Here is a 122,310-nt window from a genome sequence, read left to right on the forward strand (position 1 = left end):
TTGACCAGAGTTTGAGGGAGAAGGACAGAGTGCAGCAGAAGGAACTTTTTGAGACGTTGCTCACTCTCTTGGCCACCAGGCATCAGGCCCCACTATCAGCTCCACTGCCAGCTGCAGCTACTGTCCAAGATCCACACGTTGAGTCCCTTCCACGCTACCATGTCTTGCAGGCTATACAGTCAATGGATAATTCTGGGGTTGGCCAGCCATAACCCAAGCAATGAACAGCTCATGGAACAATTAAATGTACCCTGTGCAACTGTCCACCACTGTGCAACCAAGACCTACACTGGAAAATGCTCCAGAAGGGGCAAGGAAAACAGGCACAGGGGACATACAGTTCCACAAGCAGTGAGACTGTAATAGTGGCACCATATATAGTTTGGCATTTTTGTTGCTTTAGTTGTTTATTCTGCAGTTTTTTTAGTTTTACTGTCTTTTGCCACTTGCTGGCAGGCAGTCTGCCTAGAAGAGTTTTTAGTTGTTATTTAAATGCAAACCAAACACTTTTATTTGAAACGTGTAAACAAGAACAAGTCTCAAGGTTACTTGAACAATCTATTAAATTCAAAATATCAAACTCCATGTGAGCAGTACATAAGCTTTATATGGAGCTCATGAATGGGTTTTATTAAATTCATAAGCTGCATTGGCCCCAAAATCATGGGATATATGTGGGATGATTTAAGTGTGGATAACTATACTACTTCATTCTTCCTCATCCATAGCATCCTGCAAACCCATTATGTGGGTGCACAAGACAGCCCTGGTTTCCCTTGCTCATGGGGATCCCAGCCTTATAACGATAGATGCACTCTCTGGTTGCATGTACCATGGCCTCAATTCACCAGTGTCTTGAATCCACATCTGGCAAAATTATTTTCCTTTCTTCTTGCAGACCTTTTGCAATGCATTGGAGGCCATGATAATGAAGACAGCATTGGCAACACTGGCATCCAAAGAGTTCTGAAGGCAGCTCCATCATGACTTCAACCTGCCAAAAGCTCATTCTGCCACTGTCCTACAGCTATTGAGTGTACAACTGAACTTTCTTTTATCTCTGAAGACAGGGTATGATTTCATGAGCCATGGCAGAAGGGGATATGCGAGTCCCACCAGTAACAGTGGAGACAGAAACTCCATTTACAACAATCTCAGTTGGAAGGAATAAGGTTCCTGCTTGTCCATGAAGGTAAAGTCCTGAACTCCAAAATCCCTGGCATCATGCATCCTGCCAGTTGGTGTCCATGAAACAACCTCTGTGGTCAACCAGGGCCTGCATAGTAGTAGTACCCTTTGTAGATACTAGCACTGATATGTCCACCAGCATCTCATAGAATCTCTGCCTGAATTGGGGTATAGGATGAAACGGGGAGTAGGAAATTGTTTTCCATCAGTGCTGGATTCATGGCCTGACTCTGGTGACAAGGAGTATGCAGATCTGAAATGTCTCAGCTGGATGTGCTGGCTGGCTAAGGGCACTTCTGGTCAAGTGCTGTGGGATGGAGAGACCGGTTCTCCCACAATACACCATGAAGCAAGCCCTAGAGCAGCTACAGCTAGAAAGGGTGCTAAGAACCTTGGGATACGCCCCCAGAAGCCATAGTGTCTGACACATGTGTATACCACAGTATGAATGTGCTGGCACAGGTATCTGGAGTGTATAGCACTGCAGTGTGGATGCTCAAAGGTGAGCTTGGAAAGAATGGGTTTAAAAGTGTGGGTCACATGGACCTGGGTTTATATGCAGTGTAGACATACTGAGAAAGTCTTGCATCTTTAGAATGCTCTTCCCCAAGAGATAGAGCACATCAGTGGCCTCTTTCCAGGGAAAACTAAAGCTTTTTCATTTTTTTTAATGTGTATGGATTTGTAGTAACTATTATTGAAGAGGGCACAGGTATTACTGGTAAATAAAAATTTATTTATTTTTTTCAATTGCTATTTCAGGTATCTGTTTTGTCTTGGGATGATGGATCCCATTTGACATTATTGACTTCAGTTGTATATTTACTAAGTGCTTAGAAGTCTTCAGGTTTAAATGCCAGCCAAAAAACATTCTATTCTGAGAATGTCAGCCCAGGGTATGTCTACACGACAAGCACTACAGTGGTACAGATGCAGCTTTGCAGTTACATCACTATAGAATAGACACTACAGCAACAAAAGGGGGTTTTCTGTTGCTGTAGTAAATCCAGTCCCCCAAGTAAATCCATGTCTAAAAGAGGCTGTAGCTTTCTTCCGTCAATCTAGCAATGTCTACACTGGTGCTCAGGTCAGCTTAATAAAGTTTCTGAGTGTGATTTTTTTTTCACACCTCTGAGCAACATATCTCTGGTCTACATTATAGGGTTGGTCGAATTTAGCTGCATTAGGTCGATTTAAAAATGACTGTGTCCACACAACCAATCCCGTGCCGTCGACCTAAAGGGCTCTTAAAATCGACTTCTGTACTCCTCCCCATGAGGGGAGTAGCGATAAGATCGACCTTGCTGGGTTGAATTTGGGGTAGTGCGGACGTAAATCGACGGTATTGGCCTCCAGGAGCTATCGCAGAGTGCTCCATTGTGACTGCTCTGGACAGCACTTTGAACTCCGATGCACCAGCCAGGTACACAGGAAAAGCCCCGGGAACTTTTGAATTTCATTTCCTGTTTGGTCAGCGTGGCGAACTCAGCAGCACTCAGCGGCACAGGTGACCATGCAGTCCCTCCAGAATCGCAAATGAGCTCCAGCATGGACCGAAAGGGAGACACTGGATCTGATTGTTGTATGGGGAGAAGCATCTGTGCAGGCCAAACTCCAATCAAAAAGAAGAAATGCAAATATATATGCCAAAATCTCACAGGGCATGTTGGAGAGAGGCTACAACAGGGACACACAGCAGTGCCGTCTGAAAGTTAAGGGGCTCAGGCAAGCCTACCAAAAGACAAGGGAGGCAAACAGTCTTTCCGGGTCACAGCCCCAGACATGCCGCTTCTATGATGAGCTGCATGGCATTCTAGGGGGGACTGTACCACGATCCTACCACTGTCCATGAACACCTGCAAGGGGGGAGTCTCGCAACAGGGAGGAGGATTTTGTGGATGAGGAAGAGGAGGAGGAGGAGAATACGCAGCAGGCAAGCGGTGAATCCGTTCTCCCCGGCAGCCAGGACCTTTTCATCACCTTGGAGCCAATACCCTCCCAAGGCGGGATCCCCGACCCTGAAGCCGGAGAAGGCACCTCTGGTGAGTGCACATTTGTAACTACAGCACAGGGTTTAAAAGCAATAGTGTTTAATGTTTGATTTGCCCTGAAGAATTGGGATGCATTTTCAGCCAGTACAGCTACCAGAAAAGTCTGTTAACGTGTCTGGGGATGGAGCGGGAATCTGCCAGGGGCATCTCCATGAAGCTCTCCTGGAGGTACTCTGAAAGCCTTTGCAGAGGGTTTCTGGGGAGGGCTACCTTATTTTGTCCTCCACGGTAGGACACTTTACCACTCCAAGCCAGTAGTAAGTATTCTGGAATCATTGCAGCACAAAGCATGGCAGCGAATGGTCCTGGGTTTTGGTCGCATTCAAGCAACATTCGGTCTATATGTTTCTGTGTTAGCCTCAGTAGAGTGATGTCATTCATCGTCACCTGGTTAAAATAGGGGAATTTTTGTAAGGGAACAGTAAAAGGACCCCGTTTATGCTGGGCTGTTTGCGCTTGGCTAAAAGGGATCATCCCAGAGAATAGCCATGCAGTGGGGTGGGGAGGGGTGAAGGTATCATCCCGGAGAATAGCCACGTGGTGGGGGGAGGGGAGAAGGGATCATCCCAGAGAATAGCCACACGAGGGGTGGGGGGAGGTGTGTGCTGCACATCCACCCGAAAACCACAGCCCCGCCTTTTAAATGTGAAACCCAACCCACTGCTTGCTCTGGGAAAGGAGGGCGCTGTAGTTTGAAAACATTCCCACATTTTGTGAAGGCGTAAGAAGCCAACCCTGCATAACAAAAGGCTTACCATGGCTGCCTGGAAACCGAATTCTGTTGCCCAGCCGTGTGTGTGTGATGTGTCACCATACTAGCAGGCGCTCAATATAAAAGGCAAAATGCGACCTTGTACCTAAAGCACATGTGCTGTCTGCTGTGAATTGCTTGATTCACTGTGAAAGAGTCTCCCTTTTGTTCTCAGAAATGTATCATCTTAAATTTTACTCTCCCTTTTTATCTCCCCCAGGGGCAAATGTTTCTACACTCCTCCTATCATCTCTGTCCCTTAGGTTATCGCAGATTAGAAGGCGAAAAGAACGCACTCGCGATGACATGTTTGCCAAGCTCATGCAGTCCTCCCGCACTGATAGGACACAGCTTGATGCATGGAGGCATTTAGTGGCAGAGGCAGGAAAGAATTAAGTGAGTGCAAAGAGCGGAGGCAGGACGCGATGCTGAGGCTGATGGGGGAGCAAACGGACATGATGAAGTGTCTGTTGCGGGAGCAAACGGAGATGATGAAGCGTCTGTTGGAGCTGCAGGAAAGCCAACAAGAGCACAGACCCCCACTGCATCCACTGTATAACCACATGCCCTCCTCCCCAAGTTCCATATCCGCCTCACCCAGATGCCCAAGAACACATTGGGGGAGGCTCCGGGTACCCAGCCACTCCACTCCAGAGGATGGCCCAAGCAACAGAAAGCTGTCATTCAAACAGTTTGATTGTTAGTGTGACTACAATAAACAATGTGGCTTTGTCCTACCCTCCTCCCCCACCCCACCCGGGCTACCTTGTCCGTTATCTCATTTTTTTTAATTAATAAAGAAAGAATGCATGGTTTCAAAACAATAGTTACTTTATTTCAAAGGGGAGAGGGTGGCTGGCTTACAGGGAATTAAAATCAACAAAGGGGGTGGGTTTGTATCAAGGAGAAACACACACACAACTGTCACACTGTAGCCTGGCCAGTCATGAAACTGGTTTTCAAAGCCTCTCTGATGCGCAGCACACCTAGCTGTGCTCTTCCAATCGCCCTGGTGTCTGGCTGCTCAAAATCGGATGCCAGGCGATTTGCCTCAACTTCCTACCCCACCATAAATGTCTTCCCCCTTACTTTCACAGATATTATGGAGCACACAGCAAGCAGCAATAACAGTGGGAATGTTGATTGCGCTGAGGTCTGACCTAGTCGGCAAACAGTGCCAGCAAGCTTTTAAACGTCCAAAGACACATTCTACCACCATTCTGCACTTGCTCAGCCTATAGTTGAACTGCTCCTTACTACTGTCCAGGCTGCCTGTGTATGGCTTCATGAGCCATGGGAGCAAGGGGTAGGCTGGGTCCCCAAGGATAACTATTGGCATTTCAACATCCCCAACGGTAATCTTCTGGCCTGGGAATAAGTCCCTTCTTGCAGCTGCTCGAACAGCCTGGAGTTCCCAAATATGCGAGCGTCATGCACCTTTCCCGGCTATCGCACACTGATGTTGGTGAAACGTCCCTTGTGATACACCAGTGCTTGCAGCACCACTGAGAAGTACCCCTTGCGGTTTATGTACTGGTTGGCAAGGTGGTCCGGTGCTAAGATGGGGATATGCGTTCCGTCTATCGCCCCACCACAGTTAGGGAACCCCATTGCAGCAAAGCCATCCACTATGACCTGCACATTTCCCAGTGTCACTACCCTTGATAACAGAACATCAATGATTGCATTGGATATTTGGATCACAGCAACCCCCACAGTAGATTTACCCACTCCAAATTGATTCCCGACTGACCGGTAGCAGTCAGGCGTTGCAAGCTTCCACAGGGCTATCTCCACTCACTTCTCAACTGTCAGGGCAGCTATCATCTTGGTATTCCTGTGCTTCAGGGTGGGGGAAAACAACTCACAGAGTTCCAGGAAAGTGGCCTTATGCATGCAAAAGTTTCACAGCCACTGTGAATCATCCCATACCTACAACACTATGCGCTCCCACCAGTCTGTGCTTGTTTGCCTGGCCCAGGATCGGCGTTCCACTGTACCAACCAGCCCCACTGCCACAAATGTCCCAATTGCCACAGCCCGTGCTTTCAGGAACGTCTGTGTCCATGTCCTCATCAAAATCCTCCTCGTGCTGGCGTCTCTTAGCCCGGTTCTGCGTATAATCCAGGATAATGCGCGAGGTGTTTACAATGCTCACAACAGCAGCAGTGACGGTGAGCTGAGCGGGCTCCAAGCTTGCCGTGGTATGGCATCTGCATGGGTAACCCAGGAAAAAAGGCATGAAATGATTGTCTGCCATTGCTTTTACGGAGGGAGGGGCAACTGACGACATGTACCCGAAACCACCCGTGACAATGTTTTTGCCCCATCAGGCATTGGGCGCTTAACCCAGAATTCCAATGGGCAGCGGAGACTGCGGGAACTGTGGGATAGCAACCCACAGTGCACAGATGCTAGCCACGGTAGTGAGGACACACTCCGCCGACTTAATGCACTTAGTGAGGACATACGCAATCGACTGTATAAAATCGATTTCTAAAAATTGACTTCTATAAAATCGACCTAATTTCATAGTGTAGACATACCCTTAATAAGTTGATCTAAGTTTTAGGTGTAGAGCAGGCCTCAGCTAGCAGCTTAGTGACCATATTGAAAAGCAAACCTAGTCCTCTGGTGAATTTGCTGTGGCCCCTTCTGTTCAAGGGAAGTGTGACCAAACTCAATTTATTGCCAGAGAGTCAGCCTGTAAATAATGGCATGTTATAGTTGAGGCCAAAAATGTGATAATCTGAAAGATAAAATCTAATGAGATGAATATATTTTTATTGTGTTTCTGGAAAAAGTAAATAAGATTTCCATAAACAAGTCTCCATATACGTTGCTGGTAGAACTCCAATTTGTAATAAATCCACACTGTCTGAATCTTTAGTAGTCAGCAAAAACTTTTCTAATCTGTTTGTAACATCCTGTCGAAACTTCTGGCAATCAATTTAAAGAAGCAAAAGTGGTACATTGGAGGAACAAAGGTTTTGGACTCTCTCTTTTTATTAGTAAGAATTATAGTTCCCCTTTAGAAGGAAGTTGGCATGCCTTTCAAAGAAGTCCAAATGATGTCTAAAAGAGGTCATGCAAATCCCACACGCCCCCCACCATTATGTAATAATTAAAAAAAATAATAAAAACAAAAGCCAAACTAATTGTTCATCCAATGGGAGCTGGGACCTTGTCCAAATGGAAAGCTTTCTAAATTTCAGAAAAGGGATTATAGGTTTATTTTAGACTTCAGCAAAGTGTTCTTGATTTGAGAAAGGCTTACCAATCGACTTTTATGAGCTGAAAGTCAATTTCTGGTGAAAATGACCTAGAAGTCTAATTGTCTCAGATGATCTCAATTAAACCTAACTTTTCCCTCTTGTAGCTTGATATAGAAGTTGGATTCTTCTCCAGTGAGTTCCCTAATATCCTTCATCCATTGCTCCTCTTTTTAAATCCATGGGTTATTTTTTAAAACGGCTAAATAAGGAAAGGAACTTTCTTTTAAAACATGTTTCTCTGAACTCTTCCATTTGTTCTAAATTTGTTTGAGGTCACAGATATCAGTTTGCTTTGCCTCTAGATGGTATAGACTTCTGAAACAACTGCACAAGTTTGAAAAGAGGTTTTTGTGGGAGATAAATAATAAACATATACGTGAAATATTTTGAATAAATACATATTTGTTTTCCTTCTTTTGGCTTAGCCAGATAGGACTAACACACCTGGAGCCTAATCATACTGAATTTGGTTTTGTTCCTTTATCTAAGAAAGAAAATTGCTGTAGTAGGGGAAAGGGAAGAGAAAATCTATCAGCTAGAGTTGGTCAGATACACTTTGCCAAAAAAATGCCTTTATAACTGCATGGACATTGTCATGGGAGAATTTCCATTTTCTTTTAAGTTTTGTGAGTATTCAATGACTATCTGTAAACCAAACATTTTTTCCAGTTGTTGACAACCTAATATATGACCACTGAAACTATGATGTTTTCCCCTAAAACATAAAAAAAATCATGGAAAATTTGACAAAGTTTTCATTTTCCTTCAATTTTTTTGCAAGGAATAAAACACCAGCTCTAATATCAATTTTGTGTATATTTACATCTTCAATTTAGATTCTGTACCAGTTCAGTGTTTTTAGTATACTTTTATAAGTGAAGACAGGTTTGGTATATATTCTTTCTCTACTGATAATGGGGTTAGCTAGACTATTTTATCACTGTCAAATGAAATATGCTTAAACTCACAAACAACATACATTAGTCCTTTAATGTTACAGAGTGAGTGATGCCAAAAAGAATTTTATTCCAACATAGAGTACAAAAATAAACACCAGCAGAAATTCCAGTTATGGTAGAATAAGCTTTCTTGATGCTTTTTGAACCAATGAATTTTTGAGTACTAACATACACATTCTTCCTCTATTTTTCCAACAGCACCAAAGAATGCTGATCCGACTGAGCTTTAGGTTTTTAGTCCCTTTAAGCTGTAAGTGATTTTACTTTCAAAACTTGTATTACTTTGGGGACTCAAATTTTCTGATGGCTGTTCTCACACTCCTCTATAGTAATAATTCTTAGCACTCATAACCTGCAGATCTTCTAGCACTTCACACAGGTGAATCAGTATAACTGTCTGTTTTACACAAGAGGAAGTTGGGGCACAGAAAGTAAAGTGACCTGAATAATAAATGAATGAATGAGTGTAACATGCCCCACAATACAATCTGGACTGTTGAACAGCTGTGTCCCTTTAACTTTGTAGCCTGGGGTGCCTTTTTACTGCTTTGCTGTCAGAACAGCCACTCCTGGCCAGCTCATGCACAGTCCCTAGCATGTAAAATCACTCCCAGCTAAATTACATGAATGCTCTGACCAGTCAATCATGAATTACATAAATGGTGACACCCACAAATTCCTAGTCCCAGCTTTGTCCCCCCAGAGATGTCCATTTTGTATTGCTCAGTACCCTCCTGAACAGTACAAGCTCATAGAAAGTCCATCATTTCATCAAAGGAAAATAATATGCACAGGCCTTGTTATCCAAAATGGAGTTTCCCACATACTTTAATTCAAACACATTGGTTAAGATAAAACAATAAGATAAGTTTATTAACTACAGAAAGCTAGATTTTTAAGTGATTACAAGTAATGATGCATAAAAGTCAGACTTGATTACAAAGCAAATAAAAAGGAAAAAAGCACAAGCTAATATGTAATTTAACAAGATAAGTTAACTGAAAAGCAAAAAGATTTTGTTTCACCATATGCTTACAGCTGTCTGTACTGGCTGAAAAGCCTTCCCGCCTGGACCACCCCTACCACAGTTCAATGGTGCTTTCTTTGTCTTTTGAGAACTGTAGCTGCCATGAGTAGAAACGGGGGGGGGGGGGGGGGAAGGGGGGGAAGGAGAGAGAGAGGTGATTTGGAGGCCACTCACTCTCATTCTTATACCCCTCTCCCCAATTTGAGGATTACCCCCAGCTGGAGTGCAGGTGACAAGTAGTTTCTTGTGAATGTGAGGTTTGAACTGTCCCTGTGATGAAATGTAAATTTTTTATTTATGCCTTCCCCTGCTGGAGAGTGGCTGCTTAAATGGATGATAGTCTTTTAACACCAGGCTGGGTGTTGGTCTGTCCTTTGTTTCTGATAAATTAGTTTGGGCCATCTTTTCTTAAACTTGAATCATGTAACAGCAATGTGATACAGTAGAATCTTATAACTTTACCTATAATGTTGATAACACATATTTTACCAGGACAATAATGTTCAGCAGATTATGAGTTTTCAAATGATATCTCACAGGGCACTCTTTGCACAAAATTTATCATAGTCTTGTAAAAGTAGTGAACATAGTGGCACAGACTGTCGCACTGAGCCAGGCTAGAACTCATGTCTTCTGACTCCCAGGCTAGGGCTCTGTCCACTGAACCATACAGTCTCACTGGAATTGTTGGAGAAACTCTGATATGTCTATGATCATTTATGTAGTCTCTTATTTTAGAGAGTACAAATATAAACAGATTTTGAAGGCAGATGCACCTATCTTCACATCCCCATGCATGAGATTTTGGTTTTTAATATTTTTAATTTCTGATATCCTGTAACTAGTTTTATCTTTCCCCCCATCTTCACCCTCCAAAGTCTATTTTCCTTTGGATAATATTTCATATTTTGATCTTTTGTAATAGAGTACAAAAATTAGTGTAATCCTATTGTCACGGTGCCTGGAGTGACTCACAGCTGAGTGTGCCAAATGTAGATCAGACTGTTAGAAACCAGAGCAGACACCCCAGACAGGTGGTATATTCTATCATTAGATTTCACCAAGCGTGTAATGATAGTGTACTCCTGGATCACTATATTAGTTTTCCCATGGAGTCACAAACAATCCACTTATGCTCTCTAGCTTCTCTTTACCATCCAGATAAACTGGACTTTGCGATATAAAAGGTTATTAAAACCAAAATCACATACATTAGGTTCTTCCAACTCTGAAGGATCGGTCATTTACCCCAAGTCACTCAGGACCTTACCAAAAACAATGCTGTATCTAATTCCTTTAGTAAACTAAAACTAAAGATTTATTAGCTAAGAAAAGAAATGAGAGTTATCGAGAGGCTAAAGCAGATAAAATACATTACAGTTGGATCAGGGTTTATTGTCCGAATGATAACAGAGGTGTAGTAGTCTGCCAGTCTCTTACAGTCTCTTCATAAGTTCCCCACGGGTTCCTAAAAATGGCTTTGGGGAACCTCTGTCTGTTATCTGGAACACCTGCTGATAGCACTGAGATGAATCAGATAAAAATTGCTCAAAGGCTCCAGTATTTTATAGATCTTGTTCACAGGAAGGCAAGCTGACAGGCACCTTCATCCCAGCATGGGCTCTGATGGGTAGCCAATGCAGACAGGGATTGCATTGTTGCTTTGAAGTTAGCATACTGAGTCTTTGGCCTTGGGTCACCACATCAAGGACTACTTGCTTTGAAATTAACATTCTATTTCCTATACATACACAAGTAATTTGGTTACTATGATATAATACAATTGCCAACTACTCATTACAATAGAAATAGATAATTTAAAGCAGTACAGTTAACATTCATTTGGTTTTCAGGAAGTTCACATATCAAGCAAATTCTCATCTTAATGCTAACATATATCACTGATCTAGGGCTAATTAAGCATAGGGGTATATATACACAATGCAAATCAACAAGTTACAGATACATGAAGACAATAGTGGTAACATTACTTTGAACTATTCCAGCAGATGTGGCTTGACCCCACTATAATGCCTCTTGGCATTCTTTTGCTTCCCATCTGCACAAATGAATTGATATTCTTAACAGTTCTTTGAGGTTGTGAGCTGGGCCCCCTAGCTATCAGTGTCACACCTATTAAATGAGTTTTGTTTCCAGAGGTACTGCTCCACTGCTGTCGGGGAAGGAGGGACTGAGTTCAGATTTAAGAATTTTATTAAGATGATGTTAAAATAAAAAGCAAACGGTACAGAGTTTAAGCGTAGAAGCTTCTGGTTATCAGGGAATAATGTACAGATGAGCCGTGCGTAGTGTCGACCGATCCCACAGGTCCGCAGCACATGGTTTTGCAGGGGCCCCAGGCGCCCAGTTCTCCGACGATCAGGGTGTCCATCTGCACCTCGTAGCTCTTTGCTCTCAGGGTGTCGGCCAGGGGTGTGTACTTTTCCAGCTTACGAGCTTGGGCTTCGGGAAAGGCCGGGGTCCTGTTCTCAAAGGAGACCATGACGTTGACGAGGTTGATCTTTTTCTGGGCCTTGTCAGTGACGACCATGTCAGGTCAAAGCTGGCTGTCGGTACCGGGGATGGTGCAGTTCATGGCGACCTCCCCCAGGTGCAGTGCGATGGCTTTTACCAGGCAGTTCTGGATGGTGTTGTGGTGCAGCTGCCAGGCTCTAGAGTGGGGCTTGCAGCTGCACAGGACATGGGGCAGGGTCTTGCTGGAGTAGCCACACTTCCTGCAATGCTTGTCTCGGTTCCTGTGGCAGACGGCTCCGTTGAGTGGGACACAGTTGAGCCGGGCACAGTGGATGAACCGCCAGTTGGTGAAACGGGTGAACCCACCCCCTGCGAGGAAGTGGTTGCTGGCATCCCACTTGCTGGTCAGCTCAAAAGCTTTACCCTGGTCTGGTTTACGCTTCAGGGTTCCCACATACAGTGAATGGATGGCTACCTTCACGGTCTGCTCCAGCATGCCCCTGGTGCTCGGGGTGATGATGGTGTTGTCATTGGACCTGATCTGCGGAACCAGGACTCCCAGCTCCTGGCTCTCCTTGCACCACTCCCAGTGGCAGCCCATGCGCTTCCCCAGGTGAGGCGTGGCACTGCGAGCGCGGGACCACAGTAAAGCGATGTCGCTCCTGTCCTGTCCAAATTCGCCATCCAGGGAGCCGCTCAGGAAGGTGGCAATGTCTTGGTTGGAGGGGGCTCTGCCGATCCGCTTCTTTGTCACGTCACAGAGGGTGTTCGCCGCTATGTTCCTTACCGTGGCATAAATACCAAGGGCGTCAGGTGAGACTGTACTCAGGCAGATAGACTGAGGAGCCGGCTGTGCGTCTGTGGACTCCTGCTATTTTTAGGCACAAGCTTGAGCATAGCTAGCATGGGTACGTCTATGAAAGCTGGGAATCACACATCCCATCTGAAATGTAGACACACCCTAAGAAGGCTGGAAGGGTAGAGAAGCTGGCAGTCTGCTCCAGAGGAGTGCCTGAAACCTGGGGGACAATGGCCTTTCTGAAACCCTGGGAAGGTGGAGAACTGTGCTAGCCCTAGACCATGGGATGGAGTGAGATAGAGGAGCCTGATAGGGTTGCCAATTTTTGTTGGACATATTCCTGGAGATTTCATCACATGACAATCTTTAATTAAAGATTAATTCCTGGAGACTCAAGGACAATCCTGGAGGGCTGGCAACCCTAGAGCCTGAGTACCTATGTGAGGATATTGCATCCTAACTGAGGCTCACCTATGAAGGAGAGGGGTGGCCAACTGGACTTTGCTGGGGCTGAAGACTTAGTTGTCTTTATATTTATGTTGGATGTGTTAAGGGACTCTGTGACCCAGAAAGGGGCAGACTCTTGAATTGTCTTGACTGCAGGGTTGACTACAGCTGAAATAGGCTGAAGAACACAAGAGGGAAACTGACACAGCTGCAACAATGCCACATCCAGCAAGAGGGGGCATGCCGTAGGGACACCACTTTGCTATAAAACCACTGTTGGTTTTATTAAGGGCCTTTCATTTTTCTTTTACTTTTTAAGCCCAGGATCTGTCAGGGCTTGTGGTTAAAAGAGGAGAAAGCTTTGGTATTCCCGGTTGCAGTCGAGTGATGCTACTTAGGACTTACCTACAGGAGTGTTGGCATCATGTTATCCAGAAGAAGGGATACCTACAGTAACTCTTGTTTCCAACTGTATTGCCCGCACAGAGCCATGCTGTAGGAGTCCTGTTCCTTGATACACAACCAAAGAACCATTTTAAAGATGAAATAGATTCCTCAATTCCAACGTTATTCAGATGGAGAGCATAGTCAATCCCACACCCACTAACAGTCCCGTGATTTTTTTCTACCTTCAGGAACTCTGTTTCCAGCTGGACTCCAATGCGGAGAATCAGTTGCATAGGGGGCAATGTAGCTGGAGAACAGGAGTTACTATAGGTCAGGGGTGGGCAAACTTTTTGGCCCGAGGGCCACATCTGGGTATGGAAATTGTATGCTGGGCCATGAATGCTCACAAAATTGGAGGTTGGAGTGAGTGTGGGGGGGTTTGAGGGCTGGGGATAAGGGGTTGGAGGTGCAAGAGGGTGCTCTGGGCTGGGACCGACAGGTTCAGAAGGTGGGAGGGGGATCAGGGCTGGGGCCGGGGGTTCGTGCATGGAAAGGGGTCAGCGGTGCAGGCTCCTGGTGGCGCTTACCTCAAGGAGCTCTTGGAAGCAGTGGCATGTCCCCCATCTGGCTCCTACGCAGAGGCGCGCCCAGACAGCTCTGTGCCCTGCCCCGTCTGCAGGTGCTGCCCCTGCAGCTCCCATTGGTCATAGTTCCCAGCCAATAGGAGCTGCAGGGGTGGCGCTTGGAGTGGGGGCAGCGTGCGGAGCCCCTTGACTGCCTCTGAGCGTAGGAGCCAGAGGGGGGACAACCCGTTGCTTCCAGGAGCCACACAGAGCAGAGCGGCGCAAGCCCCAGACCCTACTCCCTGGCAGGAACTCGAGGGCCGGATTAAAACGTAGTTTGCCCACCCCTGCTATAGGTGAATAACCACCTTTTCTCCATCCTGACATTACTTCCACAGTGCCCTACTACAGGACACTAGCTTGTGGTGACTTCACTGAGGAGCCCTGTTAGCTGAACAATAATTGAAGCACTGCTCTCCCAAACTCATGGGTTAATTTTAAGAAAAGACTAGGATGGCACTCTTGCATGGTAACTTTTTTCATGTTGTAGGAGTCACAGCTGCAATATAAAAGTGATAAATGATGGGGACCATAAATTTCACAATGCACTTGCCAATAGGGAAGAAAGTATGTCTGTAGGGGAGCATAATCTTTTTTAAATTTTACCTTAACTGTTGGCATCTATCCTGAATTTTCTGTGCAGCCCTAATTTTGCGTCATATGTCCTGCAAGTCTTACTTAACTTTAAACAACCCAAAATTTTACTTAGGATTGGGAAACCTTGTCTGCATTTATCACAGTATGCTAAATGTTAAATTCCACAGGGCAAATCTCTGAAATCTGAATCCAATTCCTGCTAAAGTAAATGATGGTCTTTTCTTTCATCTAAATGGGAGTTGATCTGGTCCCTAAACAAGGGACGTGGAACCATAAAGCACATTACAGTGGTCTAATTTACTTGTACAGCAAAAGGACTTGTAGTCTACATCCAGTCAACGTAGACACTGCTAGCAAAACACTACTGTTTACTGTTTCCATGTTGATTGAATGTTCAGATTATATAGGCCTATAGTATAAATATAATTTGAGTGGCTTCTCAATAGGAATATAAATTGCTATTTTTGTTATGAATCATCTCCTACACACACATTGTTTTAACTTGCTAACCTCAGGAGCTGTCAGGGTCCCTGGTAAAAATAGAGCTTTGCTATTGCTGGCTCTATAGCACCCCGATGTCAGTTCTGTAGCCAGCCAAAACCATGATAAAAAGCAGTTCTTGCCACAGTATAACCTAATTTTCCCTGTTCCAGTGTAGACAGAGATTAACTATACAACCATACTATAAGCCACTTTTTCCACTTGGGACCCAAAAGACACCCAAACAAAGGAGTGTATCATTTGGATAATGTCAAGAAACCAGAGATGGTGGTGGTTGATAGCGCTCAGTTTGAATCACTGGTCAGAGTGGGGTTTAATGCTTGCATCTGGGTATGTCTGTCTTCTCTTCCCTGAGCTATAAACATCCTTTTTCATGTATTTAAATGAAAGCTGGGATTTTCATGAGAGACAAGATGGGTGAGGTAATATCTTTCATTGGGTCAACTTCTGTTGGTAAGAGAGACGAGCTCTCTCACTTACACAGAGCTCTTCTTTAGGCCATGAACCTAAAGCTGGGCCTTGTGAATCACCACCATTGCACAGCTCCCGGTACAGAGGAGTTGGCAACACAGTTGTCTTGCATGAGCTGAGACAAGAGGGATAGCTCAGTGGTTTGAGCATTGGCCTACTAAACCCAAAATTGTCAGTTCAATCCTTGAGAGGGCCATTTAGGGATCTGGGGCAAAAATTGGGGATTGGTCCTGCTTTGAGCAGGGGGTTGGACTAGATGACCTGAGGTCCCTTCCAACCAATATTCCGTGAAAGCCGTGTTTACGGATCAAGGGCATCTGAGGCCAAAAAAGCAACCACCAGATTGTCTAGTCCCATGTTTCTCAAATGTGGCCACGAGGGGGCTTTTCTTGGGGCCACAGAGGTAATGGGGGGGGGAAGGGGCCAAGCAGTCACCCCTCCCCTGGGGCTGCCAGCAGTGGTTGGGTGATAGAAAAGCTGGAGGAGCAGCCAGCCGCTGTCTGTTCCCCACCTTCCCAGGGATGGTGGGATTTGACTTCAACCCTGGGGTGCTGTGTGGCAGGCTACACCCACAGGACTTTGGGCTCCATTCCCTGGCTGTTAGGTGGTGGGCTGTGCCTTTGAGCTCACCCTCCCCAATTGCCCCTGGCCCCTGCTGCCTCCCCTAATGCCCCACTGCTTCTGTAACCACTTCCCCATCCAGGGCTTAATTTTTCCCAGGTCTTGCCGGGACGGAGCAAGTCTGCCATGAAAAGTAATATTTGTATGTTTGTTAATATCACTTTTCACAGTAGACTTAGTAGTTAGCAAGTCTTAAATAAATAAACCCAAACAAAGCAAAAGAAACAATAAGAAAAAAAGACAAGAACGTACAAAGCGCCTTCTGTTTTTATTCTGCTTAGGCCACTAAAGACTAGAGACAACCGTACATTATTTTTATTACTGAGTGTGAAGTGAGCTGTAGCTCCCGAAAGCTTATGCTCAAATAAATTGGTTAGTCTCTAAGTTGCCACAAGTCCTCCTTTTCTTTTTGCGAATATAAACTAATGCGGCTGCTACTCTAAGACCCCTACAGAAACACATTACAATGATCTGACATGTATACCTGCACGTTAATTTGTTTTTCCTAAAGTTAATTAAGTCTTTTAGGAAAATTTGTCAGGGTGGCCACCAAAACATTTGTTGTGAGAACCCCTGCTCCAGCCTGCCCCGCTTCACATCGCCGGCCAGTCGTCCCCCCGCCCGCCCCGGCCACGGGGGGGGGCGCGGCTGAGGGCCGGCTCTGCACTACGGCAGCGGCGGCACCAGGTGGGGCAAGAGCACCCAGCGACCAGCGCCCCCTCGGGCGGCTGCGGTGCGCAGAGCAGCTGGGTGGCGCCCGGTGGGGGAGCTGCAGCTGCTCCGCTGGCCGCCGCGGCACCCAGAGCGCAGCCAACACGCGCCTGAGGCCGCACGGCCCGCGGGGAGCCCCGCCTCGCCACGCCGACAGGGCAGCGCGATTTGGACACTTCTCGCGACAGTGTAAGCTCGGCCTCCTCAGTGTACGCGTCGCCATGGCGACCGCGGCCTGGGTAGGGTTCGGCGCTGCTGGCTGGGGGCGCGAGGGGAGAGCGGCGGGGCGGGTTCGAATGGAACGGGCCGGAGCAGATCCCCGGGGACCATGAGCAGCAGCGACAGCAGGTTGCGCGCAGGGGCCGCCTGCTCCCGGCTCATTGACGTGACCAGCAACGCGGCGCTGCTGCCCGACCCCCCCGCCGCGGAGGTACGGAGCCGCGTCCCTGCCCGCTTTGCACTGGCTGCGGGGCAGAGCCGGGCTTGGACGCAGCGTCCCGCCGCCTCCTGTTCCTATCAAGCTGCGCTGCCTGGGGCCAGCACCTTGTTCTTCTCTGCGCTCAGCGTCCCCTGTCTCCGGGATCTCACTGCTCCGTGGGGTCCTAAGGCTGGCCAGGGGGACGCTTCCTAGGCAGGCTGCATGTGTGGGGGGTGGGGATGGACTGAGCAGCGGGTCTCCAGTCTAGTTCCCTGGCCCTAGCCCGCTGCAGAGCCGCGTTGGCAGGCACCCCTCCCGGGAGCTTGGCCGCCTAGTTCCAGGGTGTCCCCCTCCCCGTGCCAGAACGAGGAGTTTATGCACAGTTGTGGAGTCACACTGTGAGTCAGAAGGAACCTTCCTAAAGAGCACCAGGAGTGCAGAGAACAAGAGGTGGGAAAGGGCTTTAGGGAGCCATCGCTGGGGCCAGGGAGCTGGGCTTTGACTGCAGGGGCCTGGAGGTAGCCAAGTGCCCGGCTGCTGATCAGTGCACTCTAGCACCCCAGGCTTGCTCCCAATTGCTGTGTCTCTCCCTCCCTCCCCCCCAGGTGTTAGGTGGTGCGTTCCTACCTACAGTGACAGAAAAGCTGTGCCTCCGCGGCAGGACTGTGCCCATAGCTATGCCAGTAGAGTCTCCATAGTGTAAATGTAGTCGGAATCACAGGTGGTGCACCAGAGCAAGCAGCTGCTTCTCATTGGAGGGAGGCACAAATTGGGCTGGGGAGCAGAACCAAAGGCCAGAGCTGAGCAGCAGAACTCCTGGCTGACTCTGGCCTCTGCTGCATGCAGGTCCTCAGCCTCACTGTAGGGTCCCAATGAGCATCCCAACCTCCTCATCCCCATTTTAACTAATCCTTTACTAATCCAGCACCTTTTGTCACATGATATTTACTTAAAATTTTTAAATAACCCCACAACCCTCCCAAAATTAAAAAAGGTGTCAACCTGCATTTCGTTGTAATTTTATGTTCCTTTCAAATACGTTTCTATATTTGCTGTATGCAGCTGTGACACTTAGGTTTTAACCCTTACTCTAGTCAGGATGAGTATACTCACTCTTAGTTGAAGACCTGTTACCCCTTTATTGCCTGTGCCATTTCTGAAAACCATTCTCCATCCTGACTCTTATGATGTGTGCTCCCACCTATGCCACATATTTCAAGGCGTGGCTTTTTTTAGTCTCTGGAAGATCTGTGGGTTTAAGAGGTGTAACAGCAAATGCATGCATGTAGATGATTTCCTACAGAAAGGAGGTGAGATAGATTGAAGATCTTCTGTACACACTACTAACACTGTACTCCTTGCAGATGATTGACCTTGCCTAGTTTATCTCATGGTAAAACTACAATGTCCTCTCTCCTCTGGGATTTTACAGTGGGGTTGCTAATGCGTATTAATTATCATGTGGCAAAACACACCCTTGTTTAGCAATGTAGACAAAGCCTTAGACAAGAACATGCAATCCAGCTCACCTAAGAGCTGACAGAAACCTTACCTGTTGTAGTGACTCCCTGATGTAGTGGTTCTCAGACTGTGTTCCATCGCATAAGAGGATCTGCAAAGACGTTCTACAGATCCTTGGCAGTTCCAAGGTTCATATTTTTGTGTGTAGAATTTCTTTGCCTCTTTTCGAATCCATCCCTGCTTCTAGATACTGCTAAACCAGCATTTCTAGACTCAGTTCACTTTTATCTCCAGTTTTAAAATGTACTTTTGAAGAATTATTTCATTTTTTCCCCACTGGAAGCCTCCAGATTGATACATACATCAGGAATAAAAAAAATAAATAAAAAAATCTCCAATGAAGATGCTCCTGAAGTCAGTGACAGAGGATTTACAAACTTGGGAAAAAAGCTAATCCTTGATTTTAACACCAGCAAAATTAGAAGTGAGGAGGGTCTGTGCAGTTTTAATTGCAATTAATGTGTTTGAGATGGGGCATGAATTTTGGAAAAATTTGGGTATAGTTTCTTCAAGTTCAAGAAATTCTAGTCTAGTGCCTTCATCCTGATGTTTCCAAGACAGAATGGCTAATTTCTAACTGGTTTCAGAGTAACAGCCGTGTTAGTCTGTATTCGCAAAAAGAAAAGGAGTACTTGTGGCACCTTAGAGACTAACTAATTTATTTGAGCATGAGCTTTCGTGAGCTACAGCTCACTTCATTGGATGCATACTGTGGAAACTGCAGAAGACATTATATACACAGAGACTTTCTAACTGCCTCAAAGCTGTCCTATTGACCTGTTAGCCAGTTTTCAGACATTTCAGAGGGGAAAAAAAGATAGCTTTTTATTTAATTGCTTGTTTCTGTGGAGGATTAGTGACATTAATTTTAATACTTCAAAATGCAACTACAAGTTCCCTTTTTGTTTCAGTTTTTAGTTTCACCTCATCATTTTGTCAATTTTAACAGCTGCATTACTTCATATACTACAAAGCAGTAGAGATATTTGGTTCAATGATTTAAATAAAGTCTGACTGATCATTAAAACTTATCTTTAAAAATTCAAGGACAAAAATTTTTCTTATTAAATGTTGCAAAAGGGAGTATCTTCAGTGTGCTAGGAATTTACTTGTGTTATCCAAGGCTTTTCTTCATTGCGTTTCTTTATCATTCTTCCAACTCATTCCTTTGAAACTGTGGTATGATGGCTTTGATGTGAAGTTAAAGGTGAGGCTCAAGGATATTGCTTGGAAATGAAACCAATTGCCTGCTAAAGCAATAGCAAAAAGTGTAGTTAATATAGAAGTCCATCATTTTAACAATACTTTATTCAGTAGGAAAAACAGCCATTAATAGGTGATACTCAGCTATTCACTGACTTTTGTTAACAGTGGGATGTGATTTTTGTATTGCACTAAATTGTTTTGTTGCTCTGCTTAGAATTTTTGTTTTTCAACATTCTGAAGTCTGTTGCCATTTTAGTAAATACAACTTTCAACCTGTTAGAAAACTGTTTTCAGTAGCATGAATTTTTAATATTTTAGAATTGATAGCAAAAAAATAAATATAAAAATGATCTGTAACTGGGTGACTTCTAAATGAAGAACATACTTAAAATTACTTTTTCAGGTATTGCAAAAGTATATGTAATAATTGTGACTGATCAGAGCTGGTGGAGTAGAGAGAGATGTGGGACTGGACCCTTAAAATTTATACTGTGCACAAGCCAACTATATATTCATAAGTATATATCTGTTCAGTGTAATGCAAGACATAGAAGGCATGAAACAAAGAGGATATTAGAATAGAATATTGGCATTGTTAGAGTGTCCATCACCTTTGCGGTCTCTCCTCCATTTACAAATCTCTCATTAACACTAATTTATTCTACAAAGCCTTATACTGTTGTCCACCAACGAATAGATAAAACAAAGAAAACAAGTGAAACTGCATGTGAGCAAGCGGTGATTTTCTGCACAGTAACTTGCTTTTGCTGCATTTCATTCCTCTGACCCTTTGTCTGCTGGCAGCAAGATCTGAACTCTGTTTCCATATTTGTTTTTTAAAGCATATAAAACATGTTGATCTCAAAGTAATTACAAATAATAAATTTTTCAGCTTTTCCACAGCATTTATGTCACAAAACTGTTGAAACAAAGCAGCAGGGGGACCCATTTCACCAATTTTTTTCTTTTTACTTCATTCCTTAATTAATCAAGTCTTTACAAGAAGATGTAAGAAGTTGTTATAAAAGCTGAAATACCAGTATTTTCATAATTGTCTTGAGATAACTGCTGTTCTTAACCATGGTAAACAGTTATTTATCACATTTAGGTTCAAGATCAACTCACCATAATGAAGAGACAAGTGGAAGAGAGAGTGAATTTAAATGCTATCTGCAGTGCTGGAAGGTAAAAATAACATTTTGGTTGCTATGTGACTTTCTTTTGAGCATATTAAACAACTTTGAATTAGGCTTGTTATTAAATAAACAACAGCGGAGAATGATGTCCAACAACATCTTATAATGACAACAGCAGACTGAGCAGGACTTATCGTCAGAAGAGAATCACTGAAAATGCCAGAAGTAATTAATTTTATTCACCTGGACTATTGTTTTTAGGTTATGCTTGTTTCAGAAAAGACACAGTAATGTTAGAAAAAGTCCAGAGAAGCACATCAAAAATAATCAAAGGATTGGCAGGAATTACAAGCTAAAAGTTAGGTCTGTTTGGAAAGGAAAAGACTAACTGGGTAGGTGGACTTGATTGTGACGATGAAGGATATAGTGAAAAGTGATCATAGAATCATAGAACATCAGGGTTGGAAGGGACCTCAGGAGGTCGTCTAGTCCAACCTCCTGCTTGAAGCAGGACCAATCCCCAACTAAATCATCCCAGCCAGGGCTTTGTCAAGCCTGACCTTAAAAACTTCTAAGGAAGGAGATTCCACCACCTCCCTAGGTAATGCATTCCAGTGTTTTACCACTCTCCTAGTGAAAAAGCTTTTCCTAATATCCAACCTAAACCTCCCCCACTGCAACTTGAAATCATTACTCCTCGTTCTGTCATCTGCTACCACTGAGAACAGTCTAGATCCATCCTCTTTGGAACCCCCTTTCAGGTAGTTGAAAGCAGCTATCAAATCCTCCCTCATTCTTCTCTTCCGCAGACTAAACAATCCCAGTTCCCTCAGCCTCTCCTCATAAGTCATGTGTTCCAGTCCCCTAATCATTTTTGTTGTCCTCCGCTGGACGTTTTCCAATTTTTTCACATCCTTCTTGTAGTGTGGGGCCCAAAACTGGACACAGTACTTCAGATGAGGCCTCACCAATGTCGAATAGAGGGGAACGATCACATCCCTCGATCTGCTGGCAATGCCCCCACTTATACATCCCAAAATGCCATTGGCCTTCTTGGCAACAAGGGCACACTGTTGATTCATAACCAGCTTCTTGTCCACTGCAACCCCTAGGTCCTTTTCTGCAGAACTGCTGCCTCGCCATTCAGTCCCTAGTCTGTAGCGGTGCATGGGATTCTTCTGTCGTAAATGCAGAACTCTGCACTTGTCCTTGTTGACCTCATCAGATTTCTTTTGGCCCAATCCTCTAATTTGTCTAGGTCCCTCTCTATCCTATCCCTACCCTCCAGCATATCTACCTCTCCTCCCAGTTTAGGGTAATCTGCAAACTTGCTGAGAGTGCAATCCACACCATCCTCCAGATCATTAATGAAGATATTGAACAAAACCGGCCCCAGGACCGACCCTTGGGGCACTCTGCTTGATACCGGCTGCCAACTAGACATGGAGCCATTGATCACTACCCTTTGAGCCCGACAATCTAGCCAGCTTTCTATCCACCTTAGCGTCCATTCATCCAGCCCATACTTTTTTAACTTGCTGGCAAGAATACTGTGGGAGACCGTGTCAAAAGCTTTGCTAAAGTCAAGGAACAACACGTCCACTGCTTTCCCCTCATCCACAAAGCCAGTTGTCTCGTCATAGAGGCAATTAGATTAGTCAGGCATGACTTGCCCTTGGTGAATCCATGCTGACTGTTCCTGATCACTTTCCTCTCGTGTAAGTGCTTCAGGATAGATTCCTTGAGGACCTGCTCCATGATTTTTCCAGGGACTGAGGTGAGGCTGACTGGCCTGTAGTTCCCAGGATCCTCCTTCTTCCCTTTTTTAAAGATGGGCACTACATTTGCCTTTTTCCAGTCGTCCGCGACCTCCCCTGATCGCCATGAGTTTTCAAAGATAATGGCCAATGGCTCTGCAGTCACATCCGCCAACTCCTTTAGCAGTCTCGGATGCAGCGCATCCGGCCCCATGGACTTGTGCTCGTCCAGCTTTTCTAAATAGTCCTGAACCACTTCTTTCTTCACAGAGGGCTGGTCACCTCCTCCCCATGCTGTGCTGCCCAGTGCAGCAGTCTGGGAGCTGACCTTGTTCGTGAAGACAGAAGCCAAAAAAGCATTGAGTACGTTAGCTTTTTCCACATCATCTTTCACTAGGTTGCCTCCCTCATTCAGTAAGGGGCCCACACTTTCCTTGACTTTCTTCTTGTTGCTAACATACCTGAAGAAACCCTTCTTGTTACTCTTAACATCTCTTGCTAGCTGCAACTCCAAGTGTGATTTGGCCTTCCTGATTTCACTCCTGCATGCCCGAGCAATATTTTTATACTCTTCCCTGGTCATTTGTCCAATCTTCCACTTCTTATAAGCTTCTTTTTTATGTTTAAGATCAGCACTGTTAAGCCAAGCTGATCGCCTGCCATATTTACTATTCTTTCTACACATCGGGATGGTTTGTCCCTGTAACCTCAATAAGGATTCTTTAAAATACAGCCAGCTCTCCTGGACTCCTTTTCCCCCATGTTATTCTCCCAAGGGATCCTGCCCATCAGTTCCCTGAGGTTGTCAAAATCTGCTTTTCTGAAGTCCAGGGTCCATATTCTGCTGCTCTCCTTTCTTACCTGTGTCAGGATCCTGAACTCGACCATCTCATGGTCACTGCCTCCGAGGTTCCCATCCACTTTTGCTTCCCCTACTAATTCTTCCCGGTTTGTGAGCAGCAGGTCAAGAAGAGCTCTGCCCCTAGTTGGTTCCTCCAGCACTTGCACCAGAAAATTGTCCCCTGCACTTTCCAAAAACTTCCTGGATTGTCTGTGCACCGCTGTATTGCTCTCCCAGCAGATATCAGGGTGATTGAAGTCTCCCATGAGAACCAGGGCCTGCGATCTAGTAACTTCCGTTAGTTGCCGGAAGAAAGCGTTGTCCACCTCATCCCCCTAGTCCAGTGGTCTATAGCAGACTCCCACCACGACATCACCCTTGTTGCTCACGCTTCTAAACTTAACAGAGACACTCAGGTTTTTCTAGTTTCATACCGGAGCTCTGAGCAGTCATGCTGCTCCCTTACATACAGTGCAACTCCCCCACCTTTTCTGCCCTGCCTGTCCTTCCTGAACAGTTTATATCCATCCATGACAATACTCCAGTCATGTGAGTTATCCCACTAAGTCTCTGTTATTCCAATCCCATCATAATTCCTTGACTGTGCCAGGACTTCCAGTTCACCCTGCTTGTTTCCCAGGCTTCTTGCATTTGTGTATAGGCACTTGAGATAACTTGCTGTTTGTCCTGCTTTCTTAGTATGAGGCAGGAGCCCTCCCCTTTCACGTTCTCCTGCTCGTGCTTCCTCCCAGTATCCTACTTCCCCACTTACCTCAGGGCTTTGGTCTCCTTCCCCCGGTGAACCTAGTTTAAAGCCCTTCTCACTAGGTTAGCCAGCCTGCTTGCGAAGATGCTCTTCCCTCTCTTCATTAGGTGGAGCCCGTCTCTGCCTAGCACTCCTTCTTGGAACACCATCCCATGGTCAAAGAATCCAAAGCCTTCTCTCTGACACCGCCTGCGTAGCCATTCGTTGACTTCCACGATTTGACGGTCTCTACCCAGGCCTTTTCCTTCTATGGGGAGGATGGATGAAAACACCACTTGTGCCTCAAACTCCTTTATCCTTCTTCCCAGAACCACGTAGTCCGCAGCGATCCGCTCAAGGTCATTCTTGGCAGTATCATTGGTACCCACGTGGAGAAGCAGGAAGGGGTAGCGATCCGAGGGCTTGATGAGTCTCGGCAGTCTCTCCGTCACATTGTGAATCCTGGCTCCTGGCAAGCAGCACACTTCTCGGTTTTCCCCGTCGGAGTGGCAGATAGATGACTCAGTCCCCCTGAGGAGAGAGTCCCCGACCACCACCACCACCCGCCTCCTTCTCTTCGGAGCGGTGGTCGTGGAACCCCCATCCCTAGGACAAAAAGAAAAGGAGTACTTGTGGCACCTTAGAGACTAACCAATTTATTTGAGCACAAGCTTTCGTGAGCTACAGCTCACTTCATCGGATGCATTCAGTGGAAAATACAGTGAGGAGGTTTATATACACAAATCTCCTCACTGTATTTTCCACTGAATGCATCTGATGAAGTGAGCTGTAGCTCACGAAAGCTTATGCTCAAATAAATAGGTTAGTCTCTAAGGTGCCACAAGTACTCCTTTTCTTTTTGCGAATACAGACTAACACGGCTGCTACTCTGATCCCTAGGACAGTGCATCTCATGCCTTCCAATCGGCGGAGTCTCCTTCTGTTCCCTTCCCTCAGATGTATCATCTAGTCTACTCTCCGCATTAGTACCAGTGGAGAGAACATGAAAATGGTTGCTTACCTGTATCTGTGCTGCTGGTACATGGATGCTCCCCTTTCTTCTGGAAGTCACATGCTGCCAAATTTCTTCACCGTCCTCCTGTCCCCGCTGCGCAGCCTGCTCTGAATCTTCAGAACGTTGTGCCCGTAGAAGGATATCCTGACATCTGTCCAGGAAATCTTCAGTTTCTCTTATGCAACGCAGGGTCGATACTTGTTTTTCCAGACCTTGAACCTTCTCTTCCAATATGGAGACCAGCTTGTACTTTGTACAGACAAAGTCGCTTCTGTCCTGTGGAAGAAAGACAAACATGGCACATCCAGTGCAGGTCACAACAGCTGAACGCTCCCCGTCTATATTACCTTCCTTCTACAAGCTTCCTCAGGAGTTGTAGTAACTACTCAGAGAAGCCGGCAAGATGTAAGCCTCAGTGGGCTCTCCCCGGGAAAACTCCCTCTGTTAGCCTCTCTGCCGTTCGCCACTCAGCTGGTTCGCAGCTGACTGGCTTTTTATAAAAGTCAGGCCCACTCAAGGCTCACCTGGAACAAAGCACTCCCAAATCACACTTTTCAAACAGCCAGTCAAGCACACAGTCAAGCTGTCCCCACAACAGACACTCAGATACTCACCAACACAGCCTCACTAATGCAGCCCTTAGCGTACCTCCTCTCAACAGATCCCAGGCAAACTCCCTCTGTTAGCCTCTCTGCTGTTCGCCGCAATCAGACATTGTTTTCACCCTTTTCCATAATATGAAAATAAAGAGGATAAAACTGAAATGTAGTAATTGCAAAATAAACAGAAAATATTTATGTACACGGCATATGGCATATTGCCAACTCCTGCAATTTTATCACTTGTCTTACAATATTTGTCTTTTTTTTCATAGAACCCTAACTTGTGAAGTCAAGTGGTTATATGAAAATCTCAGCTTTATTTTTATAAGTTAAGTTTCTAGACTTGACGGTTGCAGAGAAAAGTTTCAAAAGTGAACCCCTCCCTACACCCGAAAGGCTCAGAAATCAGAAGGCAAAATAACCCCAAATTTGTTGGTGTAAAATCATGAGATTTTTGGGAAAATATTTTATAATTTTTGAGGCTCATGATTTTTGGATGCCTGGGGTTGTCAAGTCTGTAATAAGTTTATGTAATTGGCTCTGTAAGAGGAGTTGTAGCTGTGTTGGTCCCAGGATATTAGAAAGACAAGGTGAGTGAGGTAATAATCTTTTATTTGACCGACTGTTGTGGTGAGAGAGACAAGCATGAAAGATATTGCCTCAGCCACCTTAGAATTCCTTCTTCCTCCACCTTAACAAAAGAGGTGCATTCAGCAGTGCAGAAATTGTCAAGGCCAGGATTTCTCAAAAGGCAGTATATGCAACCACAGATGACATGCCTGCTGCAGTCATGTGATACATGGATTGGTTTATCAGAGTAGAATCCATTATAACTACACTGACTAATATTATAAGGGTGTTACACTAACTACTTTTGAGTTTTAGATCTCATATGCTAGATTTTAAAGTTTGAGAACTGTTGGTCTAGGTGTAATATTATTATTTTGCTTTAATATCCAACATTTCTGGGCCCTTTACTCCAGGTAAAATGACCAAAGTTGTATGAAAGGGCCCTAAAAGGTATGGATTTGGCTCTGGGAGAATTCTGGCACAGGCACTGAGGAAGACAGCTAGTGCAATTAGGGAAGACAGCCATAGGCTGTCCTCTGGGGTACCCTTGCAAGACCTGGTGTGCATGTGTATCGGTGTGGGGGGGGGGAAGCACTGTCACTCATAGGCTGTCAGGGACAGGCTGCCATGATTTCGACAGACCCTTTTCCCAAAGCAGTCTAGAATCAGGACTGCAAGAAGGCTTAAAGCCACATTAACCTCCACTTTCTCTGTCTGCACTGCAAAAAAGGGTGTGTTCTTAACTCAGGTTAGCTAATCAACATTAACCAGCTCTGGTTAAAATATCAGTGAAGACATGGCAATTTAGCTTTTAACTTGAGTTAAGAGCTCAGGTTCAACCCCTAGCTGTTCTACAGGCTAACTCAAGTTAAAAGCCAAATTGCCATATCTTGGCTGCTATTTTAATCAGTGTTAGCTAATGCAGGGTAGATAGCCAAATTAAGAACACACTTTTTTTTTTTGCAGTGTAGACATACCATCAGAGGTGCAGCCCAGAATCTCACCCCTCCTATTGCCCTAACTTTTCAGAATGAGCCCCTTTTTAATTCATGTGTGTCCATGAATACGAATGTAATTAAAATAGAAACACTGTCTGCATAACTCTTCTTTATTTTGTTAAATATGAATCTGGTATGACATAGAAGGTGAACCTTTGGGTTTAGCAATACTAGTCAGCTTTTCCCCTTTCTTTTTATTTGTTTATTTAATTGTGGTAAGACCCAATGGTTCCAATCAGTCTTGAGACCCAGTGTACTAGGCATTGTACAAATACATAGGCAGAACCAGTCCCTGCCCCAAGAACTTGCAATCTAAAAAGCATAAAAACTGATAAATGGTGGCGGAAAGGGATGCAACATACAAATTACAGCTTATGGTTAAGGTTGACCCATGTCATGTTTATTGCATGGATTTTATTTTTTGTTTTGATTTTATTTGTGCTGGAGGGTTTAAGTGGGAAATTGGGTAAAAAGAAGAGGGGTGAAATTGATGGGGTGAGAAGAGGAACGAAAGAGTAAAGATCGGAGGGGAGAGAAGAAAGGAGGTGACTGGACAAAAGTGGTCATGTAACTGGAGCAGAGATCATTGGCCATGTGAAGAGGACTATCATGACAGTTGGTAGACAAGGATCTGAAGGCTGCTCTGGCTGCTATTGGAGGGCTTCTGGTGGCTGGGGCCTCTGATGGGCTGCTACGGAAGCTCTCCCTACACCTGCTGTCTCCTGCTATTATGCCCTTATTTTGTTGATGGAAGAACAGGAAATAGGTCAGTAGAACAGATTTATGAGAATTCTCAGATATGCTATATTTTGATATCAAGCATTTTTTTTCAATTCTTTTTCTCACATTTGTTTTATTAGAAACAAAGGAAGAACAGAGGCACGAAAGGTTAGTGAGTCATTTTTTATTTCTGTTGTACTAGCAATCGAAGTGTGCTATTTGCTTTTCAGATACAGAGGAAGATGCCATCCCTGTTCTGAACAGCATGCGGTCGAAACAGACAGTGTTGGGGAAAGGGATACAATGTACCTGCTGGTCAATTAGGATGATGGGTGACACTTGGCTTATGGAGGTTTTTTTTTATTGTTTTGATGTATATTTCTTTATATATTTGTTTCACTAATATTAGGGATTTTGGGAGGGCAGTAGTTGGGGTTGAAGTGAGAGTGAAGAATGGTGGGGAAGGGGTTGTGTGAATTAAAGAAAGAAAGATGGCAAAAACATAATGGGAAGAGACTGATGGTGGGCAGCTGAAGTATTGCAGTGATATCAAAGGGGAGGGGAGTGTAACAAGGTGATCTGGTGATCCACCTTCTTCAGGAGGTGGTGGAGCCCTGCATAAAACTACTGAAGTTCTGCTGACTCACTGTGGCAGGTGCAGCTTGCCGACTCAACCCTTTATATAAGGAAGATGAGAGTGGCTCTTCGTAACAGGAAACTGGGGCCTAGGTCAGATAGGTCTTTACAGGGGAAACCATAGGAACACCGTAGGCTGAGGTTTACGTTTTTGTTGTGTGATCGGCCAGTAAAGCCAAAACTCCCAGGAAAAGGGGTATGTTTAGATTAAAAAGAGTTTGTAGATTCTGTTCCGGGCATGATGTGTTGTGTGGGGGTGTCCACGCCTGGTTGCACTTGGGATGAAGGGGACAGCAGTGAAAGGTATTATAGCAAACGAAATAAATATACATCAAGAGTTCAAGTTACAGAGTTGAGCGAATGATGATATGTGAAGGCTTCTCCCGGCAGCTGCTGCTGCTGCCCATGTAAAGGAGTTGTAGGAGAAGTTTCTGGGTCCAGTATAATGGGCTTGTTCCCCTGGAACTGGCGGGCGGGGGGAGGTTGGAAGGCGCTGACTTTACCCCTTACCCCTTTGGCTGTAGCTGGTCTTCGGATTTCCATAGTCCACTTGAAATTGCTGCTGCTGTTTCCCATGTGGAAGGGACAGGAGAGGCATCTGTTATGTGTGTTTTATATGGATTGGATTGTTTTCATTTAGCTTTAATGACTTGAATTTTATTGATCTGCGTTGGAGACACTTCATCTGAACTGAATTATACCATGCAAATCTTGGATGAGTGACCTGTTTATAAAACTTGCTTGTAGTTATTATTTAAAAATGTTATTTCATTTTGTTTGCACCAGCCTGTGGAGAACAGAATGAATGGTAGAGATTAGGCATTATGCAAGTGAGTTTTTCTGTTCTTGTTTGAGGGAGTGCCAGATCTGCTTAATATACTTTTAAAATCTCTCAGTCACTCATGATTAGCTAACTGCTTGGCAGTGGTATGGATCACCAATCAGGTTTGTGCACACTGAGTAGCAAAATGTAGAAATTAATGTGTTTACTTAATGTGTACACAAATATACATATTCACCCCCCAAAACCCATATGAATATATATAGAAAATCCACCTGGACATTAATATAGTAGTTCCAACTTTTCCAATCTCTGGTGCCACAATGATCATTAGGAGCAGATTGAGAAAAGTATTTAGGTGGCTAAAGATGCAGATAGATACTTAGGACTTGGCTACACTTGCGAGTTACAGTGCAATAAAGGAGCCCCGGGTGCACTAGGTCACTACCCGTCCACACTGGCAAGGCACGTAGAGCGCTCTGTCTCCGCGGCTACAGCGCTGCTGGTACTTCACCTCGGCGAGTGGGATAATGTTTGCTGCACCCTCGCTGGAGCGCCACGGCGCCAGTGTGATCGAGGTGTTGCTTTACTGCACTCTGATCAGCCTCCGGAAATGTCCCATAATCCCCTTAAGTCAGGTGGCCACTCTTGTCATTGTTTAGAATTGGCTGTAGGAATGCGGAAATGCCCTTTGACAGCTCCGTTTCTGACAGTCAGCTGCTTATCTGCTCCGAGACAAAGCAACCATTAGTGTGGAATGCTGTATGTGTGAGAGAGAGGTGTGTGGGGGGGGGGGAAGGAGGCGTCTGCTGCTGTCTGAACTTACAAGACAGCATGCTGACATGCTCTCAGCTCCCCCAAAAACCCACTCTGTCTCCCCCCACATACACACTACACACTCCCTGTCACACTCCACCCCACCTCCCCCATTTGAAAAGTACGTTGCAGCCACTGGCATGCTGGGATAGCTGCCCATAATGCACCGCTCCCAGTGCCGCTGCAAGTGCTGCAAATGTGGCCACGCCAGTGCGCTTGAAGCGGTCAGTGTGGGCAGACTGCAGCGCTTTCCCTACTGCACTCTACGAAGGCTGGTTTAACTCAAAGCGCTCTACGTCTGCAAGTGTAGCCATGCCTTTAGAGGGATTTTCAAAAGTGCTTGAGTTAGGAGCTATCTTCCATTAACTTTAATCTGAGTTAGGTGCTGAACCTACTGAGGGACTGTTGTAAATCCCTCGGGTGTCTGTCTGCATCTTAGCCACCTAAATACCTTTGTCAGTCTGTCCCTAAATGAACAGTGCAGGTTTTAGATCCTCAGGAAGTAAGGCATTTTTGTATTGCTGAGGATCAGGGATCTTCCTCTAGAACAATACTCTCTTATTTTGTGCTGTATTAATCAGTTTGATGAGACACCTATGTAATGATATCAGAGAATAAGAGATGGTGATTAAATTTATTCATTTTATGTTTGTTTAGAGGAGAGAAGAGAAATTCACAGTAATATGAAATTCAGCCCGAAGAGGTGGTGATATTACTATTTCATTTGTTGGTATTGTGGTAGTGCCTAGAAGCCCAAAGCATGGACTAGGGCTCTGTTATACTGACTGTTGTATGCATATGGAAAAAAAATTAAATCCCTGTCCTAAAAATCTGAACACGTGGTGTTAGACAACTCGTGGAGTAAAACAGGAGAGAGGATGGTAGCAGATAAGTGATTATAATAAGTAGCAGGCATAGTATGGTAGCAAGTACAGGATTCTGGGAAAACCACTGCCCTATGGAGGTCTAATTTCTAAAGCACACTAATGTGTTGCTGGGTAGGCCTGCTGGCATGCACTAAAGGTTCCCTCTTGTACTTTAACTTAGTGCTCTTTGAACCAGTACGTTAAAGGGCATTAGGGAACATTACAAAGAGATTACTCATTACAGAACGACTGTAATGAGTAATGTAAAATAATATACATTACTCATTCTAGTATATACAGAGAGAGCAAGCCCTGAAAACACCCAATTTTTGGACATTACATCAAACAAAAATTGCAAAAAGTAAACCCCAAAATATGAAATTAATAAACCAAAAAAACCAACCAACACAGAAGTCCTGATTATAAGCTATAATGTCAGTATTTACTCTTTTTCAACACCACAGTATGTAGTTTTCACTTGTGTATGTGCTTTGATCATCAAACAAAACTAGTTACTAAGTACATTAGCAGGGTGTTTTGATTCTTTGTATTCACTACAACATCAAAGCAATGAAAACTCTTTACGTTGTCGTTGGAAAGATTCAGTGTTGTTATCAGTCTTGTGCTTTTTATAGTTTCCCCAAAACTGTGCCAGGCAGTTGAGTGACAAGAACAAGCCCTTTGTGTGTTAAAAGACTGACACTTGACCAACGAACAAATGTGGCATTATTTCATCTAGATAATTTATTTTGTGACTTTTCCCAAGATACTAATCCTTAGCAGGCTGATGTTTTTCTAAACTACTAATTAAAATATACATTAGAGAAGAACGTGTGTGCATCCATGTGGTGATGACAGTCATGACAAATTCCAGAGACATGTAATAAATCACATTTATCTTTAACTTTTGGCTGCCTCATGTGTACCTAAATACGTTTGCCTGCATTCTACCCACTACTCTGTCACCCCTAGGGCTGCTAACATTCCTCAACTCTCATCAACTCCAAAGTTTTCTTAAAACAAGCTGCCACAGAAATGTTTTGACCTTTCCCCCTTAAATATGAAATTCACTGTTACCCCCAAAATAATGTCCCTCCTCAGAAGTAGGAGGGATAATATTCAGTCTTGCACCAGTGACAGATTTCACTAATCTCTTGTGACCCATTAAGGAAACAAGAGCTTTATATAATTGAAAAGCTCTGCATTCCCTCTTTCTAGTGAGATACATAGCGCTTGTTTCTTGCCTTGGTTTAAATAGTGACCTATTATTTGCAATATTATTACCTATAGAAAACCTTTATAGTAGTTTTTAGAGATTTTTTAAAATATATTCTTTATCATTTTCCTTTCCCTCTTGGGCTTGTACATTTGGATTTAAATGATAAGTGAGTCTGACTTTACAAGCAGAGGGATACAAAAATCATATCAAAAGAAAATTTAAATATCTCAAAACAGTTGCTTAGGATGTTCTGCATAAATTTAATATCTTCACCACTTGTGACTGATGTGCATAATCCTAAACTCAGGCTCAGAAAATACACCACTGCATGTGTTTTCTCTATTATAGCTGAATTGCCAGTGCCAGCTGTAAGGTTGCCTGTGTGTTTCTATTGTGAACTCCCTTTTTCATTTACTCGTCACTCTTTCAAGTTAGGAGAGAGACATATGGACACAAAATTCAAGGGTGCAATTTGGCATGCAATGGGTTTGGTGTGGTGCACTGCCTCAATGGGAGCTCCTAGAGGTATAGACACGAGGACTTGTCTGCAGGTGGAGTTCTTCAGACATAGTTATTCTGGAATAACTATTCTTGAAGAACAATATGCATGGACATTCTTATTCTGGAATAAAAGTGTCCACATGCTGAGTTAATCAGGAATGACTCTGTGGGTAGACAAGCCCTGAGACACCCTTGAAGAGGAGGGAGTGTGCCCTTTCCAGAGTGAGACCAGCTCTGCAGGCCAGTGTGCAGTGTGGATTGTGTCCTATCTCTGCCCCCTCTGGGGTGTCTAGCTCTAACAGCATTGCTGGATGGGAGTTTGTCTTTCTTTTGTAATAGTGCAAGGACCACAGTTGTGTTTCATTTTTGCATGGGAGTTGGTGGAGGTAGAGAGAGGGGTTTTTTGTACGCCCTCTCCCTACTCCTTTGCATTCCCTGCATGTACTAAACACAGTTCTGCTCTAAGAATGTCAGATTTAATATTGTTTCAATCTACAATAACTACAAAATATGTCCTATCTAATGGGGCTGTTGCCCAGACCCTGGATTAGACATAAATTGGAAGGCATGGCTTTGATTTCTCTCTTTTCTAAATTAAATGGACTTGTTTTACTTAAGCTAATTGGGATTCCTTTGATATGTGCTGCAAGGTGCTCTTGGACTCAGAGAATGAAAACAAAACTCAGGATTCAGAGCATCCAAAAGCTGAACGCGTGTATACATTGTCAAAATGTGAGATCTGGTCTGCCGCGGAATGGGAAAAGTCTAAAAGCCAAGAGGAACAGCAGCCAAAAGAAGGTTGGGGGGAGGTGAATAGTTACATGACTAGGTATTGTGTTTTGATGCTTTTTAATCCCTCATACTACTCCCCCCCGCCTCATATTGATATTTTATTTTCTGCAAAACTGTAAATCAGTGTGCAGTGCAGGAACAGAATTTAAATACTGAAATAGTAGGGACACACAACCTCTGGCCAAGGACAGTCTGTAAAGCTTTCTTTGTCTTTAATGTTTAATAACTACATAAGTAACTTTGCTGCTGTACTCTAGAATTTTAACACACCGAGGGCCAAATTCACCACCAGTGTGAGTAGAGGGACTCCACTGATTTGAGTACAATTATGTCTGTTTACACCTTTGGTGGGTATGGCATACCCAATGTTAGTGCACAGCATTTTTAGTGTGTTTTCTTTGAGCTTCTGAATGACAGGACAAATCTGAAGAAACGTTGTTCAGAAACATGGTGTCTGATGGTTCTCATTTTGCCTTGATTGTGATGTCTTCCCAGGGAGCTTATGATCACATTCTTTTGGATATACCTGTGACTCGAGAACAGACAAATCATCGGGCTGTGGCTGAAACTGCCCGTAGTGAACTTGCAGCACTTCTGGTAAAGTATGAATGTGCCCAGTCAGAGGTAAGTCTTAAAGAATCACCCTTCCTCCCTTCCCCCCAAAAGAACCCCCTAAATGTTCTTTTCCTGTTAATATGAGCTGTGCATGCATTGCAGAGAAAGTAGATCCAATAAATCTCCTTACGGGGAATGTAAAATGTATCTTTGTTTTATTAATTGTGGGATTTTGTTTTTGTTTTCAGATTACATTTGTTCTGATTTGCCATGAGTTTTTTTTCCTGCTTCTATCAGTTGCCAGTCTTTGCACCATTATCTTGCTCGTTAATTGAAGTTGGCATCAGGATGATTTTCATAATGTGTTTGTTTGGATGTAAAATACAGTATTTCACAATTCTAACCAAAGTTAATATTTTAACACTGTGGTTATCTCAGTGATTATAACATTTGTTGATTCCAGGACTCCCATATTTTCCCACTTGTTAACATGCTCATTTTTTATTTCCATTACTGAATGACGCTTAGTTGATCCAGTTGTGCAGTACAGGTGGTTTTTCTGTGCCGATAGAATTGAATGATAGCATCCTATACTGATAGCACTCTTCATCCAGGTGGCATCTAAAGCATTTAATAAATGTTTCAAGAGCATGTTCTCTTTCTCCCCTTCTCTCTGTGTAAAATGCTTAGGATCCACCAGTATGATGCATCAAAATCAAAATTCACTATGCCCATGAATGAAATATAGCTAAATTTGTTGTAAAATCAAACAACTTTTACACAGTTCACAGCAATGATAAGCAATGGTTTAGAACAATAAATTATAAATTCTATATCCAAGTGAAACAGGGGTGAATGTAGATCAGTAGAATGTAATTATCTGAGCTGGACTTTGGGCAGTTAACAAAAAGTGCCTACTGATCTTTAATTAATGTATGTGGTCAGTAGCTTGGCTTTACATTTCATCAGAAAGAATTAAAGAAGATGAGATTCTTGTTGATCCTTTACTTGACTCCAACTCTTAAATGAAGGGAGTAAATACTTTAATAATCTCTTTACTTACTGTCGTGATGACAGACCACTTTATAGAATTTTTTTCACTGCTGTTTTTGGAAAAGGCAGAAAGGGAGTAAAGAAAGCCACCATCACTTTCATCGAAAATACTCAAATTCTTGTTAAATTCATGTTGTTGTTTGTAACATCTATATGTCCTAACTGAATTCAGAGCCCCCTTGTGCTTGGTGCTGTACAGAGTCATAATAAGAGACACTGAATGGCATACAGTCTAAATTGACAAGAGAGAAAAAGGAAGCGTTGTTCCATTTCTACATGGGGAATTAAAGCACAGAGAGATTAGGTAGCTTGCCTGTGGTCACACAGGATATCTTTGGCAGAGCCAGGAATTAAACTCTGATCTCCTGAGTTCCAGTCCAGTGCCTTAATCACAAGTGCATCCTTCTTGCATTAAAAGAGCACTCACATACCTTGTTTACCTTAGTTTTAGTTTTCATGTGGTAAGAACTAACTGCCACATATTGCATATTTTTCATTATAATGGAGCTGGAAGCAACACCTAAGTGTTGCTTAGCCCTTTCTATTGTAAATCCCTGTTTTTAGTTGTTTATAACTTTGACCATTTAGGCTGAAATTTTACATGCCAGGTCTGCCTCAGGCTGAATGTTTCTGGGAAATTTTCAGTAAAAATGGATCAACTGTTTGAGAATGAGGCTAGGGAAAATACATTATTTTGCCAGTGTTTTAAAAAAAGTAAGTTAGAACTGTTTGTTGAGAAGCTCTAGCACTTTCAAACTTTGGAACAGGGACTTGAAATTAGGCAAGGGATGCCACCAGGGGAGGTGCCTTTTGCAGTTCCTATGGAAATCTACCTAATCTACTTGACTGAATTATAAGCCTCTGAAAATCACTGTTTGCACATGCTCTGTAGAGGTTTGTTAGCAAAATTCTCCAACCATTCTATCTTCACTGAACATTCTGCAGCTCTTTAGAGCTCTGTACCAGCCGCAGTGAGCAAGCTTCATTCCCATAGAGCGGGGGTAGTCAATTATTTTTTGTCAAGGTCCAGACTCTGGAGGAAATAATTTTTTTAAAAAAGTATGATAATAAGTAAATAAAAAGATGTTGGGGTCTGTTCAAAAGCGTCTGGCAGTCCGGATTTGGCCTGCGGTCCGCCTGTTGATTACCCCTGCCATAGAGCTTACTGAGTACGCTCCAGCCCAGGACTGAGCAAGACTTTTCTTGCAATTACTCTTTCCATTAGCGAGAGGCCACTGTGACACCAGACACCAGAAGTGAGAGCAGGGAGGCAGAGGTCTTGTGAAAAAATAGTATGTGATCATATAATTAAAGACTGTATCATTAAGGTTTCACAGGAAACCCTAATTCTGGCATTTCCTAACTTTTGTATGTGTGATTTTTACAACCTTAATGTTGTTTCAACCTAATATAAAACTCCATTTAAATTAATTTAAAAAACAGTGGTTCTTTTTGTTTCTGCTCTGTTTTTTTAAATACCTTTATAGATATTTAAAAATAACATTTTTCTTCATACTAACTTTGCCCGTTTTATTCGGCTAATGCATATTTTTGCTATTGTTTCGAATGGCACTGAAAGCAATGTGGCTATTTTTGTTTACTTCATACTGAAGCTGGAGTTTACTTACTGCTTTCTGTGAGTACTGAAAAAATGGTAGCTATTGTCACTTGTTTTTTTTCCACTGAATCCATTGGTAATAGAGTAGAAGAATAAGATACTTTGATTCCAAAAGGTATTTCCTGCCAGATTTTAAAAAAATAAACAATTTAATAATAATTAAATTAAATAATAATTTGACAGTTCAAATACGTAGTCTATATTGAATTCTTCTTACAGTTATTTGTTTTTTCTCTCTTCCTCTCCTCTCTCTATAGCTTCTAGATCTCAGATCCAAAATGGTCTCTAAAGAAGTCTCATTGCAAGAGCTGAAGGCTGAAGTGGAAAGCTACAAGGAAAACAATGCTAGACAATCCTCTCTACTCCTCTCTTTGCAAAATCGAGTTCAGGAGATGGAGGAGGAATCAGGTGTGCTTGTCACTTCCAAAAAACAGACAGACCTAACAGCACAGGTTTTGCTCCAGGAGAATTGGGAGCTGAAGGAGAAGATCCATGACCAAGAAGCCAAACTGAAGTAAGAGATTCAGTCAAGCTGTGGCATAATTTTGGGTTGAGATGTCACTGTACTATAGTTGCCAACATAAAAAACTACCTTTGTAGGCAAATTTCAGTGCAGAAACAGATTTACAGCTTTGTACTGAGCTGTATAGTATTGCCCCTTTGCCTGAGCAATTAGCGAATATTCAGGGCCTTGCAGAGTTGTGCCCTTTAGGAAGAGAACTTGATATGAGTCAGGTATATTTTTTGGTGTAATCTTGTTTACTTGCAAATAATGTACACAAAGCCCAGTTTCCCTGAACATAGTAGAAACAAATAGCAGGCACAATTTCTTAGCTCAGATACCCCCAAGTGTACCACTCCAGCGAGCTCTGTGCCTGACAATGTCTTTTTCTGCTTCCTCTTAGGGTCACATTCACCATGCTTTCTACAGGCTTTCTCTGCTTCTACCACACACAGGCTGAAAAACCAATCTCTTCGCCCCTGTGTTTTCAATCAGGGAAATCCCTGACCTGCCCTGTAGTCTGGGCCATCCTCCATTTTTTATCGCTGTTTGTTTTAAATAAAGAGGCTAAATTATTTATTCCATTGAGTCTGAAAGAATGCTTGACGCACCTATTGACTGTAACTGGGTCTGTGATTGTTGGAACCAAAGACTTGTCTGATGCCAGCCAGGAGCACCTGTCAGAAAAACAATATGTTTTTACAGAGGTTATAAATAAACTCTGCAGGAGGGATTGTTTACTCGAGCGAAGCATTTAGTCACTTGCAGCTGCAAATCTGTAGGACTTTTCTGTAAATTTCACCAGTGGTTATTGAGTCTGTAATCTCCCCAGTCTGAATTTCTAAGGGTTAAGAAGATCCATTAGCTTGCCCAGTGGAGTTTGTGAGCTCTTCCAGCTTAATAGCTTTGATTTTCCCTGAAAGAAAAAGCAGGGAAGTGAAAATACAAAAATTTGTGCTTAAGATTGAGATTACATATTTAAATGCTCAATAGTCATGAAACCAGAAAAGTAAGGTTTTCATAATATGGAAAATTCAGTTATGCTATACATGCATTGTAATTTCAATTTGTGTATTTGTTTTTAAATACATACATGAATATATTACTTTTTATGTTCAGAATACACTAGAAAATATGCAATTTGTACAACGTGGCTCAACTTGCGATGAACATTTTTAAATTTTTCCTTTCCATGTATTTGGGCTTTCATATTTGTAACTAGTAATGTCACATTAATATAACCTTTTGTATTTTTCTGTATTGCATGTGCCACTCTGGATAATGCAATATCAAGGTGCTCAGATATTGTGGTATGTTTGTAGGTATAGTTATGCCAAGAAAGAGGAAGAGAACCATTACTGGTGATGGCTGTTAGATTAGGAAGAAAGCTTAAATACAGTATCTACCAGCATATGCAGCTCTGATGTGCCTTTTGTTAGCTATTTCAATCCATTGATTTTTTTTCCCTCCTACTGTTCATTGGGCGATGGCTTTTGCCATATACAACTTTACATTGTAAAAGATGCAATGTCCTGTGCTGACTTTATCAATTTAACAATCTTCAGGACCGTGTGCATGCCAAACAAAAGTGTATTCACTGTTAGATCAGAATACACACACAGGTTAGTTTTGCTGGGCCAGTCTTGTGGCTTCAGACACATCAGAGGTGCAAGTATTTCTGCAGAAATCCACGTGATCAAATGTACTTAAAAAAAAAAAGTAGGTTAATGCTACGTGCTGTTGCTGTAACTTAAAGAAATTTATACTTTCAAGATAATTCCTGGTTGGTGTGTCTTCATCTGAGACAGTAGTCCTAGAGAACAAACTGTACACACATGCAGTACATGGGGCTAACTCACTGTTCTATTGGGGGGGAAAAATTGGTGAACAAGACAGGATAAATTTGATGGTATGTCACGTAACCAGTCATTTTGGCCATGTGTTTTTAGAGAAGTCTCTGAAATAGTTAACGTTGAAGATGTGATGGCATTCCTTCCCATGAGGTTCCCTTGGCTATTTCACCAACGAGCCATAGATGCAATAACACATGGATACTCCATCTGGTTTTCAGCAGTGCCTACACTCAACCCCCCTTTCCCAGGATTCTTCTCACAAGGATCTATTATATCAAGAGGTCCTTGTGCTCCTTTCTCTCATTGTGATGGAAGAGGTCCTGCCTCAGTACAGGGGAAAGGGTTTTTAGAGCAGCTATTTTCCTATCCTGAAGAAAAAGGGAGGCTGGCAACCCATCCTGGACTTGCGGAACCTCACATTCATTCACAAGTTGAAAGTTCAGGATCGTACCCCTTACATTGATAATCCCAAATCTAGAGTCTGGAGACTAGTTCAGATCTCTTGTGCTACAGGATGCGTACTTCCACATCTCCATCATTTTGCCTACAAGAAGTACCTAAGATTTACGGTTGGCCAGGACCACTATCAATATTGAATCCTGCCTTTTGAACTCTCCACAGCATTGAAGAGATTTAGCGAGGTGCTCTCAGTAGTGGCAGCTTACTTGAGAAGATGCAACATCAATAAATAACCTTAACTGGATGATTGGCTTATATGGGGGAGCGCTCCTCAACAGATCTCTGAAGCCATCCAAAATGCACTCAACCTCTTTCAGAGATCAGGCCTGAAAGTCAATAAATGGAAATAGACAGTAATCCCAGATCAGAGGATTGAATTCATTGGTCTGATCTTTGATTCCTCCACATCCAGGGCCTACATGCCTCAAGACAGATTTGAGAACCTGTCCATTCTAACTCTCAGTTGGAGGGAAATCCATGACCAAGGGAAGGTTGTGCCTTGTCCTTCTAGATCAGATGGCCTCTTGCACCTTTGTGACTCTGCATGCCAGGCTTCACCTCCACCACTGCAGGATTAGTAGAAGCTGTTTTACACACTCTCCAAACATTGCCTGTATGCATCTCATTAACTCACCCATGGTCCTGTCTTCACTGAAATGGTGGGGAAAAAAAAAGTGCATGGAGAGGGGTCTCCTTCTGGATAATCCTGCCATTGAAGACCATAGTCACAGACACATCCTTGTTACAATAGGGTGCCCACATGGACGCATTAAAGACACAGGGTTTATGGTCCCCAAGGGACAAGAGAATGTACATCAATCTCCGAAAACTCAAAACCATACAGGAGGTCTGTGAGTCCTTTCTCCACCTAGTAGAAGGGCAGTACATATAAATCATGATCAACAACATGACCACCATGTTTTATCTCAACAAGGTAGAGACAGGCCTTCCCTGCTCTCCCAGGAAGCCATCACGCTCTGGAACTGGTGCATCAAACATACAGCTATTGCTGGTGAAGTACATTTACTTGGACTGCAGAACATGCTTGTGGACAATCTCAGTAGATACTTCCTCCCAGATGGTGAATGGGAGATTCTGGTGGACATCTTCATGGACTGGGGCAATCCCAAAATGGACCTGTTTGCCACTCAATAGAACAAGTGCCTGAGATTCTGCTCAAGGGGTAGAATGAGACTGGAATCCATCGCAGATGCCTTTGTGTTACTGGGGACAGGAGACCCGATATATACTTTCCCCTGGCCCCTCTTATTGCCAGAGTACTTTGCAAACTGAAACAGGTCTCGGCCAAGCTAATTCTCTTAGCTCCAGTGTGGCCCTGACAATTCTAGTTCACAGACCTACTGAGCCTTTCTTCTGCTCCCAGACCTGCTGTCTCAGAACAAGTGATAGACCCAACACTTGAATCTTGCATCCTCGCAGCTCACAGCAAGCGTGGCTGTTGTCACTAGAGCAGGCCTGCTCCTCTCTAGTTAGAGAAGTTCTAATAAGCAGCAGAAAAGAATCAACAAGAAAACCCTACCTGCCAAAATGGATGGTGCTTTTCACTGGTGCCACCAAAAATCTGTGGTACCACATCATTCCTTGATTCCACAAATCCTCAACTATTTACCCAAACTAAAATGTAAGAACCTGTCCCTCAGTTCAGTCAGCCATCACCTACTGGCCATCTCAGCTCATCTTCCCCCAGTGGAGGACCATACTGTTAGTAATTAGGTTCCTGAAGGCCCTAATTAAGGTATTCCTACCAATCAAGGAACCTGGATCCTCATGGAACTTAAAAGTGATACTCTCAGCCTTCAGGGATATAGTCTTCAAACCTATGGCCTCTTCTTCCCTTCTACACCTTTCTATGCAAATTGCATTTTTAATCACTATAACTTCTGCCAGATCAGTACAGGAAATTCAGGTACTGATGGCTGACCCACCCTATATAGTGCTCCACCAAGACAAGGTGGAGCATACACCTTAAATTTCTTTCCAGAGTATTGACAGACTTCCACTAGAACCAAAAAATACACTTACTGGTATTTTTCCCAAAACCTCATGCATTTAAATCTGGGGTGATGTTGCACACTCTAGACCAGTGGTTCTTAGCCTTTTTGGGTTCAGTCCCCATTTGTAAACTTTGATGGCTTGTTGTGACCAGTAAATAGCTTTAGTGCAAAAAAAACCTGGCTTACTAAATATATTGTGGGTAAGAAATACAATATACATATTAATGCAGTAAATACTAAATAATTACACCCTCCATTCCATAGTGGCAACTCGTTTCGCTCCTATCCCATAGGACTGGGCGAGCTCGGCTCCTCACTCCAGGCAATGTGACCTTTGAGGATTTAGCTTGTGGGCTTGCTGGGCCAAATTTGGGGGAGAGATGTAGTGACTTTGTGCAGAAGGTCACAGCACCACTCATTCATATTTGGCCTGGAGGAGCAGCTGGGCCAACCCTGTGCACCAGGTAGCAACTCCTGGAGCAGGGAGTTGAGCTCAACCAGCCTTGCAGGACCACAGCAGTGTGAATGCAGGGTGGGCTTTGCAACCCTCCCATCCATGGCTTTCCATCCCCCTGGGGGCAGGACCTGACACTCTCCTCTCCGGGCTTCCTCTGTGAACCTGTGCCACATTCTGGCACCCTAGTTTTGGGTCACAACCCATGGGTTGAAAAACCCTGTTCTACATGTCAGGAGAGTGCTGGCCTACTATTTAAACAGAACAGAAGTACTTAGAAAATCACTAAGACTTCATGTTAATCTCCATCACAGAGATGTCAAAAGGTTCTGCAAGTTCATCCCAGATACTATAAAACTGAATTTGATGGTATTAAAACATGCCACGAAGTGGCCATGGTAGATCCACCAGACATCAGGGGTCACTCTGTTAGAGTGCAAGTGGTACCAGCAGCATCACTGTGAAGTCTACCATTATCAAACACAGTAGAACCTCAGTGTTATGAACATCAGAGTTATGGACTGACTAGTCAACCACACCCCTCATTTGGAACCGGAAGTATGCAGGCAGCAGCAGCAGCAGCAGCCACAAATTAAAAAAGCAAATACAGTACAGTGCTGTGTTAAATGTAAACTACTTAAAAAAAGGGGAGGGAGGTTTTAAAAAAAAAAAACTTGAGAAGGTAAGGAACCTGTTTCTGTTCTTGTTTTCATTTGAATTAAGATGGTTAAAGGTAGCGTTTTTCTTCTGCATAGTAAAGTTTCAAAGCTATATTAAGTCAATGTTCAGCTGTAAACTCGAAAGAAGAACCATAATGTGTTTTTCAGAGTTATGAACAACCTCCGAGGTGTTCGTAACTCTGAGGTTCTACTTAGGGTGACCAGATAGTAAGTGTGAAAAATTGGGATGGGGTGTGGGGTAATAGGCGCCTATATAAGACAAAGTTCAGAATATTGGGACTGTCCCGATAAAATCAGGACATCTGGTCACCCTAGTTCTACTGCATTTGTAAAGCAGCCACTTGGGCATCAATGTGCATATTCCCAAGACACTACATCCTGACTGAGGCCTCCAGGCCCAAAGAGTAAAGCAGTTCTTCACTCTGTTTAAATAATTACACTTAGTTCCCACCTCCTTAACACAGTCACTGCTTGGGAGTTACCAGCAGTGGTATGTGGTATATGGATATGGACAATCACCTGAAGGAGAATGGGAAGTTACTTACTGAAGGAGAATGGGAAGTTCTTTGAGATGGGTTGTCCATATGCACATTGCCACCGTTCCATCCCCTCTACCGTGAAGTCCCTATTTGGGGGTTCTGTGGTGAGAAGGAACCAAATGGTAGCTGGTGCATGAGGGCTCAGGAGCATGAAGGCTGCAGGGTGCATGCGTGTTGTACGAGTACTGCTGGCCCAAAAGACTCCGCTCTCAGGTTCATGAGTTATATGTGCACCATCAGTGGAATGTGTTTATGGACCACACATCTTGAAGAAGTCCAGTTTCTGTACCTGAAAAGTAACTTCCCCTTCTGTGCAGAATTCAAGGCGAAAGTCTCTGGCTTTATGTGAATTTTCTGTTCTCTTGGGGCTTTGAGTAAAGGTTGTCCATCAAAAATTAAAAAAAAACAAAACAAAAAAACCCCCAAAGAGTTAAGTGTCCTCTTAAATATGCATAATTGGTGATGTGGAACCAGTAGTTCATCCAGTGTGTTTAAAAATATAGTAATTGTTTTATTAATTTCAATTTCAAAATGTATGCTATTTATTAAAATACAGAACATGATTTTAATATATGGTATTTTTCCAAGGGTGTATATTGGGGAATGCTTCTGGAGTTTCCTTCCTTTCCAGCCCGTGCTTTACTCCTCAATAGGACAACTACCAAACAAACCACATCATAGTTTCATCTTGCTGGCGTGGACCGAAGAGAGATCTTCAGAGCCAGTCATCAGAGGGGCATCATTTGATAAGGCTGTGAGGCGCTTGCTTTCTTAGGGGCAGAATGTACTGCATCTAACAGCGCTCCCTGCCCCTGGTGGCCCATAGTATATGCATTAAACCACATTTAACTTTGGTGAAGGTTGTGCTAGAATAGGTAGGCCCAAGCAATGAGCTTGGGATAATTTTGCCTTTTGCTTGAAAAAATACTGTTTCTAAATATTCCTCCTGATGTGTGTTTGTTTTGGCTGATTAGCAAATATTTGAATGAATGTGAAGAAAGCAAAAATCAAGCTTCTAAGATCAGCTGGAAGCATGGTGAATTCTTAGCACAGCTTTCTGGATTCCTGGACGTTGACATCAGAGGAAAAGAGGAACCACACAAACATTTAATTTCAAAGGTGTTTATGTGCAGTTATTTTTTCCTACATACTGAAGAGACTTGTTAAATATTTAACTGCATTGTATTGCTCTAATGGATATTAATACAGAAGGGTGCACTGTCTTTGAAATATTTGGTTTGATGTAGAAAATTTAATACAGCAATTTTCTTTTATAATAGAAAAAGAGAATACTTGTTTAAACAACTTAAATGTTAAAGATCAGAATTTTGTTGTCAAATAAGGATATACCAAGCATATTGCCATATAAAATAGTGTTCATAAATATAGGCCTGATTTTCAGAGGTGCTGATTTCCCACAGCTCTCATTGAACTCAGAGAGGCCTTACGTATGTTCCTATAATATTAACTTACAATTATGATTGCAAAGTACAACTCAAGAAAATACATACAATTGAATGCTTGTCTAAAAATATTAAAAACGATAAAATTCCAATATGACCGTTCTGGCACCACTCTTAACACTCATTTAATGCAGTCATGCCATTAAACAGAAACATTCTCAGTGACACAGACTAAAACAACCTTAATACTGAACCTGTACCAAAACACACACAATTACTACAAGGTACAATTGAATCTTATTCATTCATTACGCACAGTTCTGAGAGAATGCTACACAAAATCTTTAATACCTTTCTCCTCCACGATTTCCCAAATGTTGAAAGCTGAGCTCCCATTCAGGAAAATGAAATCAACGGCACCCCCTACCCACCTTTAATACATCTTTTGCACTCTCCGGCTAGTCTTTCACCTCTACTTCTCTTCTAAGGGGCACACTGAAAGCAGTGTTTATTAGAACAGAGTATTTGTTCTGGATTTCCCCCCCTCCCCTCCCTTATCTAGGTCTCTTTTCTCTCAGCAATGACTAGAGTAAAGACAGAATAGGAGCACCTTCACCTTTAGTCATCATTCAAGTAGGATTCAAGGGGACATATAATCCTGTATTTTTCTGCTTGTTTTGAAGATATTCCTAACCCCAGATTTGTAGGATCCCAACAAGGGTAGTCAGGGCCAAGGGACAGAGCAGTGGCAAACCTGACGCTGGGAGTAGCAGAGGAGTTTGTAGTCTGGTCCAGGCCAGTGTCCATAGCAAGAGTCAGAGTCTAAGTCAGGTTTTGAGGTTCAAGTCAGGTGGCGAAGTTCAAATCAAGCTGAGATCGAGCAGGAAACGTCATGTCAGCTACAGAGGAGCCAGTTGCCTGGATGCTTCCTGGAATGCTCCTTGGGCTTATATAAGGCAGTGAGCCAATCAGGAGCCATGGGGCTGCTGTCTGTCAGATTCTTGAGGTGGAACTTCCCATGGTCTGTGTCCACAGTGGGTCATGGGAAATGGAGTTCAAGTTGGTTATAGCTGCTGCTGTAACCTGGTAGTTTTGCAGGCTTGGGTTCTAGACCTGTGGAGCTTTACACTCGTTGGAGTTGCTGCAGCATTACCTCAACAGATCAAGATCATGCTTGGGGCTTGTCTTCCCCTGAATTCTGGCTGCTGCTCAAAAGAGCTCCCCAAATTCTTTTTTTAGGAGATAGCCTTTCCCTCTCATAAGGTCAAGAGGAGTCTGTTGCCAAATCACATGGCTCCCTATGACTCAGAATATTTCAAATGTAAAATCACTTCTCAATGTCCTGTGCTGGTTTCCCATTCCAAAGGCTTGCTAGCCATAAATCTTATGGAAAAGCTGCCTGCTTCCCACATGAAGATAGTTGTATAATCTATTTTTATTTTCTGCCCTGCCTTATCACCATTGTGGACATGCAGAAATGACAACAGCCCTCCAGATGATAATGTTTGATCTGGTGCTGAGAATTTGTATGTGGATAACTAAACCAAATTAACATTTGCTATGCTAAGGCATACTTTTCTCATGGCATATTATGGCTCCAGTTTCTCTTCTCTTTCTACTTTGTTTATAAGGAAACATTGGAAATGAATAGCAGAACTTAGTCATAGATCTGACCCTGAAGGTTTTACAAACAACATTTTTTATGATGATGGGGAACAGAAATGCATTTAAATGAGTGAAGACAATTGTTAACAGGAAACAGTGTAAGAATTTTACTAATATGTACTATTTGAATTGTATGTTTGTCTAGGTCAATCAGATGCATAAAGAAAATACAATGCTAAAAGGGCAGATTTCCACTCTTGCAGAGGCTATCAATGTTCATGAGATAGAGTCAAAAGCTAGCAGAGAAACCATCATGAGGCTTGTTTCAGAAGTCAGCAAAGAGCAGAAAAGGGCGATAGTCTACTCCCAAGACATGGACAAGCTTAGCAAGGTAAATTATTTTCTAGTGTGCATGTCTGTGTGGTTTAGAGACCTATTTCTAGGAATGAAAAATGCATTTTTCAGTGGAAGAACATGGTGTGACATGAAAGTAAATGATGGTAAGATTTCAACACATGCTATTACCAACAAAAGTTAGTTTGGAAAACTCTTATCAGGCTAGGGTGTTGGTTGGAGATTTTTTTTTTATGCTTAGTTTTTAAAAAAGTATTTTTCTGTTATCACCCTCAAGTTCATGAAGTCTCAAGAATATTAGGAGATTAAAATGCTTTTGTTAGAGAGCTCTGCTTTAGTGTTGATGTTTCCTATATGCCGATAGAGTGATGTTTTCACTCTCGTTCAACAACTGTATCCCTGGTTATAGCCTTCTCAAAGTGGTAGGTGGGCGGAAGTTGTGTAAGTCAGCATGAAGGTACAGAACTATTGATTTTACTCTGAGGTAGGAGACTGATAGATGAGTTGAAATGTATGCTAAGAAATCCATATTTTATTCCTTGAAGTAAGCTTGAGGGAGTTTTACAAGTATTCTTCCATAGAGAATCAGGAGTAGCTGGAGATGCAATTGGAGCCAGATTTTTTTTAAAAAACTGCTGTAAAATTTATTCTTCAGAAATAGAGAGAAATTCATTGAATAGTATTTAGCAAAATGTTGTCCTAAAGATTCCATTTACAGAACTGGTAGTGAAGTATCTTGTCTGTCAGACACCAGATTATTTGTATGGTATAATAAACTCATACTTCATAAATAGTCATTTGACTTGCACACCGAGAAATCCTGGCTAGCAGCATGACTCCACAATCCATGATTCAAAATCCACTGAAGTCAGTTGGAGTTTTTCATTGAATTCAGTGGGCTTTGGATCCAGCTTGTAATATGCACAATGTTTTATGAATACACAGAATATCTGAGATATTGGCATTTTCTTATCTGCAGTTCCAACATTTGCTATGATTGGCAAGACCATCCTAAAAATTATAATTAAAAATGTGTTAAATACATATATTGACCTGATAAACTATATCTATGAAGCTGTTCAGCATTTAATTTTAACATAGAATTTTACTAAACTTTTCAACTTGCATTTGTTTATTTTTTAAGATTTATGAATCAGCTGACTTGTAAATATGATTCTTAAAAAGAAAGTTTTTTTTTTTAAAAAAATGGTTTGCTATAACCCATGACACTTAAAATGAGAAAGAGGCACAATAATTGGGTTCCTTTTGAATTATTTTATCCAATTTGTCATTTCAGTACCATGGCTTTTTGAAGCAATTGTATTTGTTTGCAAATTTTAAAAAAATAAACTGAGATCATAACTGGTTATTGCTCAACCTTATGTTGACTAGCTGCTATTGTGCTGCACCTGTGAAAGGAAATCTACAGACTGATGAAGTAATATAATTGGAATAGACCTCCCTTCATTCTTTGCTATAATAGCCATAATTTGATTCTTGGCATTGGCATAATTTCTCTATTAAGAGGACCTCTTTAGAGTTGAAGAAGGGAAATAAAATGGAACCATGCCAAGATTTGGTTGGCAGTTAGCTCTAAAATTAGTTTAGTAACGAGTAATGACAGTATTTACCTAATTAATATGGTTTTGTTTCTTTGTTTATTCTGAAATGTATTTAACACAGGGATTATCACATTGCAACAAATCTGTCCAATTTAGTCTGGTATCCTGCCTCCCACAGCATTTGAAACCTGATGCTTCTGGAGAAGGCAAATGACTCCCTGTAAATGTACCAACCTGGTCGTGTAAAGTTGTACCTTGTGGGAAGGAAAATTCCTTCCCATTCTTAGTTGTTAATCAAACAGTGCCCTGAAGTGTGAAGGATTACATTCTTTGCTACATTGTAATCCCAGCTAGTTTGACTGCAGAGTTTATTCTTATTCACATAAATCTCTAATCCTTTTAAAAATCTTATTAAACTGTTTGTCTCATTAGTATCCTGGGGCAAAGAGTTTCACAGGCTGATTAAATGAAGCAGAACCATGTTTTTGGTTTTGTCTGTTTTAAAATATTTTCTCTTCCATTGAATGGCTTCTTGTTCTTATTTCACAGCACAGGATATGCAGCACTTTCCATTCATTATTTTATATACCCCTGACATATCTACTGCCTCTATCTCTTTCTCAAACTGATGACTGGATCATCACAGAGAAGAGGAAATTTACTTGGCAAGTACTGTGAGTTTACACAAGAGGAGGCAAGGGTCATGGCTCTACAACAGAGAGATCCAATGAGATGCATGAGAATATTCCCAGGATCTTGGGGTATTCACAGAGTAGCAGCCCCTATGCATTATTCCCCAGGTTCCATGGCAACATAGCCCCTTTGGGACCTTTGCTGTAATTTTCTGTGTATTCCTGCTGTGTACCCTCCCTTTAAGGGACATAGAAGGACTATTCAAGAATTAACTTCCTCAGGAATTTCTAAAGATGTTTCTATAGGGATGCAAGATAGGGCTGCTGTCCTGCCTCACCTACCCTGCCATGTCCCCTAAACTTGCAGAGTCCAGACTCATCGGCATATGTGCAGTATGCCCAGCCATTTAATGGTGTCCTTATCAGCCAGGTGGAGAGCCGATAGCCTGTTGTCGAAATAAGTCAGTGGGCACTCGGCAATATGTGACATAGTCTGAAGTTGAACATAGCTGCATCGCTGGAAAAACCACATTTAAAGAGATTGGCCGCACAGTGCCCTGTCCTGTTCGAAACCAGGTCAGAGATGAACACAGGCACCTTGGCAGATCAAAACTGATGAGAGAGTGATTAATGACTGTCATCATTGACCACTCATTGCGCCAAGCAGATTCCACTGTCCTGTCCTGTGGTGGCATAAATGAGCATAAAGAGCATTGTGACGGGTTGGACTAGGCCTAGAGGCCCCCAGTTGGAGGCCTCAGAATCCTTCCACACCCCGTCCCAGAGAGGAGCAGAAGAGAGGTCCTTCAAGTGGCCTAGAGTGTCTGCAGGGGAAGCGGCCAATCAGAGGGACTGCAGGACCAGCCAATCAGGGGCCAGGAGGGCCATATAAAAAGGAGAAGCAGAGACAGTTGTCGGTCAGTTGCTGCCTGGAGCTGGAAGAGAGAGGACTGTGTTCCTGGCTGGCTGAAAGAGCAGCGGGACCATGGAAATCTCAGTGCAGCCAGAGACCTGGGGAGCTAAGAAAGAGCTCCTGGCTGGCTGAGGGGATTGAGCAAGAACTCAGCCCAGGGAGGGCTTCAGGAAGACAGTGTCTTAAGGGAGGAAGCCCTGGAGGTATGGCCCCATGCCAGGCCTGGGAGAAGGTAAAGAGTGTGTATATCAGAAGGGGTTTGTTCTGGTCCACCTACAGACAGTGTGTGAGATTCGGCTGGAGGGCTGAGTGACTGAAGACTTGCAGAAGAAACTGTTGACTATGGTGGGTGCTCATGAAAGGTGGGTGCTGACCCCATTGCAGGCATGTAGAAGACAGGTGAGCTGGTGGATGGTTGAAGAGGTCTGAGTACAATGGCAGGTTGTTATTCTCATGGATCTTAGCCAGCAGCGTGACAGAGACCTTTTCATGGCAAATATGGGGTGGTGCTATGTTAAGTATCGGTAGCCATGGCAACAGAATCCTGCTAACAATATGCATAGCTTTGTTAAGCTCTACATCGATCAACCTCGTGTGAGATGAGCGACACCAGACAGGAGCACAGTAATCTGCTGTTGAATAGCAGAGGGAAAGGGCTGATGATCTACGCTTCTGGGCTCTTGCATTCCAGGTTGAACCGGCCAATTTTCTGAGTAGGTTGTTCTGACTGCTGACTTTGTCTGCCATCTTCCTCAATGGTTGTGGTATGTTAATGATCTATCCACTGTCACACTGATTTTGCCAAACTGGTTTTGGATCATGCTGCAGGCATTGGCCACTGAGGAAAAGTATAACTCCTGGCTTGCATTTGCAGTATTCAAATGGAATACACTAGAAACAGTCTTAGAAAAGCTCAGCAGTAGGTGCCATTGACTACAATACTCTGCCATGAGCTTCACATCTTCATTCAAGACCTTGTCAATTTCTGAGAAGGACAGGTTGGTGGCTACAGCAGATGATGTCGGCATAGATGAACTTGCATGAGAGCATAGCTGGTAGGTCATTGATGTACACATTGAACAGTATTGGTGAAAGAACTGAGCCTGGAGGGAGGTCATTGATTTGACACTTCCTGTGTCGGAGAAAGGGAGCTCTATTACTTCGAACACCCAGTGCGGGCAACTTGAGAGAGTTTAAACAAAAGGTCTCTGTGCCAAATTGTGTCATAGGCAGCGGTCAAATCCAAGAAGATGGCTCCTGTCTTTAGATTTTGTTGAAAACCATTTTTGATAAAGGTGGTCAAGGCTAGGACTTGATCACAGGTGCTGTGTCCTTTCCCAGATTGAGCAATATTCACACACTGGGGGAACTGTAGGCTCACTGGGACAGGTGGCTAGTTTGATATTGACATTCCTCACCTCCTTTTGACAACTTCGGCCCCATGGTGGTAGGAATTTTGCTACTTTCACCAGGGCATGATGTGGCCCTACATAGTCCCAGTTTTTAAATTTCTCCTTCTTTGAAAGTCTCCCCATCATGCTTCTAATGTGATTTAGTCTTCATCTCTTCACCTCCCTCTCTCATCTATGTCTTCTTTGAGATGAGGCAGCCAATCTGTATTTGAATATTTGCACTTTCCTTATATACTATTATAACTTTTTCTCATTTAGCCACTCCCCTGTTTTGTGTGGAAATAATCCTGGTACATTTGTCACTTTTTTTTTTTAAACCCCCGTGGGTCTATTATTCAGATGTCTTCATGGAGTGTGCTGAGATGTTGCCTTGATCTTTTCCTATGTCACTAATTTAGACCCCATCAGTATATGCAAGTAGTTTTAAATTTTTACACCATTTCTTCTAGTACAATCTAGCAATGTATTTATAGATCTAAGTAATTTTGTGTCATCTTCAAATCTTACTTTCCCATTCACTATATTATGAAGATAATTGATACTAAATGCATGTGGGAGTCCTATTTACCTCAATAGGGATTCTGTCTGTGAAGGACTTGCAAGATTGGGCCCATAATGAACAACTTTGGTCCTAATGCTACTCGTTCCTGCACCTCTCCATGCTGAAAATTAGCCATTTAGTCCCCATTCCTTATTTTTGACCTGTATTAAGCCTTGTTTCATGTTTTTTGTATTTTAGGATCTGGACAGTGCTTTAACAGCCAAACAGAGTCTAGAGAAGGAGATCAGAAGCCTCCAAGATAGGCTTGCTGCTAGCCAGAGGGCTTGGGAAGCCTCAAAGCAGGAACTGCACCACCTGAAGAGATGTTCCAATGAGATGGATGGGAGTCTGAAAAGCAGCATTGACGAGGCCAGGACTGCTCACAGCCTGCTGAGTGCTTTTAAAGAGCAAGTTGCTACCCTTCTCAGCAACAGTTCCGTAACAGTTAAATGCTCTGAGGAGGCCATCATGGAGAGAATTCGAGAACTGGGCCACAGGGAAGAGAGCAAAAAGATAGTAAGTGGATTGCTTCTGTACCTATTCAATCTGCTTGATTTTTGTATGGCTCCTTTTCCATATTAGCTATAATTCCATACTCTGCATGTATGTGTTGCATTTATGATAGAATCTTAAATAATGTGGTCCTATAATATTTTTTCCACAGGACTCCTGCCTAATTCAGTATGCACATTGGACAGGCGTGAGCCTAGAGCAACTTTGGATCATTCACCGAAATCGTAGAGTTTGTTATGAAGCTGATGTAGTCAGGAAGTAAGACAGGCATCCTCGGGGAGGGGAAAGGATGCTCTTGTCTTTAAGACACTGAACTGGGTCTCACTTTGGTGTGACTTTGGGTAAATTACTTGATTACTCTGTTCCTCAGTTCCCCCATCTGTGAGCACTCTCAAAATGGAGTGCTCACAGGGTTATTCTAAAAGTAAATTCAGTAACGTTAGGTGATCAGATGTGCCTGTGCGTGGCATCATAGGAAAGTCCATGAATGAAGGAAAAATTCCTCTCTGAGCAGAGTTTTGATGTTGTGCGGTGTATGAGGCACAGGACCATACATAAACAATGAAGAAAAAAAATCTGCCTCCTTCACTGATCAGTCCATCGTGCACAGTGAATAAGTCATGGGTTCTGTGAGAGGAAAAAATAAGAAGTGATCATATAAGTAAAGATTGAAGGCCAGATCATAGCCCCCTTGTGGCACCTGTACACCACTCTGACAGCCCTTGCAACACCCTGGTGAGGGGGTGGCTATTATGTTCATCACTACAGCTGTTTTGAACCAAGAAACACTTCATTGGAAGCTATGGGGAGGCTGTTGTAAGAGCAGTCTTAAGGTCGGCACCAGCTCCTGGAGCAGGCAGAATTGAGGAGGCACCAAGGTAGCTTTAGAGCTCCTCCTCCAGGGATGCTCCTGAGAGGTGCAGTACAAAATCTAGCCCTAATAATAGACAGCCCTAATTTTGGCATTTCCTAACATTTGATTGCTTTACTTTGTAGCCTTAATATTCATTTAATGCAGCTATTTTGTATAGAACTTCCTAGCTTTTTTCAAAAAAAGGAAGAAGGAATTGATGGAAATGAATTCCATCATAGAATATCAGGGTTGGAAGGGACCTCAGGAGGTCATCTAGTCCAACCCCCTGCTCGAAGCAGGACCAATCCCCAACTAAATCATCCCAGCCAGGGCTTTGTCAAGCCTGACCTTAAAAACCTCAAAGGAAGGAGATTCCACCACCTCCCTAGGTAAATGCATTCCAGTGCTTCACCACCCTGCTATTGTAAAGGTTTTTCCTAATATCCAACCTAAACCTCCTCCACTGCAACTTGAGACCATTACTCCGTGTTCTTTCATCTGCTACCACTGAGAACAGTCTAGATCCATCCTCTTTGGAACCCCCTTTCAGGTAGCTGAAAGCACCTATCAAATCCCCCCTCATTCTTCTTTTCTGCAGACTAAACAATCCCAGTTCCCTCAGCCTCTCCTCATAAGTCATGCGCTCCAGTCCCCTAATCATTTTTGTTGCCCTCCACTGGACGCTTTCCAATTTTTTCACATCCTTCTTGTAGTGTGGGGCCCAAAACTGGACACAGTACTCCAGATGAGGCCTCACAAGTGTCGAATAGAGGGGAACGATCACATCCCTCGATCTGCTGGCAATGCCCCTACTTATACAGCCCAAAATGCCGTTAGCCTTCTTGGCAACAAGAGCGCACTATTGACTCCTATCCAGCTTCTTGTCCACTGCAACCCCTAGGTCCTTTTCTGCAGAACTTCTGCATAGCCATTCGGTCCCTACTCTGTAGCAGTGCATGGGATTCTTCCGTCCTAAGTGCAGGACTCTGCACTTGTCTTTGTTGAACCTCATCAGATTTCTTTTGGCCCAATCCTCTAATTTGTTAAGGTCCCTCTGTATCCTATCCCTACCCTCCAGCATATCTACCATGCCTCCCAGTTTAGTGTCATCTGCAAACTTGCTGAGGGTGCAGTCCACGCCATCCTCCAGATCATTAATGAAAATATTTGCTGTATTCTAGTAGAACATTGTGGACTGCACAACATGTGCAAGGAATGAGACAGCAACCTTTTTGTTCTTACTTATGCATCGTAATCTATCATTTGGAAGAGGCTCTAGCCTTCTTCAGAATCCTGTCTTCTCTTCCATCTGCACCTTTATTATTTGAGCCCTGATTCTTTATGTAACACCATATGCCACAAAGCATCTATATATTTAAAACTGAAATCCCACTCAGTTTTCTAATACATGCATATACACAGATCAGGTGGAATAGATCTGTTTCATGGAAATTATTAATCCATTGATGTGGGCATTGTGCCACAACCATCTCTCAGCAGAGACTGGTGCCACACTGGAGCAATGAGAATTAGCTTGGCCGAGACCTGTTTCAGTATGCAGTATGTCCACATCTTCCCTGAAATGTGGCGCCCAGAACTGGACACAATACTCCAGTTGAGGCCTAATCAGCGCGGAGTAGAGAGGAAGAATTACTTCCTGTGTGTTGCTTACAATACTCTTGCTAAGACATCCCAGAATTGTTTGCTTTTTTTTGCAACAGCGTTACACTGTTGACTCGTATTTAGCTTGTGATCCACTATGACCCCCAGATCCCTTTCCGCAGTCCTCCTTCGTAGGCAGTCATTTCCCATTTTTTATGTGTGCAATGATAAAAAGATTTAGAAAAGCTGACCTGTGAGGAAGGGTTAAAAAATTGGGCATGGTTTAATTAGTGAGAAAAGACTGAAGGGGGACCTGATAAGCCTTCAGACATGTGAAGGGCTGTTGTAAAGAGGATTGTGATCAATTGTTCTCCATGTCCATTGAAGCTAGGACAAGAAGTAATGGGCTTAATCTGCAGCAAGGGAGAGTTAGGTTAGTTATTAAGAAAAACTTTCTAACTGTAAGGGTTGCTAAGGTCTGTGTGGGGCGCAGGGGCTCCTTGAATCCCACCTCCCCCCACCAGGTCCCACTCTCTCATTTTCTCTCTCTCTCTCTTCCCCCAGTTGGCAGCACTTGGGGGAGATCTCTGAGGGAAACAGACACCGGCAAAGGATTGTCTCATCCTCCTCTCCTCTCCTTGCAAGAGAAGAGGATCTGGCTGAAAAGATGGCCAGTCTCTCAGGCAGTCTCTTGGGATTTAACCCTATGGGCCTCGTCTGTCAGAGTCTATTGCCCCTTTGTGGGGTTTACCTTTTGCCTCTCCTCCTGGGGCATACTGCTTTGCTGCCAGTCAGGCCAGCTTCGTGAGCAGTACATCCTATGGCTGTCCCCTCCTTGGCTGGACCATCTATCTTACCAGCAGTAAGACAGAGCAGCCTTCTTCCTATTCACTGTCCCTTCCTGCTGTAAGTTTTCTTCTTTTAAGCTCTTCCTCTTCCAGGCTGAACAAACCTTGCAAGTGTGCCTTGTTAGTGCTAAAGAGGCCAGGAAGAGTTTGTTTAGTCTCCTCTGTACAGAATGAGGGTGTGTCTCGTCACACTCTGGAATAGGCTCAATGCCCATGATTGGAGATTTTAAAGACCAAGTTGGACAAACCCCTGTCAGGGATGGTCTAGGTTTACTTAGTTCTGCCTCAGTGCAGGGGGCTGGACTTGATGACTTCTTGAGGCCCCTTCCAGCCTTACATTTCTAGGATTCTGTGTTCAGAAATCGGCACCTTAAGGTAAAGGTTCTTGCTCTTCAGAAGTGCTGAGCACTCAGCAACTCCCATTGAAAATCAGGCCAGAGTTTAATAGGAATTCTTGGGTGCTCATACCTCTAAAAATTAGGCCTCTTATTAGGCCATTTATTTAGATCCAGGAGCCTTAATTTATGCTCTGATATTAAAAAATCTTGTCTGTATATTTAATCTTGCTAGCATCCATTTAACCACACCCATACCAGTAAAATATGTATTGTGCTTTCTGGTTTGAACAGCTGATGGTTGTAACAGAGCAGTTATTGTGCAAATGCTTGCTTTTACTGACTTGCTTGTATAATCAGATTGTGCATCAAATGGGGGTAACTTCAAATCTAACAAAAGATAACATAATCTTCCAGTAGAAAATTATTTAATGTGAGGCTAAATCCCTTTGATGGAAAAGCTTCCATAGAGAAGAAGGAAAACTTTCCTTTAGAAATCCATGACCTGGGTCCTATGTATGGTATGTCAGCTCCTCTCCGAGAAGCTTGACATAGCACAAAAAATGCAGAGAGCAGTGTTTGCATTGTCTGTGTAGATGTGGACCAGAGATCCACAGGAAGCTGCAGAACAAACTCACGGATCCCTGACTGGACACTGGTGTAGAAGTTCCTCCATACTCTATTTAGGCACTCTCCCTTTATGGCTGCATGGATAGTTCACATACCATAATGAATTTTCTTCCCTGACTTGTTCTTAAAAGATCAATGTGTGGAATTTCTTTTGAGGATTTGAGAGTTCAGTTTTAATTGAACCTTAAGGGTAAGGTTTTTTCCTTTAATATTGTTACATGAGTCTGTCTGACACCAAAATGTATCCGGTGTCTCTTATCTGAATTAATCTTATTTCTGCTGTGTGACTTTGCAGCCCTGACCAGATAGGAACTTTCCCAAAACATTCCTTCTGTTTGGATTGTTAGCAAGTTAAACAAAAAACTCTGTATGACAGTGGAGGTGTGGGTACTTAAAGATACTGAGTCTGCCTCTGATCTTGTTTGTACCCACATAACTCCGTGACTTGGACATTACAGTACATCTGTTTTATACCAGTTTAGGTGAAGTCAGAATCAGACCCAGTATTGCTTAAATGTTCATATGTATTGGGAAACATAAAGTGGCATTGTTTGTTTAGCATAAGCTGGCATCTGAAAATGAATATATTTCATTTTATTGGAAAACAAGTCAAAAGTTAATTACTGTTCAAGGGAGGTGAGGAAATGGTGCATGCTAATGACCTAAGCAAAAGGCCATAAAATGAAGGTACGCACCCACCTCCACCCTTACCCCTACCTTGCTGAACATGTGAGTGACTTTCTTCTAGACAGCTGAAACGGACAGCTGTAGGTTTAGGGAGAGCAAGAAGTTTTTCTGCTGTGCTGTATAGATAATATTTCAGTACTTTGTACACTGAGCTTTGTTCTCACTAAGCATTGCTTTTTGTAGTGTCTGATTCAATGAGTTTATTTCCACATAAGTTTTATTTTATGATTTTCTTTCCATTTTCTGATGTGACAATAAAATCAACTTAAATTCAAAGTAACCTGAACTGGGCCTTGGATACTGTTAGTTTGGGACAATCACTTGTGGCTACCTAGAAGAGCAACTAATTCTGACATTGAAAACCAGAATCTTAAGGATGAGACAGCCCAAGTACAAAGTAAACATTGCTGCAAGGAGGCAGGCTTGGCCAGTATGGGTATTGGGAGAACCAAACGGCCTGAAGGGTATACATGCAGTGGTATTTGAGGTTCATGATGGAAAACTATGGCTCTACACACTGAAAAAGTGACCCACAGTTAGACTGTCCAAAGCTGCAGGTAAAAGTTATTGGAGGACTCTTTTTAAGGAGGAGTAGTTTTCAAAATAAACTACCACTATGGTTGCTTAACAGTTGCTTTGTTTTGATAGCCATGGCAAAAGACAATGGTTTCTCCATTGCAGTATATTGGTTTTTTCAAAGGTACCAGAGAAGGCAAAATCATTTAAGATGTTTTAAAGGTAAGAACTGTAGTATCACATGTGTGTATATTTTCCAACAGAAAATCTGTGTTTAAATGAAGTTAATTTTGGAAGTACATATGAGATGTTTAGGGTAAAACCATTATAGGGGCATAATTGTCCCCAAAATAAGTGGTATAAACCCAGGAAATTCAGAGTGACAGCTGAATGTAAGAAATCCAGACATGAAGGTATGGAGATGCACTTTTCCTTAACTAAACTTAACTCTGCCCTATAGTAATCATCATGTTGTAACTAGACAATTGTAATTAATGCATAATAGTTGTTGAAGTTGCATGTTAGATTAAACTGTTTTCTAAAGACACATTAGATTGTTTTAAATCCCCAAACCTACATTACACACTACATGAAAAGATGTGTTTTAACTTGGATTAGCTAACCTACATTAGCTAACTTGGGTTCAAATAACAGTGAAGACACAGCACCTTGGTTTTTTACCTGGGTTAGCTGCTCAAGTTGAAGCCTCTATGGCAGCTCAGGGTTGTACTTGAGCTGCTGAACCAAGTTAAAAGCTGTGTTGCCATGCTGTTTTAACCCAAATTCCTTCAGCAGGGTCAGCTAATCTGAATTAACACCACACCTTGTTACAGAGGCAACACGCAAATGTTGATAGTGTAGGTGGGCACAATTTAAAGGTTCAGGAGGGAGGGTGTTTGACCGCCCCATGTGTCGCCTCTCAGTGTAGACATACTCTTAGTGTCACTACAGGGCAGAATGAAGGTTGTTTGGGTGCCACGACTGGGCACCCCTGCTTTAAATGCAAAACTCATGTCGGCCTTAACTATGGAGCTACAGCCTGTGCCTCCATAGTATTTTTATTTCATCTTTAAAATAATAAAGGGGAGAGAAGAGCAAATCTTCCCTTTTCCTTTCTTTGCCTTCTGCCCCTGTAAATTTATTACTTTTTTTTCATCATTTTCTAAATTAAAAAAAAAACGTGGGGAGGATTTTTAGCTATATATCAATTACCACTGAACTCAGTAAATACAAAGATACCAAAAAAAAAAGTCGAACATGCAAGCTGAAGAAACTTTATAATTTGGCAACTATCTGTCACAGGTATGGGGGACAAGGAGTTATTCTGTCTGCCTTGTCCCAAAGTGAAGCACTCTAATAAAGAAGTATGGACTGCTTCTCTCAGGAGAGTTTCTTTATGAAGGTCAGACCTTGAAATAACTATGTGAGAAGGGACTTGAGCATGCTCTGAAAGGAATCATTCCCAAGAGAGTGTAGGCTGTTCTGTGTTTTTAGTCTAGCTTCACTTGCACGCACTTGTTGGAGACCCCAGGGCATGGCCACTAGTTAAGTCAAGGGAATGGAAGGCCAAAAGGGTCAAGAAATTCTCCCTGCTAAAGGCCTAAGGGCTTCTTCTTCTTAACCCCCCCTTAATAAAATTCAGGCCTGGCTGGTTTAAGTAAGCTTTTTGCTCTTAAAACAATGTTGCAGCCGCAAATAATGCCTTATAGTGTAAGGTTTGCTAACGCCAAGTTAAAAATAATAAAAAACAGCTACAAGGCCAGACAAAATGTGCTGGTTGTTTAAGTTGCTAAAACTGCTTGTTAAAGGTTGCAAAAAATAAACATTGTTGTAACCCATATGAAAAAGGCAAAGTATTTGTGCAAAGTTTTAATTGGCTAATGTGTAGTGCAGTAGTATTAAAAAATATAAAAGTGTGTGTAATAACCTGCTCTGGTGTGCAGAATTTAAAATTCTATTCTCCCTGTACCTTGTTTGCAGCTGCAAATAAACTTTTTCTGCTTCTCCACCCCGTTGTAATTATTAAGTAAAGCATACCAGGTAACAAACCCCTGCTGTTGTTTTGCCTCTCGGCACTGGGTGCTGGCAACACACTCATGAATGTAGAAAGTGTAATTGTTTTTCAAATCTTAATGTAAGGCTCCAATCCTACAAAGTTATATGCCTGCGTTAACCTTTTAGCCTGGGCAGGGTCCCACTGGAACTCTGTACCAACCAGTCCCTTTCTAGGATTTGAATCAAAAAGTTTAAGATGGAGTGTATATACTTTGCACCCAGATGGTCAGTGAAGGGATTAAATGTCTTCAATGAGGTGACAGAAAAGAGGCCATTTTTAGAGCTTTAATTGCCTACACATTAGCCTATCCTATTACCTGGATGACTTCTCAGTATTCCAGTCAGTTTATAATAGATAATGAATGTGTCTGGCTAAAAATTGCTACAAACCTTTCTGCAATTGGGTATTTAACCCGGTGAAATGGACAAATGCCTGGCAGTAATTGAATCTGTTACAAATATAATTTAATCTGTAGAAAGCCCAGAGGTATGCCCTTTTAAAAAGAAATCAACACATAAAATGACAAGTGCCCAGTATTATAAAGTCTGTTGTGGGAAAGAGATGTTGCTATTAATTATTGTCCTACAGCAGTTAAAATTTAAAATCACAATCATTTTAAAGCTACTAGATCAGGTCTTGAGCACTCTACGTGTCGGCAGGGTTCAGATATTTTTACTTAATCTGGACCACACCTATAGTCATATTACAGGCAAAAGTACTATTAAACTCCACAGTTCTTTCCCCAGTGTAATGACTGAAGAATCTAATGCTGGTCTACATTTAAAAATTAGATCGACCCAGCTGTGTAGCTCAGGGATGTGAAGAATTCTTTCATCAGCCTAGCTACCACCCCTCAGAGAGGGGGATTAACTACATCGGTGGAAAAACCCCTTCCATCTACGTAGGAAGCATCTCCCCAGGGCCCTAGAGTGGCACAGCAGCAATGCTGTAGCTGTGCTACTATAGCAGCCATAGTGTAGACAGGCCCTAAGAATAAATGGGTTGTCCTCTTCAAACACGGTACATACTTTCGCAATTATGGGACTGACCTGATCCAAAGCCCACTGAAGCCGGGGAATGTCTGTTGATTTAATGGGTTTTGAATCAAGCCCTAATGCTTTTCCCATTGAAATAAATGGCAACATTTGAGTGGCAGCATCACGAGATGCATATTTCACTCACTGAGGCCTGGTCTACACTAAAAAGTTAGGTCAACCTAGCCACATTGCTCAGGGGTGTGTAAAATCCACACCCATGAGTGATGTCGTGAAGCCGAGCTAACCCTCTGTGTAGACTAGGTCAAAGGAAGAAGTGGATTACCTACACCAGCGGGAGAACCCTTCCCATCAGTGTAGGTAGTGTCTGCACTGAAGCATTACAGCAGTGCCGCTGAAGCGTTTCCAGGGTAGATAAGACCTCAGGTGAATCCACACCTCTTACTCTGCCACCCCAAAAGATCTCTGTTCTGCAGAATTAGTGAAGCTTTATTGTGCATGGGAGTGTGTTGCAGAACTCTGCTGTGTGCAAGGAGCCTCCTGGATGTCATTGTACAGGAGAAAAAGAGGATGGGACTGGGTGCCTTTCTTCTGTCCTCTTTCAAAGATGAACCAGGTAAAGCAGCTGCAGTTTCTGCAGCCTGATGGAGGACTCCTCCTCCCCGCTACCAGTTTCTCCTCCGATCTAATGAGGGCTAGAGTTGCCCCTTAGTGACATACAATAGAAAATAATGTGTTTATTGGTTGTTTTTTTTCTCTTTAGGTTGTATTTTGTTGTTGTTAGGTCATTCCTCTCAGTGTGCAATCAATATTTCCCTAAAGCCTCTTTGGTCCTGGTTCAATTGTGCCATTTTATTGAACACTAACCCAAGGCTACAGCCCTTACATTTTGATAAGTGTCACTGAAATTAATGGCAGTTTTATGTGTGTAAATCAGGAACCAGGCCAGTTTGTAAATGAGGCCAACAGATGCTAGAAATGAAGGGACTGTTGGATGAGTATCTGAGGGTGGAATTAAAAATGAACATGCAATGCAAACCAAATAGCTACAGGAAAATAAAATGAGGGGAGAAAAAACAACCTTTTGAATATGGCCAAGTAATTTAACATTTGGCAGCATTGTAATTAGCCATCTTGTTGCTATTTCCTGTTATTAAACAATTCATTTTTTAATTCCATTCCATTGAGTTTATTGGTTAGCAAATCACATAAGTGTTGTCAAGTTAATAGAGAACAGCTAAATAATTTTTGGTGTATATTGTGAGTTTTAGTTCTTATCCTCTTTAGAAGAAAATGTGTTTAGCAAACTCATTTTAATCAAGTGGTGCTTAACAGCACAGTAACACTGAGTGGAGACATCTTTAAAAGAAATTTCAGTTGTCCCTGGTGAACCCTAGGTTCTCTAATGTTGACCAGGACAAGCAAACACATTTTAATTTTTTTTTAACACTGTCTACACTAGGGGGGTAACATGTTTGTAAAACGCACTTAATTAAAATGTATTAGTCAATCTTTCTAAAATGTTCTGTTTTTCCAGATTATATGCAGACTGGAGTTTGTGGCCCTATTTTAATTGAAATTGATTGATTACCAATTAACTCAAGTTAGCTAACGTCTTTGTAAATGTTAATCTAAACACTCCACATTTCAGGACAGAAAAGTTTTTTTGTTTTATACCCTAGGATGAAATTTAGGGTAAATTGTGAATGGGTGTTCTGGAATGATCATGGAGTGTCTGGATTAACTTTTACAAAAGAACGAGGAGTCCTTGTGGCACCTCTGACTCCTCATTGTTTTGGGGGGAACAGACTAACACGGCTACCACTCTGAAACCATTTACAAAAGACTTAGCTACTTCAAATTATTTGGCAGCTTTGGCATAGATAATCAGGTCTTTGTGGTGTTCTCCATTTCTGATTCAGTAGCTCACTGCAGCATTTTTTCGCCAGCAGCTTCTATCATTTTTTCTGAAGAAGAGCTCGGTAAGCTCGAAAGCTTGTCTCTCTCTCACCAACAGAAGCTGGTCCAATAAAAGTTATTACTTCACCCCACTTGTCTCTCTAATTTCCTGGGACCAACACAGCTACAAGAACACTGCATACAACATTTTTTCTGATTGTTACCCCACGTTTCCTTTCTTTTAAAAAAATTGTTTATTTATAAGTGGGAAATCTTCCACTGTTTGGTAGCTTGGGGATGCATCTTTCTTGTGCCTCTACCATGTACATATCAAGTTAACTCAGTCTCTGTCTTGTTGGTTTTCTTGTTTCCCAGATGGTGTCCCAGCTTGAAGCCCAAATCGCTAAACTGACTGAGCAGCTGGAGAATCAGACAGGATTGCACCAGGAGGCTCTGCAAAAGGCCAGGAAAGCAGAAAAACAATTTGAGACACTCCAGGATCAATTGATGCGTCTGGATGGGGAGTTGGTATCTGGAGACGTGATGCGAGATGATTTGAAGCTTGAGAAACAAAAAGTAACAACATAGGTTATTTCCATTTGTGGGAATGTTTTTCACAAGCCAGAGATATAGCTGAGCATCTTTATTGTATTTTAGTGGAGCGGTTCTCAATCAGGGGTCCGCAACCTTTCAAGGGAACTGCGCGGCCTTGTGACTGAAGCTCCCATCCCTGCCCCCTAACACTCCCCGAGGAACTGAAGCTGGGAGGTATGGGGCGGAAGCCCTGATCCCTGGTGCCCCCCACAGGGGCTGAAGCCAGGAGGTGTGGGGCTGAATCCCTGAGCCCTGAGCTCTGGTGCTTCCTGTGGGGCAGAAGCCCTGAGCCCATGGGCAGAGTTGGGGATATGGAGGGCATTGCCCCTCTCCACCAATTGCAGCGAAAGATCACGACAGTCCCGGGGAGGCAGCTCCATACCCCCCACCCCATTTTCTCTCCCCACCCCCTGGCCAGGTTGGAGGTAGGAAGCTGGAGCCAGGCAGCGTGGGCTAGCTGCTGCTCTGGCTGGTGTCATGGAGCAGGCAGTGGCAGCATTGCCTTGTCTCCTGCTGGTGCCCCATGTTGAAGCTGTTCCTCAGCTCCCAGCCCCCTTTGCTCCCACAGAGGCAGCTGGTTAGGAGACCCGGCTCCGTGGCTGGCAGACCCCTCCGGGAACAGGGACTGCAGGGGAGCCCTCCCAGCACACAGCCCCTAATACCCCTTTCCCTATACCCTGAGCTACCCCACTGCCTACACACAGCCCCTAGCCACCCCCTCTCTGTACCCTAAGCTATTTTCAAACTTTTTGAGCTAAGCTATAATTAAGTTATAATTTTTGGTTGCGTGCCCCCCTACCCCCAACCCAGACAGTCTGGGTGGCCAGCTGAGGTGAGTCAGGGGATGGAGGTGGCAGTCTCTCCCTGGACCCTGCCATGCGGAGGTGGCTTGAGCCCCGCTGGCTCCTGCCCCCCCAAATAGAAGTCAAATTATGCCTATGCCCAAGGCCCCTGCCCTGAAGCCCCCCTCCCCTGCTGGGCTCTGGAGTCTTTATAGCCTGTTAAGAGGGGCCTCAGAGAGAAAAAGTTTAAGAATCCCTGTTTTAGTGAGTACTCAAACTGTGAGTTCACATGCTGGTGCTTTGGGGCATATAAAACTTTTAAATAAGGACTTGAAATGTTAACTGATACCTAAAGGACTAAACTAACTAGCCAGAGAGGTAGAGAAGAAAGATAAAGGTAGGTGTCCAGGTCATCAGTCCAGGACCAATGCTTTGGTGCGAAGCCGGTGACTGTTTTGAGCTGTCTACCAGACTGCTGTTTCTGGACACTGGTCCTCCACCTTTTGTATCAGTGTCTTGCTAATACAGCAAATTTTGGTAAATTTTAACCTCCGCCTCTAGCTACAGGAAGGGATATGGAGCTTTCTGTTTAATCCTCCCACTTCCCCCATAAGGGAAGAGGCTTTTCATTTTTTTACTTGTCTCCAGATGTCTGCTGCAAGGAGGTGGTGTGAGGAAGAGGTCTTTCTTCGCTACTTCTGCCACCCATCAGCAGTCTCTATATTTTACGTTCTGCTCCTCAATGAATAGCTCCAGTTCCTGCCTCTGCTGACATTCGTATGCTCCATATTCCCAACCAGCAGCAGCATTAATCAGAAAAGATTCTTGACAGTTTCACGCTCCTGGATGCCAAGGGCAGCCATGAAATTGAACAAGATCTTTTTAATTTACTTCTGTTGCTGTTTTGCAAAAATATGAGTAGCAGCAGAGGGGCTAGTGCTCTTTGTCTGCAAAGAGTTTTATGTCATTGCCTTCTGAAAAGGGTAAGGGAAAATAATAGAAGAAAACAACTAAAATTCACCCGAATGCACAGAAAACCTTCCAGTTGTTCCCAGATTCCTGGTTTATTTGAAAAATCATCCCTTAAAAATGTTTCTACCCTTCTTTTGCTACACCCAGCGAGGCTTCCCCTACTTGTACCTCCATGGCAAGCTAATATACGCTGGGTTGTTAATAACTAATGCAAACTATGAAGAGATATCATGTAGTTCTTTCCTATGGCGCCAAATCAAATAGTATTGTTTCAAGTTATCTTTCCTGGCCAATGTTAATTTTTCCAATGTGTTGGATTAATAATTTAAGCAGTCAGAAAGAGCAACTGAGGTTTCAGATTTCCATTTCTTAAGTATTCATTAGCCTAACTTTGAATAGAACTTTTAGGGGTCCCACAAAATGTATTCAGCAATAAGAGCAGGGACCAGTAATTTGGAGAGACAGTCCATGCAGGATAACATACTGGACCCAATGCTGCAAGAAGCTAAAAGCTCTTAGCAGTGCTTAGGATTTGATCCAATATTTATACAAAGATGTTTGCATATCATTGCCTGCTTTGGCAAGAGCGATTAGCCAATAGTAGGGGCATTGCAGGGTTGTTTCCACTGGGAGGAGAAATGAATGAGTCAGGTATAGTCTCTGGTGCAATCTATTTTATTTCCAAACATGTAAATAATGTCCTGTTTCCCTGAACACAGTAGAAACAAACAGGTAGTTTTCTTGCTCACGATTTCCAAGTCTACCCCTCCGGTCAGTTCTGTGCCCAAGGAACTTGATCTTTCTGCCCCCTCTCAGGGTCACCACTGTTTCTCTCCCTGTCCACTGGCTTTTTTAAAATAAGCAGACATGCACAAACCACACACACCCCATGCCAAACACCCCCTAGCCACTGCATTTGCAGCCTGTCCCAAGGAAATCCCTCAAACCATATGGCTTAGCTTCTGATCAGGACTCAACATGTTGCCTTAGGTGGTGGCTTCTGTTGTCTCCAGCTATCTCACTACATCAAAGAGTTGAATTGCTCCTTCCACTTAGCCTGAAAGAAGGGTGCTTTGCGCACACCTATCATCATTAACCAAGTTTGTGATTGTCTATAGGTCGAACTGCTTGATGGTAGCCATTAACACTGCCTAACCATGCTTTTCTTTTCAATCTGAGTTCTTACAGAGAAGTTACTAACACCAGACATGTTCAACAAAATACTCTTTTTTAGTCATTTGCACTAAGCCTTATTTTTTTTTTCAGGGCCCTAGTGACAGGACTACAGACCTATATCAATATAACTATGTCACTCAGGGGTGTCACTCAGGGGTAGTTACATTGACCTAACCCCCTGTGTAGACAATGCGATGCTGATGGGAGAGCTTCTTCTGCCAACCTAACTACTGCCTTTTGGAGTGGTGGATTAACTACACTAATGGGAGAAGCTCTCCCACTGGCGTAGTAGCATCTTCACTAAATCGCAGCAGTGCGCTGTAGTGCTGTATGTGAAGACAAGCCCTAGGAGAGAGAGGCTGGCAGGATGCTCAGCCAAGCGGTAGGTCTAGAAGTTAATCTCCTTACATGAGCAAGATTACTGATTCCTTGTGCCTCTTGCCTCCCCATAGTCTGATTCATCATCATCATCACTCCCATAACCACATTGGTCATTGGGGCACCATCACTGATAAGGAATCAACCAATTGTCTCCACCCATGATGATTGTGTGTCAGTGCTTGAGTCTCCGCAAAGTCCATTCCTGTCCACTCTTTTATGTTGTCAGTCCATCTCTTCTTCTGTCTACCTCTTCTTCTCTTCCCCTGTACTTTCCCTTGGAGGGTGATCTTGGATAGGCCAGATCTTATTACATGGCTGTACCACTTCAGCTTGCACTTCTTCACGGTCTTCAGGAGGCCTTCATATGACCCAGCGCATTGGGTGATGATGTTCCGGACCTCTTCATTAGTGATGTGGTCGAAGTAGGAGATGCCCAGGATTTTAAGGAAGCATCTCATCTCTACTACCTGTATTTTCCTTTCAAGTATTGCTGCAAGGGTCCATGTATCGCACGGATACAGAAAAATGGAGATGATCAGTGCGTGCAGCAGCTTCAGTTTGGATTCCAGAGAGATGTTCTTATTCCTCCAAATTGGCTTTTACTTTGCCACTGTTGCTGCTGTTTGTGCAGTTCTTACCAGACTTTCTGCCTTTGATCCTTCATCAGTGATGACTGCCCGCAAATATCTGAACTGTTTCATTGTCTCCAGCTCTTGTCCACTGACAGTGATATCTGAGCTGATCCCATCATGTTTGTTTGTCATCAGCTTGGTTTTCTCTGCACTGATTTTCAAACCGTATTTTGCGGAGGTTTCATCCACTCTTTTCAGAAGGTTGGCAAGTTCATCTTCGTTGCCTATCAGGCCATCAATGTCATCAGCGAACCGAAGATTTGAGATTGTTCGCCCCCCAGTGCTGACTGTGCATATGTGATCTTCCAGGGCATCAGTCACTTTGCACTCCAAGTAGATGTTGAACAGTGTGGGTAAAAAAGGCAGCCTTGCCGGACTCCAACAGTGGTACGAAACCACTCTCCTATTGTGCCATTGATGAGAACTTCACTGCTGGCCTTAGCATACAGTTATTTAATAGTAATAATAAGCTTATGACTGACACTGTACTTCTTCAGGGTTGTCCAGAGAGCTTCGTGCCATATTCTGTCAAAAACCTTACTGAAGTCAACAAAGACGTGGTAGAGGTCCGGCTAGTGGTGTAAGTACTTCTCACACAGAACGCGAAGATTAAAAATCTGTTCTCTGGTACTTCTTCCAGCATGAAAGCCAGCCTGTTTTTCAGCCATGATATCTGTTTCTTGCTTCAAGCTGTTCAATATGACTTTCAGCATCACTTTGCTCGAATGGCTAATTAATCTTATAGTTCGGTAACTTTGACACAATTGCAGCTTGCCTGTCTTTGGCAGAGTGATGATTAGTGACTGTGTCCATGTGGAGGGTCACTGACCGGTCTGCCAGATCTTTTTGCAGATCTTGGTGAGTACATCTATTACTATTTTTCCTCTGAATTTCATCAGTTCAGCTGGGATGTTGTCAATACCTGTAATCTTTCTGTTCTTTAGTTATTTCACAACTGTCTCCACTTCTTCATGCAGTATTGGAAAGTCATCCTCCTCTGTTGAATCTGGGCTGTCTAGGACATCTGCATTTGTCTGGTGATTGTATAGATCAAAGCAGTAATTTGTCCACCTATTGATGATATCCTTTTCTTCTGAAGGTTGTTCCCTTCTTTTTCTTGAATTGTGTTAGCTTTGGTCCATCTTTCCTTCATCAAATCTTTTGCTATTTTTATTATTGATACACTCTCTTCAATTTTAGAGCATTGTTTTTTTGATCTATATCTTCTTGGCCACCTTCATTCCTTTCTTGATCTTTCTGCCAATCACTCTGTATTTATCAGTGCTGTTCTTGTCTCTCTTGAGTTCTCTTCTAATGTCACATATTTGTAATATTTCACTTGTGACCCAAGGTTTTATCTTACAGTGGTTCCCAAGAATGTCCATTGGTGTCTCATTCATTACAGCATTGAAATTGTTGGTCATTGTTTCTACGTTTTCCTCTAGAACAAGCAATGGAGCAAATTTTTCACTGATCATTGCTTGGAATGACTCTGCAATGCTTCGGTCTCTAAGTCTTTCTAAGTCAAACTTGATTTTGGTGAACTTTGGCCTAACGATTTTCCTTAGCCACAGCCAAAAGTTTAGCATCACAAGGTTGTGATCACTTCCAACATCAGCACATGGGAAGCTCCTTGTTTTAGCTCTGTTGATCCCAGAACGAAATTGGTTTTGCACCATGATGTAGTTGATCTGACTGTGATGTAAACCATCAGGTGCATGCCATGTTGATTGTATGGATGCTTTAAGTACTCCTAATGTGTTTGCAAGAACCAGATTGTTATAGCTGGCAAACTCCAAAAGTCTCAGGCCTCTGTCATTGGTTACCACATTACAGAAAGGGCCACAATAATCTCGCCAATCTGCCTGTACATCAGTACCCACTTTAGCATTCCAATCTCCTTCTACAATCAGGATATCTTTCTTGTGTATCTTATCAATGATGTCTTGGAGCTGATTATAAAAATCTTCAATTTGCTCATCGTCATAGTCTGTTGTAGGGGTGTAGACTTGTACCATTGTGATATTGAATGGTACTGCGTTTAGACAGATGGAAATAAGCCTGCTGTATATTGGGTGGCATCCTAATACTGAATTCTTGATATCCTTATGGACAAGAAATCCTATGCTGTTGACATGTTTGTCCTCTCCACTGTAATAGAGTACATGGCCTTCTTCCATTCGTGCCTCTCCAAATTCTTCCATCTGACTTCAGAGATTCCTAGGAGGTGCCAGGTGTATTTTTCCTATTCTGTCCCCTGTGGGTTCAGGGACAGAATAGGCCCACTGCTTCTCCTTCATGTCATAAGAGGCAACTGAAAGTGGGCTGCCTGGAGAGGGATGGCCTTCGCCAGGTTAGAAATTTCCCCAAGACACACCATTTGATGAGCAAGTCAACCATGTCCATACCAGATTGGTCACAGCCTGGGTAGTCTGATTAGGAGGAGAATATTCAATGCAGTGAGTTCTCTGAACCTGGGGATGACCTCCAGCTCTGTCTCTTTACACCTGAACTGCAGGCAATCCTGGAAGAAGTCACACAGAGAAGGGGATAGAAGGTTAAGAAAGATCCAATAATTGAATCAGTAGATCTCTTCCGCCTACTGTTTGTGCTGCTCCTCAGTCCACCATCACATCCTCTGTGTACCCTCTCCTAACACCTGACCTCAGATCTGCTGTCTCTGGTTTTGTTCTTGTACAGTTATCTCAGGAAGTATTCATGTTGTTTCAAACCTCATCGTAGATAAAGTATAAGATAGGGGCAAAATCTAATTGTATTTAAAATGTCATTTCTCATTCCAGAACAATTAAACAAAATATTACACAGCAATGTCATGTGTGACAGTATAATACAAATTTGACTTGCAGTCTACCTATTAGATCAGTTGTGCTTGGCATGTATCATGGTAGGTTATCACCAAGGATCCGAGTTTGCCGTGATAACCCCCTCCCCAAATTCTCTAATTAAAAAGAAACAGAAAAATCTGTGTTTTTCCGCGATTTAAATGAAATGCTGAACTTTAGTGTCCCTAGCCACAATGTAGGTAGGTATTGATTGAACACAATGTTTTATTGATTATATTTACAATTTTTAAGCTGAGAGCCCAAGCCCCACCCATTCTCCTGATTACCCAATCTGGCCCTGGTCCCAATTAAATTGGATAATTGGGGTTCCACTGTATATATTTTTATTTTTTCACAAAATGTAAAAACTAAAGATTCTCTGTAAAAACACAAATTCCATGATTTTCTGTGGCAAACATTTCTAGGATCCCTGGTGTCACTAAACTACTAAATACTATAGGTTTAACTCTTTTCTAGCAAATACCTATGAAGAGAGATCTGTTTGAGAAATATCTGAGTTGTATTAACTGTAAGAGGATACTAAGTGTGTGCTTCATGTTTTTGAAATGGTGATGGTTGGCTGTACTTCGATGGCTGCCAGCATAGAGGAAAATGGTTTGGATTCTTTAAGGGCTCTAAATGACTCCTTTTCTCTTCCCACTTACCCATTTCTTTTTTCAGTATCTTAAATTTCTGGAACAACTTTCAGATAAAATGAAGCTGGACAGCATTGCAGCTGAAATTGGGCTCGATATGAGTCTGGATGTGATTCTGGCCCGTGCAGAGCAGTTGGTCAAACTGGAAAGTGATGCAGTGATTGAAAACAAGACTAATGCGAACAACCTACAAAGGAAGGTAGGTAAAGGAGGGCTGAGTTCATCTCCTATCTGTTATAAAGAAGAGCATTATTATTACTATATTTCATTAAAGTAGCTGCCAGAGAGACCCCAATCAAAATCGAAGCCCCACTTTGTACAAACACATACAAAGATAGTCTGTCATCCAAAGAGGAGATAATAAACATGTTTGCAACCCAGAGCAAATTACTGCATAGTAAAACAACAATAAAAAAGTAGGTCAATTGAACACCTCCTAACAATACTACTACTATTAGAGCATACCAAAAATATTTAAATGTAGAAGTATCCTTTCGTTGGCACAGTCTGCAAATCACATTCACTAAAGTTAATAAAACTGAACTAGTACTTTTGTAAATACTTGATCTTTTTGGTGTATTAAACTTCCAGACACAGATATGATGTCATTGATTGAAATCTGTTACATGTGTTTGGTTTGACTCAAACACTATCAGCCATCCTGCTGTGGTTGAGCTCTTCACCAACTCTTAGGCTAACCTGCAGGATTACATATGTTGGTAATTGTAAAAAAACAAGCTTAGGTGTTATGCATGATGCTTAAGTATAGGATAGGGTCGGTGTTCGACATGTAAGCAGTAAAATAGCAGGAGCGGTGGAGGTGGCCCAGGGAAGTAGTAAGAGGTGAGATATAGGGTGATTAGATAGAGATGAAGTGCCTATGTAGGCCAGAGCAGAGTTGTACCGAGCTCTGCAGGAAACGATGAGAAGGTCAGACTTACAGAAATGTGCTTCAGAAGGACCAAACTTACAATGACAATCCATTCATGTAATTGCTGCTAAAGTTGGGTGTATGTTTGTTTGTTCTTTGAAATCCCCTTGTTCTCTTTAAACTAGTTGAAAGCTCAGAAAGAAAAGCTTGAGAGCAAAGAGCTGCATATGAATCTTCTGCGGCAGAAAATATCCCAGCTGGAAGAGGAGAAGCAAGTGCGCACAGCCTTGGCTGTGGAGAGAGATGAGGCAAACCTAACCATCAGAAAGTTACATAAGAAGGTGGAGAGGTTACAGAAGGAGCTGGACCTGGCAAGAGACTCTAACACTGACCTCAAAGCCAAACTGTCTGACACCAATGAACTGAAAGTGGGTAACTTGGTTACATTTTACCGTTTCTGTTTACCAGTGGAGGGAAAAGGCTGAATACAATTGGAGCTCATTTTATATTATGAATAGTGTTCCGCGTTTTCAGCTTTTTTTTTTTTTGGTAAGAAATAATTCCAGGAATTTGTTGGTGTTTTCCAAACATTAAAACCAGGATGAAACAGGGTTAAAAATAATTAAAAAACAGGGAAAAAAGAAAAAAAAAGTTCATAATATACACATTTTACTACAGTATAATTAAAACTTTTTTTTAGGTACAAAGGTATTTTTTGTCTCTCTGAGCTAATATTTTTTCAAGAAATCCTGGTTTACGTACACTCGCACAGTTTTCTTCGAAGTATCCTCGCTCATGTTGAGCCTCTTGCTGTCTTGGAGGTAGTCCAACTTTGAAAATAAGCGCTCTGTATTAATAGACACCACGGCTTGCTGTGCCACTTTGTTGAAGTTGGGAGGTGTGTCTTGATGACTGTTCCAAAAAGCCAGCAAATCCAGTTTACATTGTTAGAGTTAGGCATGTTCATGTAGGCAGTAAATTCCCTTTTCAGGGAAATTTTCAGGGAAATTTGAAATTATTCATCTTTAGTGGCTGTCAAGGCTGAATCCCCACTCTGTCACTCTGAGTGCAGAAGGTGGGGGCCCGCAAGGATTCTAAAAATTAATACTTGCCACTCCAGGCTTGTATTACACTCCCAAGGTTACAGCTTTTCTTTGACCTTGGCTTGGTAAACGCTGCCACCACCCAAATGCAAAAAAAACCCCCTTGAACCAAGGAAGGAGCACTTGTGAATTCTTCCCTGTGGGGTACCCTCAAGCCCTTTCACCCCCACCTCTGGGGAAGAGCTGAGAAAGAAAACAAAGGAAATTAGCTTTTGCCCCCAATTAATCAAACAGCATATGCACAAACCTCTTAGGACACCAAAAATCCAATCCTGTTCTTAAAGGTAAATTTTAATATTTAACAAAAAGAAAGAAAATACACCTGGAACTTAGGCTTTTGCTAGATTTTAAAAAATTCCAAAACTTAAGCACTCAAAATAGCTTCTTGGGGGTTCAGCTTAAAGGTTGCAAGCAAACAAAAGCATCTGGGGTTAGCACAGAGGAGATCCACAAGCCAAAATAAAGAAATAACCTGATCATGTCTACCTAAACATTCCCTATCCCAATGAGTCCTGCTAGGTATGGAAAATAATTTTTCATATCTGGTTCAAACCTTACACAGCATTTTTGCTTATAGCATTGCTGTGCCGGGTTCCTGTAGCCCAGAATGAGCAACCACAGACAAAGGGAAAGTTTATTTTCCCATTTTAAAAAGTTCTAGCCTTCCCATTGGCTCTTTTGGACAGTTGCCCACTTTTTGTTCCTTTACCTGGGGGACTTTTTAACGCTTTACAGGTAAAGCAAGTAAAGAACAGCTACCAAGAGGGATTTTATAGCTAACTGTCTGGCTGGGTGTCCATCAAAGGGAGCTACCTCCCCCACACTTTATTTATCACAGTGGCAAATCATTGAAACACTAGCATAACAGTCATACACCTTGAGAGGAAGGGGTACACACCTGGATGACATTTCAAACAGAATCTTCAGACCCAAACACTTTGGGGTTCAGATTATGGGTCACGGTCATCTCCCATTTGTCGCTGAGCACGGTGTTGAAGGTTTGGAATGCTTTTTTGGTTTTCTCATGTTGTGGGGTTGGAAGGATTTCCAGAAGCAGCTGGGTTTTCTCGCTGTATGTTTCTCCTGCTACTTTTATGCTTAATTCAGATGAGATTTTGGTTGTCAGGATCTGGTAATTGTCTGTATTGGCAATAGTCAGAGAAAAAAAGTGTTTTGTGTTTGTCATCCAGTGATTCCAAGTTTTCAACAATGAACATTGCCTTGGTGGGCAGAATCTGGCAGTAATTTTGGTTATTTGCCAGTCTCTTCAGAGTTTCTGCTTTAGAACCAACAAACTTAGTATGATCTATGAGACATATTAGCACAGTCCACACATTATTTACATAACAGGCAGTGAAGTACAAGCTCATCCACTGATATGGCATAATGGGTAGGTAATTGGCAGTTGGCTCTGCATTCATCTTGCACTGTGTAAAACAAAGCCTTCAACTTGTTTGCATGCTTGAAATAACCCCGAATCCAATGATGTAAGATTTCACCTCTTTCATTTCTTCTATAGCAATAGCTGCTGACAGCGTAATGTTAATCAGGTTAGCACGACAGGTAATAGGTAGCATCTCTGGTTACTGGTTGAGTTTAATTTCCCGTGCAAACTTAGCCATGTAGGAATCAGAATCTGTGTTAGCTGTGGCCACGTTTTCCCAAGTTAGTTGGTACATCTCAAACATGTCAGTTATTGCTGCCTCAACAAAATGGGTGTCAGCTAATGTCACATTAGCGCTAAACAATGCAAGTTTATTCACTTTGAAATTAAAAAACAAAAACAAAAGGCCAAAAATTGGACAGTCCAAGGTATGAGGAGACTCATCAAAAATCAGCCTAGACACCACATTTCCATCAATTCATTCAATCAGTTTAGATTCTAAAGCATTGTCATTTTCTTTCAGATATTTACGAGTGAGGTTGTCTGCATTAGGAATGGTTTTTGCTGCTGGACAGTATGGTTGCACAAAGTCATCAATAGGCCCCTTAGCAATTAACAGCGGCTGTCTGGTGAAACAAAGCACGCACAAATTCAGTGGCACAATCATACTGCGTCCTCTCACTAGGGTGTTAATGAAAGAAAGCTCCTGATATTGACTGTTTACCCAAAAGCTCACTTTCTTCTTTAAGCTTCTTATGTCGTTTGTTTTCAACATACTCCTTTATTCTGTTAGCGTGAGCACTAACCTCAACTCTGCAGTACTCGCAGCACAAGACATCCTCTTCACTCCTGTCTTTGATTTTCTTGAAAATTTCTAAGCACTGATTTTCTTGTTGGTATTCAGGTATAGATTTGCGTTTTCACCCCAGGTTTACCTTTTTACCTTATCTTTATCTGTGGAGGATTGGTTGTTTAAATATCAGTGCTGCACTAAGCGCACACAAAGAAATAGGTGGGCAGCGTCTCCTTGTGAGCCAATCATAGCACAATACTAACATTGTTTAATTTTTCCAACTGCCACTGTGAGTGTGTTCTGTGTTTTACACTGCAGAACTGCTTCAGTCTCAGAATTGCAGGACACAACAATCGCCTAAAGCGTTAGTGTTTAACAAAAATAAGTAAAGTGTATGTATGTATGTATGTATGTTTGTGTGTATGTGTATGTGTATGTGTGTGTATATATATATACATATATATATATATATATATATATATACACAGAGAGAGAGAGAACATTGATAAACAGGTGTAAATCAGTAAAAACTGAAAACACGAAACACTAACTATGAAGTATAATAACATATGTTAATGGTGAACTACTGAAATCTGTCTGTGTGGCAAAGAAAGCAGTGTAATAAAGTCAAGAGATCTGTGATATTTTGGAATCTGTCATTGACCTCTAAGTATGTACTACATAGCATCTGTAAATACAGTCCAGAACACTTGGAGTTAATGTTATGGAATGTGGAATACCCAACATGGCTACAGTTGAACACATTCCAATGTGTGTTGCTTTAGTTGTCCTCAGAAAATTTATTCTATCAAACCTGGGAGAAAAAGTTTTGAACTTAAATGAAACACAGTTTTAGCTTTTCACTAGTTCTGAATTTCTTGTGAAAATGTTTGTTGCTTTACAGTAGCAAAAAGCTATCTTCAGCTCAGCAGAAAAAAAAAAATTCTAGAATGGCCATCTTCGCTATTGGGTTCTTATAAATGGCAATGTGAAGAACTTAATAGTCCTCTAATCGTTGATCTTGTAGGTCAAAACTCTGGAGCAGACTAGAACTATTGAGGAACTAAACAAGTCTCAAGGCAAGCTGGAAAAGATGAAGGAGAAGGCTGAGAAGCAGCTGATCTGTGTCAAATCCGAATTACAGTTTACGGAGCATGAAGCTAAGGAGGATAAAGAAAGGGCCAGGAGTATGTTAGAAGCAGTTACCAGTGAACTGAAGGCGCTTAAAACAATCCTGGCAGAGGTATCAAAAAGAGAAAGGCAGGTAGGTATAAATATGATAGACAATTGGTAGATGCCATTTGGAAACTGAGAACTTGGTATCTGGACGAATTATACTGCCATTGTGAAAACGTGTGTGTGTTAGTATTAAGGTTTTACTGACATGAGTTTGAGATGGCTGCATTATTGAAGAGTGGCAAAGTCATCAGAGTTATGCAACTCATCCCAAAAGAGTGCCAAATAAGACTTTTTGTGTCACTGTACGCCACTAAGTGTTCTGTTTATACCACGTTTTGGAGAAGTTAGATTAAAAAAATACTTTAGAACTCCAACTTCTTTGTTACTGATTCAATTTTTCATATTTATCAGCCAGTAAAACCTAGTTACTTTGCTATGTATAGGCAACGGATTCATGGACAATTCAAAAATATTTTTAAAATATATCAAAGGTAACTTTTTTGGTTAACAAACCAGGTGTCAGGACTGAGACGTGGGTGGTCTGAGCTAGTGGTTAGAACCTGAGCAAAGTTTGGTGGTTAATGCCAGGGATAGAGTTGGTAGCCAGAGCCCTGGGCCAAAGCTGAAGTCAGAACCAAGAATCAATCCAAGGACTAGAGCCAGAGCCAAGAGTCAGTAATCAGAGTCAGAGGTCAGAGCAGGAGCCAGAAACCAGGCAGGATCAGAACAGGGCAAGAGCAGATTGGAGCAGGACCAGAGCAAGGCCAGAGGCAAGACTGGATACAAGGCAGGAGCAAGGCTGGGAACAAGGCAGGAAAAGGCGAGATAGCAGTTGTGGGTGTAAGCACTGAACAGCCAGCAAACTGCTGCTTCTGCTGAGCTTAAATGCAGACCTTTTTGTCTCCTTTTAGCCAATTGGGTGGGCCGGCCAATCAGGCAATTCTGCTGCAGCCCAGCTGGGCTCATTAACCTTCCTGAATGCTGAGCTGGCTAGCACTAGGCTCTGTCAAGGGAACTCAATGCCAGGGTTCCTGACAGTAGCCCCCTGTCAGGAGCACCTTCTTTCGGATGGACCCAATGAACATCGCATACCAATCTTGATTCATGAACGTTCTCTGCTGGCTGCCATGACTGGTCATCAGGACCATAGTCGTCCTAGTACACCAAGCAATTAAACTTGCTTGGAGTCAAGAATCTGTCAGACAAGGTACTCTTCTTGTCCAGGGACTGTTATGGGCAGCAGCAGTGGGTTGGATTGACCAAAGAAGGGGTTATGTAGGTAAGGTTTTAGGAGAGAGACTTGAAACACTGGATGGGTCTTCACTGACTCTGGTCATTGAAGCTTGAGTGTCACCAGGTTGATCTGCTCAAGGATATCGAATAGACCTAAGTATTGGTGAGCCAACTTAGCTGATGGTTGGGTTAATTTCAGATTCTGAGATGATATAAAGACCCTGTCCCTGACACTAAAGTGTGGTGCATCCTGGAAGCTGCTATTGTCATAATGCTCCTAGGTTACTTTGGTGGCTTCCAGTTGTTCAATAAGTTCTTGTTGCAGGTGATGCAGATGGGTGACCAGGGAGTCTGTGGTCAATGCTGCGTGAAAGCAGGGATGGAAGCTGCAATTGCCATAGAATGGTCTCTGTCAGGGGGAGGCATGGATCGAACTGTTGTAGGCCAGCTCTGCAGAAGGCAGCAGGGAGACCCTATTATGCTGGTCATAATTCAGGAAGCATTAGACGTGCTGCTCTAAGATCTGGTTTGGTCCGTCCATTGGTGTGATCTGTGGGTGGTATGCTGATGAGGTAAGGAGCTCTACACCTGGGAATTTAAAACCTTGTGCCAGAAGCACATGACAAATTTTGGGCCTTGATCTGACACAGTGCCAGTCTGTGGTCCATAGAGCCAGAAGATGTGCTGTAGAAAGAGGCAGGCAGTTCTGGGGTGGTAGGGACTGTGTGCGAATGGACAAAGTGTGCCGCCATAGTGAAGAACTGTGTGACTAACACTACTGTACAACTGTGGGAGCAGTGTAAATCTACAGTGAAGTCCAGGGACATGATGGATCAGCACTGAGATGGGTGGGCAGTGGCTGGAGGAGACAGTAACTTCCAGCAAGGGTTCTTGGCCAGTGTAACGATTTGTGCTCACCACTCATGGCGCCTCCTGCTGTTTGCTATGGGAATTAGCTCTGTCCATCAGCAGGGCACCCTCCTCTTGTGATGTCTCACTCTCTGGCACTGCTTCTCCACCATCTCCACTGTCTCTGGGGACCTGCGTCGCTCCCGGACCACGGTGTCCTGCCCCAACTCCGTTGTCTCCCCCATTCCAGGGGAACCAACAGTCCTTCGGCTGGCCTCTCACCACAGTGGCGAACTGCAGCCCCTAGTCCAGTCCCTTGCTCAGGGGCAAACTGCAGTCCTTTGGCTGGCCACTTCCCTCGGCAGCCTCTGTAATTTTATTCTTACGAAGTTTGTTATTTTAGTTTTTTCACTGGTCTACGCATTTCATAATTTTTATTTCTCTCTTATGCTTAAATTTAATTCTTTGAGTAGTGAGTTCTAAAATGCCTAACCTGTCCCAGCAGGAGAAATTATCCCTATGCTAACTTAAAAAAATATCTAGAGTTTTTTGTTTCTACTGGTGGCGCACATCTGTACATTAGCTTGATATTGGTGCGCATAACAAAATTCATTCCACACATGGATGGAAAAAATTAGAGGGAACATTGCCAGTGAGTGAGTTGTGACATAATTTCAGAACTTCGAGCCTAGGCTAGCCATCTGGGACATAAATAAGTTTCCCGTTGTAGAGGATGCCATTGTGTAGTCAGAAACCTGAGGGGTTGTGAGTTCTAAGGGCGCAATATCATGCATGATAGGACCTGATGAGAGGAGTGATCTGTCAATGGATTCTCTTAGATCAGCTAAGGCTTTACGAGTTGGGATCCACTGCATTTGAATGAAATCCAAGTCCATAAAACTACTGGAGATGCCAGATCAATCAGTGCTTTCAAGCTGGCTTCAGATGTGACAGAATGCCATGGACTGAGCAGAAGCTGAGTCGGGCTCTGATTAGGTATGGTGGACAGACCTGGGGACTGAGACTTGGCATTTCCTGATGAAGATGGGGAACGGGCCTTTGTGGGACAAGTTGAGGCGAAGTGCCCAGATTCCTCACAGTCGAGACAGACACCTGATGCCTAATGTCAGGCCTTCTCAGCTTCAGAGTGGGTCTGGGCCACATCAACCTGCATGAGTTCAGGCTATAGGGTGGGTGCTGGATGTTGGCTAGCTGGAGCTGTTAAGTTGGGCCATTCTTCTTTTTTGGTGGCATTCTGATAAGTGATAATCTCAATGGACAGGTCAATAAATGAGCCCAGACAAGCTGGGGGTTCTAGCCACACCAGCTCATCCTTGATTTCATCCTTTAGACCAAGCCAGAAGTGGTAGCACCTTGTTCCATTCTGTGTCACCAGGCACTGAACATCTTCAGCATAGTTAGCAACTGGCCAGCATCCCTGCATGAGGATCTGGAACTTGGATTCTGCTATGTGCTTGTGATTCAGATGGTTGAAGATCACCGTCATGGCTTGGGCAAACTCCTTGAACTGTCTCAATTAGGGCACTGGATTTCTCAGGCAGTGGGGAAGCTCAGACCAACCGTTCCCTGGACAGCAGGCTAAGAAGTCCCATCCTGGTTCAGGTGGTGGAAAACAACTGTAGGCATAGCAGGAACAAGAGGTGGCACTGATTTAAAAACTGACGGAATTTTCTGTGGTCACCATCAAGCTTGTCAGGCATTGGAAACTTTGGTTCTCGATGGGTCTGAATCACTAATGGCCTGCAGCACTGCATTGGCTTTAGGGGAGCCCATCCCAAAAGCTGAACAAAGCCCTCTCTTGTTTGGGTGGGGATTGCTGAACCAGGACCAGGACCTGGGTAGTCTGACCTAGTAGTTAGAGCTGGAGACAGGCGTCAGGAGTCACAGGCCAAAGCTGGAGTTAGGAACCAGGAATCAAGCCAAAGATCATCACCAGAGCCAGGAGTCACAGCCAGAGTCAGAAGCCAGGCAAAAAAATAGGGCTGAGGCAGACTGGAGAGGACAGGAACAAGGCTGGAAACGAGGCAGGCCCAGGCGTGATCACAACTGCGGGTGTAAGTGTTGAGCAAACAGCGATCTGCTGCTGAGCGTGAATGCAGACGTGTTTGTTCCTTTCAGCCAACTGATACAGCCAGCCAATCAGACAATCCTTCCACAGCCCTGCTTGGTTCATTTAAGCTATCATCTGAAGGCTGAAGCAGCTAGACCCAGGCTCACCTGAGGGAACTCAGCTGCGTGAGTCCTGATATCAGGCTCTTGTGACATTAAGATCTGATACTTCATGAACCTCCAAGGTTTAGATATAAATAAATGCTTTATACTGTTATCCTGGAATCCAAAATGAGAGTGTAGAGGTCATTGGAAGGTGCAAAATTAAAGCCACTGACTACATTTTTGCAAATCACATATGTGCATTTATTGCTACTACATATTGCATGTGTTTGATTATTACAGGTGGGGCAATTATTGAGGTTTCCCAACACTTCCCATTATAAGACCATTTTGAGTTGCCTATTACATTGCCAAACTTTAACCATTTGGGCTGAAATTTATGGGAAAACTTCAGCTAAAACAGTTCACCCATTTCCAGGAACAAAGCTAGGTAAAATGATTGTTTTGCTCATGTTTTAAAAAAAGAATTCTGGCAACTTTGAAAAGCTGTAATGCCGCCATGCTTTGAAACAGGGACTTGAAATTTAGCAAGGAGTTGCCCTTTATGTTAAGGAACAAGCCTTTTGCTGTCTCTGCCAAATCTGGGCAGTTTTTCATGAAGGGCTAAATGTTTGAAAAAATCTCAGTTCACACATGCTCAGTAGAGAATTCTTAGATTTTTAGCAACTAAAAATCACTGAAGATTCCATCCGCACTGAGTACGTTGGAGCCTCTCACGGCTGCCACTGTGACTGGGCTGCACATGCACCATCCCCACAGAGTGACTGAGCATGCTCCAGCCCAGACTGGACTTTTCCTGTAATAGCTTCTCTCAGTTGCTCTGGGCCAGGCACTGGAACTTTGAGCCTGTCTCTCCTGTGCGCCCAGTGACCCTCCTCCTACTGTTGGGCCACCCATACAATGTGGAGGAGGAAGCCATCTGATTTGAATACAGAGGGGACAAACATCAGACTTGGGGGGAGGGGAAAAAGAGTAGATTGCGACAAGAAGCCTGGTTGGACTGGAGGGGGAGGAGAGAAACTGGGTCTGATGTTGGCTGGACAACGAAACTGGGAGCTTATGGGGAGGGGAGCCTGGGACTAGATCCAGTGAGGGAAATGGCTAGGCGAGTGGGAGCCAGTTGGCTGAGGGTAGGGAACACTGAGAGTGGACAAGGAGCTAGGGTTGGGGAGGGGCAAAGAGGAGACTGAGACTGGTTGGACAAGGAGGCTGGGCTTAGGAACCAGTGTGGAGGGAACAGAGGCTGCAGCATAGTTAGGGCAAAAATATATTTGAAAACTGAGGCCACAGCTTGAGGGTGTGGGAGCGTGCTGAGATAATATTATGTATAATAAGGCTGTGTGTCTGTCACGGAAGTCACAGATTCTGTGACTCTCCGTGACCTCCATGACTTCTGCAGTGGCCAGCAGCACTCTGTGTGTATGTGGGAGGGGGCTGGGGCAGGAGGGTGGCGCTTACCTCAGGGTGCGGGGCTCCCCGGCTCCCATCAGCATGACCGTGCAGCTCCTAGGCAGAGGGGCCAAGGGGGCTCCAAGCGCTGTGCGCACCCACAGGCACCACCCCCACAGCTTCCATTGGCTGCGGTTCCTGGCCATTGGGAGCTGCGGAGCTGGCTTTTGCGGCGGGAGCAGCACGCAGAGCCCCTCTGGCCATCCCTGCCCCTAGGAGCTTCAGGGACACATGGAACTGGGTAGGGAGTCTGCCAATCCCACCAACACCCCCCCTCCCCAAGCACCAGAGGGGGTCCCGAGCCATGTGCTGCTGCCCGCCCCCCCACTACCCCCCCAGCACCTGTAATCTCTTAAAGCTCTGTATTTGCACTATGAAAAGAAAAACATAAATTTTAGCTGTCATTGCTACGTATTCAAGAATAATACTTAGATTATATTAGATTTAATAAAATGCATCTTAATAAGATCAGTCTAAAGAGCATTCAAAGCAATTGTTGAGATCCCTATGTAACCCTTCTGCCAGGCCAAGTTGATAGCAGCAAGGGCCGGGTTCAGTACACAGGGGTTCCCTCTCATCAAAGCAAATACAAAACTGGCTCGAGCCCCCACCCAGTGACCTGGGAAAATCTTACACAGCCCCTGGGCGCCTCGAAGAGGCAATACTTCCCCTCTCGCAAGCACGGAGTCTCGGTGTAGTAGAGAATCTTTAATAACATGAGGTAAACGACATCAGCATTAAATTGGGAAAACACCACAACTAGTGTTCATTAACCAAACCATGAGCAAAGACCCACCCCAGAAAATTGGGCCACATCCTCTCCCTCGGGTTCTTGAGTCCCAGAACCCAAATGTCTCTTGAGTCCAGCAATCCTCAAATCACCCAAAATCCAAAAAGTCCAGCCCCAGAGTTCAAAAGTTCATCTGCAGAGTGTTACTCCCCAGTCTGGCTAAAATGTGCCTGTGTGTGGGGGAAAGAGGTAAGGGGTACCTTACGTGTCCTGAAGCTGACTGCCCCACAGGGCTCTGCTCTGCTACGCTGTCTCACGAACGGCTCCGCTCCACCACGACCGGCTCCACTCTGCACAGCTCGCCGTCTCACGAACAGCTCTGCTCAGCTTGCCGTCTCACGAACGGCTCCGCTCCACCACGACCGCTCCGCTCCACCACGACCGGCTCCGCTCTGCACAGCTCGCCGTCTCACGAACAGCTCGGCTCAGCTCGCCGTCTCACGAACACACCGCTGTCTCACGAACGGCTCCGCTCCACCACGACCAGCTCCCTCTGCACAGCTCGCCGTCTCACGAACAGCTCTGCTCAGCTCGCCGTCTCACGAACGGCTCCGCTCCACCACGACCGGCTCCGCTCGGCACAGCTCGCCGTCTCACGAACAGCTCGGCTCAGCTCGCCGTCTCACGATCACACCGCTGTCTCACGAACGGCTCCACTCTGCACAGCTCGCCGTCCCACGAACAGCTCTGCTCAGCTCGCCGTCTCGCGAACACACCGCTGTCTCACGAACAGCTCCACTCTGCACAGCTCGCCGTCCCACGAACAGCTCTGCTCAGCTAGCCGTCTCGCGAACGGCTCCGCTCTACACAGCTCGCCGTCTCACGAACAGCACCACTGCACTCTAGATCTTCCGGCTCCCCACTACTTGACACAGTGCTCAGTGATTTCAGCTCTTAGTGATTTCAGATCTCAGTGATTTCAGCTCATAGTAGTGGGGGCCTTAGTGCTGGTGCACCATAAGGCCAAAGTGAATGCAGCACAGTACCTGTAGCAAGACTCTTAATAGACCCAAAATTAGCTCTGACATTCCACAGTGGAGAGAGACAGAGGTGCAATTGGTGCTTCAGGCCCTCACAAAGGGGCCCACACCACCAGGTACTAATACCTGTCTCAAGTCTCTCTCCCTTCACAGAGTTTTGGAACCCATGTCCCTTGCCTAGCGAGTGCTACTCAGTTGATGGTGAGTCCCTCCATCATAACAAAAGGCCAAGTACAGTTCCAAGCACAGTTCCCATAATCAGGGTAATAACAATTTACTCTTCCCGCCCCAATAACAAAGACACTGGGGATCCCACAACAGCCAAAGTGACCATTTGGGCAGTTATGGCCTCATTCTAGGCGGGGTGGGTGTGCCTATGCAAATTGAGATCAGCCCCTGAAGTTCTTTTCCACTACTTGCCACACCTCACCACCAGATGTCAGGGTGGAGCCCATCCTGACTCTGCTTACACCTACGTGGCCTTTATACACAATCAACCACAAAGAAAATCCCAAATATATTTTATTTTGACATTGATTCAGCTCAAGCACTGAAATGCGATATTTAATATTTGATAGGAATGTAAATGTCACAGTACTTGGTTCAGTTTTTGGTCTGTGTGCAGTAAGATTCCTTTGGCTCTCTCTCTTCTCCATGGCTGAATAAGACCCTTTTCAACTTTCTTCTTGGGCTGAGGGTAAAGAAAGTGTAACGTGAATTTGTTTATTTCTGCATCAGAAATAGAGTATATAGAGATTATTATTCTCTGATTATTAGTGAAAATCGTTACTGGCTGAAGTGAAATTTAGGATTGTGCATATATGTGATAAGTTTGAAATAAAAGAATCATACAATCATAGGGTTAGAAGGGACTGCAAGGGTCATCTAGTCTAAACCCCTGCCAAGATGCAGGGTTTATTGTGTCTAAAGAATTCATTGTGTCTGAAGAAAGCCTTACATGAAAGTTCAGACCATGTCTAATACTAGTCTCAGTTTGTGATATTTCAGAAGAACAGTCCTGCTTTTTTTCCCCATGTTGCATTGTTTTCAAAGGAGGATGCCGGAAAGATGCGGATGTTTTTATAGCAGCAGCTGCTGCCATGTTTTGGGTCCTTGAGTGTCCTAAGGGCATAGTGACATCAAACTTGCTTCAAAGTGGCAGATCTGTAGAACCAGTGTAAAGGGGTTGGCACCCACCTCTCGCGAGTGCCCCCTTCTGATTGGGCGTTTCTGCATTATTTAGGTCTGGAGACCCCTTTCAGTGGTTCTCAGGAGGGTTTTCAGTGACTCGGCCGAGTGACTGTCTGCACATTAGCCAGCACAACCCCCTTCTGGGGTATACAGTCCACAGAGCCTATCTCAGTACCCCTCTGATGGTGTCTCTCTCTAGCCCTCCTTTGGCTTTAGTCTTTAAGTGTTCCAAGCCTGGTGTGAGGCTGTATCCCCAGGGCTTCCTCCCTGGAGATGCTATCTTTCTGAGCCCCAGGCTCAGTCCTTACACAATCCCTAGCAGCCAGCCAGGAGCCTCTTGCTCCCCCAGTCCCTACCAGCTGACCTAGCTGTCCGTAGTCCTGTGCTCTTCCAGGCAGCCAGGCCTGCTGTCCTTTCTTCTCCTGCTTCATGCAGCAACTAACTACTGCTCTGTTCTGCAGCTCCTTTTATATGGCCCTCCTGGGCCTTGATTGGGTACTTCCCCTGTAGCTACTCTAGCCTGCTTGGAGGACCTCTCCACTGCTTCTTTCCTGGGATGGGTGTGGCTGAACCCTGAGGCCTCCAGCAGGGGGCCTTTGGGCCTAGTCCACCCCATCACAACCAGTTATACCAAGTCTCCTGTATAAAAGTGATATGTGGGCACTGAAGCTGAAGAACACCAGATTGATGTTTTTGATTCTTGTGATCTCCACCAACTGTTCCATATCAAGTGGCAGGGCAAAATCAGAAATCAGGATTGTCATAAATATAAAGGGAAGGGTAAACCCCTTTAAAATCCCTCCTGGCCAGAGGAAAAATCCTCTCACCTGTAAAAGCTTAAGAAGCTAAAGGTAACCTCGCTGGCACCTGACCAAAATGACCAATGAGGAGACAAGATACTTTCAAAACTTGGGAGGAGGGAGAAAAACAAAGGATCTGTGTCTATCTGTGTGATGCTTTTGCCGGAGACAGAACAGGAACGGAGTCTTAGAACTTAGTAAGTAATCTAACTAGGTATGTGTTAGATTATGATTTCTTTAAATGGCTGAGAAAATAGCTGTGCTGAATAGAATGAATATTCCTGTCTGTGTGTCTTTTTTGTAACTTAAGGTTTTGCCTAGAGGGATTCTCTATGTTTTGAACCTAATTACCCTGTAAGGTATCTACCATCCTGATTTTACAGAGGTGATTCCTTTACTTCTATTAAAAGTCTTCTTGTAAGAAAACTGAATGCTTTTTCATTGTTCTAAGATCCAAGGGTTTGGGTCTGTGGTCACCTATGCAAATTGGTGAGGATTTTTGCCAAACCTTCCCCAGGAAGTGGGGTGTAAGGGTTGGGAGGATTTTGGGGGGAAAGACGTGTCCAAACTACGTTTTTTCAGGAACCCAGATAAAGTTTGGTGGTGGCAGTGGAAATCCAAGGGCAAAGGGTAAAATTAATTTGTACCTTGGGGAAGTTTTAACCTAAGCTGGTAAAAGTAAGCTTAGGAGGTTTTCATGCAGGTCCCCACATCTGTACCCTAGAGTTCAGAGTGGGGAAGGAACCTTGACAAGGATATTCAAAGTGAAATCCAGCAATCCCTACATCAGCACCAGTTCAGTTTTGGCGGCTTTCTTGGTATGGACATATAAGAATGGAAAACCAATGAATTCTGAAGCGTGTGCCAAGGAATGTGGCTACATGGCCAGAGTTCAGTGGCCACCAAAAGCTCTGGTGACACAACAGGATTGCCAGTGATGGACATACATAGTGATGAATATACAGCCAGACCACTCAAACTCCTTGCCAGAGATAAACCCAGGTGGTGCTTGATTTGCAAGAAGGCCATGTTCTTTGGAGATTTGTCATGATGATGATGATTGTTTGCAAAGTTGAAGCAGAATTTTCATTGTGTTTTTTCTAGTCACTAAATATTTTAGCACAAAATTTTAATAAATGTTCATGAAACACATACAGCAGTGCATCAAATTAGGAGCAGAAATGTGTAGTTCTGCTCCAGGCAAGACATACTATAGCATTAAGGAAATATTTCAGTATATATTTGCACTTCTTCTTATGTTGCTTTTGTTTGACCTGTCACTTTGTTAAAATAGTCTGAATAAAAATCAATGTCTCTTGTTCAGCACTTTTGCAAGGGAAGCAATGTTGCTCTTTGGTCAGCTTGTTATAATGTATTTTGCTCTGCAGGACAATCAGTTCTCTTTTCACCTCTTTCGTGAACAAACATTTTCCTGTTTTCTTGCTACAGTTCATTAGCAGGAAAGCTGATTTTCTTGAAGTGTTTATCTATTGACCTTAGACAAGGTGGGTGAGGTAATATTTTTGATTGGACCAACTTCTGTAGGTGAGAGAGACAAGCTTTTGAAGTTGGTCCAATCAAAGATATTACCTCATCCACCTTGTCTGTCTAATATCCCGCGACTGACACAGCTACAGTTACACTGAATATCTATTGACTTGTCAGAGGCAAACATCAAGGTTGCACTGCTGAAGATGGCATCCAGAAAAGCAACAGGTTCAGACAAAGTCATGGCAGAGATGATCAAAGACTTGAGAGAAATTGGTGTATGCTGGCTCAGATGAGTTCTACGCTCAGTTTAGAAAGAGAAGAAAATGCCAAGAGAATGGAGAACGTCCATACTGGTACTGATATACAAACAAACGGTGAGATACACAACTGTTCAAAGTACCAAGGAATTAAGTTGTCCCACTGCATGAAACTAAGAGAATTATAGATAGCCACATTTGCCAAATCATAGAATCACAGAATATCAGGGTTGGAAGAGATCTCAGGAGGTCATCTAGTCCAACCCTCTGGTCAAAGCAGGACCAATCCCCAACTAAATCAATAGTGGAACCCGTTTTAGGAAAGGCTAAATTTTGGTTTTAGAAAAGGAACAACAGGTGGTATGTGCATTGCTAAACAAATGGTGGAAAAGAAGTTGGAAGGAAACATCAAGTACACTTGGGAGTTCCTTGATTTGGAAAAAGCATTCAGCATACTACCTAGGTGACTTCTGGGACTTCTGCTGTGATTCTCTGGGATAACAGAGGGTATTGTCCAGATGGTGATGGGTTTGTGTAATGGTACCAGGATAAAGAGCAGACGCCCTTTGGGTAATGGAGGGTTTCAAGGTGAAGGTTGGGCTCTACCAGGGATCACTGCTTAGTCCGTTAGTATTCATAATTGTGACAGACTTCATAGGAGAGCAAAGGTACCATCTGTGCTGATGATATTGCACTAATGGCTGATAATGAGGAGGATTTGATCCAGACAATCAATGCTTGGAACAGGGAACTAGCAAAGTATGGCCTCAAAATGAGTAAAACAAAGACTGAAGTCCTGTAGTTGACTTGCACAGAACCAAGACAGATGAATATTAACATTGAGGACCAGTGCCTAGATCAGGTTTCTGGTTAAGTACCTTCATGATTTGTTAGTAGCAAACGGAGAAATTGACAGAGAACTGAAAGCAAGGCTGCTGAGTGCAGGGGAAGTCTGGAGCAAGATAAGTGTGTGTGATTTATGATAAACAGTTACTCAGGTTATTTAACGGACAACTATACAAACCATAGTAAGTCCAACTTTTCTGTATGGATCACAGACATGGGTGACCAAAGAGAGGCACTTGAGAAGACTTAAAGCCATTGTAATGATATATTTGAGGCCAGTGAGGGGGTGACCTTTTGGGTGTACATGTGAAATGATGTCATCAGGAGTGAGACCAAAGTGTATGATATCAGAGAAGCTGTAAGGAGGAGGCTGAGATGATCTGAGCATGTATGAAGTTTGCAGGCGAAGAATGAGAGGATGGCCAAGAAAATGATGGATATACTGTGCACAGAAGGGTGGATTAGATATGAAGTATGTGAGGATTCCAAATTCCTAAAATGTTTACCGTTCCTCAAATGTAGCCATTTATGCCAGTAATTTTCCTCCATGACAAGAAAGGAAAGAGTGAGATTTCCATATATCCTTTTAATGTGCATCTTCCACTGGCTGAAATCAAGCAGTTTATTAGACTGAGGATATATTCATGCTACAATAAAATACTTATGGCTGGCCCGCGTCAGCAATTCTGTGGTTTGCAGGGCAGTGTAGACATACCTTGAGAGTTTGTGGCTTCCCTTCATTCTGGCATTTAGCAATGGGGTGAGATGCACTGTCCTGGGGTTGGGGGTTCCACGACCACCACTCCCAAGAGGAGAAGGCGGGTGGTGGTGGTCGGGGACTCTCTCCTCCGGGGGACTGAGTCATCTATCTGCTGCCCTGACCGGGAAAACCGAGAAGTCTGCTGCTTGCCAGGGGCTAAGATTCGCGATGTGACGGAGAGACTGCCGAGACTCATCAAGCCCTCGGATCGCTACCCCTTCCTGCTTCTCCACGTGGGCACCAATGATACTGCCAAGAATGACCTTGAGCGGATCACTGCGGACTACGTGGCTCTGGGAAGAAGGATAAAAGAGTTGGAGGCGCAAGTGGTCTTCTCGTCCATCCTCCCCGTGGAAGGAAAAGGCCTGGGTAGGGACCGTCGAATCGTGGAAGTCAACGAATGGCTACGCAGGTGGTGTCGGAGAGAAGGCTTTGGATTCTTTGACCATGGGATGGTGTTCCATGAAGGAGGAGTGCTGGGCAGAGACGGGCTCCATCTTACGAAGAGAGGGAAGAGCATCTTTGCCAGCAGGCTGGCTAACCTAGTGAGGAGGGCTTTAAACTAGGTTCACCGGGGGAAGGAGACCAAAGCCCTGAGGTAAGTGGGAAAGCGGGATACCGGGAGGAAGCACAGGCAGGAATGTCTGTGAGGGGAGGGCTCCTGCCTCATACTGGGAATGAGGGGCGATCAACAGGTTATCTCAAGTACTTATATACAAATGCACAAAGCCTTGGAAACAAGCAGGGAGAACTGGAGGTCCTGGTGATGTCAAGGAACTATGACGTGATTGGAATAACAGAGACTTGGTGGGATAGCTCACATGACTGGAGTACAGTCATGGATGGTTATAAACTGTTCAGGAAGGACAGGCAGGGCAGAAAAGGTGGGGGAGTAGCACTGTATGTAAGGGAGCAGTATGACTGCTCAGAGCTCCGGTACGAAACTGTGGAAAAACCTGAGTGTCTCTGGATTAAGTTTAGAAGTGTGTGCAACAAGAGTGATGTAGTGGTGGGAGTCTGCTATAGACCACCGGACCAGGGGGATGAGGTGGATGAGGCTTTCTTCCGGCAACTCACGGAAGCTACTAGATCGCATGCCCTGATTCTCATGGGTGACTTTAATTTTCCTGATATCTGCTGGGAGAGCAATACAGCGGTGCATAGACAATCCAGGAAGTTTTTGGAAAGCGTAGGGGACAATCTTCTGGCGCAAGTGCTAGGGGAGCCAACTAGGGGGGGCGCTTTTCTTGACCTGCTGCTCACAAACCGGGTAGAATTAGTGGGGGAAGCAAAAGTGGATGGGAATCTGGGAGGCAGTGACCATGAGTTGGTTGAGTTCAGGATCCTGACGCAGGGAAGAAAGGTAAGCAGCAGGATACGGACCCTGGACTTCAGGAAAGCAGACTTCGACTCCCTCAGGGAACGGATGGGTAGGATCCCCTGGGGGACTATCATGAAGGGGAAGGGAGTCCAGGAGAGCTGGCTGTATTTCAAGGAATCCTTGTTGAGGTTACAGGGACAAACCATCCCGATGAGTCGAAAGAATAGTAAACATGGCAAGCGACCAGCTTGGCTTAATGGTGAAATCCTAGCGGATCTTAAACATAAAAAAGAAGCTTACAAGAAGTGGAAGGTTGGACATATGACCAGGGAAGAGTATAAAAATATTGCTCGGGCATGTAGGAAAGATATCAGGAGGGCCAAATCGCACCTGGAGCTGCAGCTAGCAAGAGATGTCAAGAGTAACAAGAAGGGTTTCTTCAGGTATGTTGGCAACAAGAAGAAAGCCAAGGAAAGTGTGGGCCCCTTACTGAATGAGGGAGGCAACCTAGTGACAGAGGATGTGGAAAAAGCTAATGTACTCAATGCTTTTTTTGCCTCTGTTTTCACTAACAAGGTCAGCTCCCAGACTGCTGCGCTGGGCATCACAGAATGGGGAAGAGATGGCCAGCCCTCTGTGGAGATAGAGGTGGTTAGGGACTATTTAGAAAAGCTGGACGTGCACAAGTCCATGGGGCCGGACGAGTTACATCCGAGAGTGCTGAAGGAATTGGCGGCTGTGATTGCAGAGCCCTTGGCCATTATCTTTGAAAACTCGTGGCGAACGGGGGAAGTCCCGGATGACTGGAAAAAGGCTAATGTAGTGCCAATCTTTAAAAAAGGGAAGAAGGAGGATCCTGGGAACTACAGGCCAGTCAGCCTCACCTCAGTCCCTGGAAAAATCATGGAGCAGGTCCTCAAAGAATCAATCCTGAAGCACTTACATGAGAGGAAAGTGATCAGGAACAGTCAGCATGGATTCACCAAGGGAAGGTCATGCCTGACTAATCTAATCGCCTTTTATGATGAGATTACTGGTTCTGTGGATGAAGGGAAAGCAGTGGATGTATTGTTTCTTGACTTTAGCAAAGCTTTTGACACTGTCTCCCACAGTATTCTTGTCAGCAAGTTAAGGAAGTATGGGCTAGATGAATGCACTATAAGGTGGGTAGAAAGCTGGCTAGATTGTCGGGCTCAACGGGTAGTGATAAATGGCTCCATGTCTAGTTGGCAGCCGGTGTCAAGTGGAGTGCCCCAGGGGTCGGTCCTGGGGCCGGTTTTGTTCAATATCTTCATAAATGATCTGGAGGATGGTGTGGATTGCACTCTCAGCAAATTTGCAGATGATACTAAACTGGGAGGAGTGGTAGATACGCTGGAGGGGAGGGATAGGATACAGAAGGACCTAGACAAATTGGAGGATTGGGCCAAAAGAAATCTGATGAGGTTCAATAAGGATAAGTGCAGGGTCCTGCACTTAGGATGGAAGAATCCAATGCACCGCTACAGACTAGGGACCGAATGGCTAGGCAGCAGTTCTGCGGAAAAGGACCTAGGGGTGACAGTGGACGAGAAGCTGGATATGAGTCAACAGTGTGCCCTTGTTGCCAAGAAGGCCAATGGCATTTTGGGATGTATAAGTAGGGGCATAGCGAGCAGATCGAGGGACGTGATCGTTCCCCTCTATTCGACACTGGTGAGGCCTCATCTGGAGTACTGTGTCCAGTTTTGGGCCCCACACTACAGGAAGGATGTGGATAAATTGGAGAGAGTCCAGCGAAGGGCAACAAAAATGATTAGGGGTCTAGAGCACATGACTTATGAGGAGAGGCTGAGGGAGCTGGGATTGTTTAGTCTGCAGAAGAGAAGAATGAGGGGGGATTTGATAGCTGCTTTCAACTACCTGAAAGGGGGTTCCAAAGAGGATGGCTCTAGACTGTTCTCAATGGTAGCAGATGACAGAACGAGGAGTAATGGTCTCAAGTTGCAATGGGGGAGGTTTAGATTGGATATTAGGAAAAACTTTTTCACTAAGAGGGTGGTGAAACACTGGAATGCGTTACCTAGGGAGGTGGTAGAATCTCCTTCCTTAGAGGTTTTTAAGGTCAGGCTTGACAAAGCCCTGGCTGGGATGATTTAACTGGGAATTGGTCCTGCTTCGAGCAGGGGGTTGGACTAGATGACCTTCTGGGGTCCCTTCCAACCCTGATATTCTATGATTCTATGATTCTATGAATGCTAAACCATGCATACGCATATGTTCCTTAACTGGCTTCTAACTGTGGAATTGCCTCCCAAAAAATGAAGGCAAGATTTGAAAAATAAAGGAAAAGGATGAAAAACTTCAGCTACGATACAGAGAACAACAAACATGCACCAAGCTGAGTCTTGAGCATGTTGGTCAGCAGGGACTGGAAGTGCTGTTGAGGCATTGTATTTATCCCATGGGAGAAGAGAGTTTCCCATGTGGCTCTTGAGTGAATCCTCTTGGCCAAAGCTTGATGCTAGAGGAGCCTCTTCTAGTTTTCTTCTACAGGAAGGAAATAATCTGATCAGGAGCTCTGAGGATGTTAATGGGGGAACGAAAGGAGGAACATGAAGAGCTACTCTTGCTGGATGCTCCCTCGCCAACTGGCTCATGGATCCAAGAGCTGGAGGACTACATGGGAGCTCCAGATTTTTTTTTAAATGTGTTTGAGGTCCTGGTTGACAAATGCCAGCTTACCAGCCTGTTGGAGCCAACCTTGAGTGAACCCTTTAAAAAAATCCAGCTAATGCTCCACCATGCTGCTCCAGCATTCCGCCACAGCTTCTGAGTTACAGCCTCCAGGCTTGGCTCTGAAGTCACTGGGAAGAGCACTTTGAAATATGAGGCCCCTCCAGTGCTGCATTGTTTAGCCTTTCATTGTTTAGCCTTTCTTTCACAGCTTTTGGACCTAATTTAGGACAGATATTACCAGGCTGAATCCTTAAGATCCCTCAGTACTTTATGATGATTTGATTTTATTTATTTTTCTGAACTTAGCTGTAAATACTGAAGGTCTGTACTCGCTTTTCATTCGGTCTGTTGTCACACAAACTGTTGCTGACTTCAGTGAGACTTTGCCTGACTAAAGGCTTCAGGATCTGGCCTTTGCATTTGTTTTTTCTTAATTTGAATTTGGTTTAGGTATGCTACAATAACCTTAATGTTCTGGATTCCATTCGGGGGCGGGGGGTAACCAGGGTATTTTGGGAGTGTATTTGTTTTTGTTTCCACTCTGTTTTACAACTTAATTGTCAGTGAGTTAAGGGGGTTTAGATTTTGAGGGCCTGAGTATAGCTTATTCTGTGTTTGTACCCTTTCTAGCACAATGGGGCTTTGATCTTGGTTGGGACCTCTATGGACTGCTGGTAATATAAATAAATAAATAAATAAACCAGTTAGAAATTGTGGAGGGGAAGGCTTTCTCCCTCTTACACTCTTTTAATTGTCTTGTGGTAGGTTAGCACATTTGCCCATGATGACAGAAATTCATCTAGTATCCCAACAACAAAATCACCTAGCTCACTATTCAAAGACCGATATGGGTGACGTAACAGGAGGTTCTGTCCCCTTTAAGAAGTAGTGAGGACTGAGGCCAGCCAAACCCTGACCCTTGACATGCCCCTTTAAGGTTCCAGAAGTTCTGGAGCAGATGAGGGCCTAGGAAATGGCAGAGGCAGATGCTGGGGGAAAGAAAATGGTCTCAGGGTAAAATTCGGTGTCTGGGGAAAAACCCAGATTATTGTTTCCTTAAGGGTCTGGGACCATGACATATTAGTGTAGGGTGGAAGTAGGATCCCCTCCTCGCCAATCAGGACAAGTTCTGGGAAGGAGGGCAATATATACTCTGGCTGTTCCATCATAATGTGGAGATCTTAGAGGAGAAGGATTGTTTACTTTCTGGCCTCTTCTGGCACAAGAGAGAAAGGAGTGAGGTGGGTTGACCTGTCCTGCAAGTAGTAGAGGAAGATTTGAAGAATGTAAAAGCAGAGATGCCTGGGTGGAAAGGACAATAAGAATGGCCATACTGGATCAGACCAAAGGTCCATCCAGCCCAGTATCCTGTCTGCAGACAGTGGCCAATGCCAGGTGCCCCAGAGGGAGTGAACCTAACAGGTAATGATCAAGTGATCTCTCTCCTGCCATCCATCTCCACCCTCTGACAAACAGAGGCTAGGGACACCATTCCTTACTTCTCATAAAGATGTTGTTTTGAGTTCTACTTTGTTTGAAATGCTTTTGCTGCCAGCCAGCTGGAGCTGGATGAAGGTAATTTAAAGGGAACTAGCTGGGAGAGGCTGGCCAAGGGCTGCAGCCTGCCACGGGAAATATGGGAGTTAGAAGCTGCAAGTTTAGGCACATCTGCTGATGCTTCTCCTTCCCCTTAGTGCTAAACTATCTTGGTTTGAAAATCTAATCAGGGACAGAAGATGTCTGAATGTTGCCTCATAGCTTTTATTAAAGTGTGATTAAACTCTGAAAAGTGACTACGTAGACCTGGGCCATTTTTACTCATTAGATGTGTCACCTGTGTGCATGCAGTGTCATAGCTGTTGATGTCCTAATTTTCCTGCTGTGACTGCCAACAATATTGATGGTGACTTTTCATATGGACACCTGTCCATTTGGAACTGGACCGAAAACACCTGCCTTTAAACACAGGCTGCCCAGCAGACTTTGTATGATGACTTTTTTCTGCGATTAAACCTAGAGATGAAGACTCTATGTCCAGTCTCCAGTCACCCCAGCCATCTAGTCCACCAAAATCTCTAATCATGTGGAAGAAGAACAATGCCAAACTTTCAGGTTGTAAGGAGCAATTACATAATCTTTGAATCCCTGATACAAGTACTACTTGCGTGTGTGTGTGTGTGTGTGTGTGTGTAAATGTTTTTCCAGCCTTCCTCTTGTCTGAATGATTGATTTGTTTGCTTTTGCAGCTGGCAGAGTTCCGTGAGGTGGTCTCGCATATGTTGGGCCTTAGTGTTACCAGCCTTGCATTCCCTGACTATGAAATCATCACACGTCTTGAGGGGTTGATCCATTCTCATCAGCACCATTTTGTTCCCTGTGTCTGCCTCAAAGACGTGGCAGTGAGGCAAGATGGACACTCGCAAAGCCACTTACAGCTTCTTCACTGAACAGTGCCTCTTTGAGAGACAGGCAGACAGAACTCAGCTGGCTCTTAGTGTTGAAAATGAACAGCAGCATGAGTCCTGATTGTGAGTGATTTGAGCAAATATTCCTATAACCATCTCTCTCAAAATGTATATATGGAGTGAAATCATGGCTCCACTGAAGTCAAGAGGAGGTTAGCAATTGCCTTCAGCGGAGCTAGGATTTCACCCACTGTACCGGCAGCGAAACAAAATACAGAAAAGGATCCAACCTAAATTTAAATTTCTTGCACTCTAGACACTGAAGTATTTTTAATAAGCAATATTTTTAATACAGCTAACAGATGTCTGTTTCCCTGTCCAGGAACAAACATATGTAATTCCTCCTACTGTTAATGGCAGTTATCTGTACAAATTCACAAATCTTGATAAGAGACAAGCCGTATCACCCCCAATATAAAGCTTGTACGTAATCAAGGTCTATGTGCTTGATAGACAGTATGTGGGGTATAGACTCACCTCTGCTGCATGGCTCATAGGACAGCCAGACTGTGAAAGTTCTGTTGGGTAGTTGGGCAGATAAAAGAGGCAGCTATTCAGTTACCTCCCCCAACCAACACATGCTTCGCTCTCATCATTGCTAGTCCCTCTGCGCCCACTGTAGTTGAGCTTTAGAAGCTTGATTGGGTGGTGGAAAGGCAGAGGATATGAAGTAAGGAAGCAGCGTGCTCTCACCTCAGAGCAGTGTAAGTTGTGATGCAACACACATTGTAATTGCAACAAGTTCCCTTTTGCATAATTAACATACCATAGAGGGGTTAGGAGCATGGGGCATCTCAACAGACATTACTCCAGTCATTGAAATTATAATTCATTTTCCTTAAAATATAGATTAATAATCTTTACAATCTTTTTTTAGAAAAACAATTTTAGTACAGGATTAGGAGGGATTACATAAGTAATGCACAACTGGCTACATGCAGTGTAGTTTTTTTTATATTTTGCTTTTCTCTGAAACATCAGTTATTGGCTATTTTTGAATGAGGAATACCAAACTTGGCAGACCAGTGGTATGATCAGGTATGGTAAATCATATGTTCCTGTGATTATTTAGATTAACACTAATTTCCTTTCTTATTTTCTATTGTGAAATGGTTTGTTCACATACAAGTTAACAAATATTCACAAATGAAAAGGAAAAACCCTAATATTCACAAATACAAAATAAAACTTGAGATATAGGCACTTCTTTCATTGAAAATAACAGATTACAGATTAACATTTTATCGGTCAAACTGAACTGCTCGGGGGTGTGTAGGTAGGAAGAGGATGTACAGATATACTAATACTCAGATAAGGTTGATAGTAGTTTTAGCCTGTGCTTTTGTTTGTTCCATAATTACATAGGTGGACAGAGTCTTTGCCAGCTAGTGTAAAGCCCTGTCAGCTGTTGTTTCTTACATACACACTTTTAAAATACTGAAACATGCTTTATAAACCATAAATTGAACAAACTAAAGTAAGAAATTAGTGTCTGAACATACTAGGTGTTGAATGTACTCCCAGTAGGAGTTGAGTGCACTTGACAACTTTCAGAACTAGTCCCTCAAAACACCGCTAAGAGATATGTATTTTTAGTTCTCTTTTACGGATGGGGAAACTGAGGCACAATAATTAGATGACTTGCTAAAGGCCACAAAAGGATTCAGTGTCTGTCAAGATTAGAGCATGGAAGTTCCTGGGAGCTCAAACCAAGAGACCAAGGATGAAATTCTGGCCCCTTTGAAGTCAGAAGCAAAACCCCGATGACGTTAGTGGAGGCAGGATTTCACCTCAAGTCCAAAGAAAGGTTTAGTCTAGTCTCTTGTGTTTTGAGCCCAAGATTAGCAGAATCAGGAACTTCTGAGTTCTAATTTTGTCTCTGACTTTGTTGCCTCAATAAGACATATCATGTACAATTTTTAAATAGTACATCAGTGAATACATCCCTTATTCTAAATATTTGTTTTTCTTCTGGAAGAGTTACTGGCATCTTTGCTCATTTAGCTAAAGCAAATAAAAAAGTAAATAAAGCAGTAGTTTGACATGAACAAAGTTCAGAGTGATTTTTTAACCATGCAGTTTAATTAACCCCAAGCTGACTTGTAATCTTCTATTGGGCTTTGTTTCATGTAATGTTGAGAACTTCAGACTCATTATTTTTCACGAGGAAAATTGATTTAGGTAAAATTCTCTTTGAATCTTTCATTTTCAAACCAGGATGTAGCAACCTAAATCCAAATTAATTAAAACCTTCCCCAAAATATGTTTTAAGATTGAAAAGGCTTGGAATACCATGTGCTAACCATTATTCATATGAGTAGAGTATTGTTTTCACTGGGCTTGCTTCTGTGAGTAAGAATTAAAAGAGTAAGCGTTTGCAGAATCAGCCACTATTTCTTTATAAGGATTACCGTTTCACTACAGTAGAGGATTATATTGGGTACAAAATATATATAAAAATTGAAATGCATTTGCTCATAATACGCATAAAGCTATAGAATGTTTGTTTTCAATTAAAGGCCAAAATTTTGCTCTCAGTTACAGTGGTAAATCTGGAGTAATTCCACTGAAGGCAGTGGTGTAACTCCAGATTTGCAAGGGTAAACAGAGCAGAATTTGGCTCCCCTTGTTTACAATTTTCAAGGTAACCACTGAAATTAAATAAATAAGTTGCCCATAACTTGTTGAATTTTAATCTTTCTCTCCGCCTATCTTTCTTTGAACAAATTGTCTCTTACAGTATTTGTACTGGATAAAATACAATATTGTTTCGTGTGTGCCACAAAAATTCTGATAAAGCATTGTTTTAAAAAAAGATGTGATTTTGAGTTAATTTTTGTACTTCATAACAAACTTGTCACTACTATGTTTTGAAAACAGAGAAATTATGCAATAAGGCCTTGATTCAGCTAAGCACTTAAGCAAGCTGAAATGCTTTACTAAGTTTGAGCCTAGAAGACGAGATCCCCATGAATAAGTGCTCTACCTGGTGGAGATTTTTTTTTTTTAACTTTGAGAACATGAGCCATTGACATTTCTTCAAACCCAGGGGGAACAATGGTACCCATGTGAACTGGTCAGTTATTTTATAATTTTGAAGAAAAAACAAATGAGGGGACCCAAAGCTTATAAAATGTTGACAACGAAAATCTTGAGTATACTTCCAGAAAGATAGAGAATTTCTGGAGCAAAGCTACTGTAAATGCCTTTTTCACCAAAACTCTTTGATAGTAAAATGTTTTCTGTGCTAGAAATGGTAGAATAGACTATCAAAGGAAGAGAAAGAGACTCCTTGAAGAGGAGAAAGTATCATGAAGTTAGAGAAAAAGATTATGTACTGGTAGGACTGGAACACACACAACCAAATGAAAGAACAGGTTTAGAAGCTGGATAACTGGGTTGGGAGGAGAGGGAGGTATGACCCTGAACCCCATATTCTTCACAGTAATATTGTTATGATATGATTATGACAGAATCATAAAGTATTTTATGCCAGGTACATCATGTGAGGTGTCATTGGAAAAGTTATGATTTGCTGAATATGATTATCCTATTTGTATGCATGTATCATTTTTGTATCGGAAGTTATGAATATTGACTATGTGTCTGTATTTCAAATGTAGTTACAAACCTGGGTAACACCCGCTAGACAAGATGCTTTCAGTCTAAATAGTGGGTGGGAAAGGGTCTATTGAGGGCAATGGGCCATTAGGAAAAAACAGGAGGCCTTCTGAGAAGTTTACGTCCCACCTGGGGAGCCTTCTTGAGAACGCTACAGACAGTTGCCACGTAATGGCTGCTATGAATCTACAAGGACATGTGATCAGACCACATGATGCTGGACTCCATCTTGAGATGTCAGTATTTTTCCACAGACTGGTCTGGGAACCAAGCTTTGAAAGAAAGTGTTCCTGCCATATGCAAAAGCTATATAAGGCAGGGAGTGACATCTGGTGTTCTTCACGTGCCACCCAAGAAGACTCCTGGAAACACCTGAGGAACAAAGACTGAACTGGGGGATGTGTTGGACCCAGGCTAAAGGGATTTTTGGCCTATGAATGAACACCTGTGGATTCCAAGCTATAAGCAAGTGCAGCTTGCCCCTTAAGAATCTGTAGCCTGCTTGTATCATTTCTTAGGGTTAGAATCGACTAATTCATATCCAATCTTTTTCGTATATTAAGCTTGGTATGCATTTTTTGTTTATTTGCTAGGTAATCTGCTTTGATCTGTTTGCTATCACTTATAGTCACTTAAAATCTATCTTTTGTAGTTAATAAGCTTGTTTTTGCTTTATCGAAACCAATGAGTTGGAGTGAAGTGTATGGAAATCATAGCTCGGGCAAAGGCTGTTGCATATTCCTCTCCACATTGCAGGAGGGGGCGAATTTTATGAGCTTGCACTGTACAGTTTTCTGTGCAGCACAAGATGGTATAATTTTGGGTTATACTTCAGTGGCGGGTGTGAGTTTGGAAAGCTAGGAAACTGGCTGCTGTCTGCTGCATGTCGTTGAGTGGCTTGGGTGCAGCTGCTCTTGCAGGTAGCTCACTTTCCATGTGTGGTGCCATCCGCTGTCGTGTTCGGTGATAACAGGGTCTGGATTAGGCTGGCTGTGTCCCCAAGCAGTGTGAGCAGAGCCAACCCAACTGAGTGGTTAGAGGGGTCCAGCGGTTCCCAGAGCTGCCAACTGCACCCCAGGGATGACAGCCCACCACAGGAGGGATGGAAGAATTGGGGGTTAACAGAAAGGACGACTGGTAAGGCTGCTCATTCTTCATAATTTTCAAGCAGCAGTTTTCAATTTGTTTTGGTTCTCTTGCCACAAGAAGTGATAATCCTGCATAGATTAAACTGTCTGAAGTTTTTTTGGCAGGAGAGGGTTGATCTTAGATGGTTCCACACATATAAACATTGTTCAGCAATAACCTTGAAATTACATAAAATGAAAGGATGATAAAACAAACAAAGAAAACCCCAACTTGCCTGACAAAACTGTCAGACTTCTCTGGCAGCTTTAAAGGTCAGCTGATGACTCATGGAAACAATGATGAACATTCCTGTTATAAATTGATGAAAAAAATCAGATGATATATTTTCTGCAGGTTTTTCTTCTTCTTCTTGAAGGCAATATATCCTATATGAAAAAAAGATGCTTTTCTTTCCTAGGAGTTCATAGGCTTCTGTGGTTTATGTAATAAAATTACGTTTGTCAACATGATCTCCACAACAGCTGTGATATCACAGACCCCACAATCGGTGCCCTTATGGGTAGACTAAATAAAGTAATTATGGAGTGAATTGGCAAAGAGATTGAAGCATCCTGTTAGCCTTCCCTATCATTCCTCCAATAGGTAGCAGGCATAGTAATAGGGCAGTGGAGGTAAGCTTGCACTGCTGTCTCTCATGCTGTACCTAGTCAATGGATCCCAATAGGATTCATTCTGTAAGTCAGCTGGGCACCTTTCACAGACCCAAAATTCATATTAATAAACCTCTGGCCTCTTGAACTTTTTCTCACCTAGGCAAACTTCATGGTAGTCAATCACATTCTCAGGTTCCCAAATGTTGTTTAGACCTGTAAGGTGCTGAATGTCTCTGGAGCGGTACTGAGCTCCTTTAACTTCAGTGAGAGTTTGGCATACACAGAACTTGCAGGATCAGGTCCTGCATCCTACAGGCATTCTTGTTACCGGTAATACATACGATATCTCTAACTATAGAAACAGACCCTATGCGCATTTCATTTAAGTATTGTTACCACAGTTTTCAAAGTCACTTCTAGAAGAAGTCTGGTCTATTACTAAAGAGTACAGAATTGAAAAAAACCTGAAAAATAATTTGTCCATATATCACTTTCTGTTTGAAGGTAGATTGCTGATAACTTTTGTGTTATGGATGTGAGGTATATACACTGAAACTGTGGGTCAGGTAATATCTTTTATTAGACTGCAGATGAGCTCTGTGTAAGCACCAAAGCTTGTCTCTCTCTCTCACCAACAGAAGTTGGTTCAATAAAAGATATGACCTCACCCACTTTGTCTCTCTAATACCCTGGGACTGACACAGCTACAGCAACACTGCAAACATGTACTCTGAGTTATTTAAATAATTAATCTCTTTGTAAGTGATTGCTATTTAAATTAAACAAGGTTCTGCTCATTATTATGCACTATTAGAAATAATTAACAGATTACATTGAGGAATAATATAATTCATCTCAAAAGATCTGAAAGTGCTTTACAAAGGTAAACCCCTAGACGGTTTTATATCTCACCCAAGGGGGAGCTGTTTAAGTTTACTGCCAATAGTCATAGGAAGTGGTAGGTTTAGATTTTATGTCACTGTTTACTTTGGGTAACAAAGTTCTGTGTTTTAAAAATAGTTAACCTAAGTACTGAGCTGCTAGAATGCTAAACACTAGAGAAATCAATGAACAAGTGAAGAAGAAATACTCTGTCCATCTCTGGGTAATATGGGGCATTTAGCATCACTCAACTCCCCTGTACACAGGAAATGAAGCATACTTTATTAGCTGAAACTTCAATTGAATAGTGTACCAATTGAAACTGAATGTAGATAGGCAGAATGTAATAACTTGGGTTGGTGTTTGGCAAGTTACATGAGACTTAGCATTGATTCAGAGTGCCATATACTGAATCATCAGTATTATTTCATGTGGGGATTGTGTTTCCACTAGAACAGTGCTACTCAAAGTGGTGGTCCGCGGAGCCATCGGCTGCCGGTCTGCTTGCACATTGGAAAAAAAATTTGCCAGTTCCCCACATCAGATAGCTTGAGAAGCACTGCCCTAGAAGACTGCTGTTTTGAGTAGGAATCCAGCAGTGTTTCTGAGATCTGAGGGAATCAAAGGAAAGATATTTCCAGTTTATCGTTGTTACTAATTTTTGCAATACTAACTTTGTATCAGATTTTTTTAGTTTCTTGTTTCAGTGACCATTTTGATTTACAATTTTTTGTAAAGAAGCTGTTAAAATAATTTCATACATAATCTGGACAAGAATCTCTGGGTACAAAATCATCCTGCTGTCCCCATATAACTAAGCATGATGATGCTCTCTTCTGATTATAATATTATGTAGTAACTGTCAAACACAAATTTAAATACATGTGTAAAATGGGTAAAAAGACACTTTAAAGCACTTTAGTCCTATCCAAGCTGTATTCACAATATTTTTCTGTTTTATAAAATGGAGGAAGGCAATAAATCATCCACCTTTTTTCAATTATTAATGCTTGTGTTTTCATTATAATGTTTAACAATTTTAACAAAATCTATTTGTTTGGACAGTAATTCTTCAACCTGATCTGCAAATTTCAGAAAAGGGAGGTAACTTTCCTCTTGGTAACATTTATCATATGTTAGTTAGCCTTAGCTAACAGTCATCCTCTAGAAGAAGGTTGCACACAGCTTGACCTTGCTGAGAAGTGCTGCACTGTGACTTCCTCTGGAGATCATCAGTGCTTCTCTTAACATTGAAGAGAGAATGGTCATTTTGAATTTGAGCTTGTACATACATGGTAAAGCTCCCATTGACTTCAAAGGGGCAGGATCAGGCACTTTCTCCCTGTGAAGCAATTGCAGAACCTGCTAGCGATGGTGAGCTCAAAACTGAAATTAAGAACTCATAGATCTAAACTGAGATGGAATCAGAGACCAGACCCAAAGAATTTTAAACTGCAGACAAAGACTGTAGAAGGTAAAAGATAAAATATAAAGGGATCAAAACACCAGGAGCATGCTCTGTGTTTTGTTACTGTAGACAGAAGGGTTATGTCAGCATGTAAATGAATCTCTGTGACTTGTCAAAATTGGCTCAGGGATCCTAACGAACCTAATTAACTTTGTCCAAATGAAATATTTGGTGAATAGATTGTATTTTGGTAGTTTGTTAAACCTGAAAGATTGGAGGAGTTGCAATGTTGGCTACCAGCAGCATTTTTTATCTTCCAAGTATGAAATATAGTCTCTAATTTCTAAAGGAAGTAAGGGATTTTATTTTGTTTTTTAATCTGTATACTGTATATATGTGTAGTTTCTCTGACAAAGACTCTATTCTACAATATACACTAAAGAATTTAAAGAGAGATGTTTATAGCTGAAAACAAGATTTAATTATTCACAGCTGACCAGATTCCTTTAAACTAGCTAAATACACCATAAATAATATTGCTAATTAATTAAATAGTTACTATTTGTACAGCTCTTCTGACAAAGGAAAATTCCATGAAAATTTAAGGAAAGAGATTCTGTAGATTTGTCATATATTTTGTAATAAATATATGGCATTGATCAACACTTGTGATAATTTATCAGATTTCACAGAATCTGATTTTATCAGAATATTTCACATGAATTTTGCATATTGTCACACACTGTATTCTGCTACATGGTTATGCAGTGCACATCATGAAACCTTGCAAATATATTTACAATCGATTATTTTCCAGAGGAGGAAACAACCTCCTATGCTGGAGGAAAATGTAACTCTGAATGTGGACCAAGGCCCAAATTCAGCACAGTGCTTAAATTCATACTTCAGTACTTTGGTGAATCAGGGCCCGAATCTTGATGATTGCACTTTCTCTGTAAAATGGAGATAATACCAACCCACGTTTGTAAGGCACTTTGATATCTACAGTTGAAAGTGCTAAGTATTATAATTAGTGTTTGTTAATATTCACATACAACTCCCATTGACTTCAACTGGTATTTTTCCTGTGTAAACACTAGAGGATATGGCCCTATGCTATTTCCTTTGGTATGCATATCACTGACAGCAAAATAGCAGAGACATTTTTCTCTAGGATATATTAGAATTTTATTTTTGTTTTGAGAACTCTCAAGGATTGAAATTTTTAATTAAATATAATCAGAGTTTGAATTATGCTGCAAAGTCTGTTGCAGCACAATGCTTACTCGCTGTTGGCAAAAATGGTCTATTTTGGAGAAATAAAATTATCCACTCCTTCTGCTGCTGCTTCTTAGATGCAGACATCAGAGCTCAATGTCCAGGTTCTGTAAGCAGAGGATGGCCTCTGCATCAAGGGAGGATAGGCTTTCCAGGTGTCAAGTTGGGCACTTTGCCATCACTTCAGTTATTGTCTGCAATGCTACCCCACAGTCACAGTGTGGAGAGGAAACCAGGCCAAACTGCCACAGAGTTGCAGCAACTCTAGGCAAGCCATGGAGTAGTGGTGAGCCCGGTCCTGGGTCTACGCTCAAGCGGAGAAAGAGGCAGGTGCAGAGATGGATTCCTGAATTGGCTTTGTATATAGACTCTCTTTCCCACCATTGCTTCCGCTCTATAAGAACGTAGTTTTCAGCTCCCTGGTTATGCTGATCATCCATGCATGGTAAAAGGCCAGCAGCGCTCTTGCCCAGGAGTGCATGAGGAAAGGGGTGTCAAGAGATCAGCTGTGGTGTCATACGCCAGTCCAGAGGAGTGGGATTCCTCCCCTCAACGTGAGCAGACCTTCAAATTGGTGCTGCCTGTTGTTTCCTGTTTGAAAGTGGAGCATCAGTCAACTGGGGATGTAATGGGTTGGTCTCATCTGTCGCAGCTCTCCAAGCAGACTTAACAATAATGGCAACTCATCGAAGGTCTGGCAGAGCTACATGTGCAAACTGGAGGTTGGCATATAATTCAAACAGCCACTAATGATATGACTTCAGCTCTATATTGATGAGATGAGTGTGGCAGCTGTACCCCAAGAATGCAGAGCATTCAGCTGGAGCAGCTATTGGGTTTCTTGCAACAGTCACAAGGTTTGAAGCCCAGGGATTGGGGTATGTCCCAAGCCTAGGCTAAGTCGCATTCGGGACTAACAAACTATCACTAACTCTATGCTAAGGGAACTATAAAAATATCAAAGTTTTTAACAACTATATACAGAAAGTTCATATCTAGGCACAGTTGAGAGGCGTAAGCTTGCAAGGAAATTAGACATTCCAGCACTGTCACTGGAGGTAAGAAGGAACTGAGGGTTAGGGGAGCTGGCGGCGCCCCTTATATCAGTGCATACACGTGCCACTCTAGAGGGCACCAGAGTTTACCACTAAGGGAAAAACTTCCAGCACCGGTGCATGGGGCGAGCACACACACCTACAATGGAATGGACATGAGCAACACATCTCGAAGAACAACAGTTAGGAAAAAGTAACTGTCTTCTTATGTATAGTGGATTACTTTGTATATAGGTCATTTAAATGTCTTTCCAAATACAAAGATAATTTTCCACTGAAGTTTTATTATTATTTTTATTGCTTCATAATAAAAACCATTCACAGTACACTCATTATGGGTCAGCATTGCAATTAACACCAAAAAGCCTTTAAATAAAGCTGAAATAATTCACGGTGTTTTATAAAAGCACATAGGAAATGCTACACTTCAGCAATCCACATGCAATACCTCAGTGCTTCCAATAGCTGTATCCCAACACAACACGCACAGGCTAGCATGTTCAGGATTGAGACTCAAAATACAAACAATAGGCATCTCTTACAGCATTTCCCTGGTTGCTTGTGTTCTCGATGGGATGCCTTGCTGGCTGCTCGAACCTCTGAGCAAGTCTCAGCACTTGAGCCTCCCACCCAGCCATAAGGCTTTCCCCCTTGCTCTCACAGTTGTTGTGCAAAACAATACATGCAGTTATAATGGTTGGATCATTTTTTTCCCTGAAGCTTCCAATCTATTCCATAAACAGTGCCATCTGTCTTCCAAATGGCTAAATGCCCACTGGACGACCATTCTGCTACTGTTAAGGCGATAGCTAAAATGTTCCTGTCTTCTGTTCAAGTAGCCTGTATACGGCTTCATTAGCCAGGGCATAAGGTGATAGGCTGGGTCTCCCAGAATAACTGGACCAACCTCCACACCATTAATTTCCTCAGTAGACCTGGGAGCCAACAGTCCTTTCTCCATTAATTTAAATAGTACCGAGTGTCAAAAGATCCTAACATTGTGGACTTTCCCAGATAACCCCTCATTTATGTCTGTAAACCTGCCGCGGTGGTCCATCAGTCCTTGCAGCACCCTGAAGAAATACCCTTTTCTCTTTATAAATTCTGCATCTGGCAGGGATTGTGGTGGTAGAATGAGGCACATGGGTTCCATCAGTAGCACCTGTACAGTTTGGGACCCCCATGCATGCAAAGCCATCAGTGATCTCCCGAGAATTACCCAGGTTCATGACCTGGTTAGACAATACCTTATCAATGCCACAGCAGATCTGCAGGAGAATGACCCCAACAGTCGATCTCCCCACTTGGAATTTGTTGGCTACTGACCAATAACATTCTGGGGTGGCCCGCTTCTTCATGAGTATGTTAGTGTAACCCTTCTGCCTGTCAGAGTTGGCAGCAACAAGGGCTGGGTTCAGTACCTAGGGGTTCCATTCCAATAACACAATGCAAAATCGGCTCGAGCCCCCACCCAGTGACCTGGGACAAATATATACCAACCCCACTGGGCGCCTCTAAGCAGCAATACTTCCCCTCTTGCAAGCACAGAGTCTGAGTGTAGCAAAAGCCTTTTAATAACAGACAGAAACAATGTGGCATTATGTTGGGGAAACACCACCAACAGGATTCATAACACAACCCATGAGCAAGACCCATCCCAAGCAAATTGGGCCGTGTTCTTTCCCTTTGGTTCTTGAGTCTAGCAACCCAAAAGTCACCCAAAGTCCCAAAAGTCCAACAAACCCAAAAGTCTCTGTCAGTGCAGAGTTCAAAAGTTTATCTGCAGAGTTTTACCTCCCAACCTGGGTGGAAATGGGAGGGTTAAGGGGCATCTTATGTGGTTCAAAGCCGATTGCCCCACCTCTCCGTGGGGCTCTGCTCTGCTCTACCAGCTGTCCATGAATCGCTCCGCTCTGCCAGCCCCCATGAGCTGCTCCAGCCATCCCGCAAACTGCTCCGCTCCGCCAGCCATCTCATGAGCCACTCCAGCCGTCCCACAAACTGCTCTGCTCCACCAGCCAATGCCAGGTGTCCCAGAGGGAGTGAACCTAACAGATGATGATCTAGTGATCTCTCTCCTGCCCTCCATCTCCACTCTCTGACAAACAGAGGCTAGGGACACCATTCCTTACCCATCCTGGCTAATAGCCATTAATGGACTTAACCTCCATTAATTTATCCAGTTCTCTTTTAAAGCCTGTTATAGTTCTAGCCTAAACAAGCTCCTCAGGCAAGGAGTTCCACAGGTTGACTGTGCACTGAGGGAAGAAGAACTTCCTTTTATTTGTTTTAAACCTGCTACCCATTTCATTTCATTTGATGGCCCCTAGTTCTTATATTATTGGAACAAGTAAATAACTTTTCCTTATTCACTTTCTCCAGCACCACTCATGATTTTATATACCTCTATCACATCCCCCCTTAGTCTCCTTTTTTCCAAGCTGAAAAGTCCTAGCCTCTTTAATCTCTCCTCATATGGGACCCGTTCCAAACCCCTAATCATTTTAGTTGCCCTTTTCTGAACCTTTTCTAATTCCAGGATATCTTTTTTGAGATGAGGGGACCACATCTGTACGCAGTATTCAAGATGTGGGCATACCATGGATTTATATAAGGGCAATAAGATATTCTCCGTTTTATTCTCTATCCCTTTTTAAATGATTCCTAACATCCTGTTTGCTTTTTTGCCTGCCACTGCACACTGTGTGGATGTCTTCAGAGAACTATCCACGATGATGCCAATATCTTTCTCCTGATTAGTTGTAGCTAAATTAGCCCCCGTCATATTGTATGTATATTTGGGTTTTTTTTTCCAATGTGAATTACTTTACATTTATCCACATTAAATTTCATTTGGCATTTTGTTGCCCAATCACTTAGTTTTGTGAGATCTTTTTGAAGTTCTTCACAGTCTGCTTTGGTCTTAACTATCTTGAGCAGTTTAGTATCATCTGAAAACTTTGCCACCTCACTGTTTACCCCTTTCTCCAGATCATTTATGAATAAGTTGAATAGGATTGGTCCTAGGACTGACCCTCTCCATTCTGAAAATTTACTATTTATTTCTACCCTGTGTTCCCTGTCTTTTAATTGGTTCTCAATCCATGAAAGGATCTTCCCTCTTATCCCATGACAACTTAATTTACGTAAGAGCCTTTGGTGAGCGACCTTGTCAAAGGCTTTCTGGAAATCTAAGTACACTATGTCCACTGGATCCCCCTTGTCCACATGTTTGTTGACCCCCTCAAAGAACTCTAATAGATTAGTAAGACACGATCTCCCTTTACAGAAACCACGTTAACTTTTGCGCAACAATTTATGTTCTTCTATATGTCTGACAATTTTATTCTTTACTATTGTCTCAACTAATTTGCCTAGTACTGACGTTAGACTTACTGGTCTGTAATTGCCAGGATCACTTCTAGAGCCCTTCTTAAATATTGGTGTTACATTAGCTATCTTCCAATCATTGGGTACAGTAGCTGATTTAAAGGACAGGTTACAAACCATAGTTAATAGTTCCGCAGTTTCACATTTGAGTTCTTTCAGAACTCTTGGGTGAATGCCATCTGGTCCCGGTGACTTGTTACTGTTAAGTTTCTCAATTAATTCCAAAACCTCCTCTAGTGACACTTCAATCTGTGACAATTCCTCAGATTTGTCACCTACAAAAGACGGCTCAGGTTTGGGAATCTCCCTAACATCCTCAGCCGTGAAGACTGAAGCAAAGAATTCATTTAGTTTCTCTGCGATGACTTTGTCGTCTTTAAGTGCTCCTTTTGTATCTCGATCGTCCAGGGGCCCCACTGGTTGTTTAGCAGGCTTCCTGCTTCTGAGGTACTTAAAAAACATTTTGTTATTACCGTTTGAGTTTTTTGCTAGCTGTTCTTCAAACTCCTTTTTGGCTTTTCTTATTACATTTTTACATTTAATTTGGCAGTGTTTATGCTCCTTTCTATTTATCTCACTAGGATTTGACTTCCACTTTTTAAAAGATGCCTTTTTATCTCTCACTGCTTCTTTTACATGGTTGTTAAGCCACAGTGGCTCTTTTTTAGTTCTTTTACTGTGTTTTTTAATTTGGGGTATACATTTAAGTTTAGCCTCTATTATGGTGTCTTTGAAAAGTGCTCAAGCAGCGATTTCACTCTAGTCACTGTACCTTTTAATTTCTGTTTAACTAACCTCCTCATTTTTGCATACTTCCCCTTTCTGAAATTAAATGCCACAGTGTTGGGCTGTTGAGGTGTTCTTCCCACCACAGGAATGTTAAATGTTATTATATTATGGTCACTATTTCCAAGCGGTCCTGTTATAGTTACCTCTTGGACCAGATCCTGCGCTCCACTCAGGACTAGATCGAGAGTTGCCTCTCTCTTTGCGGGTTCCTGTATCAGCTTTTCCAAGAAGCAGTCACTTAAAGTATCGAGAAATTTTCTCTCTGCATTTCATCCTGAGGTGACATGTACCCAGTCAATATGGGAATAATTGAAATCCCCCACTATTATTGAGTATTCTATTTTGATAGCCTCTCTAATCTCCCTTAGCATTTCATCATCACTATCACTGTCCTGGTCAGGTGGTCAATAATAGATCCCTACTGTTATATTTTTATTAGAGCATGGAATTACTATCCATAGAGATTCTATGGAACATGTGGATTCATTTAAGATTTTTATTTCATTTGATTCTACATTTTCTTTCACATATAGTGCCACTCTCCTCCCCACGCACGACCTGTTCTGTCCTTCCAATATATTTTGTACCCCGGAATGATTGTGTCCCATTGATTGTCCTCACTCCACCAGGTTTCTGTGATGCCTATTATATCAATATCCTCCTTTAACACAAAGCACTCTAGTTCACCTATCTTATTATTTAGACTTCTAGCATTTCTGTACAAGCACTTTAAAAACTTGTCACTTTTTATTTGTCTGCCCTTTTCTGATGTGTCAGATTCTTTATGTGTAGGTGATCCAGGAGGTCCTTTCGTTCCAACAGCTAGGTGTCCTCCTGTTCTTCCACCTCATCCTAGTGCCACTGATGCAGAGCATCCCATAGAGTAGTCTCCTGTGCCTTCATCAACTGCTCAGTGGTGTGACAGTTGGTGTCCAATGCCAGATTCAACTGGCTCTGAGTAGGGTCATACAGCCCAAGCAGATTGTATGTATTCACGCTTGTCACCATAGTGATGTGGAGCATTGTTGGGCCCATGCTGGCTGACGGTAATTTGAAAATGGCGTGAGCCAGTCCGGAAAGGAAGCATGGGATGAAGACAATGGAATCATGGGATTTTTTTTTATTTAAAGCCACCTGGCTTCCCACAATTCACAGCAAAAACAATCCCATATGCATGCTGCTCAGAGGTGAAGCAAAGGACCATGGGATACCTCCTGAGAACATTATGCCTTCAGTTTGCAACAGCCTGCTGCCTGGTGGTCACATGATGTGAACTGAAAACAGAAACAGAAAACATTCCATGGGCATGCTATTAGTGCATCTCCCGGCCTGTGAGTTACCTGACACACACCAAAAAGCTGTGGATTAAATCCCCTGTGCGGATACACCCTAAGAATTAGTCTCCATTGCTGGTAGTAAGTGGTCAAAGTATCCATGGCCTGGCTGAGATTCCCTTGAATCCTATGGAAGCCATTTTCAGTGTCACTAATACAGATGTCATCAGTATACACATGATTCTTGGCCTGCAACCTTCAGGAAGGTTTAAGTACATATATTGAACAAAAGGGGAGCCAGCACTGACCCTGGTGGAAGACCATTGGAGAGATGTTTAAGGAGACTGATTTTTGCCCCCCAACTGGCAGGGTGAAGCTTTGGTTACTGATAATTTCCTGGATGATATTTGCTCTGCTCCACACATTTGGGATGCTACAATCCTGGGCACAGTGACTGAGAGACCAGAACAGGCAGCTTTTGGTCACTGGCCCAAAGGCAGAGATGAACTCATTGTGGATGTTAGCCAGACCAGCTTTGGTCTAGATCAACTTCTGAGCAGAGTAAACTTTTAAACTTATCTCCCTAAATGACATTATGTTTGTCTGAAAGTGTAGTAGCAGTCAGAACGCTAACACCTCCTTTGGTTCTCCTAGGACAGTTCCTTAACCTTTTCTGGGTGATGATCCCCTAATTGGAAACATTTTCACACGCCCTTACCTTTGCTATAAAAGAGTAAAATGTAAATGGTAACCCCATTTATTATTGTGTGTTTCAAGAGGTAGACAGAGAACACTTGACCTGGAAGGGTAAAGGTGTGTCTGGAGAAGAGGAACAAGATTTAATTTGCTTTAGATTATAATACATTTTTCAATTTCTTGCAACCCTCTTTGACTGCCTTTTGTGAATCCCTGGAGTGGGTGAGGTGGTAATCTGTCAGCTGAGAAACAATGTGCAAGTGCATCTTATTTTATCTGTGCCTGGCCTTTAGATTTAAACCATCTCAGCCAAGGGACCTTACATATTTCTTGTAAATCAGCAAGCTCTTATAAATTCAAATAATGTAAGAGAACATTTCAGGGTATCTAAAAGTTTGATGGGCATGTACTGAAATAGCCACTGTGCTGCTCACAGATTGCCCCAGCTCATAGAAATGATCATAGAAATTCAGGTCTGGAAAGGACCTTGAGAAGTCATCTCATCCAGATGCCTCTCATCCTGCACAGAGGCAGGACCAATGGATGATTCAGAGATATGGCAAAGTCAACATTTTATTACATCTTTCTTGCTGGTGATGGTTCACCTAGAATTAGAGCTTTTGGGGTATCAATTCAGTTGTATATCCTATAAATAATTGAAAATAGCATTGCACCCTGCTTTGCAGGCAGATTGCCAATTTACAGTAATTGAAGGGACCGCACGTATCTGGATTTACTAAACCAAGATGCATTGTCTGATGAAGCCTCACAAAATCAATTCAAATTGGCCTGGATATGAACGTCATGTAGATTGAAAACTGGCTGAAGGACCATATCTAAAGGAAGAGGTGTTTGCGGTTTTACAGAGTCAGTTTTAGTCTAATTTAACATTTGCATTAATAATCCAGGAACAGCATGTTCATACAATTTGCAAATAATCCTAAATTGAGAGGTGTCGTAAACACCTTTGATGACTGTGAAAAGGGACCCATGGAATTTAGAAACTTGTGCAGGAAACAACAAAATAAGCTCCAACTTGGAAAAATATTTTCTTTATACATCTGGGGGAATAATCTGAAACAGAGGCTTTTGAACTGAATGCATACTGTCATTACTTCACAGAGCAGGGCATTGAGGATCAGCTCATAAGGAAAGATTAAAAGAGTTTAATACCTATTGTTTAGCTGAATAACACATCTAAGACGTTGTCTACACTTGTCTACACCTGTGGCAGCATGGAGGTTACATATAGCTACACACCTCAGTTAAAAGCAGGCTGTGTCCACACTCACTGCAGCGTGTAGCTAAATGCAGCAGTGAAAGGCTCCAGCGGACATTGGGGGGCGGGGGAGCGCAGTGGGGAAAGACTCCAGCAGCAGGGAAGCAGTGGAGCCATTACTAAATGGCTAAAAATATCAGTGTAGATGGGGGGAGGGGTATTGCTTGGTCCTGTAGAGTGCTGTGTATGGTATACACCCTAGGGTTCAGGGGTGTAGGTCACTCTACCTTGTCTAGGCAGTGACTCACCATCTAAACTGCTATTTTATACCCATGCTAGGTAGGCATGCAGCGCCTGTACTCCACACACTACCATAAGTGTACATCTACCCTAAGAGGTGACAGGGTTATCACCTGCAAGTGTTTAAACTAAGATGAGCATCAGGAGACACCTTCTGACAAGGAGAGTTCTTAAGCTCGTCTCCGAAGGGAGTAGTGGAACCCCCTCACTGTTTGGACCCCTCAAAGCAGAGTGGTTAAAGTACTAGCAAACATATTGCAAGGAACATTTTTGCATTGTATTCTTAGGTTCACAAAATTTAAAAGTTTAGGTAACCAGTGAAGTATTTTCCTTCTAATTTTGATGATTCTATATCTGCAATTCAGAATAACTGGAATGTTAACATTTCAAATCTTCAGAACAATTTAAGAACAAGTTTGCTTTTTTGCCAGAAACTTCCTGTAGTTTGTCTTCTTCTGTTTTCCCAGAGAGAGACTGTGGTTTGCATAATTCTGCTCCGAAAGAAATTGCATAACAAGAAAAACAAGCCCAGCGCTAGTACACTCTCAAAAAGTTTGAAAGTGCACTTATAAAAAAAGAAAAGACAAAGTTCCTGCAATTATTATTTATGATCCTTTTTTTTTTTTTTTTTTTTGTATTTTAGCAGCAGCTAGGAGCCCCAGCTATAGACCAGGATCTCATGAAGAGTTACAATCTCACTTAAAAATGGATGTGGAAAAACAGTTTTACAAGCCAAGAAGTGACTCCTCAATGGTGAGGAGGGAAGTATAAGCAGGCTTCCTGTTACTTCTCCAGGAGGCTGTTGCTGGTGGGGATAGAACATTGCGCAAGGGAGGTGGGAGGCTGGTTGAAGTGCAGGTTGGAGATGGAAGAAGGTACAAAACTGAGAGTAAGAGAAGGTCACAAAATAGATAAATTCATCCTAGGGCACAGGACTCACACAAAGCTCTTCAAACCACATAAACCCTTACAGTGCGGCTTTGTAGGGTGTATACTGAATCTGACCCAACACCCATTGAAGGCAATGGGTATAATATTTCTATTGACCTCAGATGGTATTGGATTAGGCCAGTTATATAGGTGAATTATCCAAAAAGAAGCTTTAAAGGGAGTATAGGCTGAGTAAGGGCAGTAGTTTTATGTCCACTGTATGTTCTTGAAAATAAACCCACCATTACATATTGGCTTGAATTTCTTCCCCTTTTTAAAGAATGTGATAATTATCATTTGTGTTTTAATATGGAATGATTCTCAACCATTCAATTCATGCTTTGTTTTTTCAAACAGGGTAGTATGGCGTTTTCTACCTATAGCAACAATACTGATTACCCAGCCTAGTTCCAGTCAAATCATTTTACATTTGAATTATGTATTGGCTTTGTTACTCTTGAAACCCATGGCACATGCAATGAAGCTTGATGTAATCAATCTTTTTTCAGCAGGTTATGCAGCTTGAAAAATATTTTTTCACTTATATGCTACGTTTAGGTTTAGCCAATGCTTTCATTTTTAAAATGAAATAGTTACTCCTATGTAGCATTTATTGATTGTGAGAAAGCTTATGACTTGGTTCTGCAGGAGCTGGTGTTTGGAATATTGAGATGGATGGGAGGAGGACTTCAAGAAGTGGAGATGACAGAGGAGCTGGACTGAGGGTCAAGAGCTAAGATGGTAACAATACATGGAATTTTGGAGAGCTTTGAGATGGTGGGGTTTAGACAAGGCACTGCTGAGTCCCTTTATCTTCATCCTAGTTATGGAGTTCATTAGTAGGAGAACCAGACCTATGGAGACACAGAAAACTAATGAATGCTCACATTCTGGCCCTTTTGGCTGGCAGAAAAGAGGTATTGGTAAATATCATGGGTGTGGGCATTTGTGTTTGAAGACCATGGTTTGAAGGCAAACACAAAGAAAACTTGCATAATGACAGGTTTCAGAGTAACAGCCGTGTTAGTCTGTATTCGCAAAAAGAAAAGGAGTACTTGTGGCACCTTAGAGACTAACCAATTTATTTGAGCATGAGCTTTTGTGAGCTACAGCTCACTTCATCGGATGCATGAAGTGAGCTGTAGCTCACGAAAGCTTATGCTCAAATAAATTGGTTAGTCTCTAAGGTGCCACAAGTCCTCCTTTTCTTTTTACAAAGAAAACTGAGGTTACTATGCAAGTAGGGAAGGTGGAAGAAGAGCTGTTGATTGAAGTTTCAGGAGAGAAGCTAAAGCAGAAGAAAGAATGTGTGCTTGGGAAGTACATCAGTGCTGTTGGCGAGAGATCTGGAGAAATGAGAAGAAGAACCCAATGTTCATGGACGGCAGTGAAAAAGATGGCAAGATTACTATGGGATCAGCAATTAAGTAACAAACGGAAAGGAAAAATATATGCTAACCCTGCCTGCTCTATGGTTTAATGGTGGGTTTTATGCTGATGGAAGAAGAGAAAATGCAGGTAGTAGTAAAGTGCCACCACCTGCCTCAAAGGGTGGGGGGACTTGATGGGGTTGATGGCGAGACAGGACAGTTCCCTCAGCGAGGGAATGCACTGCTCCTTTTGTCCTGCTTCCCCCCCCCACCTTCCTGCTTCGGCGGGGAGGGGTTCTTGGGGCTTTGGCCAAGGGTTCATCCACTGGCCCTGTGGGTCCTGCTCCAGAAGCTGCTTTGGGGTAACTAGGCAGAAGATCTGGTCCCTTTCCCCCATCCCTTGGGGCAGAGAAGCAGGGGTCAGGGTGTAGGTAGTAGGAGACCCTTCCAGAGGCTTCGGCGGAACCTAGCCCTGCCCTACTGGAGCAGCGGAGAGAGGTGGCCTTGGAGGTGGGTGAAGGTTCATTTGGGCAGCTTTGCAGGGGAGTTGTGGGCCTGGGATCACCGCGCTGTGGGGAAGAATATGCTCAGCCTTCACAGGAGCAGAGATTGGGTGAGGACTAATGGCCTGCAAATGATGTGGAAGGGGAGTCACGGGATTAGGAGAGCAGCTGAGCAGGAGCCAGGACCCCAGCTGGGACAGTCAGTTTGCAGATTGTGGGGTGTCAGAGGAGTGCACTTCTCCAAGACGGGGTCCTGAACCCTTCATACAGGAGGTCCATGGAAGGGATTTGAGGTCTGAGATTGAGGATAGCGAGGGTCTGAGCCTCATTAAGGTGGACAAGGATGATGAGCGGGTGAGTGTCCACAGCCCCGCGCTCACGAAAATCCTACAGGCCTCCTCAGGATATGGCAGTAGAGTTTGCCAGCAGCCCACAGATACTGAAGAAGGAATTGTGAGCCTCAGGGCAAAGGCAGCTGCCAGGTAGCTCCTCCTTTTGACACTCCCCTCAAAGGATGTGGGGTGACCTGGCAAAATCATTGGCATTGGTTGCCATAGGCTGGGCAGCCTACCAGAGAAGAGTGGGTCCTCTCAGATGAGGGGGTAAACCTGTCATGTGTTTGGGTGGGACTGACAGGGAGTAATCAGGGAGGTTTCCCTCTCCCCCGCATTGCCAGGCGGCTGCATTCTTAATGGGACAGAGACGGGATCTATGGTGGCTAATGACCCTGGATTTTATGCAGAATCCACTTGGCTGCTCAGGAATCATCTGTCTAATGGCTAAGGGAGAAATTTAAAAGGGGGAGTTTGTGGATGTATTTACTTGCTGTTTAGGAAAGACAGAGGAAGTGTGGAAAAAGGACAAAAAAAGACACTGACAAACCCCACAGAGCTAACGTGCCTCAAACACTTGAGAAGTGGTCAGCGGCCTTTTGCATTTATGCAAGTATAGTTTGTGTGAGGAGCCCCAAGAAATGTACTTGTTTGTTCAAGGACGAGGATTTAATAGCAGGTTTATGCCACATGTAGTTGGGTAGCATGGTTAAGGTATGACAGAGAATTTAGAGACAGCAGCAGAGCAGCCTGAATTACGCTGACAAAAAATAGACCAGGAACTTTGGCTGGAGTGTATGATTACTTATTGCCCCATCCAGCTGGCATTCACAGACAGCGGGTCGCCAGTGCCAAAACCTCCTTTTCAAAATGCAGAAATGCATGCTTTGCATTTAACTATCAAAATATTTTTGCTCCCAAAGCGAGTACAAACATTGTTGATGGCAGTGCAGGGGTCAGCATAGAGCCCTGTCCTGTCATTAGGGTTGTGACACAGAGGCCCATTTGTGGTTCACTGTTTTGTGTCAGCAGTTCTCGTCAGGCCTGATATACTCACTGCACCTAATGCACCGTGGTTATAATCTGTATCTGAAAGGTGTCATGTAACATGTCACTAGAAAACTAATAACTCACCAATCATTAATATTCTTGTGTGATGTATGTATGAGGTATATACTAAAAGTTATAGATATATGCTGGAATTCTGATTATGTGATCTGCTTATGTGTCTTTCAAGGAGAAAATGAACCTTATTATCTCTCTGCATGGTTCAGGAGAGGGCTGGACATTGCAGTGCAGAAATTTTTGAGAAATGAGGCACTGGGAGTATGTTGGAGTCACCCTGCAAGGCTGGTAGGGACCAGGGAGTGTGAGTGGTGTGTTGCTGGCAGGCTGCTGGAGTCAAAGTTGCTGGACCAGGGCTGCGGTTATACACAGACACTCATTGTATGGAAGCCAGTCTGGGGCTGTTGTGCTGTAGGCAGGCTGCTGGAGTCAGAGTTTCTGATCCAGGGATGCACAGCGCACAGATGTTCAGGGTATGACCTGCATGCTAATCTGCTGGCTGCTGGTGTTCAGACTAAAGAACCACAGCCTCAGAGCATTTAAGGCACCGAGGGTTACAGGCCAGGCGGTGACACAATGCCTCCCTGGTCTGGATTGCAGACTGGTCTGCTAAATGGCAGTTCCAACAGGGTGGTAGGAAAGGAAGTCAGCAAGGACAGAAGGAGACAGTAACCAGGGGAAAGGCTCATTCTCCAGTTAAGATACAGGTAGTATGGAATTTGTTATTGGACTACCCCCAGAAAAAGTCACAGTTTATTTCTGGAATGGATTTTCAGATGGTTTTCAAATCCCAGCGTGGGAGTGAGGTGCCCCTCCTGGGCAGGGAACTTGAAGTCCATTAAAGGCTTTGAACATATAATGAGGGCTAAGATCACCTTGGAAGGGGCAGCAGGGCGAGTGGCAGGCCCCTTTCCATGTCATCCAGCGCTGGAATTTCACACACTTCCCCTGGGTGTGCTACCAAAGAAGGTGAAGAGTGAATACAGGCTTATCCATCACCTGTCCTACCCCCAGGGCTCATTGCTAAATGGCTATGTTGACCCCCAGCTGTGTTCGGTGAGATACTCCTCATTTGATGCTGTAAAGGAATGTGGCTCTGGGGGTGGCATTAGCTAAATGCAACATCAAGTCTGCATTCCAGTGGCTCCCAGTGCATCCCAGGGACTTCAACTTGCTTGGGTTTCAGTTTGAAAGCCACTACTGTTTTGATAAAGCCATGCCCAGGGGGTGCTCGGTGGCATGTGCTGTTTTTGAAAGATTCAGCTCTGTGTTGGAGTGGGTGATTGTGCACAGTGCACGATCTCCCTGACTTCTTATTTGCAGGCAGATTAGGGACAGGAAATTGTGAGTACTTGCTTCAGGTATTCCAGAACCTAGCTAAGTCCCCGAGGGAACCCTCACCACAGAGAAAACAGGAGGCCTTGCCAAAATTTAATGTACCTGGGCATTGAACTGGGCAGAGTTTGGGTTGTTTTTCCAGCAGATAAGTTGGAATTGGTCAGGGCACTGATATGGACTCTCAAAGGGACAAAGAAAATCACAGCGAGGGAAGTACAGGTGCTCATGGGGCACCCAAACTTTGTGCGCCAGGTGGTGGCTCTTCTGTACCTATCTGACATCAACCTATTTAGAAGAGTGGGAAAGATTTCTGGAGGTGTTTAATGATGCTTCAATATGGCATTCAGACTGATTAATCAGGACTGAGCTGCAGGTGCAATCCAATGCCTCAGGAAGCCTAGGTTTTGGGGTTTAATTCAAAAGGACGTCATCTTCCTTGACTTTTCTTATAATGGTGGCAGGCACTATTTGAGGAGAGAACTTTCAGAACAGAAGATTATGTTGCGGGTGCAACAACAGATCTATGGTCCATATTGTAAACAGGCAGTTGGCTAAGTTTGCTTGGGTAATGAGGCTGGTGAGGGCCTTTTGTTATACGCTGTCTGTAGTTTAACATCCTTTTCTCATACAGTGCATGTCCCAGGAGAGGGTAAGTGTTGCTGATGCTCTGTCTCAGGGGTGGGCAAACGTTTTGGCCCGAGGGTCACATCTGGGTATGGAAATTGTCTGGCGGGACATGAATGCTCATGAAATTGGGGGTTGGGGTGTGGGCAGGGTGAGGGCTCCGGCTGGGGGTGCAGGCTCTGGGCTGGGGTTGGGGGTGCAGGAGGGTGCTCTGGGATGGGACCAAGGGGATGGCTGCTCCTATGTGTAGGAGCTGGAGTGGGGACATGCCGCTGCTTCCAGGAGCCGCAAGGAGCAGGGCAAGCCCACGACCCCACTCCCCACCCGGAGTGCCAGAGCGGGGCAAGCCCTGGACCCCACTCTCCGGTAGGAGCTCAAGGGCCAGATTAAAACATCTGGAGGGCTGGATGCGGCCCCCCCGGGCCGTAATTTGCCCACCCCTGCTCTATCTCAATTTCAGGACAACAGATTCTGGGTGCTCACTCTGCTTCCCTCCAGGGATCCACAGGCAATGCCCCAGCAACTCTGCAACCTTGGCTCATGATCGCTATGTGACTAGTCTAGGACTCCATTGCCCTGCGGACTCTGGGGGTCTATAAGGCCAGCCTTACAGAGTTCATGGAAGTTAGGGCACAAGAAGGGCTTAATCATTGATGCTTCATACTTACACACCAGGTGGTGCAATATGTGGTGTCCTTGGCCCACTGCAGGTTGGCTTCCTCCATTATATCTGGCCAGCTACCGGGTCTGTCCTACTGGAGTAGGCTGGTGGGTTTCCCAGACTCACACAGACATTTTGTAGTATGGAAGCTCTTAGAAGGGTGGCCCAGGAGGGGTGGGCGCCAGTGGGATGACAGGTTACCCATAACACTGGAAACCCTGACAGTGTTATTAAAGGCTCTACCCTGGGTCTGCAGGTCATTTTATTTAGGGCACTATTCATTGTTGCCCTCGTTGGCGCTTTTGGAGTGAGCTGGTGCCTTTGGCAGCTGCAGACAGGTTCCAGCATTCATTGAAATTAATGGACTCTATCTACAAGAGCAATGTTCCTGTACTTAAGGTACTCAAAAACAAACTAGAAGAGCAGTGGGGCTTAAGTGGTGTTGAAGAAATGTGCAGACAAATGATTATGCCCCATAAAGGCAGTAAAATACTTACAAAAAATACAGAGTCAGCAGCTGGGTGCATTGTTCACACAGGGTGATGGCAGCTTCCTGACAAGGTACCAATTCACTGCTGTACCAAGAAAAACCGTAAGTTACTGCAGTCTTGTCCTGGGTAAATTTAGTACTCATTCTTTCAGGGCGGCAACGTCAGCAGCTGCAGGGAGGTTTGGTCCATGGATGGTGTAAGCAATGGGGCACTGGAAATCAAAGTGTTACATGACTTATGTCCACACCAAGGAAAAGATGACAGGGAATGGTAAAATGGAACTAACTCAATGCACCTTTTGTTTCAGAAGGTGTCCAGAGCATACTCAGTATTTGGATTTGCAGGCATTCTATAGTGCATTGGGCCCACAAGAGAGTGACTAGGATAGCAAGCAGATTTCTGTGGGGCTTCAGGCCCAAAGCTGTTCTCATCCAGTGGTTCGGCAGAAAATACATGCAGTGGGAGAAGCTTGTGCCTCTTCTGCACCCACTGATGAACAACATGGAATCACCTCAGTCCTGGTTATTCACCTCAGGTAGAACAATCTCAGGGGCTGTACAGGGGTCAAAGTAAGGGACAGAATCCAGAGGGATGATAGCTTGCTTAGGCAATCATGGCCAGAGGTGAGGTTGCTCTGGTCAGAAATGCTTGCAAGGCATGTTTGGCAGGGAGCCACAGATCCAGCCTACATGAACAAGGCTGAGAAGAAAGTGGATAGGAAGGTCACTAGGCTATCCCTGGATAGAGGGGATTCCATGATACCGCATAGGAACGTCTGTTACAGTCAGCCTGAATTTTCAGGGATGATGGCGTACACTTGTCAGATGGAGGTGCTGACATTGGGATATGGAATGTGAGGGAATGGACTGGGCAGGAGTTGTGATACCAGGCAGCGTGGTTGTGAGAGGGTGGTGGTGGTGGTGGTGGGGAACCAGGCTAGCCACTGACATCCCCAATGGTCCATGCCCAGTGTGTTTAAAATGATAAAATGAATGGTTCCCAGAGGTAAGAGACCTGGGATTTGGTGATGGGGCTTGGGTTCATGGGATGGGGTGGGATATTGTGGCATTCATGGGCTCAGGTCAGACCTTGTGGGCTGAGGTCCCTGCCCTGCTGCACCCTCTGTCCCCCTTGCAGTGGGAGGGTAGTAGGACTCCGAGTAAGCTGAGTCCTGAGGGCTAGGCTGATGAGAGCTTAGCCCAAGTTATGGATTATATGGTAGGATCCCTGTAGCCCCTGGACTAGAACCAATTAAATGCCTGGTATAGGAAAGTATGTGTGAAGAGTGAGTAGCACCCTCCTCTATATTAAAGTTTAATAAAAGTTGTGGCCTGCTACTTAAAATCCATCCATGTGTCTGCCCTCATTTTGCCACTGTGTGCACATAAGAACATAAAAGCGGCTATACTACGTCAGACCAAAGGTCCATCTATCCCAGTGTCCTGTGTTCTGACAGTGGCCAATGCCAGGTGCCCCAGAGGGAATGAACAAAACAGGTAATCATCAAGTGATCCATCCCCTGTAAC

The 122,310-nt window shown here is 43.4% G+C and overlaps 1 protein-coding gene and 1 long non-coding RNA gene across 3 annotated transcripts; one reads left to right on the forward strand and one right to left on the reverse strand.

The window, feature by feature from the left end:
• The first annotated feature begins 17,082 nt into the window (after positions 1 to 17,082).
• On the forward strand, positions 17,083 to 99,851 carry CCDC170 (coiled-coil domain containing 170). Of its 2 annotated transcripts, none has more exons than XM_074948624.1 (13): positions 17,083 to 17,313; positions 21,137 to 21,213; positions 28,553 to 28,580; positions 34,519 to 34,647; positions 37,507 to 37,763; positions 44,726 to 44,870; positions 46,965 to 47,150; positions 52,372 to 52,689; positions 63,483 to 63,683; positions 71,169 to 71,342; positions 72,200 to 72,442; positions 76,322 to 76,558; positions 95,598 to 99,851. In XM_074948624.1, exons 1-13 carry the CDS (start codon positions 17,212 to 17,214, stop codon positions 95,796 to 95,798), a joined length of 2,298 nt encoding a protein of 765 aa, XP_074804725.1. In that variant the 5' UTR covers positions 17,083 to 17,211; the 3' UTR covers positions 95,799 to 99,851. The 2 variants fall into 2 exon arrangements, with proteins under 2 accessions (XP_074804725.1, XP_074804726.1); XM_074948625.1 differs by lacking the exon at positions 95,598 to 99,851 and adding an exon at positions 87,624 to 87,665.
• Positions 19,667 to 25,966, reverse strand: LOC141984992 (uncharacterized). Its single transcript, XR_012638846.1, has 3 exons — positions 25,870 to 25,966; positions 25,529 to 25,798; positions 19,667 to 20,072 (listed from the first exon to the last, which is right to left on the reverse strand). It is a non-coding gene; the product is annotated as an uncharacterized LOC141984992 (long non-coding RNA).
• Positions 99,852 to 122,310: the final 22,459 nt, after the last annotated feature.

Source organism: Natator depressus, chromosome 3 (genome assembly GCF_965152275.1).
Source record: "Natator depressus isolate rNatDep1 chromosome 3, rNatDep2.hap1, whole genome shotgun sequence".
NCBI classification, from domain to species: domain Eukaryota; kingdom Metazoa; phylum Chordata; order Testudines; family Cheloniidae; genus Natator; species Natator depressus.

Bases quoted from the DNA above. Each gene is read 5' to 3' on its own strand.
- CCDC170 (XM_074948624.1), top strand. From the start codon at position 17,212: ATGAGCAGCAGCGACAGCAGGTTGCGCGCAGGGGCCGCCTGCTCCCGG. The intron at 47,151-52,371 runs GTAAATTATTTT...TTTGTATTTTAG, and splicing joins ACATGGACAAGCTTAGCAAG to GATCTGGACAGTGCTTTAAC. The intron at 63,684-71,168 runs GTAACAACATAG...TTCTTTTTTCAG, and splicing joins TGAAGCTTGAGAAACAAAAA to TATCTTAAATTTCTGGAACA.